Consider the following 144,179-nt stretch of genomic DNA (forward strand, 5'->3'; position numbering starts at 1 on the left):
TATGCGGCGGCCGCTGCCTCCGCATCAACTTCGATTGCGGCCACTGAAGTAGCCACCTATCTACGCTCTAGGCTCAATCAGATCCAGACAGATGTGGACCAGAGCGTATCCAGGGATGATATCTTAGCAGCTTTCAAGTCAGCCAACCTGGCTATGGATTTCTTAGTCGACTCCACCCAGATGCAGTTGAAGCTGGCCGCCAAAACTATGGCCTTAGTTTCGGCTGCCCGCAGACCACGCTGGCTGAAACCTTGGGTCGCGGACAACGCGTCCAAGTTTAATCTTTGTGGGCTCCCCTTCGAACCAGACAGGCTGTTTGGGTCCGAATTGGATAAAATAATGGAGGGGCTCTCCGACAAAAAGGGGAAGAGCCTCCCCCAGCAGCCCTTTCGGGGATGCCCCAGGCAGGAAAAGAAGCGCGAAGGACGCCCGGGGCAGCAATCTAGGCGCAGAGATTGGGGGGGACCGTCTCGTAAATATTCGAGGCGCTCCCGTAAACCCGCTAAGGAGGCAAAACCCTCCTGACTATGGGCCTCGTCGAGGCTCTTGGATAAGCCCTGCTGTCCCTGCAGTGTCTCCTCTAGACTTTCCCGTACCACTCCCCCAAACGCCCGTGGGGGGCCGTCTCTCCCATTTCAAAGACTCTTGGAGTCAGTTGATCGCAGACCCTTGGGTTCTGAACTTAGTCTCCGTCGGGTACCGGGTAGACTTTCTCTCTCTCCCCCCAGAGAGATTCGTCGCTACACGAAACTTCGGGAAGGGAGCCCTAGAGGAGGTGCCGGCAGGGGAGAGAGGCCTAGGCATTTACTCACCAGTGTTCCTGGTTCCCAAAAAGACGGGAGACCTCCGGATTATCATCGATTTGAGATTTCTCAATCGATTTATAAGGAAAACAAGGTTTCGCATGGAAACCATAAGGTCAGTCGCCCATATCCTCAACCTCGGGGATGTCATGGCTACTCTGGACCTCAAAGATGCTTATCTTCACATTCCGATCCATTCCGCCTTCCGGAAATTTCTCAGGATCGCGGTCCAGATTTCAGGGGTTCGCAGGCACTTTCAGTTCACCGCGCTCCCCTTCGGAATCTCTTCTGCCCCCCTTATCTTCACCAAGGTGGTGGTATCGGTGGTGGCAGCATTGAGACTTCAAGGGCTGACTATTATTCCTTATCTGGACGATTGGCTTTTCATAGCCTCTTCAGTTCCGATCCTTACCCACCATCTTCAGGTCGCAATCTCCTTTCTTCTCCGCCTAGGCTGGATCATCAACTGGCAGAAGTCGAATGTGAGCCCATCATCCTTAATCCATTATTTAGGATTCGTGGTCGACTCTGTGGAGATGTCCCTCCGGTTGACTCAAGAAAGGAAAGCGTGGATTCAGGACCTGGCAAAGGTCCTTCATGTCCCTCGTCGAGTCTCTATTCGGACTCTCATGAAGATGGTGGGGCTCATGTCAGCGGCTGCGGACGCAGTCCCTTGGGCGCTATGGCACCTCCGTCCTCTTCAGTCGGAGGTCTTACACTTATGGAACGGCAGCCCTGCGGGGCTAGATTCCCTGTGCTCCCTGTCCGGTCAAACCCGGAATTCCCTCAGATGGTGGTTTCGACTGCCAGCAGGGAAGTCTATGACCCAACCAGTTTGGGTCATATTGACTACAGACGCGTCCCTTGTAGGCTGGGGCGCTCACCTGGACGGATCCCAAGTGCAGGGATCTTGGTCCCCCCTGGAGCGGCATCTTTCCTCCAATCTTCGCGAGATGCGAGCTATCCAGCTAGCCCTCCTTCACTTCGCCCCTCAGATTCGGGGCAAAGCGGTGAAAGTCCAGTCAGACAATATGACTGCGGTTCTTTATATATACAAGCAGGGAGGCACAAGGTCATTACCCCTTCTATCAGAGATCAGGGTGATCCTTCGGTGGGCAGAGCTGAACCTTTCCCATCTATCTGCCGTTCATATCCGAGGTTCCCTCAATATGATAGCAGACCGCTTAAGTCGAGGATTACCGACCATGGAGTGGTCTCTGCATCCGGAGGTCTTCAGGCAGCTAGTTCACAGTTGGGGTATGCCAGAGGTGGACCTCATGGCAACCAGGTTCAACGCCAAGGTGCTGAGGTTCTGTTCCCTGTACCGGGAAGACAACCCCCTGGCGATAGATGCTCTGTCGATACCGTGGAGGTTCAGGCTGGCTTACATCTTCCCTCCTTTTTCCATGATACCAAGGGTATTGATGAAAATCCGTCAGGATCAGGCCTCGGTAATAGCCATCATACCGTTTTGGCCCAAAAGATCCTGGTTTACCCAGCTCATTCAGATGAGTCGGGGACAATACTGGAGACTCCCCCCGGAGCAGACCCTGGTGTCGTGGGACACTCACCTCTGCCCAGATCTGCACAGGTTCAACCTGACAGCCTGGAGGTTGATCAGTCCCTTCCCAACATAGAAGGGCTTTCCGAGTCGGTCCTGAGAACTTTGTCGCATTCCCAAGCAGAGTCTACAAACAAGGCCTACTCCAGGATCATGAGAATCTTCGTGGCATGGTGTGATTCCAAACAGGTGGCGTCTGCAGATCCGCCCCTTCCTGCGATACTACATTTCCTTCAGGACGGATTAGATAGAGGCCTATCTCCAGCTACCTTGAAGGTACAAATTTGTGCCATCTCGGCCTGTCTCAACAGGCCATACTCTCGGGACCCACTCATCAAACGCTTCTTGAAGGGAGCGGAAAGACTAAAGCCTACTATACTGAAACCCATTCCCCAGTGGGATCTTTCAGTAGTGCTCAGGGGTCTAGCATCTCCCCCCTTCGAGCCTTTGGAGGAGGTTGATTTCAAATATTTAACTCTAAAGATGGTCTTTCTTCTGGCTATAGCCTCAGCCAAAAGAGTCTCTGAATTGCAGGCTTTCTCTGCAATTCATCCATATATTATTTTCTTACAGGACAGAGTACTCCTGAAGTTTTTACCATACTTCAGACCTAAGGTGCCTACTTTTCAAAACATCAACCAGGTAATCTCTTTACCAGTTTTGTTTACAGCCTCCTCCTCTGATACTCCAGCTAGAGATCCGCTGGATATTTCTAGATGCCTCCAGATCTATGTGGATAGATCCAGGGAGTTCAGGATAGATGAGAATCTCCTTATCCTGTTTGCCGGTAAGTCTAAAGGCCGTAAAGCGTCTAAAGCCACCATTAGTCGCTGGATCAAGGAGGCCATTAAGGAAGCTTTTGTCTCCCAAACCTTAGATCCTCCCGAGTTTGTGAGAGCCCATTCTACTAGGGCGGTCTCCACCTCGGTTGCGGAAATGAGTATTACACTCACCGGTAATCCGGTTTCCTGGAAGTCTCCATGACACTACATACATCCCACCCTTTGTTCTGCTATTAGCTATTATCCTTTCATCCTGGGGTTCTTCGTTAAAATACACTGGTGATGTGAGGAGGGGGTGGGGGTTTTAACCTCTCTGTGTTTTTCCTGTCCAATCAGGAGGGAGTCAATCTCAGCATGTGGTGTCATGGAGACTTCCAGGAAACCGGATTACCGGTGAGTGTAATACTCATTTCCCCCGTCGTCTCCATGACACCACATGCTGAGATAATATCAAAGATATCATTAGGGGGACGACTGCCGACAGGACCTTACGTCCGAATCTTAGGTCATCATTAGCGGCTAAGTCTAGCCTGTAGTGCTTAGTGAAAGTATGAGCTCTCTTCCAGGTTGCTGCCCTGCAAATCTGTTGTAAGGAGGCTGAAGCTTTTTCCGCCCAGGAGGCGGCCATGCCTCTGGTAGAATGTGCCTTTAGTGAAGCGGGGACATCTTTTCCCTGAGCTTTGTATGCTTCCGAGATGGCCATCTTAATCCATCTAGCGATGGAACTTTTCGCCGCTTTCCTCCCCTTGTTGGGACCTGAAAATTGGACAAACAGATTTTTGTCTATTCTCCAAAGACTGGTAGCTTCCAGGTACTTTAATACCGCTCTCCGGACGTCTAATGTGTGGTAAGTAGATTCCTGATAGTTTTTCGGATCGTTACAGAACGAAGGGAGAACAATGTCCTGAGACCTATGAAAGGTCGAGACTACCTTGGGGAGGAAAGTTGGATCTAATTTGAAAATTAATCTGTCCTCAAATATTGTAAGGAATGGTTCTTGTATGGACAAGGCCTGCAGCTCACATACCCTTCTGGCTGAGGTTATTGCCACCAAAAATATAGTTTTAATTGTAAGCCATCTGATGTGAATAGAGTCCAGAGGTTCAAATGGATTGGAGGTTAGACCCCCTAGTACCGTATTAAGGTTCCATGGTGGCGCCATGTTTTTAATCGTAGGTCTGATCCTATCTGCTGCTTTAAGGAATCTGGATATCCAGGGATGTTCTGTTAGCTTGGTATTATATAGTGCCCCTAAGGCCGATACCTGGACCCTAAGGGTATTAGGGGATAGTCCTAAATCTAGCCCGTCCTGAAGAAAATCCAGGATTAGTGAGATGTTGGCTCTGAACTGGTTGAAGGAGGTTCCAGACCAATCCGCGAATTTCTTCCATATTTTTTGGTACTTATCGTTGGTAGTCTGCTTCCTGCTAAGGAGTAAGGTGTTCACTACTTTTTTTGATAAACCGAAGTTTAATAAGTTGGATTCTTCAGAATCCAGGCTGACAATTTTAGTATTTCCAGGTCTGGGTGAGTGATGGGCCCCTGACTTAGAAGGTCCGGCCTCCGAGGTAGAAGGAAAGGAGCTTCCACGCTGAGGGCTTTCAAGAGGGAGAACCAACTTCTTTTGGGCCAGAAGGGGGTTATCAGTATTAGTGTACAACTCTCTTTAGGAACTTTTGCAATACTTTGGGAATAAGCGGAAATGGGGGGGAATGCGTAGACTAGGTTTGTTGTCCAGCTCTGATTGAAGGCGTCTACTGCCCCCGGATGATCCCTGGGGTTGAGGGAGAAGAACTGGTTTAGCTGATGATTTCTCCTGGATGCAAACAGGTCTATCGTCGGCCTGCCCCATTTCTTTGTGATTAAATGAAAGACTTCTGGGGCTAACATCCATTCCCCAGGGTCTAGTCTGTGCCGGCTTAGGTAATCGGCCTGAATGTTTAATACTCCCTTCAGATGAACTGCTGAAAGAGATTGGATGTTGTTTTCTGCCCAGGAAAAGATTTTGTTCGCCAGGTTCTGTAACAGGTGATGCCTTGTGCCTCCCTGGTGTTGGATGAAGGCCACGGCTGTAGCGTTGTCCGAGTAGACTAGGACGTGACGTCCTTCTGCCAGCTGACTCGTATGTTTCAGTGCTTCCCACACTGCCTTCAGCTCCTTGAAATTTGAGGATTGCTGACTTACGTAACTCCCCCATGTTCCCTGGTAGGAGTTCCCCTGGACGATCGCTCCCCAACCGTGGAGACTGGCATCTGTTGTGATGACTAGAGGGAGATCTTGTGCCCAGAAAATCCCGTTTTCTAGGTTGGATCTGCTGAGCCACCAAGTTAGCGATTCTTTGGTCTTTGTATCTAAGAATACTCTCCTCTCTAGGGTTAATTGCGATCTGTTCCATTTGTCTAAGATGAACTTCTGGAGTGGTTTTAGATGGAACTGTGCCCAGGCTACTGCTGGAATGCAAGCAGACAGACTCCCTAATACCTTCATGGCCTGTCTTATCGAACAGAATTTCTCCTTCTTGAACTTCCTCACAGCTGACTGAAGCTTTACTATCTTTTGAGGTGGTAGAAAAGATCTTTGGGAGACTGTGTCTAAGGTTATGCCCAGAAAATCTTTCCGTTTGGATGGGATTAAATCCGATTTTTCCCCATTGATGATCCAACCCAGGTTCTGTAGATGCCCCAGGACTAACCCGAGATGGTTTCTCATGGTCTCTATGTTGTCTGCCACTACCAGTAGGTCGTCCAGATAGGGGATCACACAAACTGCCTTTTCTCTCAAGGTTGTCAAGGCTTCCGCCATTATTTTGGTAAAAACCCTCGGGGCAGAAGAGATCCCGAAGGGGAGACACCTGAACTGGAAATGTTGAATGTTTCCCTCCAACTTTACTGCGAACCTTAGAAACTCCCTTGATGACCTGTGAATTGGAACATGATAATAAGCGTCGCTTAAATCTATTGTGGCCATCACCGCGTCCTTCTTCAGGAGCTTCACTGCTGACTTCAGGGTCTCCATTTTGAATTTTTGATATCTTACATAATTGTTTAGATGTTTCAGATTTATAATTACCCTGGATTTCCCGTTTGGTTTTTTTATAATGAAGAGGCGGGAATAAAATCCCAGCCCTGTCTGATTTTTTGGAACTGGTTCTATGGCGTCCAAGGTTAATAGGTTTTTTATATCTTTTTTTAAGGTCACAGTTTGAGATGGAGGAAGGGTAGTGACTACATATTTCTGTGGGGGGGGGGGGGGAAAGAAGATCTATCTGATAACCCTCCTGTATAATACTTAAGATCCACCTGCTGTTTGTTACGTGCTCCCAAGATTTTAGAAAGGAGCTGAGTCTTCCCCCCACAGGTATAGCGTCATTGTTTGCTATTGGATGAGGAGGCCTCTGCCCGGTTTGGGTTGAAGAGGAAACTTCTCCCTCTGCCTCCCTTCGCATAACTACACCTCCCAGTCTTCCCTTTATCTTTTTTATTTTCGGGTTGAAAAAATCGGTCACGAAAGGGCTGTCTCTTTTGTTTATATCTTTCCTCGGGAAACCCCCTTTTTTTATTTGTTGCGTTGTCTAGGATTTTGTCCAAATCTTCACCAAAGACGTACTGACCGTGGAAGGGGAGTGCGATTAATTTATTTTTGGATGTGATGTCTCCTGACCACGCTTTGAGCCATAATGCCCTCCTCGCAGTATTTGAGAGAACAGCTGTACGGGCAGATAGTTTCACTGATTCGGCTGCTGCGTCTGCTAGGAACGAGGTTGCCATCTTTAGTAGGGGCAAGCTCTCTAGAATTTGATCTCGTGGCGTTTTGTTAACCAGATGTATCTCTAGCTGGTCTAGCCAGAGGTTCAGTGTTCTGGCCACACATGTAGAGGCGACGCCTGGTTTGAGAAGGGCCGCCGTAGTCTCCCAGGTCTTTCGCAAGAGACTCTCTGTTTTCCTGTCTAGAGGATCTTTCAACTGTGCTGAGTCCTCAAACGGCAGGGCCGTATGTTTTGCTACCTTGGCCACGGGCGCGTCCACTTTTGGAATAGTTTCCCAATCTGTACAATCCTCTTGGCTAAAGGGGTAGCGTCTCTTAATTCCCCTTGGGATAAAGGATCCTTTATCCGGTTTTTCCCATTCTGATCGAATTAGTTTTTGTACACTATCAGGGACCGGAAAAACCGCCTTCTTTCTTTCCCCTAGACCCCCAAATATTTCTTGTTGGGTAGACTTAGGGGCTTTAGGCATCTCCATCTGAATGGTGGCCCTGATGGCTCTGATAAGTTCCTCAATATCTTCAGGATTGAACAGGAAGCGCTTATATTCGCTCTCTTCGTCTGAAGATCCTGGGTGCCTTTGCACCGATTCGGAGTCTGAGACCGCCAGTCCCTCAGAGTCGGAATCCAGGATGAGTGATTTAACACTACGGGAATCCTGAGTGGGGGCAACTTTGGGGGGAGTGGGTTCTCTGGCAGCTAAGGCTAGCTGGACCTCCTCTTTTACCACTTTTCTAATGTCTTCAATTAAACCAGAAGACTCAGCCTTGATGACACTGGCTGTACATTCTTTACACAGGGCTTTGGATGCTGTGTTAGATAATCTCTTGCCACAAATACCACATTTTTTGGTTTTTTTGGCTGCAGAAGTGGAATCCTTTTCTCCCTGAAAATGTTAAGGGAGGAAAGGATGAGCAAACTGAACCCACCATATCAATCATATGCCTGAGAGCATGTTACTCACTGTCCCAGGGTTTGATGCAGGCTCGGTTCCAGAGCCCGGCGCGAGGGGGGTGCTCATCTTGACTCCCGACCGCCACAGATGCTCCTCGTATGAGCCACGCTTAGCAGGGCGCCATTACCCAGGTCCTGTGCGTTTTTATGGTGTTCCCTCGCTTCAGGACCTGTGGCGCATGTGGATGACGTCAGCGCGTTCTTGCTCCGCCCCCTAGCGTCTGACGTCACTTGCCTGCCAGCCGGAAGGGACGCATCTCAGCGCCGATCCGCCGCGTCCTCCTTCCCTCTGCATCAAGCCCTCCTGGACCGCCGCAGAGGGAATCTTCGCAGGGGCACTACGTGTGTGCCCGAGCCCAGGCCTAACCGAACAGAGGAGGGAGAGCTGCACTGCAGATCCGACCTCGGCCTGTGGATGAGACGATTCAGGTGAGCCCAACGAGCTCCGTGCACCTCTCCTGCTTCCTTATCCTGATGGGACAGGAAAAACACTGGTGATGTGAGGAGGGGGTGGGGGTTTTAACCTCTCTGTGTTTTTCCTGTCCAATCAGGAGGGAGTCAATCTCAGCATGTGGTGTCATGGAGACGACGGGGGAAAGAAGCCTTCTCCCCTTAGAGTTGATCTGTAAGGCGGCCTCCTGGAGCTCTGAGTCAACCTTCATCTCCCATTATAGGATAGATGCTAGGATGGCAGAGTTTTCGGCTTTTGGGCAGACAGTTCTTACTTCTGCCAGGCATGAGGACCCTCCCTAGGGGTTTTATCTTGCTATCTCCCCATCTGTGCTGCTGGTAGGATGTAAGGGAATTGTTAATTTCTAACGATAATTTGTTTTCCCTTAGTCCTAACAGCAGCACACAAATATCCCTCCCTAAGTTACATCATACTTCTTAAAGACACGGTGGGCTGGGGGGTGATCTCCTCCCTTTCAGGGAGCTGAAGATCGTTTATTGGTTCTTGGGCTCATTAAAATTCCGCCGGTCCTACCAGTCCACAGGGGCAGTTAACCCCATCTGTGCTGCTGTTAGGACTAAGGGAAAACAAATTATCGTTAGAAATTAACGATTCAATGTACAACCATAAAGTACCAACAAAGTGCTTAAAATTTACAGATGCCAAGGCGAACACAGGGCTCAAAATACCCCTCCATTACCAGTCAACCACAACCCCCTGACACCCCAGCGTCCCCACTCCCCTCCTTGGCAGTAAACCCCCCGCCTTGGCAGTCACTAACAATACCGTCATTTTTAGGACAGCTAAATTGACTTAACCCAACTGTCGAGCCTAGGACTTCTGTAATCATGCATATTTGACCTTTGGATGCCAGTACTTTATTCTGATGCCACACTCAATAGCAATCGAGGCAGCAGAGAAGCCAGACAAAGTAAGGTCACTCCTTCTGTCCTCCGACCAGCATCCCCACAGTGAAATCACGGGGTGCCAACTGGTGGCTATGGCAGCATGGGGCCTTGTGACGGTCCCAAGGGCTGCCAATGATGTTTGCCCATGAAGCTCTGCCAGAGTCAGGGCTTAATAGATAACCATGGCAACAAGCGCTATACTAGAATGCAGATATATTGCAGCATTAGGTCCCCTAAGTGACAGTAAAAAAAAAAATATATATATAAAATTGTTTAAATATATTCAATTCAATATTCAGCTTATTAATAAAAAAACTTGTCCTATTTTCCCCATAGACAGTTATAAAAAAATTAATCAATACACCTTTCTTGTATCACCGCATCCATAAAGGTATGATCTATTAAAATATAATAACCCCGAACAAGGCACGTTGACTCTAAAAAGTAAAAATTAAAAATACCAAAAACACAATTTGTTGGTCATCTCATTTTCCACAAAAAATGGAATAGCTAATTATCAAAAAGTGTCATGCACAACAAAATTGTTTCACTAGAAACTACATCTCACCACGCAAGTAACAAGCCCTTACCCAACCCCATAAACGGAAAAATTAAAATGTTATGGGCCGCAGAATATGGCGCTACTGGGAAATAAACTTTAATTTATTATATTTTGGTTACTTAGAGGGGTATTCCCATCTTAGACAATGGGGGCATATCGTTAAGATATGCCCCCATTGTCTGATAGGTGCAGGTCCCACAGCTCGGACCCGCACCTATATCGAGAACAGAGCGGGGAGCGCTGTGGCTGGAGGACCCCAGAATTCCCGGGGTCCATCCACCAACAAGCGCTAATCCCCGCCTCTCCCTTAGGTCGAATGCCTAAAAGATCATACCAGTGTAGTACTGTATTGCGGCGGCAGCAGGGAGTGCACAGCGTCATAGCAACCAATGACGCCGTGCGCTCCTGCTCTCAGCAGGAATCCAGCCGGTGGTTCCACGGACTGCTCACGGCCGTGTGCATTCGGCCTTAGAAGTGAATGGGAGCGTGCCGCAAATGCGCAGTCCATGCTCCCATTTATTTCTATGGGGCAGACTGCAATAGCCAAGCCAGCGCTCGGCTATTTTCGGCGGCCCAATAGAAATGAATGGAGGGTGGCTGCGCATGCGCAGTGCGCTCTCCCTCGCTTTCGGGTCTCCGTTCTTGATATCAGTGTGGCTCCCAGTGGTGGGACCTGCACCTATAAGACAATGGGGGCATATCCTAGCGATATGCCCCCATTGTGTGAGATGAGAAAATCCCTTTAAGGTAACTAAACCTATATAAGTTTGGTATTGCCAAATCATACCGACTCATAGAATAAAGATAATCGCAGTAAAAGCAAACATCAAAAATGCATTCCCAAATGGGAATTTTTAGTTTCACGCCGCAATGATTTTTTAACACATTTACAATACATATAATAGTGCCATTAGAAAGTACATCTCCTCCCACAAAAATTAAACCCTCATTAGGCTGTGTCAATGGAAAGATAAAAAAAAAAGTTATGCCTATTGAAAGGTGGGGTATAAAATAAAAAAATAAAATAAAAAAAGCTGCTGCAGGAAGGGGATAAAGATCCAGTAGCTGTTATTGTTGATTTACTATCATCTGGCACCCAAAAACTAATGAGATTCTATACCACATCTCTTTAAAACACCCTCACACAACATCTATCTCCCTTAAAAACCCTCCAGACGTACCTTCCATGCGCAGACAGGCTCTTCATCCTTCTCTCGTGTCATGGTGACATCCGCTTCAGAGCATGCCTGTTAAAAATAAACAAGTGGTTTTGAGTAAAAGATCCGAGTCCATCAAGTAACCCCTTTGTCACCAGAGTCCCATTACCAGAAATTCCATTCCGCCATGTCTCAGATTGAAGACCATCATTGTGGATCATGGACAAGTAGATAACAAATGGTCAGAATAGTGCATTTACAACATCAGATCATGTGACCAATTTCTGTCGAATTGGGCTACTTTCACACGCGCTAGGTGCAGATCCGTCTGGTATCTGCACAGACGGATCTGCACCTATAAATGCAAACTATGGTATCCGTTCAGTGTGGATCCGTCTGCATAACATCTTTTTCAGATCTGAGTTTTCACAATCGTTAAAACTCAGATCCGACAGTATATTCTAACACAGAGGCGTTCCCATGGTGATGGGGACGCTTCAAGTAAGAATATACTAAGAACTGTGTACATAACTGTCCCCTGCTGCCTGGCAGCACCCAATCTCTTACAGGGGGCTGTGATCCGCACAATTAACCCCTCAGGTGCCACGCCGGCCAAACCCCCCTGTGCCGCACAGACCTGTCACTTACCAGTAGGAGGAGCGCCGGCCGCCGAGCAGACAGTGGTGAGGTAGAGGGGTCTGGCCCCTGCTGGCTGGAAGCACCCGATCAGGGGGCTGAGATCCGGACAATTAACCCCTCAGGTGCGGCACCTGAGGGGTTAATTATCTGGATCACAGCCCCCTTTAAGAGATCGGGTGGTGCCAGGCAGCAGGGGGCAGTTATGTACACAGTTCTTAGTATATTCTAACTTGAAGCGTCCCCATCACCATAGGAACGCCTCTGTGTTAGAATATACTGTCGGATCTGAGTTTTCACGATCTAACTCAAATCCGATGGTATATTCTAACATAGAGGCGTTTGCATGGTAATGGGGACGCTTCAAGTTAAAATATACCATCGGATTGGAGAAAACTCCAATCCGATGGTATATTAATAGGGACTCCTGACTTTACATTGAAAGTCAATGGGGGACGGATCAGTTTGCAATTGCACCATATTGTGTCAACGTCAAACAGATCCGTCATGCATTGTAAGTCAGGACGGATCCGTTTGGCTCCCCACGGCCAGGCGGACACCAAAACGCTGCAAGCAGAGTTTTGGTGTCCGCCACCGAGGCGGAATGGAGCCAAACTGATGCATTCTGAACGGATCCTTATCCATTCAGAATGCATTGGGGATGAATGGATCAGTTCGGGGCCGCTTGTGAGAGCCCTCAAACGGATCTCACAAATGGAACCCCAAATGCAAGTGTGAAAGTAGCTTAAGACCAATAATTCCTGTGTGTAACAAAAGATGTGTAATAACGGCCATTTGAACAATAATTGGTTATAAAATCCGTCAGATAATCTGTTAGTGTCAATGTACCATTAGGGCCCAATTAAAAGGAGGAATTATTGGACAACAAGTGTTCATATGAATGCTGGTCACCGCTAATCGAGCTGTGTAAGAGGCCCGTCTATCAATTGACGAACAGTTGCTGACTTTGTGCATCTACTGTATACACTGACCGTACGCTGTAACATCCGGACCCTGCAGACTTCTCTATGGTGTCGGCAGTGGGTTGTACCGTGTAACCAGGGCGGCACGCTGCCAACAGTATAGAGAAGTATGCAGGATCGCTCAGTATACAGTGATCGTTTGCATCCACCTATATAAAAGGCCAATGCAAATGAGCACTGATCAAGGGGCAGAATCGTTGGTCAGTATTTAAAGGGGTTCTGCACTTTGTTTAAACTGATGATCTATCCTCTGGATAGATCATCAGCTTCTGATCGGCGGGGGTCCGACACACGGGACCCCCGCCGATCAGCTGTTTGAGAAGGCAGCGGCGCTCCAGTAGTTGCCTGGGCGAGGCTAAGCTCCATTCACTTGACGTGATCCCAACGTGATCTTAACACTTCTCCACATGCTCGTCAAAAAACCATGGCCCGCTTTTGCCATGAGGCAATATGAGAATCTGGCCTCAGGCAGCATCTTGTGCTGGCTTTGAAGGGGCGACATCAGAGCAGCCTATGGCCGTGGCTCCCCTTGCCAGTGGCGCATTAGTTTTCCCTTTATAAGATGCACTGCAGCGTTGGCTCAAAGTGCCCTCTGTACATCCTGCTTGTTCTTTTCAGGTAACACACTATGTCCTGGCTGCCTACAGCGCCAGTATGGACAGAACGCACTCTGAGCTGACACTGCAGGAAGTCAGGTGACCATGCAGTGTGGGCCCCGAGAAGACAAGAGAATGGGGAGACCACTGGACTGGGAAAGGAGCAGGAGAGGCAAGTTAATTTTCTGCAGGCCCGATATGGGTAGGTGGTGATATCCGGAGGTCCGATATGAGGGGGGGGGGTCTATAAGTATGGTGGTCTGATATGGGGCTCTTGAAGTCTGGTCTGGGGGGGGGACTAATCGGAGTGTGGTCTGTGGTCTGCAGGTCTAATGGGGTCTAGTCTGAAATCTGATATGGGAGTCTGTAGGTCTAATGGGGGCCAAGAGGTGTAATGAGGTTTTGATATGGAGGTCTGATATTGATATAAGGGGGTCTTGAGGTTGGGTCTGAGAGGCCTGGTCTGAGGTCTAATACATGGAGGGTTTTCTGACATGCAGGCCTGAAGGGGGTCTCATCTGAGGTCTGATATGGGGGGGGGGGGGGGGTCTGATCTTAAAGTTAAGGGGGTATTTTTTGTACTTGCTTCACTCTGTGTGGTACCAGTATTTTCAGCGGAACTGTTTCTGCAGTATAGTATTGGGGAGCATACCAGAAAATATTAGAGGTGGCAGGACGGGGTGTTGAGAAGGTGGGAGGTTGATGGAAAAGTAGGAAACTAAGATGTCTGTTTGTCAGACTCTGCAGAGAGAAGTCACTATGGTGGTCTAGGGTTGGGCAATATCAAAAATTCATACGATAACGACATTAAAGGAGTTTTCCCATCTCAGACAATGGGGGCATATCGCTAGGATATGCCCCTATTGTCTGTTAAGTGCGGACCTAATTTGCATATATAACACATTTTTATTTTTACTTAAAGGGGTTGTCCGGGTTCAGAGCTGAACCTGGACATACCTCCATTTTCACCCAGGCAGCCCCCCTGACATGAGCATCGGAGCAGTTCATGCTCCGATGCTCTCCTTTGCCCTGCGCTAAATTGCGCAGGGCAAAGGCATTTTTCAGAGTTCCGGTGACGTACCGGGGCTCTCTATGGGGCTGACAGGAAGCCCGGTGACGTCACCGGCACTGATGGGCGGGATTTGGCTCTGCCCTAGCCAGTAAAACGGCTAGGGCAGAGCTAAAGTCCGCCCCTCAGAGCCGGTGGCGTCACCGAACACACCGCTGGGCGGAAGTTACCGCCCGGCAGTGTGTTATTGAAAACACAAGAGCCCGTGCCCTGCGCGATCCAGCGCAGGGCACGGGAGCGCATCGGAGCATGAGATGCTCCGATGCTAGGCTCAGGGGGGCTGCCAGGGTGAAAATAAGGGTATGACCGGGTTCAGCTCTGAACTCGGACAACCCCTTTAATAAAACTATTCAAAGTTATGAGAAATATATATCGTGGACGTGCTAGTGGTGATCTAGCAGCGTATGTACACAGCTCTATAGGCCAAAATACATCACTTCCCTGCCTTCAGCCCCTCCAACATACAGTCCCATGTAAAATATATCACTCCCCCTGCCTACAGTCCCATGTAAAATGCATATCTCCCCCTGCCTTCAGCCCCTTCAACATACACCACCTTTAGTCCCTTCCAACATACAGTCCCATGTAGAAAACAACACCCTCATCGCTTTCAGCACCCTACTCTATACAGTTCCATGTAAATAACATCTCTCCCCTCAGCCCCTCCAACATACAGTCCCATGTAAATAACATCACTCCCCCCCTCTTCAGCCCCTCCAACATACAGTCCCATGCAAATATCAGCATCCCCCTTTCAGCCCCTCCAATATACAGTCCCATGCAAATAACATCACTCACCACTCTTCAGCCCCTCCAACATACAGTCCCATGTAAATAACATCACGGATCTCCCTTCAGCCCCTCCAACATACAGTCCCATGCAAATAACATCACGGATCTCCCTTCAGCCCCTCCAACATACAGTCCCATGCAAATAACATCACGGATCTCCCTTCAGTCCCTCCAACATACAGTCCCATGCAAATAACATCACGGATCTCCCTTCAGTCCCTCCAACATACAGTCCCATGCAAATAATATCACTCTCATCTCTTCAGGCACCAGCAAAAAAAATAAAAGGGCCCAAAGTAAAAAAATAAATAAATAAAAAATCAATAAAATGCACAGAACTTCATCTTCCCATGCACAGACTTAATCACAACATCCCGCTTCTCTCTGAACTTTATCCTGCCCTTCTGAGGCCCCGCCCTTTAGCTAACGAGACCCCGCCCCTTCCGGTGACATCACACCTACCAGGATCAACGCCATCACTATCGTTTGACGACGGAGAGGCGGGAGGTAGACTTGGACGTAGTGTACAGGCCTGCAACGCCATGGGCAGAGAGTCCAGGTGAGTGCTATGTAGCTGAGCGGACTGTGTGCGCCGCGGACGTGCTGAGCTGTGCTGGTCGCGCTGCTGCGCAGTACGGAGGTATCTGTGTCCGGTGAGGCCCGTACTCCAGGTTGTCCCTGGTCGCAGAGTGCGTCTGTATAGAATAACCGTGCAGTGCTGTATAATAACCCCCAACATCTCACACGTGACCGTTCACCCCACATGGGGACCACCAGTAAACCGGTGCTGGCTGACATCGTTACAGACACCAAGCAGGTTGTCCCCAGCCCAGCAAGCATTGGACTAAGGGGACTTGGAGGATTCATTGCTGGAACTGCCTGCCGGATCCGAAAATCCGTATGCAAACGGATTGCATTTGTTTCTGGGTCTGGCTCATAAGGCCTCTTTCACACTTGCGTTGTCCGGATCCGGCATGTACTCCACTTGCCGGAATTACACGCCGGATCCGGAAAAACGCAAGTGAACTGAAAGCATTTGAAGACGGATCCGTCTTCAAAATGCGTTCAGTGTTACTATGGCAGCCAGGATGCTATTAAAGTCCTGGTTGCCATAGTAGTAGTGGGGAGCGGTATACTTACAGTCTGTGCGGCTCCCGGGGCGCTCCAGAATGACGTCAGAGCGCCCCATGCGATCACGTCATCCATGCGAGTGGGGCGCCCTGACGTAACTCTGAAGTGCCCCGGGAGCCGCACGGATGGTAAGTATACTGCTCCCCACTACATTTTACCATGGCTGCCAGGACTTTAGCGTCCCGGCAGCCATGGTAACCATTCAGAAAAAGCTAAATGTCGGATCCGGCAATGCGCCGAAACGACGTTTAGCTTAAAGCGAACCTTTCACCAGGATTTCACATAATGAACTATTACCAGTACCTTATAGATATCCTCATTGTGTTTCAATGCATTCTTGTGCCACTTTCCTGGGATGGATATTCATGAGAAAAACGAGCTATAAAGTCCTCGTCTCCAGCTCCTGAAGTCAAGGGGGTAGCCCTTCCCTCACTCCGGGCTGTACCTCCCCTGCCCTAACCCCGCCTCTAATTAGTGTAACTGACACCCTGCTCAGTCGCCGGGACCGTGCTTGTACAGGCGGCGCATGCGCCGTTGGACTCGAATGCGATCCTGTAACTGAATCGCGCGTGAGGAAGAGAAGACAGGCATCGGGGACGGCGCATGCGCGATTCAGTTACAGGATCGCGCTAGAGTCCGACGGCTTATGCGCCGCCTCTAGAAGCGCGGTCCCAGCGACTGAGCCGGTTGTCAGTTACACTACTTAGAGGCGGGGTTAGGGAAGGGGAGGTACAGCCTGGAGTGAGGGAAGGGTTACCCCCTTGACTTCTAGCGTGACTTCAGTAGCTGGAGACGAGGACTTTATAAGTCGTTTTTTTCATGAATATCCAGGTTCGTTTTAAGTCCGGATCAATGCCTTTCAACGGGCATTTCTGGGAGCAGCCAGCAGAATGCAGCTCTGGAGTATAAAAACATCCTGTAACCCGGGATCAGTGCAGGATGAGAACGTACAAACATGGGGGAGAGTGATCAAAACTGCTCTGAAGGAAGACTGTCTTAGGCTGCTTCCACACTGGCGTTTGAGTCTACTTGTGAGATCCGTTATGGACTCTCACAAGCGGTCCAAAACACATCGGTTTTGCGCCAATGCATTCTGAATGCATAAGGATCCGCTCAGAAGGCATCAGTTTGCCTCCGTTCCATCTCCATTCCGCCCTGGAGGCCAACAATAAAACGCTACTTGCAGCATTTTGATGTCCGTCCGACGAAACAGAGCCAAACGGATCCGTCCTGACTTAGGCTACTTTCACACCTGCGTTCAGGTGTCCGCTCGTGAGCTCCGTTTGAAGGGGCTCACGAGCGGCCCTGAACGCAGCCGTCTGGCCCTAATGCATTCTCAGTGGAGGCGGATCCACTGAGAATGCATCCGCCTGGCCGTGCGGAGGCGAGCGGATCCGTTCCGACTTACAATGTAAGTCAATGGGGACGGATCCGCTTGAACATGACACCATATGTCTCAATCTTCAAGCGGATCCGTCCCCCATTGACTTTACATTGAAAGTCTGAACGGATCCGCTCAGGCTACTTTCACACTTAGAAATTTTTCTAAGTTTAATGCAGACGGATCCGTTCTGAACGGAGCCTCCGTCTGCATTAATATGATCGGATCCGTTCAGAACGCATCCGATCGAACGCAGGTGTGAAAGTAGCCTTACAATGTAAGTCAAGTGGGACAGATCTGTTTCCACTGACACAATATGCTGCAATTGCAAACTGATCCACCTCCCATTGACTTTCAATGTAAGACCAGACAGATCCATTTTGACTTAGACTTTTTTTTTTTAATGAAAAATGCAAACTGATCCGTTAACAAATACAAGCGCTTTCATCGTCGGTGCAGATCCGCATCGACCGCCAGTGTGAAAGTAGCCTATGTTGCCCAGAGGAACCAACCAGATTCTACCTTTCTCCTTCCAAAGAAAACTGCATTTTAACTTCAAAATTGTGTTAAAAACAGAAAATATCTAGCTACTTGTTAGAAAGGACAGTAACATAGTTTACATAGGTGTATATCAAACTTAGTCCAGTTTCCACTTCAGTGTTTGGTCAGTGGTTTCCATCAGTGATTGTGAGTGGAGGGAAAGTTTTGTACCTGTTTGTGCTGTAAATTGCTGGTGCGAACTGGGCCGGTCTTCCAGTGTGTACTTACAGGTTTCATCTGGTATGGTTTTCTTTGCTTAGACATTACAGAAAGCGGTCGTCATCACGCGGTCGCTCTGGAAGCAGGTCCAAAAGTCACTCCCCGCCTGACAAGAGGACTAAAAGAGAAGACCGTCGATCAAGGAGCCGAGACCGCGATAGAAGGAGAGAGAGGTCACGTAGCAGGGATCGCAGAAGATCACGCTCCAGAGACAGGAAGCGTCCATTGTAGGTGGTTTGGATGGTTGTTAGTTATCTATTAGGGACGAGCGGACCTGTGGAAGTTCAGGTCCACCATGTTCGGCCGAACTTCAGGTCAAAGTTCTGGTTCGGGACCCGAACTTGACCCCCGATCCCAAACCCCATTGCAGTCAATGGGGACTTGAACTTCACTTATTATTTTTCGTTATAGCGCAAAATAATAGCATTCTTAAGACAGAATGTAAAAGAATATGGCAATTTAGGGGATAAAAACAAACCCCTCATCCATTTGATCGCGTGCAGGAGTGTCTTCTATCTTTCAGCAGGACCTGCAAAAGGATCTGTGATGTCATGGCAGGTCCTTCTATCTTCGTTTATCAGGAGCTGCGATGATGTCATCGCAGGTCCTGCTGAAGGAAGATAGAAGACACTGTGGCAGTGCGATGAGGTGAGTTGTTTTACCCCTAAATTGCCATATTCTTTTGCATTCTGTCTTCAGAATGCTATTATTTTCCACTATAACCGTGTTAGAACGGAAAATAATAAAATTACCTGAACACCGAACCAGACTCCAGTGAAAGCATTCGGGGTTCGGGTCCGCTCATCTCTATCTTCTACCCTTAAGACAGAATGAACTATTAATATAAATTCTCTTCTCGTGATAGACGTCGGCCAAGCAGAGAAAGAGAGCGGAGCCGGGAGAGGAGAAGATCACGCAGCAGGGAGCGAAGGCGATCCACCAGCAAAAACCGCAGTAGACGATCACGTTCCGCCAGCCCTAGCAAAACTAAAAAGGGAGAGAAAAGGTAACAACCCATTATTACCTTGTAACTCCCTTTCTTGCCTGTGTATATTTGCTTTGTGTGGCTCTGGTTAAGGCCTCTTTCACATTTTCCGTTTGCAAGCTGTTTTTTTGCGTACCGTATACGGAACTATTCATTTCAATGGTTCCGCAAAAAAAAACGGAATGTACTCTGTATGCATTCCGTTTCCATATTTCCGATCTGTTGAAAGATAGAACGTCCTATTATTGCCTGCAAATCGCGTTCCATGGCGCCATTCAAGTCAATGGGTCAGCAAAAAAAAAAGAGCACATACGGAATGTACTCCGTATGTCTTCTGTATCTGTTCCGTTTTTGCGGCACCATCTATTGAAAATGTTATGCCCAACCCAATTTTTTCTATGTAATTACTGTATATTCCATACGGAAAAACGGAAACACAAAACTGGAAAACGGATCTATGAAAAACGGTCGCGTGAAAGAGGCCTAAAAGGTTTGTCCCCTGTCTATAGGTAGGGGATAGGTGTCTGGCGGTGGCTGACTGCTGGGATCCCTGTGATCCACAGCTCAAACTGAACAACAGTCTTTAGCTTTCTCCTTTTTTCCCCTTTCTGGTCCACTTCAGCGGGAGCACACTCTACAGGAGCAACAGAGTACTGTTAGTAATGGACCCTCTGGGGTTGCACTGTAAGATTGCACTATTGGGGAGTACTGTTAAGGCCTCATGCACACGACCGTGGTGTGTTTGGCTGTCCACAAATCGCGGATCCGCAAACATATAAATGTCTATTGTCCGCAAAGCGCGGACAAGAATAGGACGACATGTTATATTTTTTTCGCAGGGCCATGGAACGGAGCAACGGATGCGGGCAACACACAGAGTGTGGACCAAAACAACGGCCATGTGCATGAGGCCTAAGGTTGTAGTTGGCACAGTAAGGGCCAGTTCACACGACTGATTAAAAAAAGAAGACGCTTGAAAAAGTAGCTTTTTTTTTTTATTTTTATTTTTAACTTCATTACAAGCTGAATTGCTTGAGGTTTTTGAAGCAGATCTGCACCAAAAATTGCCAAAAACGCATGGATTTATTTGGTGCTGTTTTTTCCTAGCTTTCTATTCATTTCAATAGGACATGGAGTGCTTCTTCTGCCACATGATAGGGCACACTTTTTTCCACGTGTTAAAAAATAAAATACAAAATCTTTTCTCATTGACGTTAATAGGAAGCTGTTTTGAGGAGTCTGCTCAATGCCTTCCATGGCTGGTTTGCAGGTGCGCAGAGTTAGGTGTTCTTCACTTGTATTGCTATACTTAATAGGACTTGCAAGACGTGATGGTTAACCTTTACATTGCCAACTCGATCAATCAGTGCTGCCATATACAGTCTAAGCATGGGAGTGCGGAGCCCCAGCATGGTGAAGTAGTAAGTAGTCACCAGCGCTGGGATAGAGAACATCCAGAGATGCTGTCTATTTCCATAGTGCTTTTATTTAGGGAGTCTTGTCCCTCTGGGGGTACTTGTTTATGCTGCATATTGTGACCCATTCTACACCCTACTCCTGAGATGGCTAACCTCCAGCACTCCAGCTGTGGTAAAACTACAACTCTCAAGATGTACACTTGCTTGGCTGTTCCCAGAAGTCCATAGAAATTAATGGAGCATGCTGGGAGTCGTAGTTTCACCACAGCTGGAGTGCCGGAGGTTAGCCATCGCTGCACTAGCCCTGCTGTAACAGAAGCGTCTCCTGTTTGTAGAGACCGGAGTATTTTTGTGCTTCGTCCTGTCCCGTACATGTCGCTTATTGATGTTGGCCGTCTGTGGTGTGACCCATTCACTGCATGTCATGTTACTGAATCGCAGCATTGCCCCTGCAATACCAGCTCTTCACCTTACTTAGAAAGGGGTGTCAAGTTGGAACCATCCACTTTTAAGATTCTTTTAAATCATGGACAACTTGAGGTTAATTGTCCCATTTGTATAGAGCGAGATTAGCCACATAAAGGATGGGGTAGTTTTTCCAATATTTGTTATTGGTGTCGGACGGGTTACCTAGCAGGGCCAACAGATCCCATCCTGCTCCACGGTCTTTAACATGGGGATTTTGGCAGTGAAAAGCTTCTAGGAAGAGTTCTCCAGACCAAACGCCGTGTTATAGGGTGCAGAAGAGAACCTTTCAGTCCAGCAACGCCCTCAGTGTGCCCTGCTTTACTGGGTGAAGTATCTTTTCTATTACATACACCTACACTTCATCATCAGGAGTAGTATTGTATGATGGGAGCTCTGCATAGAGACATGTGATGAAGACGCCCTAAATTAGGGCATTTAAGATACACTCTGGTGTTCCAAATCAATGTACCCACCCCCCAGGGGTTAATATCCACGCGTGGCTGAGAGGCGACGCTGACACATAGATGGTCAATGCAATCTCTAACTTTTATTACATGGGGTAAGCGTATATACATCTTCAGAAGAGGGCAGTCCTCACTGAGGCTTAAACATTGTTTCATTGGTCAAAAAGGAAGAAGAGAGGAGATAATACACCTGCATCTTCGCACTTGGCCCTACTTTGGAATATGAACTAATGTAAACATCTGGTTACCATCGCCATTTTGTAATGGCTTCTATTCTAACAATAATACTGCATACGTCATATGTGACACTTCAATAATACTGCATACGTCTATAGGCAGTGAATAATATATACATATCATCGAGCCATATAATTGGCTTATGCACTCCTTCACAGTCTATATGACTCTCTATATAGCTCCCTTGTTGGAACACCTGTAGAAGGATGAGAAATCGGACACTTCCCACAGCACAGCTCTTTGCGTGGCCCCCCCCCCTCTTCTCCAGTCTTGAAACAAAGAGGGGGTGGGTGGGCACTTGGAAGTAGAAAAAGTTAACATTATAATCCTAGATACACAAAAATATAGAATAAAATTCACACATCTTTAACACATGGCTTCTGTTATCATCAGGAGACTTTTTTTTTTTTTTTAGCTTCCATTTTTATGTTACTATTTTTCAATTACATTTTTACAGGTCAAAATCGCAAGAAAAAACAGACCTTTCAGAGGTAACCAAGGAAAAGAAAAAGGATGAGAAGGAAGAGGATAAGGAAAAGGATGTCAGTGTGAGTATATGTGCTTTTGTAGCTACAATAGGCATTGCTTTCAGGTAAATGGAAACATAAAATAGACCACTGAACTAGGCTTGAGCACAGCTAATGCTACGTCGGTATGGACATTACATTCCCTCTTTAAAGGGGTTATCCAATGAATAATGGAAAGCGTGAAAACAGATATCATATAGTACATGACTATCTCTTTCTAACAATCCAGACTAATCAAACTAGAACCAGCCTCCCCATTCATTGCTCAGGTGGTGTCCTTAGGGTGTGCACTTTCTGCTGCAGCTGGTGGCAGTTGAGGGATGGAACGGAGCATGTGCTTCTTTCCCAGTGAGCAGGACAGAGAAATTACAAGCAGCAAACAGCAGGTGGCGCTGTACAGATGCACACAGTAGTGATAATGTTTGTTTAATTACATGAAGTTGCAAAAGTATTCAAATCCAGGTGCTGGTGTGAAAACTGCAGAATACCCCTTTAATAAGAGAAAAATACTGTATAGTTTTATTTATTTTGTACTGTAGATATATTAAAAGGTGTCATCAACTGCCCTCTTGAGGCAAAGGTATATTGATGAGTACTGGCAGGACTGTGACAGTACCTAAGAGTGGAACTATTTAAAGTGAAGTGACCTTTGGGCCAAACTGAATGCGTAATTTAATTGGGCTAGCTTGTAATAGTTAGAAATCTTGATAACTAATTACCTGATGCTCTGCACTATAGATCCTTAGAAATAGGTCCCTGCATCCATGTAGATGGGGCAATGGCCTCTTTTCCGTATCAGTCTTGCTGTGTTAGAGCATCTGAAAAGCACACGACCCGTGTGGTATACTTCCTGGTAAGTAGGTGGTAATTGGGTATTTTTATGTGGACTCTCCTGACTAATGTGCACCTGCTAATGTGGACTCGTCAATGTCAAAGAATGAAGCATCGATTTATATTTTTGAATTATTATTTTTTATATGTTTAGAATTTTGATCAGAATAAGCTGGAAGAGGAAATGAGGAAACGTAAAGAGAGAGTAGAAAAATGGCGAGAAGAGCAACGTAAGAGGCTTGTGGAAAGTATTGGAGAACTGAGAAGAGAAGCTGAAGAAATGCGACAAGGGAAGAAATGGAGTTTAGAAGATGATGATGGTAATAGTCTTTCATATTTTGACCAATGATTATATTTTAGACAATTTTTTTTTTTTTTATATTTATTTTTCTTATTTTGTATCTATCTCAGATGATGAAGATGAACCAACTGAGGGAGAGAAGGAAGCCCTGGAAGAGGAGGATGAGGAGTTGGACCCTCTGGATGCCTACATGGAAGAGGTCAAAGAAGAAGTAAAGAAGTTTAACATGGGCAGTGTAAAAGGTGGAAGTGAAAAGGTGGGCACCATTGTCTTCTGAGTGTGTAGAACAAGACCACACGTGACGCATTAACCCTTGATGTGCCGTTGTCAGTGCTGACTGCGGCACATGAGATGTGTGGCGAGGGTCCCGCTGCTGTGATGGGGACCCGATGGCAGGGAAGGCAGCACAATGCCTTCCTTAAGAATCATGGCTGCCTTCCATTAGCCTGTGAGATCCAGCCCCCTGCATCTCACAGGCAGGAAGGCTGTAAGTGTATTACACTGGTAGTACACTTACAGCCAATGCATCACAATACAGAAGTATTGTGAAGCATTGTAAAGGGAATTAGACCCCCAAAAGTTGAAGTCCCAGAGTGAGCCCAAAAATTTGGTTTTACAAAAAAAAGTGTTATCAAGTTTTCAAGTGTTAAAGAAAAAAAAAAAGCGTCCCTTTTCCCCCAAATAAAGTAATAATAAATAAATAGGGAGACTAAGAAAAGTTGATATTTTGGGTATCACCGCGTCCGTATCGACCGGCTCTATAAAAATATCACATGACCTAACCCCTCAGGTGAACACGTAGAGGAAAAAAAAATAATAAAACAAGGCAAAAAAAACATTTTGGTCACCTTAAATCACTAAAAGTGCAACACCATGCGATCAAAAAGGCGAATGCCCCCCACAATAGTACCAATCTAACAGTCACCTCATCCTGCAAAAAATGAGCCCCTACTTAAAGGGGTTCTGCCGTTTTAATTAAACTGATCTATTCTCTGGCGTGAACAGAGCTTAGCAGCGCCCAGGCCAGTTGATACTAGTCGTGACGTCACTGGGCCTGCGGTAAACAGTGAGAAGGCCTGTAGCGCCGCTGCCTTCTCAAACAGCTGATCAGTGGGGGTCCCGAGCACAACAAACGTCAGAACCCCTTAAGACAATCGCCCAAATAATAAAAAAAAAACTATGGCTCTCAGACTATTGAAACGTTAAAACAAAAATATATTTTTTTATGCTTTTATTGTGAAAAAAATAAAATCCAAAAAAGTAGACATTTTGGTTATCGCTGCATTCGTAACAACCTGTTCTATAAAAATACCACATGACCTAATCCCTCAGATGAACACCGTAAAAAAGATTTTAAAAAAATTGTCACCTTGCATCACAAAAAGTGAAATAGCAAGTGATCAAAAAAGTAATACGCACTCCAAAATCATACCAATCTGTTTTCTCATACTGCAAAAAATGAGACCCTATCTAAGACAATCGCCCAAAAAAATTAAAAATAAACTAAGGCTCTCAGAATATGGAGACATTTGTTTCAAAAATGCTGTTATTGAATAAAACTTAAATACTGTGGGTGACTTTGATATGGAGGGACTCTGACCCCATTACTTAAAGCCCCAGTTATACCAGCCCAGCCATCACATATTAAGTGTATGCAGCAGCCCCTAGCAGTGCTGCTTTGCTAAATTAGCAGTAATCGCTTATCTGCAGTACTCACTATGCATATAATGTCATATTAAAATAGGATACCATGATGAACTAGAGATTGACTGACTGGGTATAGGAAATCTATAATAAGAAATATATGGGCCCTTAGTTCGTGTTTGTGCAATTGTAAACCTCCGATCCAACACTACACTTTAGCCCTGGGAGGTTCCCATGGAGATGGGGAAGCCTGCCAGAGAAGAGTGTGGTCTGGGTGTATGTAGGTAGCTCGGGGAGGCTGGAGCAAGCCCTGGGAGGATCGTAACTGCAGATGTCCCGGGGCTAGGAGCAGACACACGGCACAGCAGCCGGGACAGAGACAAAAGCAAGCTGCCGTCTAGGATCTGCGGACAAGCAGGAGAGGTGGGCGCATAGCTGGAGAGCGCGGCACACCCCTGTTCACGTCATGCCGCCATGCTCGCCTATTATGTCTATTCTGTTCACCCACTTTTGGGGGGGGGGGAGTGCGTCTTATAAAGCGAAAAATACAGTAAATAAAAAAAGTATACATATTAGATATCGCCGCGTCCATAAGAACTTGCTGTAATAAAAATATCAACCCCTCAGGTGAACACCGTGACAATTTTTTTTTTTTTGTCACCTTACATCACAAAAAGAACAATACCAAGTGGTCAAAGTCATATGCACCCTAAAATAGTACCAATCAATCATCTCATACCGGAAAAAATTAGCCCCTACATAAGACCGTCGCCCACAAAAAAAAAAAAAAAACTATGGCTTTCAGAATATGGAGACACTAAAAAAAAAATCTTTTTTTTTGTTGCCTTTCCTCACAAAAAGTGTAATACAGAGCAACCAAAAATCAATGTACCCTAAAATAGTACCAACAAAACTGCCACCTTATCCTGTAGTTTCCAAAATGGGGTCATTTTTGGGGAGTTTCTACTCTAGGGGTGCATCAGGGGGCCATCAAATGTGACATGGCATCTTAAAATTATCCCAGTGAAATCTGCCTTCCATAAACCATATGGCGTTCCTTTCCTTCTGCGCCCTGCCTTGTGCCTGTACAGGAGTTTACAACCACATATGGGGTGTTTCTGTAAACTACAGAATCGGGGCCATAAATATTGATTATTATTTGGCTGTTAACCCTTGCTTTGTTAGCGGAAAAATAATGGATTCAAATGGAAAATCTTCCAAAAAAAGTGAAATTCTGAAATTTAATTTCTATTTTCCATTAATTCTTCTGGAACACCTAAAGGGTTAACAGTTTGTAAAATCGGTTTTGAATACCTTGAGGGGGGTAGTTTGTATTATGTAAGCTTCACAAAGTGACTTCAGACCTGCACTGGTCCTTAAAAAGTGGGTTTTGTAAATTTTCTGAAACATTTCAAGACTTGCTTCTAAACTACTAAGTCTTCTAACATCCCCAAAAAATAAAATGGCATTCACAAAATGATCCAAACATGAAGTACATTTTACCACTGTCATGAAGTACAATATGTGACAAAGAAACCATTTCAGAATAGCCTGAATAAGTAAAAGCATTTTAAAGTTATTACCACATAAAGTGACACATGTCAGATTAGCAAAAAATGGCCTGAGCAGAAAGGTGTAAACAGGCCTGGGGTAGAAAGGGTTACATAAATTTTATTTTTTATTGTGTACCTTTTTGTTTTATCACAGAAAACTGGACCAACAGTAACAAAGGTAGTTACCGTGGTGAATACTAAAAAGGATGACATGGAGTCCAATAAAAAGAAAGGAGAACTTATGGAGAATGATCAAGATGCTATGGAGGTAATATTTTTGTTGCACCCTCTTCGACTAAAGTATAAAACCTGTATTTGAGACGACCTGCAATTTCTGAAATGAAGGGACAAATGCTCGGCTGAGCACTGGGATTAAGCCTTCTCTTCAGGAATGTCATTTTATGAAAGGACTACTGCACTTTAAGAATTCCATGCACGTTGATTAAAGTAAAAGCTTGGCAATATGTTAGACGTGTTATCCCGATTATCGTTTGTGCTAGAAACCATGCTGCATGTGGCAGTGTAATTTCCTGTTCTGACCTCTGTTGTCTGACATGGATCACACAGCATTATAATAAATTACAATGCTGCATGTGCCGGCTAGACCTGGAATCTATTGAATTAGGGTGTATTCACATGACCGTAGGATGCTGCAGTGCAAACGATCTTTATTTTTAATGGGGTTTTTTATTTTTATTAACAAAAACACCACTCCTATCCACAGGTTGTGTGTGGTATTGCACTTCACCCCCATTCACTTCAGTGGATCTGAGCAGTAATAACAGACACAACCCATGGACAGGTGTGATGCCTTGGCAGCACCTTTAAGTTCCCTTAGGGGACTCTAACATGTGATTATCTCTTGTCCTATAGACTCTAATGAATTAACATTGCAGCCTATGGGACATTCAATACGTTTCTTTAGACTTGTCACACGCAGGGCTCCATAGGAACTATTGTTGTGGTAGCCTCAGAGCCTTTAGAAGGCTCAAGGCTACCACCAACAATGAATGGCTTCTCAGATGCTGTGGTCACAAATACTTGTGACCACAGCATTTGAGTCTGCAACTGCTTTTCTCCTCCTGTGGGGTGGGTCAGCTTGCATATCTACATGATATAGCCTTGTATAAGCTGTAATGGAATTGTGAACAGGATCTGTTCACTTAGACTAGTATTTTTCCTAGATTATGTTGCCAGGTAGATGGCTCTCTAGGGAAACTCTATATAGAACATGCATGTCTTGCAAACTGTATGTGATTGGCTAAGACAGCTTAAGTGACAAGGCTACAGGGAAGAGTGCAAATGAGGAAGGCACCATACATGGAACACAAGATGTTGAAGCATGACCATATGCCAGGAAAGGTGCCATAGGAATGATTTTTGTGGTCATGACGCATACGATCTGTAGTCCACTGTTATAACATGGCCTGTCGGTGAAAAACAAATTAAGCAACTGACAGAAATATGGAAATGAGATGTAGGACTTGTGAACCATGCATGAAGAAGCACTTATTTATTTTCCCAACTTGGTTCCCGATCTGTTACATCAATAGGGGTAGTACGTTGAAAGACCTTACTGGCCTCTTTATTCTGCATAAAATAGCACTCTTCCTGGGGCTTTAGGATTATGTACCCTACAATCTGACGACCAGGCTGATACAGCATCTGCTGTGTCAGCTGGTAATAAGAATTTCTATGCAAGTCTGAGACTCTCAAGGATCTGCTGTGTCAGCCAGAATAATCAGTCCAGTGGTCAGACTGTAGGTTACATGATCTTGCAGTACCGAAAAGTTGTTTTATGCAGAGTAAAGAGGACAGTGAGGTCTTTAATTGTACTATCCACCTCCTTATTAGTGTTAAATGAATAGGTCCTCATCAGATCCGCAAATATAGCGAACCAAAAATACGGTCATGTGGGCAGGCCATCATTATCTGATCTGCAGGCGTCCAACAGGATGCACCGCTGCTGATGAGCTGTTGTAAAGAAGCTCGGGTGCCGGAAATACACAGCTCCACCCATTGTGTAGTTGTACTGAAGACTTTTCCGATTGTGGGTAGGCCATGAATAGTAGAATTTTAGAGAATCACTCAGAGCAGGGGAGAGCTGTGAAGCAATTCAATGCAGAGAGCAATTTATATTGAATTTCTGCCTCCTGTGCACTTATGTAGAAAAATCTGTCAGAATAAATGTTCATATTAACACTATTCCTGATAATAAAAGATCAGCAAAAGCTATGTTTGTCCTGCTCTCCTAACCCCTACTCGGTGCTGTCAGCAGTTTAGCATGGTTAAAGCTGCTGGTGGATTCCCTTTTAAAGTACTTGTTATCATTTTAGTATTCTTCAGAAGAGGAGGAGGTTGATCTTCAGACTGCCTTGACCGGATTTCAGACAAAGCAGCGCAAACTCCTGGAGCCGGTGGATCATGGAAAGATAGAATATGAGCCCTACAGGAAAAACTTTTATGTGGAAGTTCCAGAGTTAGCCAAGATGACACCAGAAGGTAAAAGCATTTCATAGAAGACTTTTTGTTTGCTTACATACTTGCCCCTTTCTGCCACACAATTCTGTGGCGCTGGTTCTCCTGCTGCTGTTCACAAACTGCAATGTTGACGTCATGGATATGGCACGTGACCAATGCAGCCAATCACTGTCCTCAGCAGTCAGTATAAACACTGGTAAGAGCTTGCTACAAAATGTGGGACTGGACCCTAGTTTCAGGCAAAACCAAGCTTTACATACTGAAGTAGGGACCGGTATGGTGCTCTCACTTGTGGTCACACAGTACTGGAGAGAAGCGTCTTGCTATGGGGGGTACAGTAGCAGTTCTGGTTTACGTCATGCCAACATAGATCAGAAGTCCTCAGAGGACATAAGCTTGACGCCCCTGCCCACCCAGCGTTTTGGCAGTTCTTTCCCTATCCGAAGCAATGGGAAGAAAGCTGTCAGCGTAGGCAGGGTGGGGAGCCCACAACTCATAAATACTGACAATAACTGGATGGGAGCACACATATAAGACAGCGCTGAAGTCTTTGGCACCACTTTTTGCTACAATACTTCAGACTCCTTTTTATTGATCAGTCTGGCTGGTTATAGCATGGTGGTGGCTGATCTGATATTGATGACCTATGCTGAGGATAGGTCATCAATATAAATTGCTACACAACCCCAGTTTCACATGAAAAAAAAAAAAAACTTACGCTGGGTTCACACCTGAGCGTTCTGAAAGGAGCGCTCTGTATGCGCGATTGTACCGGCGTTTGCAATCGCGCATACAGAGACAAGCGAACGCCCATTGTCGCTCGTTCCCGAAAGTCTATTTACGGGAACGCGCGACAAGACTCCTCAAAGAAGCTCATGTACTTCTTGGGGCGTAGGGCGTTTTACAGCGCGATCGTACGTGCTGTAAAACGCCCAGGTGAGAACCATTCCCATAGGGAAGCATTGGTTTCTCCTTGTTGAGCGTTTTACAGCGCGTAGGAACGCGCTGTAAAACTCTCAGGTGTGAACCCAGCCTTAGTAAGACCAAGTTCACACCAGTTTATCTATCCGTTCTTCTGATCAATCAGAAAAAAAGCGGATCCGTTATTTTGCGCATCAGTTATGAGCAATTTGCATCAGTGTGTCCCATCCATCAGAGAGCAGTTATTTTTGACAATTTACTTGCATGCATTTCTATGAACCTAATGTTTTGTGTAGTCACATTTTTTGTAAACTGCGCTGCATGCATTGTTTTTCTTCCTGTTTATCTTACACATTATATGTTTTCAATGACTATAAAAAATATTTACCATGAATTGGTAATAAAGTTATTACTTCATGTCTTTCTTTTCTTACCAGAGGTCAATGCCTTCAGACTTGAACTTGAAGGAATTATTGTTAAGGGTAAAAATTGTCCTAAACCAATTAAAAGCTGGGTGCAGTGTGGCATATCTATGAAGATCATGAATTCGCTGAAAAAGTAAGGAATTTTCTGTCTCTGTACAGTACATTCAAATAACATTCTGGACCCTTGATACTCCCCGTGTGGAAAAATGCTGTAATTGTTCTCCTATTTCACTCCTGATGGCCCCCTTTCCTCTGTTTTGATTCAAACACGATGTCCATTGTTGGTGGCACGTCATAAGACCTTTTACTTTCTGCCACAGAAGAAATTCCTTGTGTAGGCTGTGTGTTTCTGAATAGTATATGCTGCTGCAGAAAGGCTTTGTTAGCAGGGAAATGACCATATCATATTTCTCGCCCATTTTCCTTGGGGGACACAGACCTTGGGTATAGCTCAGCTCCCTAGGAGGCGTGACACTAAGTAAAACTGTTAAGCCCCTCCTCCATCAGCTATACCCTCAGCCTGGAGATAGAGGCTACCAGTTTTAGCTTAGTGTCCAAGGAGGCAAGACACTCCCTGCTACTGCAGGGCTGTTTTCTCCTTGTTATTTTTACTTTTTCTTCTAATTTTGTTATTTTATTTTTTCCTAGGGATACCAGAGACGCATTAGACCTCTCTGCTCTCCCGGGGTTGAGCTGCGCCAGTGCCAACTTATCTGCACTGCTGCCTCCCCCACAGAAGCAATAGGAGGATCTGGGCAGCAATGGCTCCCCTACATCCCGCCAGCTAGGGGGTCGCCCGCACGCCAAGCCCCTCTTCCAGCTTCCTGCCACTGCGGTGCCAGTGGCTGAAGGGGCGACCCTGCTGGAAAGGACTGAGGGTGAAGACGTCGCACGGTGAGATGGCTATTCCAGCCCATACCCCGTCCCTATCTGCAGCATCTACCCCTCTGGGTAAGGGGGGCACCCGTGGTCGCTCATTCTGAGCGCTCATCTGCAGGACAATGCAGCACAGCAGCATCCTCAGCACCCCCACGCCGTTCCCCCCCCACGCTGCTATCTTTCCCCCCCCCCCCCTCCCCCTCATTCGGGGCTGACTCCATTTTTCTCTTCTCTCTCTCCCCCTTCCCGCCGAGAACGGGGGGCGGGGCTTAGCGGTCCCGGCAGGGGGCGGGGCTTACGCGCGTGTCATTTTGGGGGCGGAGCTACGTTCTCCTTCACAGGAGACATTTCAAGCGCTGGAGGGGGCGGAGCTTGTTCCCCGCGCTTTCTGCTGAGGTTTCCCGCGCTTCCTCACTCCTGACAGGAAGCTGGGACACGGTGGGGGACTCTAACCTCCTGTGTACATCGCTCGGCTTCTGTGGGCGCTCTCTGCTGCTCTCTGCTGCTCTCTGCTGCTCACTGCTGTTCACTGCTTCTCTGCTGCTGCTGATCTGGGCCATCTCCTGACGTTCTTCTGAGGCACTGGTAGGACAGTTAACCCTCTCCTAACCCTCCTGGTCATAGCTGCTATAACCCTTTGTGGTCTCTATATTAGAGTACAACCACACTTCAGCATGTCAGATCCCACAGGTGCCCCCAAACCCTGGTACCATGCCTGTACCGCCTGTAAGGAACTTTTTCCGCGGGGGCAATCTGAGCCGCATTGCCTTGCATGTCAGGCCCCGGTGCAGGGCCCGCTTCCCGCTGCGCCCCCCGGTGCCTCTGAACCCCCTGACTGGGCTAGGTCTCTGTCTCAGGCGGTGGAAAGCCTTACACACGTAGTGGGCCGTCTCGTGGATAGACCGCCTCTCCCGCAGGCTGCCACAATCCCTGTCGCACCCGCTGGGACTACCGTTTCTGCCGCCCCCACTGGTTCCCTGCCTCCCAGCGAATCTTCCAGGGCCCGGCATACTCAGAAACGTTCAAGGGTTGAGCGCACATCTTCTCCAGATGCTTCGCTCTCTCCGCCATGCGTGCGAGCTCAGTCAAGTCTATCCTCTCAAAGGGATACGCTTTCTGAGGGAGGACTGGCGGATTCGGACGTGGACATGGACTCAGAGCTTCCGTCCAAATTGGCGTCCGCGGTGGGGCATCTTGTCACTAGCATCCGTGATACCTTTCAGCTACACGATGACCCCCCCAGCTCTGAACAGGCCGGCGTGTCCTTTCTCCGCCCCAAACAGGCCTCCAAGGTTTTTCCCATACACGCTGATTTTTCTTCTGTGGTATCCAAGGCTTGGACTCGGCCTAACGTCCGCTTTATTACACCCAAAAAGCTGGACATTTGTTATCCCTTTCCAGCGGATTCTGTGACCACGTGGACATCCCCGCCTAAGGTTGATCCTCCCGTGGCTCGCCTGTCCAAAAGCACTACTATTCCTGTACAGGACGGATCTTCCCTCCAGTCTGTTGAGGACCGTCGTACGGAATCCCTCTCCAAGGCCATATTTACTGCCTCTGGTTCGGCCCTTAGACCGGTCTTTGCCTCCGCCTGGGTTGGCAAAGCGGTCTCTGAATGGGGTTTGCAACTGGAACGGGAGTTAGGGTCGGACGTCCCTGTTCAGGACCTCCGTTCCTTAGCCCAACTAATTGTTCAGGCCGGAAAATTCGTCTGTGAGGCCTCCCTTTATGCGGGTGCCCTCATTGCCCGTTCCTCTGCCCTGGCAGTTTCTGTCAGGAGGGAACTCTGGCTGAAGGTTTGGGTGGCGGACGCCGCTTCCAAACGCTCTTTGGCCGGCCTACCATTCACAGGTTCCCGCCTGTTCGGAACCCGTCTGGACGAACTTATATCAGAGGCCACGGGTGGGAAGAGTACTCACCTCCCCCAGTCCAGGCCAATGGGCGCCCCCCGTGGTCGCGCTGGTTCGTCCCATTTTCGGTCCTTTCGCAAGCCCACCGGGTCTAGACCCGCGGCCAGTTCTTCTTCCTCTGGCCCAGCCCAGGATAGACGCAAGAAGCCGTTTTTTCGGACGCAACCTACCTGGCGCAAGTCCCAGCCTGCACGGGCTCCCACAGGCCAGCAGCCCTCTGCCTGAAGGTGCGCCCCCACCTTCTCCTATTCAGGAACGTATGGCGGGCCCACATCTCAGACGCATGGGCGCTCGAGATTGTATCTTGCGGATACAAAATCGAATTTGCGTCCATTCCGCCAGACCGTTTCTTCCGATCCCGTCCTCCGCGAGATCCCGTACGAGTGGCCGCCTTCTTCGCGGCCATTCACTCTCTAATGGACAAGGGTGTCGTCGCCCCCGTGCCTCCGACTGAAAGGTTCAGGGGGTTCTACTCGAACCTCTTTGTGGTTCCCAAGAAGGAAGGCTCAGTGCGTCCGATCTTGGACCTAAAACGCCTGAACCGTTTTCTCCGACTGCAGAGATTCCGGATGGAGTCTCTCAGGTCCGCAGTGGCCTCCCTGGAAAGAGGGGATTTCATGGCCTCAATTGACATTCAGGATGCATACCTCCACGTTCCGGTTGCTCCATGTCATCACCGCTTCCTGCGCTTCGCGGTGGGGGACGATCACTTCCAATTCGTCGCCCTTCCCTTTGGTCTGGCGACGGCTCCTCGAGTGTTCACCAAGGTCCTGGCCCCTGTCTTGGCCCTTCTACGTTCAAGAAGTGTTTTTCTTCTCCCATACTTGGACGACATCCTGGTCAAGGCACCCTCCTTCTCTCAGACATCCCGCAGTGTGGAACTCACTCTGGAGACCCTGACGCGGTTCGGTTGGATTATCAACCACCCCAAATCTTCCCTTACCCCCTCCAGACGGCTGATCTTCCTGGGGATGCTCCTGGATACAGAGTTGGCGGAGGTCCGCCTTCCGTCGGACAAGCGTCTGGCCCTTCGCGGGTCGGTTCGCAGTCTCCTCCGTCATCACCGCCCTTCCCTCAGATCCAGCATGCGGTTGTTGGGAAAGATGGTTGCCTGTTTCGAAGCGGTGCCGTTCGCACAATTCCGATCCTGCACCTTTCAGAGGGCAATTCTGTCGGCCTGGGACAAATCACCGAGGAGTCTGGACAGGACCTTTCTTCTGCCTCCCCTGGCTCGGGCTTCCCTCGGCTGGTGGTTGCATATCCCTCTAAGGGGGAAGTCCTTCCGTCCACTGAACTGGCTGGTGATTACCACAGATGCCAGCTTACGGGGGTGGGGGGGGGGGTTTTCCCTCCCCGGTCCGTCCAGGGCGTTTGGTCTCTATCGGAGTCCAGACTTCCAATCAATATTCTGGAACTGAGGGCGATTCTTCTGTCCCTCAGACACTGGACCCATCTGCTGAGGGGCCACCCTGTTCGGATCCAATCGGACAATGCCACGGCTGTGGCATACATAAACCATCAGGGAGGCACTCGCAGCGATGCAAGAGGTGACCCTCATTCTCCTCTGGGCGGAGACGCACGTGCCGGCCTTATCTGCGATTTACATCCCGGGGGTGGACAACTGGGCGGCGGATTTCCTCAGCCGGTCCACCATCGACCCGGGAGAATGGTCCCTGCACCCAGAGGTGTTCGAAGCCCTTTGTCTTCGCTGGGGTCGCCCCGACGTGGACCTCATGGCCTCCAAATTCAACCACAAGGTCCCCCTATACCTGGCCAGGGCACGGGACCCGAAGGCATACGGCGCCGACGCGCTCGTCCTTCCGTGGCGCGAATTCTCCCTTCTGTACGTCTTTCCTCCTTTTCCCCTCCTGCCACGGGTTCTTCGGAGGATCGCGGCAGAGGGCGTCCCCGCGATTCTAATCGCCCCGGATTGGCCCCGCCGGTCTTGGTACGCCGACCTAATGATGCTGTTAGGCAGACGCACCGTGGCCACTGCCCTCCAGGGAAGACCTTCTCTCTCAGGGACCGATCTTCCACGAGCATTTAGGCTCGCTACGTTTGACGGCGTGGCTATTGAGACCGCCGTCTTAACGCGACGGGGTTTCTCCGCGGACGTAGTCCGCACCATGATCCGGGCTCGTAAGCCCGTATCCTCTAGGATCTACTATCGGGTTTGGAGGTCCTATCTGGGGTTCTGTGAGTCCCGGAGCATCCTACCTCTCCGGTTTTCTCTTCCCACAATCCTGTCCTTCCTCCAGTCGGGTCTGGACCTGGGGCTGTGCCTCAGTTCTCTGAAGGGTCAGATTTCGGCGCTGTCTATTCTTCTCCAGCGTCCCCTGGCCCCTCTAGGGCCAATTAAGACCTTTTTACAAGGGGTGGCTCACTCTGTTCCGCCGTACCGCCCTCCAGTTCCTTCCTGGGACCTGAATGTGGTGCTCTCGGCGCTCCAATCAGCCCCCTTCGAGCCTTTACGGGAGGTCTCCCTTCGCCTTCTGTCCTGCAAGGTCATCTTTCTTGTGGCCGTCACGTCTCTCCGACGGGTGTCGGAGTTAGCGGCTCTTTCTTGCTCCGAACCTTTCCTGATCTTCCACCAGGATAAGGTTGTGCTTCGGCCTGTCCCGACTTTCCTGCCAAAGGTGGTCTCCGCCTTTCACATCAATGAGGACATCGTCCTTCCGTCGCTCTGTCCCTCTCCTTCCCACCCCAGAGAACGGGAACTGCACCGTCTGGATGTGGTCAGGGCGTTGAGGATTTACTTGGAGGTCACCGGGTCCTTTCGGCGCACGGACTCCCTGTTTGTGGTTCCGGAGGGTTCGCGCAAAGGGTTGGCGGTCTCCAAGGTGGCTATTGCCCGTTTCATTAAACTGGCGGTGTCTGAGGCTTATCGAGCCAAGGGCAGACCTCCGCCTTTCGGCGTCACTGCTCATTCCACCAGAGCAGTCGGAGCTTCCTGGGCGCAGAGGCATCGGGCCTCGGCTGAACAGTTGTGCAAAGCAGCCACTTGGTCCTCTCTGCACACTTTCACAAAGTTCTATAGGGTGCATACGCATGCATCAGCGGATGCTGCTTTGGGCCGCCTGGTTTTGCAGGCAGCGGTTTCCTGATGCTCTGGTGGTGTTCCGCCTTGGGTTTGTGGTCCCTCCCTTCTTGGACTGCTCTTGAACGTCCCAAGGTCTGTGTCCCCCAAGGAAAATGGGCGAGAAAAGGAGATTTTTGTATAACTTACCAGTTAAATCTCTTTCTCGCTCTTCCTTGGGGGACACAGCACCCACCCTTCTGTGTTTGGTTACAGGGTTATGGTCTGGCGCCCCGTTGGGTTGCTGGCTGGTTGTTTCCGTTATTGGTTGTTATCCTTTCACTACTTGGACACGCAACTGGTAGCCTCTATCTCCAGGCTGAGGGTATAGCTGATGGAGGAGGGGCTTAACAGTTTTACTTAGTGTCACGCCTCCTAGGGAGCTGAGCTATACCCAAGGTCTGTGTCCCCCAAGGAAGAGCGAGAAAGAGATTTAACTGGTAAGTTATACAAAAATCTCCTTTTTTAGACTATAAGACCCCTTTTACGCAAGTGCAATGCGTGAGGTGAACGTATTGCACCTGCACTGAATCCGGATCTGGATGGGGCTGTTCAGATGAGCGTTGATTTTCACGCATCACTTGTGCGTTGCATGAAAATCGCAGCATCTTTTATATTCTGCGTTTTTAACGCAAAGTAGGCCCCATATAAATGAAAGAAGATGTGTGAAAATCACAAGCAAGTGCGGATGCGATTTTCACTCATAGTTGCCAAGGAGACGAGCGATGAGTTACCCGGGACCCCATTTACTTTATTTTCCATTATAACATGGTTATAATGGAAAATAATAGCATTCTTTAATTCAGAATTCTAAGTAAAAGGTCCATTATGAGGTTAAAAACATAAAAATGTAACTCACCTCATCCACTTGATCGCGCAGCCGGGCTCTTCTTTCTTCCTTCTTCTTGCAGGACCTGACTGGAAAATGACCTTTGGTGATGTCATCGCTCTCACCACGTGGTGAGCGCGATGATGTCAGAGCAGATCCTGCTGAATGAAGATGAAGTCGATGACTTCACCAAAGGTCCTTTTCCAGCCAGGTCCAGGAAGAAGAAAGAAGACGAGCCTGTCTGCACGATCAAGTGGATGAGGTGAGTTACTTTAAATTTTTAACCCCACAATGGACCTTTTACTTAGCATTCAGAATTAAAGAATGCTATTATTTTCCATTATAACCATGTTATAATGGAAAATAATAAAATATACAGAACACCGATCCCGAACTTCAGTGAAGAAGTTTGGCTCTGGGTACCACAGTAATTTTTTTTTTCTTTTTTTATAATGCACGTGCAAAACGCATTGCACCCACACGATAAACTGAACATCAGAACGCAATCGCAGTCAAAACTGAGTGCAATTGCGTACCTACTCACACGATTTTACCTGATCGCAGATGCAACGCATCCGGACACGCTAGTCTGCAAGGGCCTAAGACACACTTATAAGCATGAAGAAAAATCTTGTGGTTCAGCTTTGCCTGACCCCCTAACTGCCTTCCCCCCCCTTCTTCTTTTTTTTTTTTTTTTTTTTTTTATAAATCTGTCAGCCCCTCCAAACTGGAGTAAGTGGTGCGGAGTCCGGTTCTGTAAGTTTTATCTTCATATTCTCTTCCATTCTGACACTGTGCTCCCACAAACCAGCAGCAAAATGCATTGAGGGGCCTGCTGTTCGATACATCTTACTGCAGGTTTGTCGGAGCACAGCGGCAGAATTAAAGTATGAAGATTAAACCTAGATAACCAGACTGTCACTTACAAACGCTATACACCACTTACTCTAGTTTGGGGGATGTTTTGGGGCTGACAGATTCCTTTTAAAGAAACGTGTTGTCCCAAAATGCTGTGCAATGTTCAGATAGAATGTTATAGAGCAGGAGGAGCTGAGCAGATTGCTATACAGATTTATGGGAAAAGATTCCGTATAACTTGTAATTTTACAGTTAAACCTGTGCTCTCTTGGGGGATGTCCTAATTATTAATCGCCTTCCCTGTATGTTTAATTATGCAGAGTTAGCGGTCAATCACTAAATGGCACTGCCCACATGACTCCTAGGCAAAATGGCTCCTTTAATAGTCCAAACTGTGTATATCAGGATACATCTACCACACCAAATAGAACATATACACAGTACCACAATTCATTTTAACCCTTAGGATACCAGAGGTTTTTAGTTTTTGCGCTTTCATTTTTCTTCCCTAGCTTCCTTGAGCCATAACTTTTTATATTTCCATTCACATAGCTGTATGATGGCAAGAGCAGGACAAGTTGTACTTTCTAATGCCACCATTAATTATGGCATACAATATAGTGGGAAGCGGTAAAAATATTCCAAATGCGGTGTAATTGGAAAAATCTGCGTTTCCTCCACCATTTTACAGGGTTTTCCCCACGGCGTTCTGTTTGCCGCAAAACTGACCTATGCCCTTCATTCTCTGTCAGCACGATTACAGCAATACCCCATATGTATAGGTTTGTTTTATGTCTAAATACTGTAAAAATATATATTTTTTTACATCACTATATATATATATATATATATATATATATATATATATATATATATATATATATATATATATATATATATATAAAAATTTTTTTTTCTCACACATACTCTGATCTGTGTGGGGGCTAATTTTTTTTACAGAACAATCTGTAGTTTTTATTGATACCATTTTGGAGTGTGTGACTTTTTGATAGCATTTTATTACATTTGTTTTGGGTAAGAGAAGCAAAGGCCATTTTGCCCCCTTTTTCTGTTATGCCGTTTGCTGTATTGGAAAAATATTTTAATAGTACGGGTGTTTTTGGTCGCGGTGATACCAGTGAGGTTTTTATATTTTTTGTTAGGTTTTTTTTATCACATGGAAAGGGGGGTGATTTAAACTTTTTATATTTTTATATATATATATTTTTTACTTATGATATTTTAGCTCATATTTGAGCGTACAAAATCCATATTTTTAATTTAGAACAATCATGAATTTTTTTAAATGCATTTATTACTGACTATTGCTCACGCTGAGAGCATTTACACCAATTACCGGCATCCTCATTGGCCACCGAGGATGCCAGTAACAAGCTTGGAAGCATACTCTTTTGGGTTATTGTCCCTTTAGATGCCGTGATCTCACTTGATATCCTTATATTAATCTGTACAAATAACATTTAAATATCAGTAGCGGCAGCAAACATGCAATTCTAGAACCAGACTGGGTGTGTAACATTTAGAATCACAATGCATAGATTCTTTTTAGCAGTAGCACGGCCCAGACCAAAATCTCACACCGCAAGCAATATAGCTATATTGACCTACAGGATAAAGTGCCTAGTGCAAAAACTATGAAGGCCAAACACATAAGGGAATGCACACTGTATATATCTTAATACTGACCAGTGTAGTTTGGGCCCTGATGGATGTTTCGCATCTCGCTTCCTTGGAGGAGGTGAGATGTTAAATGTGTGTCGGGGCCTGTAATACACTGGTTGGTATTAAGATATTCGCACTCTTGCCATCTTCACGCATAAAGCTGTGACGTTACTGTTCCTTAGAGAGGTGGACAGAGGCACCACGCAGCTTTTTAAAGGCTTTCTAAGGTGACATTCAGATATCAGAACGATTTGCACATCCAAGCCATTTTATGCATTTGCTAGAAATGGTACTTGCCGCTGGTAAAAAGAAAAACTGATAACGGCATTTTCACAAATCGGACGCGTGTTGCATTGTTTGAATAGCTTCTGTTGCCCTATCAAACACCTGATGGTAGGGTGCCCCATTGATCAGATATTGGTGATCTATCCTGAGGGTAGGTCGTTAATATTTACTTTGTAGAAAACCCTTTCATCACATTCAGAGTGAAATTAGTTACCTGAAACCATTTTAATGAAGTGTTCATTCTTTCATCAGACATGCATATGAGAAACCAACACCAATCCAGGCGCAAGCAATTCCTGCAATCATGTCTGGTCGTGATTTAATTGGCATTGCTAAAACTGGAAGTGGAAAAACAATTGCCTTTCTCCTGCCTATGTTTCGCCATATTATGGACCAGAGACCCCTTGAAGAAGCGGAAGGACCAATTAGTAAGTGTTTTTTAATATTATTATTATTATTTTTTTTTTAAATAGATAGAGTTATATAGAGAGAGATAATCACTTCCTGCCCAGGCCATTTTTTTTAGAAATCGGACATGTCACTTTGTGGTAATAACACTTTTTTATTTATCCAAGCCATTCTGAGATTTTCTTGTGACCCATTGTACTTCATGGTAGTCATAAATTTGAGTCAATATATTTCACCTTTTATTTAAGAAAAAAATCCCAAATGTTCTATTTCTCTGCTGTTAAAACAGTGATCCCTTATAAAATATTTATTACTTAACATTCCCCATATGTCTACTTTATGTTGGCATCATTTTGGAAATGTCATTACATTTTTTTTAGGATGTTAGAAGTTTAGAAGCAAATCTTTAAAATTTTTAGGAATTTCCAAAACCCACTTTTTAAGGACCAGTACAGGTCTGAAGTCACTTTGTGGGGCTTAAATGATCCCATTGTAGAAACTACACCCCCTTACGCCTCTTTCAGACGGGCGAGATTTCCGCGCGGGTGTGATGCGTGAGTTGAACGCGTTGTACCCGCAGTAAATCCTGACCCATTCATTTCTATGGGGCTGCGCAGATGAGCGGTGATTTTCACACATCACTTGTGCGTTGTGTGAAAATCTCAGCATGCTACTCTTTGTGCGTTTTCCACGCAATGCAGGCCCCATTGAAGTGAATGGGGCTGCGTGAAAATCGCAAGCATCCGCAATCAACAGCAGATGCGATTTTGTAATTTTTTTTTTTATTTTTTTTTCACGCACGGTGGCTAGGAGACGATCGGAATGGGGACCCGATCATTATTTTTTTTCCCTTTTATGGTTCTAAGGGAAAATGGCATTCTTAATACAGAATGCATAGTACAATAGGGCTGGAGGGGTTAAAAAAAATATATAATTTAACTCTCCTTAATCCACTTTTTCACGCAGCCCGGTTTCTCTTCTGTCTTCATCTTTTCTGTGCGGTAGGAATAGGACCCTTGATGACATCACTGCGCTCATCACATGCTCCATCACCGATGGATCATGTAATGAGCGCAGTGACATCATCAAAGGTCCTATTCCTACTGCACAGCAAAGATGAAGACAGAAGAGAAGCCGGGCTGCTCAAACAAGTGGATTAAGGTGAGTTAAATTTTTTTTAATTTCACTTTAACACCATAGCATATTTGAAAAAAAAAAAAAATGTTTGGGTCTCCATGTTCTGAGATCTATAGTTTATTTTTTGAGCATTTTTCTTATGTAGGGGCTAATTTTATGCAGGATGAGGTGACTGTTTTAAGCCTCATACACACGGACCAATGCACATGCAACATCCGTGTAGCGGGCCGGCCCCATTCAATTTGGATGGGTCCGTGGTATGTCCGCACCACAAAATTATTTTTTTTCGGTGCGCAACCACGGAAGCACTCAGCAGTGTTTTTGGTGTTCCGCATCTCTGGAATTGCGGACCGATTCAAGTAAATGGGTCCGCATCCGTGATGCGGGGTGCATGCGACCGTGGATTGCCAACCCCCAATTTGCGACCGTGTGCATGAGGCCTTATTGGTATCATTTTGTGGGACATACGCCTTTTTGGTCGATTGGTGTTGCACTTTTTGTGATGTAAGGTGACAGAAATATATATACACAAAATGTTGTGGTCCTGGTATGCGAGTCTGAACCTAACTAGGTGGCTAGTGGTGTGCCCTTAGCCACGTGACGAGGGTAGGCCAAATAAAGGGGGCAAAAAATGCGAGTAGGAAATGTTTGATACAACCCTTTTATTGTAGATGGTAGCATTACACTACTAAGTCGGAGAAAAGCTCTAGCGATTTCGGCTTTTGGATGGTGGATGTATTTTGAGAAACAAGATGACTTCCATCGACTCATTTTGCGTATGATATGAGCGGGGACCCCGTGTTTGGATGCGGCGGCTCCGATCCAAAATAAATGGCGCGGAGGACGAACCCTAAACCTAATGCGAGGCTGCGCATGTGTTTGAACTGCGAGGACGAAAGTGGCGGTGAAGGGGAAAGGAGGAGAGGGCTCGCTGGAGGACGGTCACAGGGCACCAAGGGTTGGTAGTAGGGAAATATTCAATGCATACGGGGGGCCCTATTTGCGAGGTTTTGGAAATGGGTAAGGTGAATATGAAACGCTCATGTCTGCGGGTGAGTTGGCTTAGTACGGGGCCTGTATTCTGAGGAGAGGTGCTGGTGAATACCCCAGGCCGGAGAAAGCCGTAAAAACTTAGATAGATGGCAGCTTTGAGAATGCTGCTTCTGAATGGGCCAAAAGGACTGCCGTCTCCGGAGGATGAGATTTTCCTGAACAAGTCCCCTGAGATGGGTTGCCTGGAGGGTTCGGACTTGTTTGAGCTCTTCTGAATACCCCGCAATGTGGCTTTTAAGGCATGGGAGGAAAAAATGGAGTTGCTGTCCGGATGATTGATCATGAGGTGATGCTGGACCCCCGACAGATACAACCTGATGGCACTGTACGAAAGGCGTAGGTCTTTGTGGCAGTATGCCAGGAAAGCCATGATGAATATGACTTCGCTCGCGTTGCCCCTAGGATGAAGGTAAGAAAAATAAATAAAATTGAAAGCCTTCCAACCTGACTGGTAGTTCCTGGTGGAGTTCTCGGACAGGGACTTGGGGATGAGAGACTGAGCCACTGATATGTGCCTGTCTAGTCCAAGATTAGGGAAATGAAATCCGGGGGGGGGGGGTCAAGCTGGACCTGCCTTTGGTGAGGATGTCGACTACTGTGCTGTTGTCAGTGATGAAGCATACTGGCATGTTGCTCCATTCTTTGCCCCAGACTTGCGCGGCTGCCACGATGTAATATAACTATAGGAGAGAAGAGGACTGAATGGCCTGAGGGTCCGAGTGGATTCGGGAGGGCCAGGAGTCCGCGAACCACTGTTGGCTAAATAAGGCACCGAACCCGACGGATGCGGCTGCATCGGAATACACGGTCGGACTGGTGGGACTCCAGTGAGGGATGAACAGGGAGATGCCATTCCATTCTGATAGGAAGACCCTCCACATGGCTAGGTCGGCCAGGGCTTCTCGGTCCAGCTGAATCAGTGAGTCTTGTGTTGCGGCTGTAGGCAACAATTGGAGTCTTTACGTGAAGTATCGACCCTGTGGCATGATACAGGTGGCGAAATTGAGAGAGCCCAGCAACGACTGTAGGCCTAAACCTACCCGGGGAAGAAGGCCGGGAAGTGGAATTACCCGGGGAGCGACTGGTGGGAGCGGAAGGTGACTCGTCCCTGCTTTCGACTGCCTGGAGTCTGGTATTTGTCGCAGATGGAACTGGACAGGTTGTTGATGGTGGCGTGCAGTTGCGTTAGGGACAACTGGATGGTCAACATGGAGACTTGTTCCGTGGACCCCGTGAATGGCTCCGGAAACAAAAAAGCGTTATAGTTCGGCCTTACGGGCTGTGGCCGAATGGTGGATCCCTTGCTTGTTCAGCTCGGCGATCATCTTGGGGATTGTCCAAGTCCGGTAGGATGAACTGCTTGCTCGCTCCGACATCGTGTACAGCGGTTGACAGAGCGTCCTCGAGGTCGGAAACGTGAGACATGTTTTTTAAGCTGAAAAACTAAGAGGGACATGAGGGAAGCTGGCGGGAGATGATTGGGGAATGAGTGCGAGTGGCGCTGCCGGGGAATGCTCGCAGCGAGGTGGGGGGGGGGGTCTTACATCTGGCCGGTGACCAGGGGACGCGTAGTCCCCTTGCTAGGCGTGATTGTCAACTTGCCTTAATTCACCAGAGCTGTTTGTGCCGAGATTTAAAGGGGTTTCACCTGAAAAAAAAACTGTATATGTTGCCACGATTGGCTATGTCGGGAGGCCGGAATAACTAATCATGCCTTCTACTTACCTGGAACAAGATGAATAAATTCTAGCACCTGAAAGAACAAGACCGTACATGTTGACTTCATGAACTGTGACTGGGACGTGACCAGATGTTCATGGGGTATGATGGTACTGGTGCCAGAAACGAACGTGTGACTGCTGCGGAGGCGGGCGCGGCGTTGGGAATGCGTGGAATGGAAAGACTAGCAACACGGGGTCTACTGAGGGAAACGTGTACCAGGGCAATCCTGGGGGCCGGAGCTGGAAATATGTGAACAAGGGCAAGAAATGGTCCAGGGCGTACCTGGTAAAGATGACTGTTAGGAAACGTGGGGCCTGGGTGTACCAGGCCAGGAGGTTGGTGTGAGAATGCGTGATGCGGCGCACCAGCGTGAAATGACATGGGTTGCGTGACCCACAGAGAAGGCAGAGAGGGATAGGACACAGGAAATAGAAACGACAAATGGAAAGGAGGTAATGCAGGGCGTACCTGTGGTGAGAGAAAGACCCCTGACAAATGGGGCAGGGGGGGGGGGGGGATTGAAGTGCAAGAAAGTGAGAGGAAAGAAATGTGAAGGGAGGACGTTCCTGCAGACAGGAGAGTATGGAAGAAGGATGTGTTGAAAACCTGTTAGACTTTCCTCTGTCACAGAACCATGGCGGCCACCACTCGACCGGAATGAGTGACGGCAGCCATGCGGACGCTAGCCGTGACAGTGGATGCCCGGGCAAGGGTCCGGAGCTGGTGGGAGGATGTGACAACTCCTGAACTGGCAGCAGGGTAAATGGGAAGGAATGCAACCGTTTATTAAGGCAGTTAGACACGCTGTGTAGCACCCATGACCCTTTTCGCAACTACCAACTGCGGAACCAATGTCGCACCAAAAGGGTTTCTCACGGGTCGCGAGAAACGGGAACCCCTCCCGTCCACGGGTTGTCCTGCGGCCGCTCCGCCAGCACCGCATGCAAGTGCGAGTTATGGACAAGCGTGGGCCCCCGAGGAGCCGCCGGCACCCACGACCCCAGACAACCCGGAAGATGGGGCACCATTAATGGATGCAGGCTGGTGCAGCTAACAGTTTAAGCTGCTGGGCATAGCAGAGCCGTGTGTGGAACACCTAGCTCTGCTACATGGGGGAGCGGGGGCGCCCCCAGCATCATCACCCCAGTGCCGAGCCCACTGCTGCTTCTGTGTGAGAATCTACCACACAGAAGCCGGAGGAGCATTGTGGAGACATGGTTTCAGATGTTTATTAGGGAGCTGGATGCGAGCGGCCCAGCGTGGGGCGGCTCGGGCGCCGCCGGGAATCGCAACATTGACGGTATGTCATGAACATCACAGCATCCTGCATGTCACATCAGAGGGGGATCTATGGGGGACGATGCTGGGGACCCGGTGAATGAACTGCAATGGCTTTGAGGTACAGGGAGCACGGCTGGACCGTGCCGGCGGCCCCTTCCGGCTCACCGCGCGGCGGTCACGTGATGCGCTCCACGTTGGAACGCATGACGGCAGGCGGGAGAGGCAGAGGATCGGCCGGGTGCGCAGGTAACGGCTGCTGTGTGGACAGGACGGAACCTGGAGGGGGGTGAAACCGCAGGCGGCGCATGACAGAGGGAGCTGGGGCAGGCGGCACTCTGTCATGCTATACTTACGGTACTACAGTAAGTACCGTACAGAGCATATACAATTAGATATAGATCAAATTGAATGTTGCGGGGCCCGGTGTATTAGTCACTGCACCGGGCCCCGCCATGAGTGTTGCCGCCGCCTCCCTCCACACTGATACTGTAGTGATGTCCGGATCATGAACGAATCGTTCTTTTGAACCCATTCAGTTCACTGATCCGGAAGAGTCGGTTCCTCTGAGCTGATCCGAATGAAACGGCTCAGTCAGATCAGCATAGAGCAGGCAGTGTAATAGGAGCCGATAGTGGACACTAGCCCCGCCCCTTCCCGCCCTCCAACCAATCAGAGGCAGCCAGCACAAACTCACAGCACAGGGGGAGTCGCAGGGACTCAGAGAATCGTCTGAGTTAAAAGAACCATGAGTCACCGTCCGAGTCCCTGCCAGGCTCCCTGTAAGTCCGTCCAGGGGGAAGGGGGGGGGGCATTAATCTAGCATGTAGCAGAGCTGTGTGTGTACAAGGTGCATGCAGCAGTGTAGCATCATGCTACACTGCTACATGCACCCTGTACACACACACAGCTCTGCTACATGCTGTAGCAGAGCAGGAAGTCTGGTAGGGACTCAGTGACACGATTCTTTTAACTAAAACTCTCAGACAATTATCTGAGTCCCTGCAATAACTATAGCCACTACATCACAGTCTGCTTCACTGCAGCAGAGCCGTGTTTGCCAGGAGCCAGTCCCTCCTGACCTTCGGTTCACTTTAGAGCCGACTCGGCAAGTGAACCGAAGATTCGATGAGCTGAGCATGCGCATTGATCTTCAGTTCACTTGCTTCTGCCGGCTCAGGAAGTGAACCGAAGATCCGATTCATGAATCGGTTCATTTGAATGAGCTGATTCAAATGAACCGATTCATCTGAAAGATCCGAACTTCCCATCACTATGATACTGCGCTGTGCAGCATAGCGGCCAGCAGAGTATTCGCTTTATAAGGCGCACAGCCATTCCACCCCCCCCCCATAGATCATGTGATATATTTATAGAGCCGGTTGTTACGGACGCGGCAATGGTGAATATTTTGTTTCTTATTTTTTTTTTTTATCAGGGGAAAATGATTTTTTTTGTCTTTTACTTGAAACTGATATATTTTTTTTTTTTTACTTTGGGACTTCAACTTTTGGGGGTCTGATCCCCTCTGCAATGCGTTGCCTGTTTGTGTACTATAGTGGGTAGTACACAAACAGGTTGCCTAGGAGATCTAGCCTGGAGCTGGATCTCCTGGGCGCCCGTAGAAGGCAGGTCCCGATGCCGTGCAGGGCATTGGGCCGCCTCTGCACAGCATCGGACTGCCTTCTCACCCATCGGGTCCCCGCCACAGCAGCGCGTGGACCCGATGGTCTCCCTCACCTGCAGCAAAACATCTATGCCACGATCAGCGCTGACCGTGACATAGAAGGGGTTAATGCGCCGGCATCTGTTTTCACCGATTCGGGCACATACAGCAGGGGTCCGGCTAACAGGAACAGCTGGTCCCCTGCAGCTGATGGGGTGGGTGGCACAGCTCCTGCATCGGCCCAATCAGCGGGCCGTAATAGTACGGCGCTGGGCGGCAAATCACGTCCCTCTGCTCTGTACTGTTACAGCGTTGGTCGGGAAGGGGTTAAACTTGTCCCTTATGAATGGAGCAGCAGTTGAGCTTGCACACTACCACTCCATAGATCTGTATGCAATTGTTGAGAAATGGAGTAGAGTGATCTATCTCTGGCAGTCCCATACAGATGAATGGAGTAGCAGCAGTCAAGCATGCGCATTGTTCCATTTATGCAGAGAGGACACAGGATAGTAATTGCTGTAAAACTCCATTAGTTTTTCTATGTTGGTGGCACTCCAGGTTTGAACTCCTTTATCCAAGAATAAAGGTAGCACTCCATTGAAACATGCAAAGTGTTCTTTTAATCTAAAACAACATTTTGGCTTTTAGATTAAAAGAACACTTTAGTTGCATATTTCAACTTATAATTTGACTTTATTCTGGGATGTTGCATGAACTTTTAAATACTGATGCAATATATGGAACTAAATACGCAACTAAGGGCCTAGCTTTGTAATTGCAGTTTTTTAAATACTAACGTATTACAGAAATTTTGACATGTCCTAAATTTTGATCAGTAGGGCTCCTGACGGATTGGTAAATTAATATAATTTTTTTTAAATCTAGTTTTCTCAGCTGTCCTCTGAGAGCTGAGCGTGTGGTATATGGACCCCATGTACACTCATTGACAAAATAACGCACCCAGAGCTAGAATTGGTTGCGCGGTAATACCCACTTTCACATCTGCATTTATGCTGGATCAGTCATGGGTTCAGCAAAAACGCATCTGGTATATAATACAACCATCACATACGTTCAGAACGGTTCCAGTTGTATTATATCCCAAATGAACAGGGTAGATCATCACTGAATCCATTGTGAGTCAATGGGCGCCGGATCAGTTACACTTAGATTCGACTTACATTGTGTTTGCATGCACTACTTTTTCAAGTGCGGATGGACCACTGACCCCTTAAAGTTTTAATGGGTCTGGATCCGTCTGCAGAATCTGCACGGTTGTTGTCCGTGCATTGGGGACTGCAAATTGCAGTCCCCAGTGCACGGAACAGCCGATCAGCGGCTGTGTGCATGAGCCCTTATTCAGTTTTCCCTCAATGCTGACCAGACTCCTGTCCCAGCCACTGAAAAACTACCCCCACAGCATGATGCCACCACCATGCTTCACTGTAGCGATGATGGTATAGAGCAGGTGATAAACATTGCCTGGTTTCCTCTAGAAATGATGCTTGGTTGTGGCCATAAAGTTCAATCTTTTCATCAGACCAGAGATAGTCTGACGGTCCTTTTTAGTTGTTTTGCTTTTTAAAAAAAAAAAAAAAAAAAGTAGAGGCTTCTTTTTGACCACTCTGTCAAAAAGCCCAGATTGCTGGAGTGATGGCTGAGTTTCTGGAAGTGTGTCCACAGCTGTTCTGTTAAAAATATAGCCACATTATGGACAAGGATAGGACAGTTCTGTTATGGGCTGGATATTCTGATATTCCGCAAAATGCAGAAGGCACATGGCTGGTATCCATATTTTGTGGACTGCATAAACGGCTATCACAATGTGCATGAGCCCTGACAATTATGAAGGGGTTCTGCAGTTTGTTTAAACTGATGATCTAGCCTCTGGATAGATCAGCATCTGATCGGCAGGGGTCCGACACCCGGGACCCACGCCGATCAGCTGTTTGAGAAGGCATCGGCGCTGGCAGTAGCCCTGCGGCCTTTTCGCTGTTTACCGAAGTCGCCAGTGACGTTGCGACTAGTATCAATGGCCTAAGCTCTGGGGCAAAGCTCTGTTCACTTGAATGTAGCTTAGCCGCGCCAAGGCCAGTTATACTAGTCGTGACGTCACTGGGCCTGCGGCAAACAGCGAGAAGGCCGCGGCACTACCAGCGCTGCTGCCTTCTCAAACAGCTGATCGGCGCGGGTCCCGGGTGTCAACCCCTGCCGATCAGATGCTGATCTATCCAGAGGCTAAACAAACTGCAGAACGGCTTTAATGAAAGTTCCCACGATCACACTGGCCTTCATAATTGTTGGGGCTCATGCACATTTATAAGGATAGAGGATAGATCATCAGTTTAAAAGAACTGCAGAATTTTTTTTTATACTTCTGTTTTCTCTGTGCTTCCACACAATGTCTGATCTCTACAGTAAGGGGGTAATTTATCAAACAGAACTATGCCTAAATTGGGTGTATTTCTGCTGCAGATTGTGGTGCAAAAGTCCTCTGTGCCTCAGTCTATGACTTCTCCCCACTCACGCCAGTTCTAACAAAAAAAAGTGGCTGTGGTGGGGAAGGGCCTATCTCCTTTACCATTTTCTTTGCCTATTTTAGGCATAGAAAATGGTCAAAATGTACGATTGCTTGGAAGCGGTCTTACATTTAGAACTGGCGGCGGACCCGCCGATGTCATGTAGAGGCCGTCTCTTCTTCATAACTCCAGAGGATCCACCGCCAGGTATAGGGATTAAGACTGGCGGGCTTAATAAATGTGCCCCTTGGTTCTTTCTTCTTCATGGCTTTCTTTTTTGCTCTGCATTGTCACTTTGCAAGGCGTTATATAGACAGGTGTGTGTCTGTCCGAATCATGTCTGATCAACTGAATTCACCACAGGTGGACATCAAGGTATTGAGACATCTCAGGGGTGATCCAGAGAAATAGGAGGCTCGCTACATTTCAAGTTTCATAGCATATGATCCGAATGCTTATGTCCGTGCAAAGTGTTATTTTTTTTTTAGAAATGTAATAAATTGTTTTTCACCTTTTCATTCTGGGGTAATTGGTGCAGACCCAGATGGGGGGGGGGAAACTTGAATTTTTATTTTATCACATCATCACTCACATTACATTCTCGCACAGTTTCATTTGATTCAATCAACTCCTCCTTTGTGCTTTTTTTTGTTTTTTGTCAATGAGTGTACTTTCTAAGGACCTGCACACTACTCCCACAGGACCACCAAGTGGCGCTGATGAAAAACGAAGGGGCACAGCTCTGAGTTCTTTTGCCCTATCGATTTTTTAGCAATCACCTGGACTCCCAACATAAAAATTTCTGACATGTCGTTAATTTTTCAGTGTTTAGTTAACTTTTAAAATACATGATGTAAGCTGTGGCCTAATTCATTTGACGACGGTTAAGGCTACTTTCACACTTACGTTCGGGGCTCCGCTTGTGAGTTCCGTTTGAAGGCTCTCACAAGTGGCCCTGAACGCATCCGTCCAGCCCTAATGCATTCTGAGTGGATGCGGATCCGCTCAGAATGCCTCAGTCTGGCAGCGTTGGCCTCCGCTCCGCTCAGTGAGCGGACACCTGAACGCTGCTTGCAGCGTTCGGGTGTCCGCCTGGCCGTGTGGAGGCAAACGGATCCGTCCAGACTTACAATGTAAGTCAATGGGGACGGATCTGTTTGAATATGACACACTATGGCTCAATTTTCAAACTGATCCGTCCCCCATTGACTTTCAATGTAAAGTCTGGACGGATCTGTCTGAAGCTACTTTCACACTTAGAATTTTTTCTACAGTATAATGCAGACGGATCCGCTCTGAACACGAGTGTGAAAGTAGCATAAGGCACCAAACAGTCTGTGCCTACAGGCTTCTGGGATGTAAATTTTGAGCTGGCGTGGGCGCTGATGAGAAGGGTTGTCAGAAGATAACGGAGCTCCACAGCCTCTTCCTAGGCCAGTGACCGCATTATACATTGATCATGTGGCTACTTCGATTCAAGCCAATGAGGCAGAGCAGCAATAACTAGCACGGCCGCTATAAAATTTACGGCTCTGTGCTTGGAAAGCTGTCAGAAGGCCACAGCGCTCGCCTTCAGCTTCCTGAAACCGCCATCAGTGAGGGGGCCAAAACTTGGACCCACAACTATGTGATAATGATGACCTATCCAAAGGATAACCCCTTGAATAAAATAATAGGCGTAATACTAACCTTACCAGTCCCTGTGCTGATGCTTCCTTGGTCCCCTGACTGTATTGATTTACTGGGCTCCAGCGTTAACATGGCGTGACATCACTACTCGGGGCCTAGGAGCAGAAGGAGATTGGTAAGGAAAGTATTACTGTTTTTTGTTTATTATAGTATAACATTACCTTGGCCATTTGTTTTGGGGAGAGGGGGGGAATCTTGGGCTTGAAAACTTCTTTATTCTTTTTTAAGAGTAAATTTCTTAATACTGTGTTCATAAAATTCTGAATTGTTTGATATCTTTCTTTTTAGCTGTCATAATGACGCCTACTAGAGAGCTGGCTTTACAAATAACAAAAGAGTGCAAGAAGTTCTCCAAGACTCTTGGACTGAGGGTAGTCTGTGTATACGGAGGAACCGGCATCAGTGAACAGGTATCTGAAAAAAATATGTTCCTGCAGAATGTGCACTGTGTTTTTTTTTTTTTTTTGACAGATTATGCGTGCTTAGAATTAATAGCCTTTTATTCAGCATGGCCTTTCATCGTATAGATCAGGGATCAGCAACCTCTGGCACTCCAGCTGTTGTGAAACTACAACTCCCAGCATGCTCCACTCATTTTTATGGGAGTTCTGAGAACAGCCAAGCAAGTGTGCATTCTGGGAGTTGCAGTTTCACCACATCTGGAGTGCCGAAGGTTGCTGACCTCTGGTATAGATTAAACAAGATGCAGACTTAGGCTACTTTCACACTAGCGTTTGAGCGGATCCGTTCTGAACGGATCCGCTCATATTAATGCAGACGGTGGCTCCGTTCAGAACGGATCCGTCTGCATTATAACTTAGAAAAATTTCTAAGTGTGAAAGTAGCCTGAGCGGATCCGTTCCGACTTTACATTGAAAGTCAATGGGGGACGGATCCGCTTGAAGATTGAGCCATATGGTGTCATCTTCAAGCGTATCCGTCCCCATTGACTTCCATTATAAGTCGGAAAGGATCCGCTCGCCTCCGCACGGCCAGGCGGACACCCGAACGCTGCTTGCAGCGTTCAGGTGTCCGCTCACTGAGCGGAGGCTGAGCGCTGGCAGACGGATGCATTCTCAGTGGATCCGCCTCCACTGAGAATGCATTAGGGCCAGACGGCTGCGTTCAGGGCCGCTTGTGAGCCCCTTCAAACGGAGCTCACGAGCGGACACCTGAACGCAGGTGTGAAAGTAGCCTTAGGAGTAGTGACACACTGAGGCCACCGGCACACATTGTGGAATCTGTACAGTACCAGCAAAGTGTATGAGACTGCGGTACATAAATCTCATGTACAATTTGCAGATTTTTTTTCTGCAGAAATTGATCTATCATGCAGGTTTTCAAATCTGCAGCATGTCAATTATGTTTGTGGTTTTAGCTGTGGATTTCACCCTTTTCCAATAAAGGGTGAGATCTGCAGCAAACCTAATCACATCCGCTTCTGAAACCACTGTTTTGAAATTGCGGATTTTAGTGCGGATACAAGTCTTCTACACATTGATCTGCACCCATGTGCAGGTACCCTAAGGCTAATTTTAGTCCACTGTGGGGAAGATGCTCCATGTGGGAGCATTATTTCTCATTATGATTTGTACTTGCATAATGCTGTCAGTACATATCGTGCAGCGGAGGTCTATAAAGCCTAATGCCGGCCCTGTCACAGGAGAGGACATCATGGTAAATGATGCCCCCACACACAACATGTTTTGCGCATTGGGCATTCTTGTCATTGAAATTGAAATTACCCTAACATATCGTTGTAATAGAGGCAAGCCGGACAGATTTTGGTCATTTTATATATTTTGCCACCCGATAATATCCACCAAATTCCTTATTTACCTAAACCCCCATTGGTTGTGGAGCAGGAGATTGTGCATACCACTTAAATGAAGGGAAGCCGTTTTGCTGTTATATAGCTTTTAGGCTACCAGTAATAAGAAGCAGTACTGAAGCTTACTTAAAACGATTTTTCCACTTGGATCCATGATTTACAGCTTCATATTACTGATTTCTTACTCTTCCTTCTTTCCAGATTGCTGAACTCAAGCGAGGTGCGGAGATTATAGTCTGTACCCCAGGTCGCATGATTGACATGTTAGCTGCAAACAATGGTAATTTCTTTTATTTATTGTGATTGATATTTTCTTTTATCTTTATTTTACAAATGTATTTGTTTTGCTTTATCTAGAACTTTTATTTGAAACTTAAGGGTTCTTCTGAGCTACATTGATGGCCTGTCTTAGACTTCTCCCGATTTAGCCAGCACAATAAAGGAGCTGCTCGGCCAACATTGATCACATGGGCTCAGCAGCTTCTCTGACCATGTGCCATCAATTTTGTAGTCCTGTTGAGCAAAAAAGTTACACAGCAATTATATGCTGTAATGAAAATAGTAAGGTGTCCTGGTTTCTCTCTCGGGTCACATACATAGAGAGATATAGATAGATAGAGATATATTATATTCATTCTCATATAGTCAATCTATTGGACTCGTAGTAATTTATTTTCTATTGGGGAGGGTTTACACACAGCACATTCAAAATTTGAATCATAGTTATACTGTTCGGCGCTGTAACATTTGGTGGATCTGCTGACCATAAGGCCGATTTTAAAAATGCCCTGTAGAAACTTGCTGCTGTCAGGGGATTTTACATTACCAGCTTCCACATGATACTAGCTTTCCAGTTCTTAAATAGGGTTGTGTATTTTACATAACATAGACAATCTGTGCGATAAACCATACAGTCCAGGTTATATACTGCATCGTAGGATGTTCTCTAAAGCACTTGTTCCTGTAGCATGGGGTTCCTTTGTCCTTTAGTTTTCTTTGCTCTATAACTTAAAGTAAATTTAACTTAAAAGGACTTTTGAAGGGATTTAGAAAATGTGGCCGCCAGCACTGAGACTGCTGAAACAGTCTAATAACCAATATGCATTAGGCTTATGTTTTAGGGACTGCTCTGTATTGATATATTGTATATTAAAGTTTCAATACAAAGAGCTGTAATATTTAATTGCAAGTAAATCCCTGTTATAGTAAGTGATCTTGTCCTTTTTTGGTTTAAGAAAAAACCTGGTTACTAGACAGTAGATTGAGGTTGCCATTTATTGTTCTTTGTTTCAAACAGTAGCTATGCCCAAATAAATAAAGGGGTCTATCCAGAGGAGAAGCCATCACTTAATACAGGGTGGCCCATGAAAAAGTAGCCCGCCTCCAATGATAGTGTGACCAGATGAACGAGCAAGTGGATTGTCTTTATTGTACTTGCCCACAAGTCACAAAAGATGCTGAAAGTGGCCCCCGTTTACATGTATGCATCTTTGGGCATGTCTGATTATGTTGTGGATAGTGTTTGTGATGTTTTCCCTGAGTTCATACATGGTACATGGATTGTTAGTGGACACTTTCTGTTTTAGATTTCCCCACAGATAGAAATCTCATGTGGGCATGTCTGGGGAACATGGTGGCTATAACCCCTTGCTCACAGTTCACTCCTCATGAAGCCGTGCCAGTGAGTTCTGTGAGGTGTGGCATGTTGCCCCATCTTGTTGGAAGAAGCAGGCCATTTTTTCTTCTGCAGTTAATTTGTTGTAAACCTGTTGATTTGAACACAATTGGACCACTATTAATGTTCCTGACACTGTGCACCAAATGCCAATTTTCTGGTCTTGAAGTGGCGATTTGTGGCTACACCAACTTGCTGAGAGTCTTTGAGTTGATTTTTGAGGGCTGCTTGCAATCCGCTGCTGAATTTCATGCACAAATTCAGCCGCCCTGATCGATGGAGGCCTCGGTTTCTTCATATTTGCAATAGAGCCAGTTGAATGCCTTTTTTCGAACCAAGCTCTGAATACGTTTAGCTGGTGGTTTTGTTCCTGGGTACTTGTCAGCAAAGGTCTCTTGTGTTTTCTTAATCGATCTGCTTTGCCCAATGCCTTCCTCAATAACTATTCGCTTTTCCAGATAGAACACCATGTTTTCTGACACAATAGGCCACTTTTAGCAAACTAAAAAAAAAATCTGCTCTTAGTTGCCCATAGCAACCAATCGTTACTCGGCTTTTAGTTCCTGCAGGGCTCTGAAAAAAAAAATCTGAGCTCTGATTGGCCACTGTGGACAACTAAGACACTATTAGACAGTTTGATTTGGAGATGGACTACTTTTTTGTGGGCCTTCCTGTAGAAAGTGAGCAATACATTAAAGGGGTTCTCAGATATTCATGGCCTATCCTCAGGGCAGTTCATCAGTACCAGGCAATCGCAGGCACATTGGATGGAGCCAGAAATGCAAGGTTCTGTTCACTGTGTAGTGACCATGCCGGGTACTGCAATTGAAATGGACAACAGCTGAGCTGCAGTACCTTGGGGCCAGAGACATTGGGCAGAGCCTTTCATTGACTGTATAGTTCCTGACGGCTGCAAGAAACAGCAATACTGGTTGTCAGATCCTTACGAATCTGATGAAATATCCTGAAACTAGGCCTTTATATTTATGTACCAGAAAAACCCTTTAAAGAGGACCAGTGTCTTCTCCTGACATGTCTAAGTAACTGCTTACATTCCTCATGTAACAATTCTGGAGCATCTCTTAGAACTCTGTTGTGCCATGTATTTATTTATTTATTCCTGCTAGAAGTTGTGAATTAATTGCTAGTAGTTTGTGGTGAAGGCCCAGAGGGATGTTACCAGTTGAAGGTGTGTCCCTGAACAGTCTGACATGCAACCGGTGCTGCCCTTGTCCAACACTGCAAGGGAACACTCCCAACTGTTAACATCCAAGTGGACCTCCATTGCAAACAGCTAGTAATGTATTTATAAAACGTCTAGCACAAATAAATGGTATAACATAGAATAGATGCTGTAGAATTATTACATGGGGAATGTAAGTAGGTACTTTAACCGACAAGTCTTTAAGTATTTGCATACAGTAGTCATATACTGTACATGAACTGATAGCCTCTTATAAAAAGAATTGCTAAACGAGCCTTGGGCCAGCATTAGTGAAAGGGGTTCTCTTAGTGGGAAGTGATAGGTAGCGCCTGTAGTAGTAGGTGGGAAAAGTGACGTTAACTGGGCCATATCTGAATACAATAAAGCTACTCAGTCACCTTACACTCTAAGGCCTTGGTTACCAGCCATTAGTCATAGTATGTGTCCCCAGTTTTTCTTTTGTGTGTGTTTGCTATAAATATAAAAACGCCAAAAAAAACAGTGACAATGAGTCTAAAGCAAGATGGCCACTTGTGCTACCCAACTTAACCAAGTTTAATTTCTTCTTGAAGTAATTGTTTTGGATCCCTCATATATTCCTATGTAGATGTTCTACCGCTCTAACCCAATCATGTCAGCGTAATGGATTTCATATAGTCATTTGCATGTTGAACTTGTCTGTTTTTATCACTTTATGCTCTGCAAAAAAACCTTTACTAAACTGTTACATTGTTTAACTTCTGTGGAAAAAAAATATCCGTGCAAGATAAGTAGAACTGGAATTCCAAGACTGCTCTCTGGTAAGGTAGGTTTTTCAGCATTTTGTCAGAGTGCAACGATTAGAGCAACACAACGACTGGAAGGATGGTAAGGTGTTTGAAGATTGTCATTATCTGCTGCTCCAAGAGGGAATTGTGATTTGAGCCTGTTGACTAGAACTGTCTTCACATTTCAATGTGTTGTTTTTTTCAGACTCTATAATGCCCTTTGGTAGGTGGATATCTGTGTGTACCTGTTTTAGACACCTCTTTGTATTATGAGACAGTGGTTGAGCCACATGTTCTTCAAAGCATTTAAGAGACAAGATGTCAAAAACAGTAAAATAACTTTTTAAGCTAAACACAATATGAAGTGTGGAAGGGGCATTTACCTCTGTATGTTCTCCCTTAACATTTCTGGGTACACTGGTATCCACTGCTTAACAATTTATAGTCTAAAACACTAGCACTACGTTGACATCTGTGTGATTTGTTCTCCAGGGTAACCAGCGGACAATTTATCTGAAGCATTTAGTATGGGTTCTCTGCTTCCCACACATGCGCTGTAATCTCTAATATGTTCTTTCCTAGGTGACTGCTGTCATAAAATGCCTGACCTGGCTCCAGGCTCCACCTCAGTCTTAGTTTTAAGATGTGTGCTTGGAGAGGGCTGAATTTACAGGTCCTCCTAGCCATGCGATGGTACGCAAGAGTAGGCTTGACCCAACCAGATACCAGAGGGCCTTTTCTATAGCCTTATGGGGTGTTCTTAGTAAAATGAAGTTTTTTAGGAGTTCTTTTTCATTTGAAAGATTTAATTTTAGAAATAAAAAGTTGAGTTGTAAAATTGACATCTTTATACCTAATGCCTTTCTACCCCTTTTTTTTTTCTCTCTGACTTTCTACTGTACAGGTCGAGTAACGAACCTGCGGCGGGCTACATATGTTGTGCTGGATGAGGCAGACAGAATGTTTGACATGGGCTTTGAACCACAGGTAAACTAACTTTATGAAGTGTTGCCATTGTTAAAAGAAAGGCTTGCTACTATTGTGCATATAATGGTCCTTTCACGTTTGGACAGGTCATGAGAATCATAGACAATGTCAGACCAGACAGACAGACGGTCATGTTCTCTGCTACATTCCCAAGAGCCATGGAAGCTTTAGCAAGAAGAATATTAAGCAAGCCTATTGAAGTCCAAGTTGGAGGAAGAAGTGTTGTATGTTCTGATGTTGAACAACATGTGGTAAGGAATTAGTTTGATTACAGTAAAATAGACGTCTAGATTCCATTCAGAACCTGAAAATCCTGGTATTGCAGTTCAGAAACCTTTCCTGGTTTCTGGTGCCAATTACACAGTTGGAAGTTGATATTTCAGTCACAGTATGTGTCCATCCCACAGAGCTACTTCAGCTGTCCATGTGTGTGACTTGTCACAGACACTGCTCCACAAAACGGCATCTGTTCAATATAAAAAAAAAATTAAAAATTAAAATGTATTTACAATTTTTTTTTCTAAGAAGAAAAATGACTGGTGCCCATTGTTGGCGTGTTCAGTAATTAGAATCCTTCTGATGGCCAAATATATATATATTTTTATAGATACCACTGTGATGCCAGTGGTATGATGTGTATTAGGTTACTGTAAAACCTGGCGAAGCACTTTTAATTCCGTGCCACCAACCTTTCAAAGTCACATTAATCTTTTATCAGGATAGGATTATTGATGGAAATGTATTTGTGCTGACTATCCTGTTGCATGTTAATTTTTTACTGTAAATTATATATTTTTTTTTCTAGATTGTGATTGAGGAGGACAAGAAATTTCTTAAATTGCTTGAGCTTTTGGGGCATTATCAAGAAACGGGATCAGTAATTATATTTGTTGACAAGCAAGAGCATGCAGATGGTTTGCTGAAGGACTTGATGAGGGCGTCATATCCATGCCTCTCACTTCATGGAGGTAATTCACACTTTGATTTTGCACAGGGTCGTACAGTATATGTACTGCAAGTAAATATATATATTTTTTTAAAGGGAACCAGTCTCCAACTTTATGCTGACCTCAGTGAGGGCTGTATATAGTAATGACATACACACTGATTTCAGTGGTGTCGCTCATGAGCTAAAAGTGGTTGCCAAGAACCAGCATAATAATCACAGCATAGGAGTTGAAAAGAATCATGACTGCCTGAGAAGAGTCATGGCAAGAGTCCATTCTGACATCCTTAGTGCATTGCGAATTCGCAATACACCCGGCCGGCACCCCCATAGAACTGCCTATTCTTGTCCGCAATTGCAGACAAGAATAGGACATGTTCAAATTTTTTTTTCCGGAGCCGCGGACCGGCAGATCGTGGACGTGCTCCAGAAATGAAGAGAGAGCACATAGTGTGCGCTCCGCATCCATTCCGTCCCCATAGAGAATGAATGGGTCTGCACCCGTTCTGCAATTTGCAGAATGGATGCAGAGCCATTATACGGACATGTGAATGGAGCCTTAATCATGATCTCCTGTTGTCCACACACACCTGATGATTAGCAGGTCCCTCCTAGAGGGAAAACCAAGGAGAAGACTGTCAGTCATTAGCAGGTGGCCAGGAAGAGCCAGTAGATCATAAATGACTGACTCTTCTGAAGCCTTGGCTGTAACTATTATGATGCTTGTTCTCGGCACCATTTACTTTTAGCTCATGTCTGTCACTTTAGGAGCAGCACTGTTGCCCTTGTGATGTGGGTGCAGAGCTTCAGATGGTTGAACTCCAGAGAATTTGTGCTGCTTTCTTCAGAACATAGTGATAACCCTAAATGGGATCACTGTCCCAGCAAAATCAAAGACCATTACAAAGCCTGTATCATTGGCCTCAGTCTTATAAGCGTGATGCTTGAATCGCAGACTAGGATTTCAAATCTCGCACACGTTTGATTTGCAGGAACAGACTACATAAAGCCATTGGAAATGGTCTGTTCAGCCTCTGTATCTAACACCCATGTTTAGCAGCTTGCATTTTGTACCAATGCTGACACATAACTGCCTATGGCAGCATTCTGAAGGGAAGCCCCAGAACAAGTCCTTTCCTCCCTCAAATAGTCTGGACTGCTGCTGGTCAACCAAATAGAAGTGAGCTGCAGCAGGGGAGAAGGTAAGAATTACATACAGGTAGATATTTGTCAGAAAGTAAGCAATGGAAATTCCTCCAACCATCTCCCAACTGGAGGAGAGCGTTTAATTTAAAGCCCACCATAGAAAACCATACCAAGTAGTTCCAGAAATGCTGGACTGGTTACATTTCTTATAGGGCTCATAGCTCAGTTTTTTTCTGATCCAAAATCCCTCCTTTCCATCACATAGTCATATGGGGTAATTTATCAAACTAGCTTAGTTGCCCATAGCAACCAATCAGATTCCACCTTTCATTTTCAAAGGAGCAGTCAAAAATGAAAGGTGGAATCTGGTTGCTATGGCCAACTAAGCCAGTTCTACTTGACATCAGTTTGATAAATGACCCCAATAGTTTTAGAAAAACATCCTGCTGCTGTCAGCTACCGTCTGTGGAGTTTAATGAATAGATTAATACATCTCGACGTGTGAAGGAAGACAGATTTATGTCGCTGTATTAAGAAAAGGAAGCGTCAACCCTTATAAAAATCTCAAGCACATATTTTGGATCTGAAGTGAGACAAATACACATTCACTTTAAAGTACTGAGATACTTTGCACAAATTGGTAAATATTTTATGTCCTGATTTGACTGATTTTAACTCCTCAGCTTTTGTTTAAGATTTTTCTCCTTTATTTCCTTAGGTATTGATCAGTATGACCGAGATAGCATCATCAGTGACTTTAAAAATGGTGTGTGCAAATTGCTAGTGGCCACCTCTGTGGCAGCTCGAGGACTGGATGTCAAGCATCTGATCTTGGTGATCAATTATAATTGTCCAAATCACTATGAAGATTATGTGCACAGAGCTGGCCGTACAGGCAGAGCCGGGAATAAGGTCCGTATCTAAATAACAATCTAACACTTCTCATGGCATGTTGGCAGTTACAGTAATCATAATCCGTGTTTCTATGGTGTGTATGTTGGTCTTCAGATCTCTAGTATTGTCTGTATGAGACAGAGCAGAAGTGGTTCCCGTGTGTAAAGCTGTGATCTTCGTACAGCACAGGTGATTGGAAGCTGGCCTCGCAGCGCTTAGAGGCCACCACAAAAGATTTGGCTTAGGGATCCGACAGGGAACAGCCTGCCGGATCTCTCTGCATTCCAGCATTGCCGGAAGCAAATGAATCACTGTCCGCCCCATTTGCTATAATGGGTACTAGCGGCAATTTGGCCGCAATCCAGCAAATATGCAGAGAATTGGCAGGGCAAATACAGTTTTTGTCCAACCGCTTCTCAGCATGTTTGCAGGGTTGTGGCTGGATCTCCACTGGTCCCCATTATAGTGAATGGGGCCAGATGATGAAAGTTAGCATCTGACAGATCCAGACATCTCCCTGCTGGAGATGTAGAACACAAATGTGAAACTAGCTTTACACACAATTCTGTCTACCGATCCCAAATTTTTGGAGGATGGAATCTGTAGGGATTCAAGTGCTGGGTTCCCCAGTTTACAGTAGAATGAAGGAGCCAAGGCACTTCTCACACAGCCTTGCTCCCATTGTCTTCTTTCCCAGCATGACTTGGCAAAGGTAATGTTGACCTATAATAGTTCATCATTGTTAACTATGAATACAGGTTTTTATGTATGGCAAAGTACAATCTTCAGATTTGTTCAAGGATGGAGTCCAAATGTGCATGAAGAGATGAATTGTAATTTATCAGCAGCAGCAACTTAAAGGTACCTTGTCACTGGGATTTTGGGTATAGAGCTGAGGACATGGGTTGCTAGATGGCCGCTAGCACATCCGCAATATCCAGTCCCCATAGCTCTGTGTGCTTTTATTGTGTAAAAAAACGATTTGATACATATGCAAATTAACCAGAGATTAGTCAGAGCTTGAAAATGACTCTTCTCTGGTCACACAAGTAAGATATGACAGTTTTTTTTTGTTTGTTTTTTAATGTTCATTTTCATAAAAGGCGGGAAGTACAAAAATGCATAATACTTATTGAATTCGTCTGCAAATTAAATTAAAAGTGTAATATGTTTAGGGTAACACAATGAACATTTAGAAACGCTCAGTGAGGGTAGCATAGTAGAGGTGAGAGTTTAAAGGGAACCTGTCTTTTCAGATGCAGCTATTGACTATTTTTATAATCAAGTATTTTAACGATTTAATCCAACACACTAATAAAGTAATTAAAAGAACATTTTTCTTTATGAAAATTTAAATAACCATGACTTTTCTCAGACAGTCTTTGACTTTTTTAATTCTGTGGAAAATGCTGCAAGGTTCATTTACGAAGTTCTCTGCAACTACAGTGTTGGGGTACTTTCACACTAGCGTTAAAAGTTTTCTGGTATTGAGTTCCCTCACGGGCTCAATACCGGGAAAAAAACGCATCTGTTTTATAATAATGCATTCTGAATGGAGAGCATTCTGTTCAGTATGCGTCAGGATATCTTCAGTTCAGTCCCTCTTATGTGTTTTGGCCAGAGAAAATAGTGCACCATGCTGCAGTATTTTCTCCGGCCAAAATTCCGGAACACTTGCAGGAATGCCGGATCTGGCACGATGTGTTCCAGAAAACCGGATCCGTTTTTCCAGATGACACCGGAGAGACTGATCCGGTATTTCAATGCATTTGTCAGACGGATCCGGAAACAAATGCTATCTGTTTGCATACGGCTCTCCGGATCCAGCAGGCAGTTTCGGCAACAGAACTGCCTACCGGAATCCTCGGACGCAAGTGTGAAAGTACCCTTAGTACACAATTGACAGATCGCTGCAGTTGGAGTGTCTGTCACTACTGTATGCTGTCCTCAATCAAGTACCTATTTGGGGAATACTATAATCTCCTTATGGAGAGTGCTGAAGCGGCGTGAGGAGTCTTTTAGGGCAGAGAACAGTCCTGGATTTCTGATAAGGTATGCAAATGAGCTCTTAACAAGTTCTGTCTCTGATGTTACCAGATATAAGTCGCTATCCTAGGTAGCTATCCTATAAGTCAGTGTTTGACCCTTTAAGCAGGCCTTGAGACATGACTCTGATAATAATTAAGACAGTATCTCATCTGCAGACAGCTGTTTTGGGTTGATTACTATTCATCAGTGCAGTGCAGAGCAGAGAGTTCTGGCTTAACTGGGTGAGAGGCCTTGGTCAGGAATCGTGGAATACTATATTTCCTCACAGAGATTGCCTAATCTGCATGAGGAGTCTAAAGCCTCATGCAGACGTCCGTGCAACACGGTCGGCATCCGCCTGAGTGCAGGAGCGCCCTGCGTCATTTGTTGCTATGACGCAGCGCGCTTTGTGCCGCCGCTGCTGTACAGCAATACACTCATATGATCTATAAGAGTGTATTACTGTACGCCGTGCGCTCCTGCACTCAGGAGGATGAATGTCTGGTATCTCATGGACTGTGTTCCACAGACGTCTGCATGAGGCTTTACAGGCCAACACTCCTGGAATTCTGGGAAGAGGATATGCAAATAAGCTGTTAACAAGCTCTGCCTCTGTGTATTTAGGGCAGGACTCTGATTTGAAGTGGAAAGGTAATAAAAACGAACAGCTCTGTCTGGTGGGCTGGATGATTTACTTCTAATCTACCATTGATACACTTCAATTTAGAAATAATCTACATATAAGGCCTCATGCACACGGCTGTTGTTTTGTTCCGCATACAAGCTGTGTGCTGTCCACATCCGTTGCTCCGTGGTCCGCAAAAAAATATAGCCTGTCTTATTCTTGTCTGCGCTTTGCGGACAAGAATAGGCAGTTATATTAAAGGCTGTCAGTGCCGTTCTGCGAAATTGCGGAACGCACACGGACTCCATCCATGTTTTACGGATCCGCGGATGGCAAAACAAGCCGTGTGCATGAGGCCTAAATGTGACTGAAATTACTTGTGTAAATTCCAGAACAAAGTATATTACGGCGCAAGTGATCTGGAGTTTATCAAATACTGTTCAAAAACATTGTGCTGAAAAAAATAGACTTTTTGCCATGGATTTTTGCTGTTGCAATGCATTTGGAGAAATGTGGCTGAAACTGCAAGATACCATAATGCATTTTATACACTCTAGGAGGTTTATCAAGATCAGCGTGCGCTCTGCTGAAGGCACAGGCCACGTCATAAATTAGCATCCTCGGCACTCCATGCACCTGCTCAGAGCTGCCATAAATTTATCTAAATTACCACCTCAAAACAGGAGTAAAAGATTATAAATGTACCAGTCCCACTGGCCCCCCTTTTAAAGGGGTCGTCCCATAATTCAGTGTTACTCAACTCCAGTCCTCAGGGCCCACCTACCAGTCATGATTTGAGAACATCCCACAGAATGAGTACTTGTGGTAAGTCCTGACGCATGGACACTAATGATATCACCTGCTCAATACTAAGGAAATCGTGGCCGGCAGGTGGGCCCTGAGGCCCTGAGTTGAGGAACCCTGCCATATTTGACCTCTGGGACATGGTGCTATCTTGAGGATAGGGACTAGAGATGAGCGAACTTCTGTTTTAAGTTCGGCGTCTAAAGTTCGGGGGCGGGTTAGCGGAGAATCCCGATCTGGAACCGGATATGGATTCCGACTTCCGTTGTGGTCCGTGGTAGCGGAATCAATAATGGCCGATTATTGATTCCGCTACCACGGACCACAACGGAAATCGGAATCCATATCCGGTTCCAGATCGGGATTCTCCGCTAACCCGCCCCCGAACTTCAGACGCCGAACTTAAAACAGAAGTTCGCTCATCTCTAATAGGGACCCATCTTGTTCTGCTGGAAATGAAGGGGTGAACTTAAGAAAACTGTCGAGCACGCTTACTTGGCTATTTTGTAAAGTCTCGTAGAATTTAGTGGAAAGAGCTGCACATGTGTGGCCAACTCTCTATTCCCTAAGGCTGGGTTCACACCTGAGCGTTGCGCAAACGCGCGTTTTTATGCGCGATTTTGTCGCGCGTTTTTATGCGCGTTTTTTGTAATAGTAAACGCGCGTTTGACGCGCGTTTGGGTGATTGACAGCAGTGTTGTCCAAAGAGTCTATGGCCCAAACGCGCCAAAAAAAGCTCATGTACTTGTTTGAGCGGCGGGCGTTTTACAGCGCGATCGTACGCGCTGTAAAACGCCCAGGTGTGAACCATTCCCATAGGGAATCATTGGTTCTTGCCTGTTGTGCGTTTTACAGCGCGTAGGAACGCGCTGTAAAACGCTCAGGTGTGAACCCAGCGTAAGTGTGGTTTCCAGAGATGGGACCCACACTTATCACATTTATGGTATATCCTGTGGATGTCCACATTGGGCATAATCTAATGGATGTACCAAGAAAGGTTTACTGTAGCTTGTTCTGATTTATGGCTCATTGTCTATACCCTTATCAACCGACAGAACTTTTCAGGTACTAATGATTATTGCATTGCTTTTAGATGATGAGATGCTCTTTATTTTGCAGGGATTCGCCTTTACATTCATCACAGAGGATCAGGCTCGCCATGCAGGGGATATAATAAAGGCTTTAGAGCTCTCGGGGACTGCAGTTCCTGCGGAGTTGGAGCAGTTGTGGTCTGAGTTCAAGGAGCAACAGAAAGCTGTAAGTAGTAGTCTTTCTCATTAACATACCTATGTGCATATTAAAGAAGAATGCTCTGAAATGCTTCTTACTTCAATTTAAAGAAATCTACTATTTCAATACAATAATGCAAATTAACATGGCATTAAACCAAGTCCCCTCTAACCCTCCTGTAACTCTGCCATCTCTTAACTTTTATATTCAAATACTTGTTAGAGTTTTTTTTTTTTTTTTTCTTTCTGAGAATAAGGGTACTTTCACACTTGCGGCAGAGGATTCCGGCAGGCAGTTGTGGACGCAAACTAATGCATTTGTGAGACTGATCCGGATGCTAATCCGTCTCACAAATGCATTGAAATGCCAGATCTGTCTCTCCAGTGTCATGGAAAAACGGATCCTGTATTTATTTAATTTTTTGCCTTTTTAATGGTCTGCACATGCGCAGACCGGAAACTGGATCAGTTTTGCCGGAACACTTAGTGCCGGATCTGGCATTAATACATTTCAATGGAAATTAATGCCAGATCCGGTGTTCCGGCAAGTGTTCAGGATTTTTGGCCAGAGCGAGAACTGCAGCATTCTGCGGTATTTTCTCTGGCCCAAAAAATGTAAGAGGGACTGAACTGATGCATCCTGAACGGATTGCTCTCCATTCAGAATGAATTAGGATAAAACTGATCAGCAATTCCTTCACCATTTTACGGGTTTTGTTCGCACGGCACTCTGTTTGCAGCAAAAATGACCCATGCCCTTCATTCTTTGGGTCAGTACGATTTACGATATCGCATACAGTACAGACCAAAAGTTTGGACACGCCTTCTCATTCAAAGAGTTTTCTTTATTTTCATGACTGAAAATTGTAGATTCACCCTGAAGGCATCAAAACTATGAATTAACACATGTGGAATTGTATATACATAACAAAAAAGTGTGAAACAACTGAAAATTTCATATTCTAGGTTTTTCAAAGTAGCCACCTTTTGCTTTGATTACTGCTTTGCACACTCTTGACATTCTCTTGATGAGCTTCAAGAGGTAGTCATCTGAAATGGTCTTCCAACAGTCTTGAAGGAGTTCCCAGAGATGCTTAGCACTTGTTGGCCCTTTTGCCTTCACTCTGCGGTCCAGCTCACCCCAAACCATCTCGATTGGGTTCAGCTCCGGTGACTGTGGAGGCCAGGTCATCTGGCGCAGCACCCAATCATTCTCCTTCATGGTCAAATAGCCCTTACACAGCCTGTAGGTTGGGGTCATTGTCCTGTTTGAAAAAAAAATGACTCGGGGTCTTATGTTACCCCTTCCTCGATTGGCAATATTGTCAATCGCGATCATTAAAGCCTTTGTTTTCTTGATCTAATACCTGCTTCTCAGCATAATTAACATCGCTTCTCAGCTCCATAAATAGTATACAAGCCCCTATGTTGCATGCTATACATAAGGCATTAGTATACAATTTGATCAAAAATTCCTACTGGCTCTCAGTTGGAGCTTCTGAGAGCATGTGATAAGGTGACCTTTTGACAACTGTTCACATGGTGGTTGCTGCTTGGCGGCTATTGCTGTGTTGGTGGGGCCTGGGTGACATTGCAAAACAGTAGGGGTGCTGTGGTGTTGGTGGTCGCCGCTCAGTGCTGCGCCAAATTTCAAGAAGGTACCCACTCGAGAAGGCAACCTTGTCATGGTGAGTGGGCTTATGCTTTTTTGATCAAATTGTATAACATGCAACATAGGGGCCTGTATACTATTTATGAGGCTGAGAAGCAGTTATTAAATCATGGCATGAGGAGGTGTGATCCAGGTTCACTCTTCTTTTTGGATACTCTACTGAAGTAACACACTGGCCACTGAACCTAATAAACATTCTGACACTTCCTGTTCTGTAGAGATTACGTAATCTCATTATCATCACAGGCAAGTTTACAATGAAGGGTAACAGCTATATATAGATAAAACAGACTCGCACCCAAAGAGTAGCTGATGGTCACAGCTTATCTACCCCACCTCTCTATACAATAACCTCTGTACAGATCACAAACGCTCCCTTCAGAAGTCAGTCCTCTTCTGTCCATTGTGCTATGGTCCATGTGGCTGCTGTAAAGCATCTCTAAATGCCCTTTACAACAGCCCCTGCAAGATGACTGCCTCCATAATCATTTATAAAAAAACAGAATAAATCTACAATCTGAGAATTAAAAAAAATAGGAAAAAAAAATTAGTAATTTGAGTAAATAGTTTAAGGGAAGATACAGGTTCCCTTTAAATAGGTTTTCCAGGATTCCTATTATCATATAGTCACTTAAAGGGACACTGACAGGCCCAATAAGCATATTTGGGTATATATATATCTCTAATCTCTAATCTCTCTCCTGAAGTTTTATAACCTGCTTGAATAGTCTTCAATCTGCCCAAGGAACAGTGTTTCATCTCCACTTGCAGCCAGCCTCGCCCCAACTGCCATTTTGAAGAGCCGCCCAGCTCATCACTATTCACTTTGCTTGGCGGCTTCTGCTGTCCCCGCTCTGAAGCGCTGTGCTGAACAGTGCCCGGCGCGTGCGCATAATGCAGAGGCTGAAGCGGCCTCTAAGATGCAGACTGTACACAGGCACGATGTGATCCCGGCCAGTGAGGGTGCTGGGCGCATGCGCTGAAGATGAGATGGAGGCCGATGCCCATAGCATTGTATTGGGCATGCGCCGGATCTTGTGCAGTCGGGGACAGTAGTAGCCGCCCAGCGAAGTGAATATTGATGAGCTGAGCGGCGCTTCAGAACAGCAGTTGGGGCGAGGCTGGCTGGGTGCAAGTGGAGATGAAACGCCGCCCCTTGGGCAGATTGAAGACGATTCAAGCAGGTTATAAAACTTCAGTTTACTGTATTTATAATGTGGACAGGGGGGATACTTATATGATTTTAATACACTTCATAAGACCTGTACTGTCATATATATATACTTAAATATGATTATTGGGCCCGTCAGTGTCCCTTTAATGTAAATCTTCCTCATGCTTTTTTTTTGTTTGGTCTCTCCTGACCCGTTTTCACCGTGTAAACAAATCATTCTAGTTTCATTTCATCCTATGTGTAGCACTTTCTGTGGCTGTATCCAGCCCAACCCATGATGCACATAGCCCCAGCACTGCCCACCCCACTCTCTGATCGCTGCCCCTGTTGCTGCTTTGACACGCCCATGGCCATAACACAGGAAATGAGAAAAAGCAGTCATGTGACCATAGCCCAGAACAGAAAATAAATGCACTAATAAATTATTTTAAAGGATGTTGATGCAAACCAGAAAACCCTTTAAGACTGTCTGTCCAACTTGATGTCTGCTAAGTCCCTTAGCTCTGTTATGAAAATTATACTCATACGTTTTGTCTTGTATTTGGTGGACAGGCAAAAAAGTTTCTATCGAGAATACCCCTTTAAAGGGGGTTACTAACATTGCTATGCATTTAGATTGAGTAGTGCAGTAGGAGCTACTAGCGCCTTTCTTCATGCTCTTGGAATCTAGTACATTTATGTTCTTCAATTATTTATTTTCTCAGGAAGGTAAAGTGATAAAGAAAACAAGTGGCTTTTCTGGGAAAGGGTTTAAGTTTGATGAAACGGAGCACGCTTTGGCAAATGAAAGGAAGAAGCTGCAGAAGGCAGCACTTGGCCTCCAAGATTCAGACGATGAGGACACTGCTCTTGATGTAAGTGTATTCATATACTATTACTATATACGCCATATCTAATACACATTGCAAGTAGGTTTATGTACATTTAGATGTATAGAATAAGAATGGCTTCCAACGTGTAGACCAAAATGAGACCTCTTGTCTATTTGGACATGGACGGGGAGCATCCCCACTGTATATCATCCAAACACAGTATAAAAACAAGATGGGAACTTTTATGTTCGATATCTCTAGATGTCAAGGTTTCCAAGGCACCAGATACAGTCTTAAATATAGCTTTTATTTTTGCCAAGCTGTGGTCACGAGTATGTAGCACACTGCTAATGCTGCCGGATGTTAGTGGTCCTGCCTTGGTATTGCTGCTCCAGATCTGTATATTAACCTATACCTCCAGGTTTATAGTGTAATACTTACTATATGTTTACAGGCTGTTTTCTGGGAAAAGCAGTGTTGATGGCCTATCTTTGGTAGTGGCTGTGCCTGGTAAAATTTATATATATTTTTTTTAAACTATTTTTTTTTAAAATTATGATGAACACTTTTTTACTTTTTATTCTGGGGTCTGATCCACTCTGCAATGCATTACAATACAACGTGTATTGTAATGCATTGGCTGTCAGCTTTTATGCTCACAGGCTACCGTAGAAGCATCGGGCTTGCCTTCTCTGCCATCGGTTCCCCGCCACTGCATCGCGGGTACCCGATGGGGAAGCACAGGGCACCCATACCCTCCCCGAACCCTCTGCATGCCGCAGCATACAAGGGGTTAACATTCTGGCATCAGTGCGTTCACCGATGCCAGCATATGCAGCAGGGGCCCAGCTGTCAGTTACTGCCGGCTCCGTGCCGCTGATTGGGCGGTCGCAACTCCTGCACCCGCCCAAGCAGCCCACCGTACATGTGGCGCTGGTCCTTAGGCCACATGCACACGACCGTGGTGTGTTTTGCGGTCCGCAAAACATGGATGGCGTCCGTGCCCGTTCTGCAACACGGACAGCCTTTACTTAGAACTGCCTATTCTTGTCCGCAAAGTGCGGACAAGAATAGGACATGTGGCGGGGCCACGGAACTAAGCAACAGATGCAGACAGCACAGAGTGCTGTCTGCATCATTTGCGGACCCATTGAAGTGAATGGGTCCGCATCCGAGCAGACAAAACGGCGGCTGTGTGTCTGAGGCCTTAGTGTTAATATATGAAAAAGGGCCTCTAGGAGCAATGAGGGCGTTGCCATTACACCTGTTGTCTCTGCTTTTTCTGCAACTGCTGTGTTCTGTGCACTTTGCCAGGGCCTGGCAGATGTGATCACATTTTTACTGCCTGGTCCTGTCGGTGCAGAGCCTCTTGGTATAATGGCAACGCCCCCATTCCTTCTAGAGGCTCATTTGCATATATTAAAGCGTAATTTTTCTCAGCAATGCGGGCACATATGAACATGGGACCAACACAGATGCATCTTTGCTTGTTCCCCAGGGAACATTCTTGTAGGCGTTATTGATTTATAAAGATGCCCTAGCTACTGTTTGAGGCTTGCTTGTTTTTACATATATTGATGACCTATCTCCTCAGGATATGTTATCAATATCAGATCAACAGGGTCAGACTACCTTCAGTCTGATGTTCAGCTCTTTGAAAGGGCAGCGGCAGGCAAGCAAGTGCTGCATTCTGTTAAACGTTTACCTGCTTGCCGTCTCGCTTGTAATGGCTGTGCCGGTAATTACAGCTGTTTGTCTCATTCTCTTGAATGGGAGAGGAATCTGTAACTACACTGCTGCCGCTACGGTATGCAGGTTAACGTTGGAGAACTCAGCACTTGAGTTCTGCTGCCCTTTCTAACTGCTGATTAGTGGGTATGCTGGGAGTCATACCCCACTGATCAGATATTGATTACCTATCCTGAGGTGATGGGTCATCAATATTTGTGGCCCAGTAACCAATTAAACTGGTTGTCTCCCCTCGCCGTTACGAAGGAGGACACACTTGTGTGGTCTTAACTGCAGCCTGTGCCATAAAGACACAGTATAATGTATTCCCTACCATACAGGAGAATGCTATGTGTGTGTATAAATGTAATTCCTTTATTGGGATTATAAAAAAAAAATGTATGTATTAAATGGAGAAAAGCTGCAAATGTTGCGCATTCATTATGTAAAAACCAAAGAGTACACTTATTAGGTATCCAGGTGAATGAAATAACCTGAACTGATTTATCAGGTTATACATTGTGAAATACATACAGTATAAAGTAAAACAATATCACAAATCGCCTTTTCTATATTTGTCATGCAAAAGCAAATATATATATCCACATATATACACACAAAAAATAAAATGCTGGTTATTGAGAAGTTGCGTTTTTTTAAAGTCTACAGCTTGCGCGCTTGCTGTCAATATTGGAAAACACTGATTTTAATTTTTGCTTTTTCAGATTGATGAGCAAATTGAGAGCATGTTCAACTCTAAGAAGAGAGTGAAAGACATGACTGGACCCGGGGTACCTGGTGGAGGTGGTGGCAATGTTGGAGCTGCAGGGGGTACAGGAGGATCCAGTTCTGTGTCTAGTACATCAGTACCCACAGCCGGAAATGCTGAGAAATTGGAAATTGCCAAACGATTGGCCAAAAAGCTCAGTGTAAACAAGAACCTTGGTGCAGAAGCCCAGGTAAGTGTAATATTCTGGCAAATAAATGAAACTAGATTAAAGGGAACCGGTCACCTGGATTTTGGGTGTAGAGCTGAGGCCGCTAGCACATCCACAATACCCAGTCCCCATAGCTCTGTGTGCTTTTGTGTCAAACTGATTTGATACATATGCAAATTAACATAAGATGAGTCAGGGACAGGACTCGTCTCAGGTTAATTTACATATGTAGCAAATTGTTTTTTACACAATAAAAGCACACAGAGCTATGGGGACTGGGTATTGCGTATGTGCTAGCGGCCATCTAGCAGCCCATGTCCTCAGCTCTATACCCAAAATCCCAGTGACAGGTTCCCTTTAATTTCTAAAAATTTTCATTGATTTTTATATAAATACATGCAAATCGTATCAGTATATTTTTTGCCACCTTTTAATAAAGTACAATATGTGACAAGAAAACAATGACAGAATTACTTGGGTGTGCAAATCCTTTACAACGTTGTTCTCTGCTAAAGTGACACATGCTAGACTTCCAAAATCTGGCTTGATCATTAAGGTGTTAGAGGAAGTGTCACTGCTCTTGACACGGTTTAGTATCTACTGGCATTCCCGGAAACTTCCCACGATGCAGATCATGGGTCAAGCTTTGTGCAGACATCGATCAGCCAGTAGATTTCAGCTCTGCCACATATTTCTGAATGCAGCTTTGGATTATAATGTAGGCCAGAAAATAGGAGCTAATAATGTGGTGTTGGTTAACTTATGTACATGAAATCTGTTTAAAGGGACACTGACAGGCCCGATAAACATATTTAGATATTCCTATGCAGTCATAGGTCTATTAAAGTGTATTCCAATGATTTAAGAGTACCCCCTATCTGCATTTTAAACCATGTAAAACAACTTTATATTCCTCTGTCAATCACCTTCCTTTATGCCCAAGGGGCGGTTTTTCTCCTACCTTTGTGCCCAGCCGCACCCTGACTGTCGTTTCCTAGCGGTGTACACGTTAAGTCCTATGACTGCATAGGAATATCTAAATATGTTTATCGGGCCTGTCGGTGTCCCTTTAAGGAGTGAAATGGTGGTCATATGTGGACATGTGCTGTGAGAGTTTCCTCAAAATGATCCATTGTTAACAGAATCGTCCTTCTCTCTTTAGGATGTAATGCAGCAGGCCACTAATGCTATCCTCAGGGGAGGCACAATATTGGCACCAACCGTATCTGCAAAAACTATTGCTGAACAATTGGCAGAAAAGATCAATGCCAAGCTCAATTATGTCCCTGTTGAGAAACTGGAAGAGGACAAACAGGAAGCTGGTCCTAATGAGTCCTTCAAGAGATATGAGGAGGAGCTGGAGATTAATGACTTCCCTCAGGTACACTCAAATACAATGCATGCGAAATGCACACACGTGCTAGGGCAATCCACAAAGTGTGTAGACAAATTATCCAGCATCAGTACAGATAAAACTAGTCGGGCTTTATTGAATCCAGTTGTAATCCATGACAGAAAAACTGCACCTCTAACATGTTTTGGACCATATATGGTCCTGAGCGAATTGATACTGATACTAAAAAATACTTATATAGTACCTGTCCACACATCTAACTTGAAAACTGTAACTTAAAGGTATTGTCCAGGATTTTCAATATTGATGGAATATGATCAAGACAGGATATCTTTAGTTTCAGAGTAGCTCAGGCGCCAGAACTACATAGCTGTGTTGTGCAGTGGACCTCCCATTCACTTCAGTGGTACCAGCTCTTTCCACTACACAATGGAAGTCAGCACTGAAGCTACTTTTAAAGAGCTGGTTCACCAAAGCCGTGCGTAAAAGACCCTACAGGGGAAAGTTTCTAACAATCTACATGATTACCTTGCAGTTTTTGCATCTGGTTTAGGCTACTTTCACACTCGCGTTTGGTGCGCACCAATAATGCAAACACTTGTATCCGTTAACAGATCGGTTTGCATTATTCATGGAAAAAAAAAAGTCTAAGTCAAAACGGACCCGTCTTAACTTACGTTGAAAGTTAATGGGGGAGGGATCCGTTTTCAATTGCACCATATTATGTTAGTGAAAAACATCCATAAACACACACTCTAAGTAGAAATGTATTTACTTACAGGCTATACATGTGCCGCCTTCCCCCAACAGTCTCCCAAAATCAGCTCTTTGCGGGGGAAAGTTGGTGCAAATCATTGGAGCTAGACGTTAACCCTTTTATCTTCCTGGCTTCTATGGTTTCCATTGTGTGCTTTACTGCTGTGTAGAGTGCATCCGACAAACTGAATGAATAAGTTACATTTTTATTTTTTGTTGACTATTTTTTTTTTTCCAGACTGCAAGGTGGAAAGTAACTTCCAAAGAAGCACTGCAGAGGATCAGTGAATATTCCGAAGCGGCCATCACCATTAGGGGCACTTATTTCCCACCTGGCAAAGAACCCAAAGAAGGGGAAAGAAAGATTTATTTGGCAATTGAAAGTAAGTTCATGCCCACTAAATCTGAATTTTTGGGATGTATGAAAGGTGATATCTACAAAAAATAAATAAATTCCACTATAGGTAACGTTTTGGCATGTTAAGTGACTCCTATGATCTCCAATGTGAATAAGTGGGCTTACAGCTTGGATTGGCATTTGGAGGGTCACCAGGAAAGCTGCTATTGGTAGATGTCTGTCCAGAAGGCACGTTCACTGATTTGGGAAAATTACTCAGTAATCACTCATTGAGCTCCCCCAGTCAGACAACTTGCTCATGCCCAGTCTTAGAGAGAACTGCTGTATGTAGGTAGTCAGACACGGCTCTTTTTATCCCTACACAGTACTCAGCAATAGGTGTAGATTTAATCTATCATTTATGCCATTTTCCCTTACATTAAGCCCTGACCACTTTTCTCTGCGCTTTTTCAAAAGCTGTCACAATTTATGGTGCAAATATGGCGTACACCATAATCTGCAGCTTGTGGCATAAAGCCTTTAAATGTCTAAATTGTATGTATCATAACTCTAGGTGCTAGTGAATTGGCAGTACAGAAGGCAAAGGCAGAAATCACCCGACTTATCAAGGAAGAACTTATCAGACTGGTAAGTACACGGCACATCAATCTAGAATAAGCCATGCTGTCATGCTCCAGGAATTGTTAGACTAATAGTCGACGTATGAATTATTGGATATAATAATTGCAAAATATAAGTGATGCCAACCAGTTTGTGTTTGGTTTTGAATGCATCTGAGTACGGTCAATAAAATAAGGCCGGTTTCATACCGGCATTAATCATTAAGGCAGGCTGTTCGCCTGAGGGGATCAGTAACTACCGTGTACAGCCATGCGCTGCCCTAAGTCCGCCTGGCCCCATTCACTATAATGGGGACCGGTGGAGATCCAGCTGCAGCATGGTTAATACGCAAAGAGGCAGCCAGACAATAACCTCTGCGTGCTAATTTGCATACGGATAAAAGTTCACCAACAGAATAAAGAAATGCATCCCTTTTAATCAGCATGATCAACCTTACAAGGCAGTTTAATAGGGTTGATCATGTTGGTGGACAGGAGAATTGTGGAATTAAGGAGCTGCAGCATGTAAAGGGGGTTTAATAAAGTTTTTTTTTGTAAAAATCTTTCTCTCTCTTTGTGATAAGTTGTTCCTCCTGAACAACTTGATTTTGTGCCTTATATTAATTTCTGACTTTGTTCTTTCAGCAAAACTCCTACCAGCCGACCAACAAAGGAAGATACAAAGTGCTTTGAAGCCAGACAACTTGTCCTTTCTCATGGATGTGGTCTCTCTTTTTTTTGTGTTGTAAATTGAGCAACTTTTAGTTTCTTTTTTATTTACCTCCATTTTAATTCAATCATGGGGTAAAAATAGGGATGAAATTGGAAGCACTTTTTTTTTTTTTTTTAACAAACTGTCACAAAGTATAGTTGTATAGATTGGAACATCTTAAATTTGTTTTTAAGTTCACTCTGAAAGAGAAGTAATAAAATGTTTTTCAGATGCCTTCTGTTTTTATATAGAGCATGGGTGAAGAACATTTTTGCTGCCGAGGGCCATTTGTAACATCATTCGCGGGGGCATACAAAATTCCAGTGAGCTATATTCTCAGGGATAACAGAAATATATCAACAGACTTACACTTCAAGGAATAAATTTGTGCAGCTACTTGCAGGACAATTAGCACTTTTAGATGTTTATAATTTACCAAACTGGTTTGGCACTAGCGCACAGAAATTGTGCTTCAATGAAAAAAAAAAAATCAGACTGTTTTGGGCAATCGGTGGGATATCTGGGGTGAGGAGCAGTGCTACTACAAACAGTGACAAGTGATGTGATGACTTCTGTCATCACATCTTGCAGTGCTACCAGCGTATAGCTGGCAGGTGGCCTGGTAGGAGCAGTGTACAGAAGCAATCACATCTCACAGCGTTTGTACAAGCGCTGCTCCTACCTGGCAGTCTGCCAGCTGGGAGCTGCGCTTCTACAAATGCTGCAAGATGTGATGACTTCTGTAAAAGCGCTGCTCCTAGTTGGCAGACTGCCAGGTAGGAGCAGCGCTTTTAAAAACGTCTCCATATGTTCCCCACCCCTGATTATATAGAGTGAGTATGGGAAATAGCCAGACTGTTTGGATTCATGTAGTGTAATGGGAGGTGATTTGAAGATCCTTCATACAGCAGCCAGAGACTCAACTATTCGTAAGCAAAAGTAATATTATCTCGGGATCTGGCCTCAGCAATCCAGAATCACAATGAAGATGGTGAATCTGACACAATGGCGAATTCAGTACAGAGACGGTCACCAACATGATGGCACATTTTGTTCCTGAACCCTGACAACCCCTTAAAGAAGGCATGGGAGTCTTAATCTACTAGTTTCCGGTCCAGTATAGCTGCTGCTTGAGTGTTGAGGTCTTTTAGACTTTGGGAAAATTACAATCTAATATTAAGGATGGCCCCCTAGAGATGAGCTTCTGACATCCCTTAACACCTTTTCTTAAAGCAGCAGATTTTCTGCCTGATGCTTCTTCAGATGACGTCAGATTTTCTCAGAGATCTGCAGCTTTGTCTAATGCAATTAGATGGGCTATTTGGCTGAAATCTTGAAAGGGGGCTCAGGGCCAAGAGCTAGACTTTGTGCATTGCCATGTGAAGGAAACTGGCTTTCTCGCTAGTATCATTGGGGGACACAGACCGTGGGTATAGCTGCTTGCTGCCACTAGGAGGCGACACTAGGCTAAGAAGTGATAACTCCTCCCCTGCAGGCTATACCCCCTCCAGCCTGGAGAGAGCATATCAGTTTTTAGCTTAGTGTCGTAGGAGGCAGACCTCCCTGCTTTTGCAGGGCGGCTTACTTTTATTATTTTATCTTTTTCCTTTTTTAGGTTTGGGGAAACAGAGTCGCCTAGCCACTCTGTCTACCCCGGGAGCAAGGCCGGTGTCGGAATCCCTCACCGCTCGCCCTCCCCAAGAAACGAAAGTGGACCAGGGCAGCCCAGCTCCCCTGCTTCCCGCCAGCCAAGGGGTCACCTGAATCCGGCGAGACCCTCCGCCATCCCAGTCTCCTGCCACTTCGTGTGCCAGCGGCTGAAGAGGTGGCCCTGCTGGTACTCTGAGAAAGGGTGAAGAGAAGGGGATGAAGATGGGGTGAGTAGTCCGCATTGGGTAAGTACCTCGGCCCTTCCCCTTCCCCCCGGTCACCTCAGCATAAGATGGAGGACCTTTTTTCCTCAGGTGAGCCATTCCTGGTGAGGGCCCCACATTACCTCAGGCCCCAATGTAAGTTTGGGCTTCTGTCCAGACGGGGGGCCTGGGTTCTCCTCAGATTCCGTCCAGCAGCCGGCACTGGTCCAGTTGTACGGCCTGCGGGGTGAGCTCCCGCGGCCGGTGTTCGGCCAGGGCGCTTGCAGTGCGCCGCTCCGGTCACTCCACTTCCCGGCCGGCTATTCGTTCGGCCGGCGCTAAAAATTTAGGCCCCGGCTCCTCTTCGGGCCTACCGGGACTCAGCCCGTGCAGCTTTTAGCGGCACGGGATGGGTTCCCGCAGCGAGAGGGGACTCACCCCCTCCAGATCAGTGGGCAGACATCGGCGCTGCTCTTCAGGCCCGCTGTGGTAACCGGCCGGCAGTACCGCCCGGTCGGCTGTGCGCCAAGCTTTATGTCCCGGCCTTGCGGCCTACTAGGCCGCAACTTTCATTCCAGTTATGGAGGGGGCGGGTTCGTCCTTTAGGCGCGGATTCTCCCCGACTAGCTGTCGCTCCTCCCCCAGGTGCCCGCTGAGCTCCGCTCCCGGTCCTCTGAGCTGGGTTAACCCTTTGTGGCAAGTCGTTTGTTTGCAGCTGGCTCTGCATTATTCGGTGTCCCCTTCTGCAGGCCAATTACCTTAGATTAGGAAGTTAACCCTAACCCCTGCCTGCCGGCATGTCCACCCTGGTGGTAGGGTATGGGGCTGGGCCCATGTCCTATGGACAGGGGAGGATTGCTCACAGTTTCCTAATCCGCCCTCCGGGGCTGTTTGGTTGAGAATGCACACAGGAAGAATTCTCAGACCACCCTTCTGGGTCGTCTGGTGTATAGGCCACCACATGTGAAACCCAGGGGAACACATCTTCCCAATCCGCCATAAGGGCCGTTTGGTTTATAATGCTCCACCTGCACAAATACAGGGGAGCACATCTGAAGGATTCCCAATCCGCCCGCTGGGCCGTTGGTTGATGATACTCCACCTGCACAACTACAGGGGAGCACACCTGAAGGATTCCCAATCTGCCCGCTGAGGCCGTTTTGGTTTATAATGCTCCACCTGCACAAATACAGGGGAGCACATCTGAAGGATTCCCAATCCGCCCGCTGGGCCGTTTGATTGATAAGACTCCACCTGCACAAATACAGGGGAGCACATCTGCAGGATTCCCAATCCGCCCGCTGGGCCGTTTGGTTGATAATACTCCACCTGTACAAATCCAGGGGAGCACATCTGAGGATTCCCAATCCGCCCGCTGAGGCAGTTTGGTTGATAATACTCCACCTGCACGGATCCGGGGGAGCACATCTGAAGGATTCCCAATCCGCCCTACGGGGCTGTTTGGTTGATAATGCTCCACCTGCACGGATCCGGGGGAGCACATTTGCAGGATTCCCAATCCACCCTATGGGGCCGTTTGGTTGATGATGCTCCACCTGCACAAAGCCAGGGGAGCACAGCTGCTGGATTCCCAATCCACCCCACTTGGGTCATTTGGTTGTTAACCCACATGCGCAATCCAATGGAGGACCTCGGGCAGTTCCCAATCCACCCTCCTGGATTGTGGGTGGGTTGGTTGATTGCCGCCCACACAATCCTGTGAGCGGTCAGATAGGGATGCTGATTCCACCTCCTGGGTGTTTTGATGGTTATATCACTGCCGTCACAGCCTACAACTGCCGTGGCTGGATGATCAGGGGTAGAGCTGCGCACGAGCAGGACATTTCCTCCTCGGTCTCCTCCGCACCTCCACCCTTCCTCTTTAGGGGGATATTCAGAACCCTCCCTTCTGACAGGGGTTGGTTCTGAGCGAACAGGGAACAGTTCTGCGGACTCTGATATGAATCTTCTAGACTGCATCCATGCTACCGGCAGTACTGATTGTCTGCATTGCCCCTTCCTTAGGCGGCATTTGCATTGCTACTGGATACAGTCCTTACCCTTCGTATTCCCTTCTTCCACAGGTGGACTGACGGCACTTGCACGGGTCAGTGCCAGCCATTCGCGTCTCCCCTTTCGGTTGTTGTCGGATTGCTGTTCCACTGGTACAGTACTGGCGTTACGCATTAGCCTCTCTCATAGGAGGCGTTATGGCTTTATCGCGGGTGGCAATGTTTGCTGTAAGTATTACCACCTTGCTTAGGTGGAGGAATTCTCTACCCACCGGGTACGGGACTATTCATATGCATTATCCTCTTCCATAGGGGTGTAATTCTCTGCCATTGGGGTCATTTCCTACTGGGTGCGTTACCCCCTGCCATAGATTAGGTACTTGCGCTAACTCAGGATACAGTACTCCCTATATATTTTTCTCCCCTTCATAGGTGGAGTGGTGGCACTTCCATTGAGTGTAGTGCTTACAGTACGTGTTACCCCCTCCATGGAGGGGGTTATTACACTACCGTTGGATGCGGTTCTGATCATCTCCCTACCTCCCTTCCTTGACGGAGGATCGCGCTACCACTGAATACTATTCAACAGTCGTGGCATTACCCCCTTCTACATCTAACAGGAAATCACTGAGCATCTGTGCATGCGTTAATTCAACTAAGCCTGCGCACTAGATGCCTTGGATTCCTTCACGGGTGGGCCGCGGCAACAGTCGTTGCCATTGGTGCCTGGTACTCTTCGTCTAGAGGTATATGGATACTGGGACTGCTCCCATACTGTATCCTTCCGTCTCTTCTGGTGCTGGTTGTTGGCGCAGATGGGTCGTTCTTTGTTCTCTTAGGGGAGTCGCTCAGCAACTCTTCAGGTGCCCTAGATTCCCATCCCTATGGGCCTCCACCGTTCAGGTCGGTCAGAAATTGGTCCTCTACAGCGTGCGGGTGCACGCCATTGTACAAATGTTGGGATTACGACCCAGCGAGGCCAAGGTTGCACTGACTCTGTATTCTGGGCCACCACTATTCCTCATTAGGTGAGGGTGTTTTGCTGGCGTTCTGCATGGACTACTACAGCGTGTTCTCTAAGTCAGGATGGCCGAGTGGTCTAATGTGCCGGACTCCAGAGTTAATATCTTCCGTGTGTGGGGTGTTCGGGTCTCCAAATGGAGGCGTGGGTTCAGATCCCACTTCGGACAAAACAGCAAGGGTAGTTTTCACAAGGGCCGGAGATCGAACACATGGCAGTGGGTCAGCCCCCTCAGATAGGGGTTCTACCCTGACACTGCTTCGGCGGTTGCTCTGGTTTTGCCCCCTTTTTAGATGGAGTGCCTCATGATGGCTCTGGTTGACTGAGATACCTTGGTTCCATGCTACTTCTGGGTGTCCTTAGGCCTCTTCCTCAGTTTTACGCTGGGAGGGGCAGGCTGTAGCTATTAACTGTACAAGGGGTATTTACATCTCCACTACATGCTAGGGTTCCTACTGAAATTCCTATTGCACGGTTCCTTCGTCAGACGGCGGTTTCTTCTGACTTTGGGATTGGTATCCTGTACGGGGTAGCCTCCTCCTCAGCTGGAGTGTGGCCTTTGCGTTACTCTGGCAGGCTTCCTTTGTATGGGCTCCTCCTCAGGGGTGTATTTCATTACCAAGAGATCTGTACAGTGCCAGTCCCTGATGGCAATGGGCTTCGCCCTGACCTCTTCATGGTCTTCGTTACTGTTAACTGTCTGTTGCTCTGACAACTATTGTTCTTGTGTCGTCAACTTGGGTTTGGCACTGGCGTCAATGCCATGGCTGTCAGCACCTTACTTGGGCGCGCTCGACTGGATAGCTTAGTCCCTGTGGCACTCGTCTACCACTACGGGGATACCTTCCTTCAGATATGTTTAATTAGTCCCTGTGGCACTCGTCTACCACTACAGTGATTCCTGCCTTCAGTTAGGATTACTTCTGTGTCACATCAAGCGATGGTGGTCATTCCTTTCTCTGCTCCTTCCGGGGGCGGACTACGGTCCCCCCAAGCCAGGCTGAGCGGGTGACCGTCACACCTTGTCACCTCTGGTAGGGATTTCGTTTTTTGAACGGAACACCCCTATTTTTCTTTCCTGTCCTTCCTCTAGCTGGATTGCCGACCACCTTTCCCTTCGGTCTCCTCGACCGGTGGCAATGGGTTGTATAGCTAATGGAATCCGGGACCTATTTTTTTATTTATTTTTTTCCATGGAGAGTATTCTCTTATCTTGGTCCCTGCCCGGATGTCCATATATGTCAATTATGGGGTTTTTCCATTACCGGTTCCCTTTAACCAGAGGAGGATCCTGCGAACCTGGATTTTGGTTCCGCTTCCACAGTTGTGGTCAACAACCGGCTTCGCCCCGACGATCGGTAGATCGCTGGAGGCGTTTCAGGAACAAACAAGCCCCCCCTCTGGGACTTCTTCTTATTGTACGTCCATTTGTCCTTTGGCATTTGCATCAGGCAGTGCTCTGCCAGAATTTTCTTCTGGCGGAAGGTCGCCGCTTTCCGGGTCATCTCGGACATGGTTTTCTCTTCTTTCTCCCTCGTATCTTGAGGGCGGACTCTCCATCTGCCATCCATTTTGGCCTCGGAGATTTGCTGGTCCATATCTGGCGCGTTCCGCTGTATGGGTTTTCTGCCTGTTTTTCTTGGAGGTCCTTGTCATAGCTGGCGTCTTCCAACGGGATGCTTTTTTTCCTGGGATGTCTGGCGGTCGGTTGCTTCGTAGCGGAGTGATGGCCTGGCCGACCAGCGGTCGTCATTTCTAGGGTTCATCTACTCCAGACATCGCTTCTAGAGGGCAGCGTCTTGGTCTTCCGGCAAGTTCGCCGAGTTTTCGGGGGGCTTTTCTAGACCTCAACTGTTGCTGCTCCAGGCAGCAAGATCTTGCAGACTGCAGCGGATGACGCATCCTTGAGGGCGTTTTTCCCCAGGGGCGTGTGATTTGTTTCCCTCCCCGTGGACTGCTTTAGGACGTCCCACGGTCTGTGTCCCCCAATGATACTAGCGAGAAAACGAGATTTTTGTGAACTCACCTGTAAAATCTCTTTCTCGCGTAGTTCATTGGGGGACACAGCTCCCACCCAGTGTTCTGTTTGCCGCACATATTGGCGGTTGGTGGGCCAGTATGGTCCTCAGTTCTGGTTCATCCGACTGATGTTGTCACTTACTGGTTGTTTACTGTATTTTCCTTATTGATTTTTTTCTCCTACTCCTATTGCTTGGGCACAAACTGATATGCTCTCTCCAGGCTGGAGGGGGTATAGCCTGCAGGGGAGGAGTTATCACTTCTTAGCCTAGTGTCGCCTCCTAGTGGCAGCAAGCAGCTATACCCACGGTCTGTGTCCCCCAATGAACTACGCGAGAAAGAGATTTTACAGGTGAGTTCACAAAAATCTCGTTTTTTGGATCATCCCTAGATGATATCTTAGAGAAGGCTTCAGACAGGAAAAAGGGCTTTCCAGTTCTACAAAAAAGCTGCTTATATTTTTATCCCCCTGTAAATCTCAGGTTCTTCACAAAAGACCAGAAATACAGCCAGCCAGAAAGAAAAGAGATATTTTCTAGAATGGGGGGGTTCCTCTTTAACTCCTCCCAAGAGTCTAGGTCCAAAGAAAAACAGCAATGACATCATAGGGTAACACAGCAATGACATCAGAGAGTAGGAGGAAAGTTATCCAGTTTTGTGTCGCTTGGGAAAAGATCACCCAAAACAAGTGGACTTTAGAGGTCCTAAAAGCTGGGTTTTCAAACTAAATTTTCTTCCTGGCTGGCAGATTCTTTTGTTACAGATTGCCCCAAAGAGCAATTAAAAAGTATGGCCTTGGAACAGGAAGTTTTTTTTCCATCTTGCAAAAGGAGGTGGACTGCCAAATCCCCAGAGATTTGTTAAAAAAAACAAAAACACATTGGTTTATTCAGGGTAATCCTAAGCCTAAAAAAAAGTAATTCCCAAACTATCATTTCCCATTCAGAGCAGATCTTCAACAGGAAGTAGACCTTCTGTGTGCCACTTTGAAGAGTCTAGGGTGGAAAATAAACTGGACAAAGTCAAATCTAACCCCCTCTCAGATGTGTGTTTTGGGGGATCCAACTAGATTCTCAGAGGTTTCCTTCTGCGGATAAAGATACTTACTAATTAGTTGGGTCTGGTGACTTTTTCTGGCTTATCTTTGTTATTTCAGAGAGGCGATGTCAGTATTAGGTCTGACATCCATAATTCCGTACTATATGCCCAAATACATTTGCGACCTGTACAGTTAGGTATTCTCAATCTGTTAACCATCATAAAAGTTCTGGGGTTCGGGGCCCATTCGGGGAGTCTGTCATCTAACTACAAAGAATTAAAAACAATAAAATCTGCCATCCAGATGCTCTCTCCAAATTTAACAGAAAGAAGGGTAGTAATTTAAAACTTGACAGTGGTCTCCTACATAAATAATCAGGGAGGTACCAGAATAGTGTGTCTGATGCAGTTGGCGAAAGATTTTTAAGGTAGCAGAGAACAGGCTGATTTTGTCAGCAGTGCTTTTCAGAGGGAAAGACAATACATTAGCCAACTTCCTGAACAGGGACCCAATCAAACAGGGAGAATGGTGGTTTAAACATTGTAGTCTTTCAGCAGATTGTCTAGAAGTAGGGGCATCCCTCAATAGACCTCTTTGCAATAAGAGCAAACGGGAAAGTGGACAGTTTCTTCTCCCTGGACAGGAGAGACAAGTATTAGAAAAAGAAGCTTCAATCATGCTTATTGCCCCAAAGTGGCCTGATTCAGAAGGTTGCAGAGCTTAGCCATAGCAGCCCCTTGGATTTTGCCATTGAGAGAGGTTCTTCTGTACCAGGGGCCTCTGCTACGCCTCAAGTCAGATCATTTTCATCTTGCAGCTAAGGGCACTTTTCCCCACGCCTCCACAACGGCACTTCCTGGAGGGTACCCGTCCTTCCGGGTCAGGAAAACAACGAAGATCGACTTATAAAAGCCCCCTCCCCTTTACCTTCACCAGTTGTTTTCCTGTCCCTCAAGTGGTAGGTGGAGATTGATGGTGCGCAGGGCCTTTGGTAAGTTATCCCAGTTTTTTTATTTTTTCCAGAGGACTCCTGCAGGGGGAAGGATCCCGGAACATCAGTGTACTGCTCCTCCTCCCCTATGGCATTAGTCTGGCATGTGCTGGCAGCCCTGGGCTCCCCGCTAGAGGAGAAGGCCATGTTCGGGCATTCGGTGGCTGGGGGCATTCCCAGCCTGGGAGCACTCCGATCCTGCTTCAGGCTGCAACGCGCTGCGTTCCACTGTTGGAACGCAGCGCAAGAGATGACGTCATCATGCCTATCCAGAAGTCTTCAGGCGGCAGATTCAAAAGCAGATTGGCGTTCTACAGGTGAGCAGCTTGCTACAGGAAGGGAATAGTGGCGTTTCCATTAGCACCACTGTGTCTGCCCCTGGAGAGATTGATGCAGCAAAAAAGACCACTGATGCCCTTAAGCCCGGTAAGCCTCCTCCCTGAGGACATTTATATGGTCAGTCACCCTATATGTGCACAGGGTGTTACGTCTTATCTTCTGGGTGACTGCTCTCCTATTTGAAGTTTTTCCTTAAAACCCAAATTCTGACTCCACCCTCGTATTTTAATTTTAGGGGAGGTAAAGTCAAAGATCTGGAGAACCGTCACAGAAGAAAGTGTCAAATGTGCAAAAAGACATTATCCTCAACCACAAAAAAAATCGATTTGTCAAAAATGTATAAATAGAGTGGTATCCGAGGAATCTCCATCGATTTGTAGATGGCCTGAGATCCTTAATTAAAGAAGAGATTGGAGCAGCTATTGACGCAAGACTAACTGTAGTCTCTCTGAAACCATCCACCTCCTAGAACGGTTCCTTCTGTGACTGAGGAACAGATTTCCGAGCCGGATGAACAAGATGCTTCTTTTGCCCCCTACAGTAAAACAAAGCTACTTGTCAGTCTACCTGAGCTGTATTAAATGATGCCCTTATTAACTAATATTTAAAGACACTTGACAGGATATCTATCGATAGGTTACACGTAGGAAATAGGTCAGAAGAAAATTGAGAATAAACGTGCTTAATTAAGAAACTTGATACCTTTATTAATAAGTGGGTATGAGCAAGAGTAGTCGATATGCTCAGATGCTCTGATGTAAAAAAAACAAACGAACCTCCTATTATAGATAGGTGGTGCAATAATGAATCGCTATAGGAGCGGGGATAGTAGTGGGTGAGTCTGTGGGAAAAAATACTCTCCCTAGACGACCCTATGGAACTATGTCCTGAAGCACAGGGATGTCCCCTGATGGTGGAGACACCCTGCCCCCGTACCTAAGCCTAGAAGTGGCCCTAGTGATGCCCTACTTGGCAAAGCTGGATCGGGAAATATTAATCCAGTGAAAAAAAAACAAAAAGAATAAGTCTAATATAAATGATATGCAGACACAACCCCAATGCGTTTCGGCTGCATACAGCAGCTCATCAGGAGGTGATGACAGTGTAGTCAACGTAGGGAATAAAGAAAGCAAATTTTTTTAAAAGATAGTGCTTAGAAGAATGAGATGGTACTTAGCTCTTTAGCATACTTGATGGTGCTGTGTATACAGATATGTACCTCTTGTCCGTATGTATGATGAACTCTGAGGGTAAAAAATGCTATGTCAGACATTTATATAGGTCTGAAGAACAAAGTACTGTGTATCTGATATTCATATGCGAGTCTGAAGAACAAAGTACTATGTGTCAGGTATTCATATATTGCAATAGTATACTGATCTATGATCAAAATATACTATATGCCAGTCAGTCATTAACATGGAATGGACAGGTCAGTGGTATAAACGATACTGTGTACTCACCAGACAGAGGGGGGCCCTGTAGAAAGTACAGCTGGTATGCTGGGAGGCTGGAGGGCTCATAGCAGTGCATCAGCGCTTGCTATTTAAGCGCTGGTGCCGGCATGTGTTTCCGGACGCCGAGGAGAAGGCACTTCCGGTAAGTGGAACTCATCGCAATGACGCGATGCGTCACTTCTGGTCCTTGGAACGCATATGCGGCCGGCGATGCTGGAAGTTCCTGGTCTGTATGTACTTCTCAGTAACTATTAATTTGACCGCAATAATTGGACTGGAATGGTTCTATAGTCCCCTGCTCACATAGAATAAGTGATGGGAGGACTGTATCATATATTTTGAGCCCTAAAATACCAGGTCTCGGTTAGAGGGATTATCATAACACAATATAGAAATCATCACGTGTATATAGCAGAGATTACGAGGGCTATATGAACGTGAGAAGGGAGGATTGGAGTGACAATGATGTATGTCATCATTCCTAAGATATGGTGCTTCACGCACTGGCATGGACAAAAAGGGAACAAAAGACTAGGGATATTGATGTAGGATAAGGACAGAGGAATAGTCTCTGGTAAAGGAATTAAGGGGTTTGTGACAAGATACTTTAAGTCAAATAAAACATGTATATGTGAGTCGCTCATTGAGACCGCTTGGTGACTGTGATCGGAATCGATAAATCCATTCGGATTCTTTTTGGAGTATCTTCTGGTCCCAGTCCCCCCCCCCCCCCCCCCCCTTTGAGGTTTGGGAATAACCTCAAGTACTGAAAATGTAAGGGTGCTTGGGTCTCCCCCATGTTGATCGTTAATATGATTGGCAACAGGGGTGTCTTTTTTTCTTTGTCATTGATGTGTTTGCAGACTCTACGTCTGAATTCCCTGAAGGTCTTGACGATGTAATCTTTCGGACAGGTACACTGACATATATAGACAACCCCCTGTGTTTTGCAGTTCCATAGTCCAGCGCCACCTCCAATATAATATATTCAAGAGCCGGCGCGCTAACTTAATCCCTGAGCCTGTTTGAAATCCTGCGCGTGCGCACTACACACTAGTCTGCGCCTGTGCAAACTACAGGTAATATCATCGTCGAGTGAAGTGGTAGAAGAAAAATCCCAATTAATATTAATAGCCCCATACTGGCCCAAAAGTACTTGGTTTCCGATACTCAAGTCTCTAGCAGGGGAGAATTACTGGAGCCTTCCCCTTCTTCCAAATCTCCTACTCCCAGGTTCCGGCTCCTCATCCCAACAGCCCGCAACTCCATCTGACAGCCTGGAGATTAAATGGAACATCTTGAGAAGGAAGGTACTATCCGAAAAGGTAATAGATACTTTACTGCATAGCAGAAAATCTGTTACTTTAAAAATATATTTAAGATTCTGGAAAGCTTTCCTGTCTTTCTAGGACTAGTTCTAGATTTTCTCCTATCGGGACTAGACCGGGGTCTTAGAATAAGCACATTTAAAGGTACAGGTATCAGCATTAAGTTCTTTTATGGGTGAAAAACTGGCTGAATCAGATCTGATTGGAAGTTTTTTTAGGGGCACAAGTAGACTACACCCAAGATTCAGATCCTCCGTCCCATCTTGGGATTTAAATCTAGTTCTTTCCGTCCTCTTGGATTCTCCCTTTGAGCCCATTTGAGATGTATCTGAGACTGTTGACCTTTTAAAACGTTTTTTTACTCGCAATTACGACAGCTAGAGTCGGGGAGGTTCAGGCTTTTTCGATTCAGCCCCCATATCTCACAATAATGGAAGATAGAATTGTTTTAAGACATTCTCCCGAATTTCTTCCCAAAGTGGTATCTAAATTTCATTGAATTCAAGAAATTTCTCTTCCTTCATTCTGTCCTCGCGCTTCTTCTGAAGAAAAGAGATTCAGTAATCTTGATGTAATAAGATGTGTGATTCAATATCTGGATATTACAAAGGACTTCAGAATGACAAATCAATTATTTGTCCAGTACCTGGGCACTAACCTGGGTAGAGCAGCTAGCAAGGCTTCCATAACACAGATTAAGTCCTGTATATCTCTGTTACATTGAAAGAGATGACTTCACCCGTCAGGACTAAAAGACCATTCTACGTGAGCTATGGCTGCCTCTTGGGCAGAAGGGACCTCTGCCTTGCTTGAAGATATCTGCAACTCAAAGTCAGCCTGGATAACGCACAGGCGCCTCCAATAACATTAGCAGGAATGTAATTGGAAGTGCTGTTACCACAAGACAAAAACCATCCCGTAGGGAGCATTATATTATAAAGACTGGGAGTCACAATGGTCTTATTACAACTCATGGAATTATTCAGGGAGCTAGCAACCCTACTATTCTTTTTATAGGTGTCGTCAATATAATCATGTACCCTATTCTTAGGTAATCTACTTTTTATGTCTCTACCATGACAATATAAAGTCATATCCTGGGAAAAGGTAAAACAAGTCTCTGCTGCAGTCACATTAATAGTAATTATTCTAATATTATCCCTGCTATTTCCTAATTTCTGACACTCCCCACAGAAGTCGTACAAGGGAATAAAAGATTGTGTATTGTTAGCCTTTGACCAGACTTCAAGGAGCGATTCATCGGGTGTCGGCACAGCAATAAGACATTGTTTGTCTTATTGGGCTCTGTAAGTCTTTAAGGCACAATGAACTAATATTTAGAGCATTTGCCATCCTGACTATACAATTCTGTTCAGAATAAAAGGGGACGGGAGCAAAGGGATCTTGCTCCTGAGCTCTTTTATATACTGACTGATTATTTGGTGCACCGCAGAAGAAACTCATCTCCTCTGGGTGATAAATACATGTAGTAATAAGCCAGACTGGCAAGAAAACACAAAGATTAATAATTATCAGCAGAGAAACAAATCTCCCAGAATATTGTGGGGTCATCATCTTCAGCCTGTGGCAAGGCACTTTTCAGGGAAACTTCTTCTGAGCTCCCCTCTTCGTTCAGGGAATTCACACCTGCTTCACCCTCTGTCTTTGTCTGTCACCGGAGAAGAAGCCTCAGGGACCCTTTTCACTCTGCTAGAGTGAATCCAGATTGGAGCCTCTTCTGTGAGAATCGCTGTTCTGGTGACTGCTACCACTCGGGTGGGTGGTCCAAACGGGAACTTAGTCTGTTTTCGTCCTTTTGCCAGGCACTGGACTATAACCACGTCTCCTGGTTGGAAAGGATGCGTAGGTTCCTGTGGAGAGAAAGGAGAGGCACGAGACATCTCGTTCAATTTGATCTAAAGTTTCTACAAGTTTCCTCACATATTATGCCTGTACTACTTCTAGATCCCATTTTTCTATCACTGGGGCCTTTGGACCCTAAGGGGTGGGGAAGGGTCTTCCCATTAGGACTTCAAATGGTGAGTAACCAGTATTCTTATTAGGCTGCGTCCTAATTTCTGCTAGGACTATAGGCAAGAACTTTTTCCAATTAGTGAATGTGCCTCCAGTAATTTTCCTTATTTTCTCTTTAATTGTTCTATTCATTCTTTCTACTACCCTGGAACTCTGTGGGTGATAAGGGAGGTGAAACTTCCAGTCAATCCTAAGAGCTTTGGAAAGTACCTTACCCTGGACGCAAAAGCTGAGCCAATTTGAACAGGACACCCCCATCTGGGGATGATCTCTTGTAACAAAATTTTTACCACAATTTGTGTGGTTTCATTGGTGGTAGGAAAGACCTCTGGCCATCTAGAGAACATATCCACAATTACAAGGGCATACCCCTGCTTTCTTCCTGTCTTTGGGATATGGGTGAAGTCAATTTGTAAGTGAGTGAATGGCAAAGTCGGGTAATTCAGATGCTGGTGTTGGGCCTTCTTTGAATTATTTAGGTTGTTTCTGAGACATATAATACACCATGAAACATAAGATTGTACTTTTTGATCTAAGACCTGGTATAAAAAAAAAAATCTTTCTGAATGAGGTCAGTGGTTGCCTGTGCCCCCCTATGGCCAAGACCATGATATTGTGCAATTAAAATCGGGTGGCTTGCAACTGGGATATATGGTTTCCCATCTTTGCAGATAAGACCCGTATCTAAGACAACAAGCTCTAGTGAGGGCAATCAGTTCAGCTCCTTGGGCTGACTGAAAATGTATAAGATTCGATTCCAGTATAACATCAGGGAGTTGAACCACAGTGTATCCTGCATGATAAGTGTTGTCATTAGGGCGGGAACAGGATCCATCCACAAAAATATCAGGTGCTCCTTCAATGGGTGTGGACTGTAAGTCAGGCCTAGGTGAGGTATGTTCATGTATAAGTTCAGTACATGCATGGGGAGGAGGCAAATCATCCTGCTCTCCCATGTAGCCAAGTAGGGCATTCAGTATAGCCAGTGGACCGAATGTAGGTGCGAGTATTTGATATGAAGTTGAGGATTAGATAGCAACAAAACTTCATATCCATTCAGTCTTTGTGCTGACATATGTTGTGTATGTATGCTCTTCAATAGGGCCTGAACATTGTGTGAGGTATGCAGAGTGGTGGGATGACCTAGGGTGATAGGCGTGGCCATCTCAGCGACCATAGCACAGGCTCCCAAACTCCGGAGACACGCAGGCATGCCCTGAACCTGTATGGGAACCACTTTTGAGAAAAAAGCAACAGGGCGGAATTTGCCTTCATGATCTTGCACCAGGGCTCCCGCCATGGTTTTACAATTGTCCCTGGCAAATAAGTGAAACATCACGCCATAGTCGCCCAAACCTGGACTTGAAACCATTGCACATTTCTAATGACTAAAAGCTTGTAACATTTCATCAGACCATTTAATGAAGTCAGGCATCTCAGTATTAGTGGCTTGTCTCAAGATATTATCACTCCATCGGCGGCACTAACCAATCATGCCAAGAAAGGTCAACATGTCTTTCTTGGTTTGTGGGCGGGGCAGACCCAGTACGGCGGTAATTCTGGCATGGCTGATTTTCCTCTCGCCTGTACTGAGAACAAAGCCCAAATACTCAACACTTTCCATACACCACTGTAATTTCTTCCTAGAAACTTTGTGACTACATTCACATAACCACAGTAATAAACTAACACAGTCTGCCTGGCAGGCCTCCTGAGTTGGACTACATATGAGGAGATCGTCCACATATTGTAGAAGGACAGAACCATGAGGGGCAGTCCAAGGGCGCAGTGTAACTTGGAGGACAATGGAGTAGACTACTGGGGAGTCTACATAACCCTGAGGCATTCTACACCAAGTATACTGGCAAAATTTAAATGTGAAAGCAAAAAGTGGCCGTGTCTCCTTGTCAACTGGGACAGAAAAAAATGCATTCTTTAAATCAATAGCAGAGAAAAACTCTGCATGGGCAGGAATAGCTGATAGCAGAGATGGTACATCTGGAACCATAGGGTCTATGGGTATGATTTGTGCATTTACTGCTCTAAGATCCTGGACAAGCCTAAAGGTATTATCTGTCTTTCTCACTAGGTTGATAGGTGTATTATAGGAGGAGATAATTTCCTCAATAACCCCTGCCTCTAGGAATTCCATCAACATAGACTCATCATGGTTGGGTGCCTTGAGCTTGGGTATCATTTAGGGCAGGTTGCCTAAGTGGGTAAGGGCATCACCTGATCCAGTGGTCAATCTTACTGCAATTAAAGCAACCTGCAGAATGATTTCTATTATTCCCTCCTCTTTCAGAGCATGGCCCTCTACCCCTTTTTCTGCCACTTCCCCTAATGGGCTGATTTGAGGGACAATTCCTATCCTGAGTTTGGTAATGGGCCTCTTTAGGTCCTACCGTTTCAAAACAACCCGCCGGATCTTTCTCAATAAACTTATTTTGGAATTGATCTTTATTAAGACCAGGGCATTCGGAGATAATTTGTTTAACAGTAAGTTGGAGATGTGGCTGTAGATTGGTAAGGAAAGTCTGAATGAGCATAGAATGCATATTATCCCGAATACTCATTCCTGCTTCTAGAGTCCAAACTTCATTAAACCTCTTCCAAAAGTCTATAACAGACTCTCCTGGCTTTTGTTTACAGGCTACAGCAGTCGGCAATGAGGACCTAGTCTGAAAACACCTCTCCATTTCACACTTAATTTCTTCCCACATTGTGTCTATGCCTGCCTCAGTATTTAATTTATAATTTTCCTATCACCCATGACAGCACCACCAGAGAGAGCAGGATCCGCCCCCCGAGACAGGAAACCTGCAGAATAAAAAGGCGGACACTCTCCTCCCCTTCAGTGTGGTTTCCTGTCTCTGGTGGGCAGCCTGCAGCATGGATGCATCAGATCCCTCTCCCTGGTGGCGCTCCGCTACTGACCTGCGGTCCCTGAAAAATTGGCGGCATCGACGTGCGCTGGGGGTCCGTGCAGAGGCACAGCTGAGCTCCGGAGGGAGTATTCAGTGTGCTGGAGCTGGGAGAAGCCGGCTCCTCTGTGGAGGTGCCGCAAAGACAGACGCCGGCTGCCTGGGGGAGGAAGAGGAGGGGCTTCGGCAGTGAGTGACGGATAGCGCTTCTGCTGTCATGTGACCGGCGCAGGCGTCGGTGGTGACGTCATCAGTATGCGCCCTATGAGAGGAGCGCGATTTTCCAATTGCCGGCGTCCGTTTGCGACCTGGCTGAGCCTGCATCATGGAGGAAGACAAGCCATCTGAGGAGCTTGCTGTCCCTCCTGCTTCGGTACCTCTGAAGGGGTGAGTGGGGTCTCTTATGACCTAGATTCCTTTTTTACTAATAGGCATTACTGTCTATTTACAGGTTAAGCCTAAAAAAGTGGTAGCCAAAAAGAAAAATAGAGAGTGTGCTCTGTGCAAAGTGGGGTTGCCCTCAGAGTGGGATAAAAAATTGTGCCAGACCTGTATAGACAGAACAGTTGCGGAAGAATCTCCTTCCTTTTATAAGTGTCTACAGGCATTAGTTCGTTCAGAGGTTAACTCCTCTTTAACTGCTAAGAAGGATCAGAGGCCAGTTCGTAAAGAGACCCGGCGTAATCCCATTGTTTCAGAAGGAGAGGAAGATTTGCCTTCTTCAGTGATTGAATTTTCGGACGTCTCAGAGCAGTCCTCGCCTGATGAGGAAGAAGGTCAGGGGCGGAGACCATGTTTCCCTGTGGAAGATACGGAGAAGCTTTTAAAAGCCGTTCGTTCTACTATGGGCATAGTAGAGACCCGGGAGCCCCGTTCCTTTCAGGACATTATGTTTGAAGGGTTAGAAGCCAGACAACATGGTACTTTTCCAGTACACAAAAATGTAGCTGCGTTGATTAGAGGGGAGTGGAAGAAACCAAATAAGAGTATTTATCTCCAAGAACCTCAAACGCAAATACCCCTTTAAAGAAGAGGACTCTGCCTCCTGGGATAGGGCTCCCCGCATTGACGTAGCCATCTCCAAGGTCTCTAGGAAGGCTGCCTTGCCATTTGAGGATATGGGTATATTAAAAGACCCTCTAGATAAAAAAGCAGATGCCTTTCTTAAAAGTGCTTGGGAGGCATCTACCTCATCCTTTAGGCCCAGTATAGCCTCCACCTGTACGGCCCATTCTTTAATTGTTTGGCTATCCGAATTAGAAGCTCAGCTTAAAAACAGAAGTCCCCGTGAGGAGATACTGGCCTCCCTCCCTACAATTAAAAAAGCAGCTGATTTTTTAGCGAATGCATCTGCCGACTCAGTCAGACTGGCCGCTAAGTCAGCAGCCTTATCCAACTCTGCTCGGAGAGCTCTGTGGATAAAGAATTGGAGTGGCGATACTGCCTCCAAGACTTATCTTTGCGGAGTGCCATGTGAGGGGGAGTACCTCTTTGGTCCTAGTTTGGACGACCTCCTGGATAAGGCGGCTGACAGGAAGAGAAAGTTTCCCGGTTTTCAGAGCTCCTTCCCCAGTAAGAACAGGTTTAGTCGCTCCTTTCGTCCCTTTAAAAGTAACCAGGAACAGGATAGAAGACCTAGGGAAGACCGGTTTAGGGGTCGAAAAAAAGAGCAGAAACTTTTTCCTTAACCAGCTCTCCTCAGACAAAAAGAAGCCTGACCAGCAATGACGCCAGCATTCCGGTAGGGGGCAGACTGTAGGCTTTCGCTTTGGAGTGGAGGAGTATTTCCTTGAGCCCTTGGGTACTCGATACCATTTCCAGAGGCCTAAATCTGGAATTCCTTCAGTCTCCTCCTGCCAGATTTCTACCCACCGTAGTTCCGGGTTCCGTGCAGGGAAGATCCATCATGGAAGAAGAGGTGGTGAAACTAGTAGGAAAGTCCGTTTTAATCCCGGTGTTAAAAGAGGAATGAAGGAAAAGGTTCTATTCCCCGCTTTTTCTGGTCAAGAAACCAGACGGTTCCTGGAGAACCATCATAAATCTAAAGAAACTAAATCTCTTTCTTCAGCCGAAGAAATTCAGGATGGAGACTATAAAATCAGCAATCAATCTCTTATACCCTCAGTGCTTTATGGCGGTTCTCGACCTAAAGGACGCGTATTACCACGTTTCCATTGCTGTAGAACATCAAAAGTTCCTAAAGGTAGCAGTATTTTTGGATGGTCATCTGCAACATTTTCAGTACTAGGCGCTCCCCTTCGGGCTTTCCATGGCTCCGAGAGTCTTCACAAAGTTGGTAGCAGAGATGGCGGCCCACATAAGGGAAAGAGACATCCTTTTTATCCCTTACTTAGACGATTTCTTAATCGTAGCTCAGTCAGAAGAGGCTTGCAGTCTTGCTGTTCTAGAGGTCCGTTCCATCTTAGACAAACTGGGTTGGATGATAAACGAGGAGAAGTCAAGATCTCGTCCGCTAAAGAAACAGGTGTTCCTGGGCCTAATTTTGGACTCCTCTCTCCAGAAATGCTTTTTACCTGTAGAGAAGATACAGACCGTTCAGAGCAAGGTTGCGAGTCTAACCCAGAGACCAGTGACTTCCATAAGGAAAGCCATGTCAGTCCTGGGCTCCCTCACGTTCTGTATCCCTGCAGTGAGGTGGGCACAGCTTCATTCCAGGACCTTACAGTGGGAGATTCTGGCCAGTTGGGGGAAGAGCAGGTCACTGGATGCCAGTCTAGAAGTCTCTTCCCAGACTATCCAGGAACTAGCCTGGTGGCTAGTAAAAAGAAATCTAACACAGGGGACCCCTTGGAAGATCGAGAATTTAGTTTGTCTGACTATGGACGCAAGCCCTTGGGGGTGGGGGGCTCACATTCAAGGTTCTTCCTATCAGGGCCATTGGAATTCCCTTCAGAAAATTCAATCCTCAAATCTAAAGGAACTGATGGCAGTGGGCTTAGCTATGAGGAGTTCACTTCCAGAAATAAAAGGAAGGAATTTAAGAGTTCTTTCAGACAACAGGACAGTAGTGTCCTATTTAAACAGACAGGGAGGAACGAGATGCAGAACCCTCATGAAAGAAGCCTTCTCTATTCTGGAGTTAGCAGAGAGAACGTGTTCCTCGATTTCAGCCGTTCACATAAAGGGTGTGGAGAACAAACAAGCCGATTTCCTGAGCCGTCATACCCTGTCTCAGGGGGAGTGGTCTTTGGACCCGGTAGTCTTCCAGAAGATTGTAGATCTTTGGGGCCTTCCGGAAATCGACTTGTTTGCTACCCATTCAAACAAAAAAGTTCCCAAGTTCTTTTCTCTAGACCTGTCGGGGTCCCCTTGTGGGATGGATACTCTGTCCCAGGAGTGGAAGTTTCATCTAGCTTACGCCTTCCCCCCCCCCCCTTTCCCCTGATTCCCCGGGTTCTGAGGAAGATTCGGGAAGAAAAGGCCAGGGTTATCCTGATAGCACCCTTTTGGCCCAGGAGAGCCTGGTTCACGGGACTCAGAACCATGTCAGTGTCCGATCCTTGGGTTCTCCCTTCGGTCAAGGGGCTTCTAAGCCAGGGGCCGGTGTTACATCCAGCTGTGGAGAACCTACACTTAACGGCCTGGAATTTGAGAGGTGGTTGCTGAACAAGGAAGGGTTTTCTGACGCCCTAGTTTCTACCCTGTTAAAGAGTAAAAAAGAGGTCACGGTTGGAATTTATAGCAGAATCTGGCATAAATTTCTTGACTTCGCCCAGATCCAGTTAGGGAGCCTCCCGGCGGTAGCCCCTTTACATACTATCCTGGAGTTTCTCCAGAAGGGGCTAGAACTGGGTCTAGCGGTCAGCACTCTAAGAGTTCAGGTCTCAGCTCTTTCTGCCTTGTTCAATCTAAACTTAGCAGGGAATCCATGGGTTTCCAGATTTTTTAGGGCTGTGGATAGAACCTCTCTAGTGTCAGTTCCTAAGCCTCCTCCGTGGAGTTTAGAAGTAGTGCTGAAAGCCTTATCAGTATCTCCCTTTGAGCCTATTGAGTCCTCCTCTATCAAGCATCTGACCTTAAAACTAGCCTTGTTAATAGCCTTAACCTCCGCCCGCAGGTTTAGTGAAATTCAGGCCATCTCCATAAATCCTCCGTATACTTTGATACTAGATGACAAAGTTATCATTCGCCCTGACCCGGCTTTCCTCCCAAAAGTCGTCTCTAAATTTCACCGTTCTCAGGAGATTGTTCTTCCTACCCTTTTTCAGAATCCTTCTACTAAGGAGGAAGAGCCATTGTCTTGATGTCAGAAGAGCTCTTTTAGCTTATCTATCGGCCACATCTACCTGGCGGAAGTCTTCTTCACTGTTTCTGCAGTATCAGGGAGTGAATAAGGGTTCGGCTGCCTCTAAAAATTCCATCGCCCGATGGATTGTTGCAGCTATTTCCTTATCCTATCTATCCTCTGGTCTGTCCCCTCCTGTTGGGTTAAGGGCTCACTCGACCAGAGCAGTGGCGGCATCTTGGGCAGAGAGGTCTGCGGTTCCAATTGAGAGAATTTGCAAGGCTGCCACTTGGTCTTCACCCTCTACCTTCTTTAAACACTATAGGTTGGACTTGAACCTTTCGGGGGATTCTTCCTTTGGTGAAGGGGTCCTTCTTTCTACATCCCACCCTTAAGAGCTCCTCTAGTAAGTCTCTGGTGGTGCTGTCATGGGCGATAGAAAAAAATGGTATTACTTACCGGTAATTTTTTTTACGGAGCCCATGACAGCACCACGGCTTTCCCTCCCTATGTGTCCTTTATTGCACGGGTGATATATAAAAAAATAAAATAAAAAGAGGTGATATGTATATGTATGTGTATATGTATATATATATATATATATATATATATATATATATAAAAAAAAAAGTTCATTTACACGTCTAATATATATTGGCGGCCTTCCTCCGGTACTTGGAAAACTCACTGAAGGGGAGGAGAGTGTCCGCCCTTTTTATTCTGCAGGTTTCCTGTCTCGGGGGGCGGATCCTCCTCTCTCTGGTGGTGCTGTCATGGGCTCCGTAAAATAAAATTATCGGTAAGTAATACCATTTTTCCAGCCGGCGTATTCGGGGGTTCTTTAGTGCTTATAGAGGGGACCTTACTCCAATCCCAGGTGGAATTGTGCCCAACTATCCCATCTATTATAAGGCACATATCCTCCTGAGTCAGACATCTCCCTTTACAAGCTCTCTTCAAATAATGAAATGTCCCAGATGAAGATGAGGAGGGTTTAGGGCAGTGTTTAACAATCTTATTAATATCATCTACTTCAATAGGTTCCTTTAACAAGGTGTCATAAAAGGGAACTGTTCCTCAAGGTCACTACCTTCATCATGATGAGGTATATGTTCAGGTTTGGGTAAAGACTTTTGTGATCTAAGGCGCCTGGGAGATATGACATCCCCATCACCAACAGCACTAGCCGCTGGATCCTGACCACTCTGATCAGGCATAGGTTGTGGTAACTGCGGAGGTGGCTGCGGGAGCTGGGGAGCTGTAGGTATTTTGATATGGGTAGCAGTATTTGCAGCCAGTAAATCTAACTCATCATTTGAAAGGGATGGATATATCTGTGGGATATTTCCTAAATAGGGAGGAGGGGGCTTCTTAGGTGAACCCCTTGTCAATTCCTTTTCTAACTCATGTTTCTTTTTATATCCCTCCTGGTTCTCTGCCTTCTGTTTCTTAACCTTTTAATTCGGTCTGTCATAACACTATGTTGCATAAGTAAGCCAATTTTCCCCTCCCAACTTCACATACTGCAGGACCCACTGGGGGTCTGGGCCATTATATGGGTATGCTTCAGTGTCACCCAAACATAACCCTTTTACCATATCCATATGGAAGGTGTCATTAGCCCCTTCTTGAGGGAACAAATTTATACTCTTCATCCCCTCTGTCCATCTTGCCATATTATGCACCCAGGGAGTAACTAAATAATAATCAGTACCACAGACCCGGGCTACATAATCCTTACATGTTTCTCCTACATACGGAGGAGGTGGAGAGACCTTTTCTTACTTTGCACCCATTTCTTATAACTGAATTGAGACAGAAGCAGAGCTGAACTCTCCCCAGGACTGGCTGTACTGAACCGTGAATGCTCCGACAATTCCGGTCAACTGGGTTAGAGGACTTATGTCTATGCTCAACTTCCTCCTCAACGGACTGTTAGTATTAGCCCTTCAAACCGTCACTTGCGTTCACTAATTTCTGGGTTAGCGGGTTTAACCTCGCCAGAAAAGTGGGGCGTCTTACGCTTATCCAGGACACACACAATAAAGTTAGTACAGTTTTCACAGTATCATTTGCTGCCTACCTTCAGCATAAAAATTACTTAATGCTTCATAAAATACAAGAGAGCATAAAGAAAGCGACAATAATAAGCAATAGAAATTGGCTGACGAGAAAAAAAACAAAAAAAACAGGGTGCAGACAATATTTGAATTCTTCCCTAAAGAATTTAATCGTTAGACTTGGCCAGTAGTCTATTTATAGTCTATCTTGCCTAAAGATGGGTACTATTCCTTTCAGTGTGTCTGATGTGGATTCAAAATAGAAGTAACAGTATGTTTTTGTTCGGAAAGCATCGGAATGTCCCCAGTCGTTAAAGACAGGAATGTTCCGTACTTACCGAGAAGCTGTATTGTTCTATCCCGGACAGAGCACCCAGCTGAAAGAAATCTGCTTCTTAATGCACCCTGGTTCTTCCTTTGTTTGTCACAGACAGGCACCCAGAGAACTGGTCTCATTGATACACACAGACGTGTTTCTGAAACCGTTCTGCTTTAATTCTAGGAATTCAGCATCTTTATAGACCTTTCTTCCACACATATTGGAAACAGATATGATTCACATATTCACTTGTTGCTGGGCAGACTCCATTCCCTATATGGACATAAGGCTAATGTAAACATATTCTCCCTCTATTATGACGTCATCCTGTCCCGCATACAGATCATATAGCTTATTCTATTTAACCCTTCAGACCCTTGCTGTTTTCCTTTCTGGCAGCAGCCATGATCCTTCATTCTTTAGTCAGGTGTCAATCCATGCACATCAACAGGTATGGGTGCCAATCAACAGTTAAGGGTGCGTTTTTATGTGTGTCAAACAAAGGTGTCAGTTTATGGAAAGATTTGTTTGAGGAAATAATGGCGCTTCTGTGCAAAATGGAATACTGTCCAGCGTCTATTAGCAGGCCCAGAACACAAAAGCCTTCTTATCTGTTTCTGACGGTATGGCCATATAAACTCCAAGAGTACCCCTCTTTACCCTGTGTCGCAACTTGGGGGAAGGAAGCGGCCACCGACGGAGCTATGCCATTTCTGTTTTTGGCCACTGCAATGCAGGTGCAGATCAGTTTATCGTCTGCAACTCACTACCTATCATGAGATACCGTACCTTTTATAGATTTTTGTAGCTGGCAGAATTAGAATGCGCCTGTTGTCCAATCAAAGTTCTGTGCTATTATTGAATGTTCTTAGCACCTCTGCAATTGCTCTACCTGCTCCAGGAATCCAAAAGCAGGTTCTAACCCAGAATTTAATTGTAGCTATAAACAATAGCGCTCAGAGACTAGAATTTGTCCATGCTGACTTCTGTGGCTGCTATCCTAACCCTTCCCAGCATTTCTTATCCATTGAAATTACAGCTCTGTATAAATTCAAAACAAAATGGCTGCCTCCAGAAAATTAATATGGCAGCCTCCATGAAAATGTCAATAGATGGAACACTGGGCGTGTCACAATGGAACTCTTCAGCATCCATGGATGATGACATCACAATGGACCCTTGCTGTTTTCCTTCCTGGCAGCAGCCATGATCCTTCATTCTTCAGTCAGGTGTGGATCCATGCACATCAACAGGTATGGGTTCCAATCAACAGGTAAGGGTGCGTTTTTGTGTGTGTCAACCAAAGGTGTCAGTTTATGGAAAGATTTGTTTGAGGAAAAAATGGCGCTTCTGTGCAAAATGGAATACTGTCCAGCATCTATTAGCAGTTAGGGTTGAGTGAACCCGAACTTTAGGATTTTTGGACCCCGAACCCGAACATTTCAGTAAAAGTTCGGGTTCGGTGTTCGGCGCTTTCTTGGCACTTTTTAAAATGCTGCAGAGCAGCCAATCAACAAGCTGTTAACTGTCTGACCTAAGAAGCCTACTAATGGCATGTCTGTGGTTGGCCAGAGCAGCATGTGACCGGCTCTTTATAAGCTTGAGTCACATAGTGCTGCACATCACTCTGCTTTTACAAGTGTAGGGAGAGGATGCTGCTGGACTTGTGATTTCAGGGAGAGAATAGGAGAGAATCTAACTCGGCGATCTACAGAGAAATAGTTGTGTGGATGCAGGACACAATCGTTTTACCCTGCCCTGAGCTCATTGACCAAAAAAAACAAACTTTTATAATTCTGTTAGTTAGGTGGGCGGTGGCGGCGGCCATTTTAAGCAAGCTCAGTGCACCAGCACTGCATCTGAGCTTTTGGGACATTGCAAATCACCACTTTTTTGGCAAACTATAACATCTGGATAAGTCGGTGTGCAATTGAAGCTAGAAATACACCCATAATTAGGCACCGATACCCAACCACTTATCTTTCAAGATGAGTACATGGGAGGACCATCGCAGCACGTCTCGGATGATAAAGAAACACAGGTGCTAACTGCTGGGGTTTTCGAAAGACCGACAAGGAAGGCAGGGGTAAAGACTGGGTGGAAGATGATGCGGAGGACGCTGAGATCCTCGACCCCACATGAAATCAAGGTCATGCAAGTAACCTATGTAGTTCGGAGGAAGAGGCGGTGGTTGCACAGAGCCACCAGCACAGCAGAAAAGGGATCAGTGTGCAAAAGCGGAGTGGCTGTCCTCTAAACCAGTGTTTCCCAACCAGTGTGCCTCCAGCTGTTACAAAACTACAACTCCCAGCATGCCCGGACAGCATTTGGCTGAGCGGGCATGCTGGGAGTTGTAGTTTTGTAACAGCTGGAGGCACACTGATTGGGAAACACTGCTCTAAACTGTACGCCTGCTACTGCCCACTGCAATCAGAGCCTGAAGCGAGGCATAAAAGTTCTCAACCTGAGCACAACCTGCATGACCAGGCATTTAAGTGCTAAGCATGAGCTGCAGTGGAGTAGACACCTCAAAAACCAAGAAAGGTCTCTGGCTCCTCATGCTTCGTCTTCTGCTGCAGTCTCGGCCTCTTCATCCACCTCTGGAGTGACAGTGCCACCTGCCACCCCGCAAACAGAGGATCTGCCAGCAACACCAACACCTGGGTCACCAAGCATCTCCACAATGTCCCAAGGAAGCGTTCAGCTCTCCATCTCCCAAACGCTGGAGAGGAAGAGGAAGTACCCCCCTACCCACCCGTGATCTCTAGCCCTGAATGCCAGCATTTCTAAATTACTGGCCTTTGAAATGCTATCATTCCATCTGGTGGAGACTGATAGTTTTAAAAGCCTTATGGTGGTGGCTGTCCCACAGTATGTTGTGCCCAGTCGCCACTACTTTTCCAGGCGAGCCATCCCTTCCCTGTACAACCAAGTAGGGGACAGAATCAGGTGTGCACTGCGCAACACCATCTGTGGCAAGGTGCACCTGACTACAGATACGTGGAACAGTAAGCACGGTCGGGCCGTTAGATCTCCATAACAGCACACTGGGTAAATGCAGTGGCGGCTGGGCCTGAGGCGTATAGCAGTTAGGCGCATGTCCTTCCACCACCGAGGATTGCAGGGCGCTTTACTTTGCCTCCTGTTGCTTCCTCCTCCTACTCTGCTTCCTCATCCTCCACCAGCTCTTCATCTGGTCAGCGTAACACCTTCACCACCAACTTCAGCACAGCCAGGGGTGAGCGACAGCAGGCAGTTTTAAAACTTATCTAGTTGGGGGACAAACCCCACAACGCGCAGGAGCTGTGGACGGGCCTTGAACAACAGACCGATAAGTGGTTTGTGCCAGTCAGCCTCAAGCCCGGCCTTGTGGTGTGTGATGATGAACGAAATCTCGTAGCAGCTCTGGGACTAGCTGGTTTAACAGTCATCCCTTGCCTGGCGCATGTGCTGAATTTGGTGGTGTAGAGATTCTTTAAAAATTACCCCAATATGTCAGAGCTGCTGCATAAAGTGCGGCCCGACGGTGCGTGCTTTCGGCCTTCCCACCCTGCTGCTGCTCGTCTGTCAGCGCTGCAGCGTAACTTCGGCCTTCCTGCTCACCGCCTCATATGCGACGTGCCCACAAGGTGGAACTCCACCTTTCACATGCTGGCCAGACTGCGAGCAGCAGCAGGCGATAGTGGAGTTTCACCTGCAGTACGCACGGGTGAGTCGCTCGGCGGAACAGCACCACTTCGCCACCAATGACTGGGCCTCCATGCGAGACCTGTGTTCCTTGTTGCGCTGTTTTGAATACTCCACCAACATGGCCAGTGCCGATAACGCTGTTCTCAGCATTACTATCCCACTATGCCTCCTTGAAAAAACACTCCTGGCGATGATGGAAGAGGACGTGGCACAGGAGGAGGAAGAGGGATCATTTCGTAGGGTTTCCGGCCAGTCATTCCCAAGTAGCTCCGAGGGTGGGTTCCTGTACCCCACAAACCCAAGGTACACAGATGTCCAGCCAGAGCACAGTTGTGGAGGAGGAGGAACCATGTTCACAGCAGGGTGGCACCCAGAGCAGCTCATGACCATCACTGGTGCGTGGATGGGGGGGATACAGAGGACACAGACGATACACCTCCCATAGAGGACAGCTTCTGGGCAGCCTGGCACACATGAGCGATTACATGCTGCAGTGCCTCCACAACGACCGCCGAGTTGCCCACATTCTAACTTGTGCTGATTACTGGGTGGCCACGCTGCTGGATCCCCATTACAAGGACAACGTACCGTCCCTAATTCCCTCACTGGAGCGTGATCGTAAGATGTGCCAGTACTTGCGCACGCTGGTAGACGCTCTGCTGGTGGCATTTCCACCTGACAGCGGGGGCACAGTGGAAGCACAAGGCGAAGGACGAGGAAGAGGTCGCCAACGCAGCTGGGACACTGCCAGCACCTCAGAAGGCAGGGTTAGCATGGCCGAAATGTGAAAAAGCTTTGTCAGCACGCCACAACAACCAGCACCACCAGCTGATATGGAATGTCTTAGCAGGAGGCAGCATTTCACCAACATAGTGGAGCAGTATGTGTGCACACGCCTACACGTACTGAATGACGGGTCTGCCCCTTTCAACTTCTGGGTCTCAAATTTGGCACATGGCCTGAGCTTGCCCTTTACGCCTTGGAGGTGCTGGCCTGCCCTGCAGCCAGTGTATTATCTGAACGTGTGTTTAGCACGGCAGGGGGCGTCATCACAGACAAGCGCAGCCGCCTGTCCACAGCCAATGTGGGCGAGCTCACGTTCATTAAAATGAACCAGGCATGGATCCCTCAGGACTTGTCCGTACCTTGTGCAGAATAGACATGTATACCGGCACTAAACAGCCATTGTTATACTGCAGTGCAATTGCTCATTCTTGTATTTTGGATATTTAACACTCTTTTAGAGTGTACCCTAATTTAAAAAAAAAAATATTAAAACCAAAAACCTGTGTTGGCTACCTCGTCCTCCTCCACCGCCGCTTCCACCTACACCGCTACGTCCACTGCCTCCTCAAACTCCTACTCCATATGGAACTCCACCTCATAAATCAATTTTTTTTTTATTTGTACGTATTGTATATCATTTCACTACTTTGTCAATAACATTTTTGGGTGAAATTCACCAATTTTGGGTTGTATAGTACCACTGCTATACCTAGTAGGCCGTTTAAAAAAAAAAATAATTGTCAATAACATTTTTGGGTGAAATTAACCAATTGTTGGGCGTGAAGTACCACTGCTATAACTAGTAGGCCGGTAAAAAAAAAAAAAAAATTGTCAATAAAATTTTCGGGTTTGTAGTACAACTGCTATTACCTAGTAGGTCGGTTAAAAAAATAAAATAAATTTGTCAGTTACATTTTCAGTTGAAATTCAACCATTTTTGGGTGTGAAGTACCACTGCTATACCTAGTAGACAGGTTAAACAATAAAACTATTTATCTGTTACATTTTATGGTGAAATTCACCAATTTTTGGGTGTGATGTACCACTGCTATACTGTCACCACCAGATCTTTGAGAAGTTCTGATAGACGTTCTTCAGTACTTCCTGCATGATCTTCTTTTGTTTTGCTTTCGTTTTGACATCTCTCCTCCCTCTCCCAGCTGTCATCTATTAGCAGTGATTGCCTCCCTATATATCTCCTCCCCATACTGCCTCTCCTTGCGGTTTATACAACTTCCTGGACTGTGCTGATGCTAGAAGCTGCTACTGCTGCATCCACAAGATAAGTCTGTTTTTTTATTTCTGTTTTCCTGTGGTCTTGATCCTTAGGTGACCCTGACTCCCTCCGTATTTAGTGTAGGGAGCCGGTGGTCGTGCCCCCTCACTATTATAGGTTGTTCAGGTGTCATACAGTCGAGGACCGAGGGTATGCAATTATCTACCATAGAGATTTTTGCATAGGCTGAGCAGTAAGGGAAAGTGCTAGGGCTGTTACAGGGCTTACCCTCTTGTTCCTTAGTTTTGGATCAAGTCAGTCGGATCTTCATTTGTGTCTTCTAGTTTTCTGCAACACCATCCGTGACATTATAAACCGCCTAAACCGTCTCAAGCATGGATCCGGTTTCACTTTTGACTGAACACATGCAGGGTCTTTCATTGGAGGAAGCAGATCTCCGTAAAATTGTATCTCAGTTTCAGGTGACCGGTTCAGCTTGCGTTCATGGAGTTTGTTCTGAGCCTAAGATCTCGCTCCCGGATATACGTTCTCCGGGGGTAGTGAGAATTTTGTTTGTTTTAGAGAGGCTTGCAAACTCCATTTTCGCCTACTTCCCCATTCCTCTGGTGATGAGGAGCCGAGGGTGGGGATCATCATCTCGCTGCTCAGGGATAACGATCAGTCTTGGGCCTTTTTGCAGCCGGTGGGGGCACGGCCCCTCCGTTCAGTGGATGAATTTTTTTTTAGCCCTGGGTCAGATATATGATGATCCAGATCATATTGCTCTGGCCGAATCTAGACTACGTCTTTTTTGCCAGGGTAAACAGTCCGCAGAGATATATACTGTTCAGAATTTCGGAGATGGGCAGTTGATACTGGTTGGAATGATGCTGCACTCCGAAGTCAATTTTGCCATGGTCTTTCAGAGGGATTGAAAGATGCATTTGCCTTTCATGAGACCTACCTCCTTGGAGTGTGCCATGTCTCAGGCCGTTCGTATTGACAGGCGTCTTAGAGAGAGAGGAGAGATCACTCCTTCCTGTCATACTCAGTCCAAGGACAGTGCGGCGGTCTCATTCAGTGCGCAGGGGTCTCAGTCTCTCTCACTCCCCTCTGAGCAGGAGCCCATGCAGCTGGGTTTGCTTGCCTCTAACAACAGGGGATTCAGCTCTCAGAGGAGGGTTTGTTTCTGTTGTGGAGGTATAAATCATTTGGCAAATGTTTGTCCCTGTAGGAGATTCAGGCAGTTTTTTTTGAGTAATAAAGTAACAAAAAGAAAAAAGTCCTCTAAAAACTTCCATCTGTTACTATTGGCAAGGCTGATGCAGAAATTAAAGGTTTTCCGTTTGCTTGTAGTTCCTGTTTTGTCCTACCTGCCAGGGTGGTGCTAGAGAGCAAGAACATTCTTTGTGAGATTTTTGTAGATAGTGGAGCAGCTGTCAATCTCATTGATAATCAATTTGCTAAAAACACATGGTTTCCAGGTATGCACTTTGGGAAAGGACATACCTGTTTTTGCTATTGATTCCGCTCCACTTTCTCAAAAATCTTTAAAAGGCATAGTTCACAATATCAGTTTGATTGTGAGTGATACTCATGTTGAGGATGTGTCATGTTTTTGCCTAAGCGGGTTACCTACTCCTCTAGTATTGGGGCTACCCTGGCTCACTAAACATAACCCTACCATTGATTGGCAAGAGGCAAATAAATGGTTGGAGTGAGTTTTGCTGAGAGAATTGCCTCTCGACATCTATTTCAGAGGTTTCTACTAAGACTGTACCATCTTTTCTCTCTGAATTTTCGGATGTGTTTTCTGAGAGTGGTGTTCAGGAGCTGCCCCCTCACAGGGAGTACGATTGCCCTATTAATTTCATCCCAGGTGCCAAGCCGCCTAAATCTCGTTTATACAATCTCTCCCAACCTGAAAGGGTTGCTATCAGGGCCGGCCTTTGGGGTGTGCGGGCTGTGCGGCCGCACAGGTCGCCGTAGCAACAGGGGCGCCGGGCGGCTGACAGCTCGCAGTGTAATATGCGGCAGGTGAGCGAGCTGGCGGCGGCGGCTGGGCACAGGGAGATGAGCGCTTCCGTCTTGGAAGCGCTCATCTCCAGTCATCTGTATCGCCGTCCTCAGGACAGCGATACAGATGCCTGCCTGTGCTGCGGTAGGGGAGGGAGAGGTGTGTCCCTTTCCCTTCCTCTGATAGGCTGCCGGCCTAGTGCCTGCAGCCTATCAGAGGCCGGCGCAGGCGGTGCGATGACGTCATCGCGCCGCCTGAGCCATACAGCGTGGGACACAGGCCAGAAGAGGCCTGCATCGCATCACTGACATGGAGGTAAGTATGTGTTTTTTTTTATTATTTTTATTATGTACAATACTTTTACTGGCGGGGGCTGTTTGTTATTACTGGCAAAGGGGGGGCTGTTTGTTATTACTGGCAAAGGGGGGGCTGTTTGTTATTACTGGCAAAGGGGGGGCTGTTTGTTATTACTGGCAAAGGGGGGGCTGTTTGTTATTACTGGCAAAGGGGGGGCTGTTTGTTATTACTGGCAAAGGGGGGGCTGTTTGTTATTACTGGCAAAGGGGGGGCTGTTATTACTGGCAAAGGGGGGGGCTGTTATTACTGACACAGAGGGGCTCTTATTACTGGGGGCTGTTATTACTGGCACAGAGGGGCTGTTATTACTGGGGGCTGTTATTACTGACACAGAGGGGCTCTTATTACTGGGGGCTGTTATTACTGGCACAGAGGGGCTCTTATTACTGGGGGCTGTTATTACTGACACAGGGGGGCTCTTATTACTGGGGGCTGTTATTACTGGCACAGGGGGGCTGTTATTACTAGGGGCTGCAATTACTGGCACAGGGGGGCTGCTATTACTGGCATAGGGGGCTATTATTACTGGCACGGGGGGGCTGTTAATACTGGCACATGATTGGGGGCACTATAGGGGCATCTACTGAGGCCACAAAGAAGGGGTATTTTATATGGGTTCTCTGTACAGTACAATCTTATACTGGGACACGTGGTGGGTTTATACTTGCAAATTATGGGGGACACTGAGGGCATCTATTGGAGCATTTTATACTGGTACATTATGGGGGGCACTAGAAGGAAGGAGGGTGTGGAGCACTATGGGGTCATTTACTAGGGGCACTATATAGGGGTATTTTATACTGGCACATTATGGGGGCACTATGAGGACATTAGCTCAAATGGGGGCATTACAAGGGGGTATTTTTTGCACTGTCACATTATAAGGAGAATTATTACTACTGGGGGGGGTGGGGGGGGCATTATGGTGGGGCTTATTACTCCCCGATGGTATGACCCCCTAGTAGCAGCACCAGTTTTCATGTGAAATATGTTTGTTATACACACATAGCCTACACTGTGCCACACAATATTTATTTATTTTGGGGGGGGGGGGGCGCCACAAGGTTAGCTCGCACAGGGTGCCTGAACACCTAAGGCCGGCCCTGGTTGCTATGCGTGCTTATATCTCTGAGAGCCTGAGAAAGGGACACATACGACCCTCGAAGTCACCAGTTGCCGCAGTTTTTTTCTTTGTTAAGAAAAAAGATGGTTCTTTAAGACCGCCTGGATTACAGGGAGCTGAACAGTATCGCAATTTGTGACCCTTATCCGCTTCCTCTGATCCCGAACCTGTTTAACCAGATTGTTGGGGCTAAAGTTTTTTCCAAGTTGGATTTAAGAGGGGCATACAACCTGGTCAGGGTCAGAGAAGGAGATGAATGGAAGACGGCCTTCAATACCTCTGAGGGCCATTTTGAGAATTTGGTTATGCCTTTTGGTTTGATGAATGCTCCAGCCGTCTTCCAGCATTTTGTGAATAGCATTTTTTTCATTTAATGGGGAAATTTGTACTAGTGTATCTAGATGACATTTAGATTTTTTCTCCTGATTTCAAAACTCATCAGGACCACCTACGTCAGGTCTTGCTCATTCTGCAGGAGAATAAATTGTACGCTAAACTGGAAAAATGTGTGTTTGCGGTTCCAGAAATTCAATTTCTGGGGTTTCTTCTCTCTGCTTCTGGTTTTCGCATGGACCCCGAGAAGGTCCGTGCTGTGCTTGAGTGGGAGCTTCCTGAGAATCAGAAGGCGCTGATGCACTTTTTGGGTTTTGCCAATTATTACAGGAAGTTCATTTTGAATTATTCCTCTGTTGTTAAACCACTCACTGATATCACTAGAAAGGGGGTAGATTTTTCCTCCTGGTTGGTAGAGGCGCGTAAGGCCTTTTCTAGTATCAAGGAGAGTTTTGCTTCCGCTCCCATCTTGGGACAACCTGATGTCTCTCTACCCTTCATAGTTGAGGTTGACGCTTCTGAGGTGGGTGTTGGTGCGGTCATGGGCGTAGCTATAGGGGTTGCAGAGGTAGCAGTCGCTACCGGGCCCAGGAGCCTGAGGGGGCCAAAAGACCCTTGTACCACATAAGAAGACACACAACGCACTGAGGGAAGGGGGGCCCAAGCTGAACTCTTGCACTAGGGCCCATGAGCCGTTAGCTACGCCCCTGGGCGCGGTCTTGTCTCAGGTCCCTCTCCTGCCAAATGGCGACCGTGTGCCTTTTTCTCTAAGAAACTCTCCTCCGCAGAGAGAAATGATGATGTGGGAGATAGGGAGTTGTTGGCCATCAAGTTAGCTTTTGAGGAATGGTGCCATTGGCTAGAGGGAGCCAGACACCCTATTATCGTGTTTACCGACCATAAGAATCTGGCCTACTTGGAGTCAGCTAAGCGTCTGAACCCGAGACAGGCCAGAGGGTCTTTGTTCTTTTCAAGGTTTAATTTTGTTGTCACATTCCGCCCTGGGGTTAAGAATGTGAAAGCGGATGCCTTGTCACGTTGTTTTCCGGGAGGGGGGAACTTTGAAGACCCGGTCCAATTTTGGCTGAAGGGGTGGTTGTGTCTGCTCTTTTTCCTGAATTGGAGGCAGAGGTTCTGGCAGCCCAGGCAGAGGCTCCTGATCTTTGTCCTCCTGGGAGGTTGTTTGTGCCTCTCGCTTTGCGACACAAGGTTTTTAAGGAGCACCACGATACTGTGCTTGCTGGGCACCCAGGGGGTAGAGCCACAGTGGATCTCATTACTCAGAGATTCTGGTGGTCGGCTCTTCGTAAGTCGGATGAGGGTTTTGTGGCAGCCTGCGAGACCTGCGCTCGTGCCAAAGTCCCTCATTCACGGCCATCGGGTCCTCTCCTTCCATTACCCATTCCTTCCCGTCCTTGGACACATCTGTCCATGGATTTCATCACGGACCTGCCTCGTTCCTCGGGGAAGACTGTGATTCTGGTGGTGGTGGACCGTTTTAGCAAAATGGGGCATTTTGTTCCTTTTCCTGGCTTGCCCAATGCTAAAATGCTGGCGCAGGCATTTATTGATCACTTTGTCAAACTGCATGGTATCCCTTCAGACATAGTCTCTGATAGGGGCACGCAGTTTGTTTCCAGATTCTGGAAGGCCTTCTGTTCTCGCTTGGGGGTTCGGTTGTCATTCTCTTCTGCTTTCCACCCGCAGTCAAATGGCCAATCAGAATCTGGAGGCATATCTGCGTTGTTTTGTGGCGGAGAATCAGGAGGATTGGTGTTCTTTTCTCTCCCTTGCTGAGTTTGCTTTAAATAACAGTCGTTAGGAGTCCTCTGATAAGTCACCATTTTTTGGTGCATATGGGTTTCATCCGCAGTTTGGGACATTCTCTGGAGAGGGGGCTTCTGGTTTACCTGATAAGGAGAGATTCTTCTCATCTTTGTCATCTATTTGGCAAAAGATTCAGGATTATCTAAAGAGCATGAGTGAGAGATATAAGCGTGTGGCGGATAAGAGACGTGTGTCTGGTCCGGACCTGAATATTGGTGATCTGGTATGGTTGTCTACTAAGAATATCAAATTGAAGGTTCCCTCCTGGAAGTTGGGTCCTAAGTTTATTGGGCCTTACAAAATCTTGTCTGTCATCAATCCCGTTGCCTACCGTCTTGATCTTTCTCAGACTTGGAAGATCCATAATGTTTTTCACAAGTCCGTATTAAAACCTTATGTCCAACCCACTGTACCCTCCTCTTTGCCTCCTCCTCCGATTGTGGTTGATGGTAATCTTGTGGACTCTCGTATTGTCTGCGGTTCTCTTCAGTACCTCGTTCATTGGGAGGGTTATGGTCCTGAGGAGAGGATGTGGGTTCCAGTGGCGGACATTAAGGCCACTCGACTTCTCAGGGCATTCCATAGGTCCCATCCTGAGAAGGTGGGCTCTGAGTGTCCGGAGTCCACTCGTAGAGGGAGGGGTACTGTCACCACCAGATCTTTGAGAAGTTCTGATAGACGTTCTTCAGTACTTCCTGCATGATCTTCTTTTGTTTTGCTTTCGTTTTGACATCTCTCCTCCCTCTCCCAGCTGCCTCCCTATATATCTCCTCCCCATACTGCCTCACCTTGCGGTTTGTACAACTTCCTGGACTGTGCTGATGCTAGAAGCTGCTACTGCTGCATCCACAAGATAAGTCTGTTCCTTTATTTCTGTTTTCCTGTGGTCTTGATCCCAGGTGACCCTGACTCCCTCCGTATTTAGTGTAGGGAGCTGGTGGTCGTGTCCCTTCACTATTATAGGGTGTTCAGGTGTCATACAGGGTATGCAATTATCTACCATAGAGATTTTTGCATAGGCTGAGCAGTAAGGGAGAGTGCTAGGGCTGTTACAGGGCTTACCCTCTTGTTCCTTAATTTTGGATCAAGTCAGTCAGATCTTCATTTGTGTCTTCTAGTTTTCTGCAACACTATCAGTGACATATATCTAAGAAACCTATAAGTGAACACTGAGAATTGATAAGCTATAAAAATATTATTTTATTGAAATACATGATTAAAATATACAAAGGAGATAACAGACAAGTGCATGATTGAAAAAAGTACGGTACAATCCTGGGAGAATTTTTACAAGTACAAAAGGTACAATGGAACAAGTGACCTGAACATAAGAGCCTGCAGACAAAATACTACTGTATAAAATATACTTATGCATATAGATGTCCAAAATCAATAAGAGTGCAAAATGCCATTACATATAAAGTACATGTGCGAACTGCAATATAAGCAGTATAAAATGGCAACTGGAGAATGTATGCAAATTTCTAGATCACAGTTTAAAGCCTCTGGTAGAAAACTTACTGTCATATACGCGGGACACCTCAGAATTGCTTCAAAAGATCGACGGCATCCATCTCGATCCCGATATGTTGCTGGTGACATGATGTCGAATCACTGTACACCAGCATCAATCAAAAGGATGGGATACGAGCTGTTTCTTACGTCTTGTCCATGACGAATGGTGACAAAAACTTTTCTGCCTGCCTTATTGATTTATTAGAGTTTGCCCTCCTGCACAATTTCTTTACTTTTAATGGCTCTTTCTACCTGCAGCTCCGGGGGACGGCAATAGGGGCGGCTTGTGCGCCCTCATATGCCAACCTCTTCCTGGGGCTGTGGGAGAGGGAGCTCTTTATACCTGATGGGCATACGTCGATGGACCTGGTCATTTTCTGGGCCCGGTACATCAACGATATTTTTCTAATTTGGCAGGGTACCTCTGATGCTCTTGGATCCTTTATGGATAGTCTTAATGGCAATAAGTATAATATCCATCTGACTTATAAACATGACATGGAACAAATAGAATTTCTGGATGTTCTAATCAAACGTGATTTGTTGGGTCGCTTGCAGACTGACATATACAGAAAAGAGACTGCCGTAAATGCACTCTTACATGCATCATCCTCTCACTCTCCCCAGACAATCGAAGCAATACCGACTGGCCAATTTATTAGGATTAGAAGAGTGTGTTCCACCAATGAGGATTTTGAGGCCCAATCAAACATCTTACGACAACAGTTCCTAGAAAGAGGATATAGCAAGAGATCAGTGAAGAGAGCATACAATCGGGCCAAGCATTCAGCACGACAAGATCTTATTCATCCTAAATCAAAGAAGGAAACATCTGACACGGTAAGATACATCACTCCCTACCATTCGCAGTGGCAACACATGCAAGGAATATTGGAGAGATTCTGGCGGATCCAATTTTGGACAAAATATTACCCCCACATCCATCTATCGTACCGAGGAGGACGAAGAATCTGGGAGACCATTTGGTCAGATCCTACAATGCCCCTTAAGTGCAGGGCACAATCTTTGGCTCTAAGGGGCCTAAATGGGGTTGTTCCCCTTGTGGTAAATGTGTGGCCTGTGATAACATCTTGAGGACCACGGAGTTCATGAACTCCATGCAGACTAAAACATACAAAATTACACACTGCATTTCATGTACCACCAAAGGGTTAATTTACCATGCTACTTGTCCACGCCCAAAAATTTATGTCGGCCTGACAAGCAGGGAATTAAAAATACGAGTTCGTGAACATGTTCGGGATATTGTGAAATCAAAAGATTCTACTAATGTGGATGACTTGAAACCGATTGCGAGATATTTTAGGAACTTTCATGACAGTGACCCCTCACTTTTGAAGGTCTGTGGGATAGACCACATAGACCTAGGAATGCGTGGTGGTAACCTGATGAAACTCCTGGCCCAGTTAGAGACAAAGTGAATCTGGACCTTGGACACCATGCAACCTAAAGGCCTCAATGATGCCCTGTCCTATGCCCCCTTCCTGCAGTGAACATGTAAATATATTTTTAACTTATAGCAAAAAATCTTTTTATACTTTTTTCTGTTGTTTTAACAGGTTTCATGTTCATGGATTTTTCTTGTGGGGTTTCTACTAGAGATTTTCCACTAACGCTGTCTTTCTGCATATAGGTTAATATATCTGCTTTCATTTCCCTATAAGGACCTCTGGTATATTTTATCGGACCATCCGCGTCATCAAGATCAAAAACTGAAGATGGAAATGTCATATTATGTCCCTTTTTCCCTTACCAATTATGCTACAGTTCACATATCACTATTTTATTCAGCACTTCTACACTCATTAATTATTTTCACCCTTTCACCCTTTTTTTCATGTCATTAAGTATATATTTTCAGGATTGATTAACTTTCACCTTATTTAAGTGACCATCGGTTCACTTATGTATTTATTTATTTACATTTAATATTATGCATGTATGCACTTTACTCACCTACGGGAAACATACCCACTATCTGAATTATTGTATTCATTTGGTCGCGATTCGCGATCATGTGATTCTTTTTCCCTCACGTTCCATCTCCCGGCCATAGTGCTGGTGCGGATCATGTGATCGCGACTTGCGATCATGTGATTCATCCCCTTGACTTAGCCGGACGCGTGACAGGCCATCATGTGACTGCCGAACATCTCGTGGGATTATGACGTCCCTGAAGGTCCTTGACCGGTGAGTGCAGCTGGATTCGTGCGATTGGCCACCGCACGCTTCACCTGTGTCTCCACCTTTTAGAAAGATGGCGATAGGATGGTTAGTTTCATTAACACCATATGTTTGTATTTTATATTGATTGGTGAGCTCTGATTGGAGGAGCACCCATTTAAATATAGCCCCTCTAGTAGGAAGACTGTACCCCCAGAGGAAGGTTTCAATCGAAACGCGCGTCGGGGTGTGCGGTCTTCCTCTGGATTTATTATTCTAAAAATACGGTATGAGACCTCCCTTTGCTTACTTGACATACACTATTGTTGATGAGCCTTTTGGCAAGTTCTTTTCCATATTTGGTTTGCACATGCACTTTATTATGGTATTTATTGCATTTGATGAAATAAGATGCCCATCTAATCAATGATTTATATTGGAGAGTTGCCATTTTATACTGCTTATATTGCAGTTCGCACATGCACTTTATATTTAATGGCATTTTGCACTCTCATTGATTTTGGACATCTATATGCATAAGTAAATTTTATACAGCAGTATTTTGTCTGCAGGCTCTTATGTTCAGGTCACTTCCATTGTACCTTTTGTACTCTAAAAAATATTTGTCAGTTACATTTTATTTTCAAATTCACCAATTTTTGGGTGTAATATACCGCTCCTCTACCTAGTTGACAGCTTAATAAATTTCAATAATTTTTATTTTACATTTTCGGGTGACAATAAACATTTATTTTCTACCAAGTAGACAGGTTAATTAAGTTCTGTAATTTTTCTGTTACATTCTTGGGTTGACATTATACAATTTTAGACGTGAATAAACCCCTGCTCTGCATAGGTGACAGGGAATAAAATTTCTGAAATGCTTCTTTAATTGATGCGCGCCCCCGCCTTTGATTCAATGCTTAAACTTAAACAAGTTATACCACATTTAAGCTTCAATACTTTGTCCCACATTTCCGCTATACTCTTTTGGCCAACATTTGCGCCTCAATAGCTTTTCCCACATTTCTTCTCTATCCCAATTTTTTTAAATAAAATTTTCTCCCTTAAATTTGGTCTCTTTTTCTCACGCTCCCTCTCCGGCCTGGAACCCTGATTTCACGCTACCCATAATCACCATGGTAGGCGTATAAAAGAACATAGAAAGTTGATAGAGCAGATATCAAATTAGATTGTGAACATCACGGGGACGTGCGACATGGTGGGGCAGTAAATATGCACACGCCTGAATGGTTAAATAGAATAAGCTATATGATCTGTATGAAGGACAGAATGCTGGGTGACATCATACTAAAGGGAGAATGTGTTTACATTAGCCTTATGTCTATATAGGGAATGGATTCTGCCCAGCAACAGTGAATATGTGAATAATATCTGTTGGATTCTTAGAATTAAATCAGAACTGTTTCAGAAACTTTTTCTGTGTGTATCATTGAGAAAAGTTCACCAGGTGCCTGTCTGTGGAGACAAAGGAGGAACCAGGGTGCATTCAGAAGCAGATTTCTTTCAGCTGGGGGCTCTGTCCGGGATAGAACATACAGAAAACTCGGTAAGTACGGAACATTCCTGTCTTTAACGACTGGGGACATTCCGATGCTTTCCGAAAAACATACTGTTGTTTCTATTTTGAATCCACTTTAGACACACTGAAAGGAATAGTATCTATCTTTAGGCAAGATAGACTATAAATAGACTACTGGCCAAGTCTAACAGATAAATTGTTTAGGGAAGGATTTAAAAGAGGAATTCTTTTGGGAAGAATTAAAATAGTGTCTGCACCCTGATTTCTCTTTGTCAGCCAATTTCTATTGCTTCTTATCTGTCGCTTTCTTTATGCTCTCTTGTAAGTTATGATGTTATGAAGCATTAAGTAATTTTATGCTGAAGGTAAGCGGCAAATGATACTGTGAAAACTGTACTAACTTTATTGTGTGTGTCCTGGATAACCGTAAGACGCCCCACTATTCTGGCGAGGGGAAACCCACTAACCCAGAACTGGTAAACGCCTTTACGGTTCAGTACAACCAGTCCTGGGGAGAGTTCAGCTCTGCTTCTGTCTTAATTAAGTTAAAAGAAATGGGTGTAAAACAAGGAAAGGTCTCTCCACCCCCTCCGTATGTAGGAGAAACATGTAAGGATTATGTAGCCCGGGTCTGGAGGATGCCACTGACGTAGCTGCCAGGCTTCGGACCAGCCTGCACCGCAGATGGCGATTGGACCCTGCAATGACCACCAGGAGGCATCAGGTAGGAGCAGCCGTGCTTCCTGAGGCCCAGGCCCGGTCCGTGCCTGCCCCTGCACCGCTCCCTGTGGGTCACGATCCCTCCAACAGGCCTAGGCCTGCTCCGCCAAGGACACTTACTGGTGCAGCGGAGGCGGACGGAGTTTCCACTCCGCCGCCCAGTACCTCTACTACTAAAGAAACGGGATGCTTAAACCCCGAATTGCCGTGGGAGATCACCGCGTTTGCCCAGACCCCATAGGAATACAAGACAAATATAGAGGAGTGGGTCAAACAGGTCTTAGACGATCCCCAGCCAGGAGACCCCAAACTCACCAGGCGGACAGGGACAGTCCTCTGATTTTCCGTCCAGCACGGAGTGGGATTCCTGCAGGGCAATTATTCAGGAACAGAAATGTTCGTGGGCCGCCGCTCTGTGAAGCGCGGCGCCCCTATTTGCCGCAGGCCCGTCACAGTTTGTATGTGGGCGAACAGGTGGAGTACACCCCTCTGCGCTCCGTCCAAGGCCCCTTTGCTGCCGGTGTGACTCTGCTGGACAAACCATTGATCCCTACATTTACCCCAGAGACCTGGCAGGAAGACCCAGGCTCTGCAGGGAAGGTCCGTTCTTTACAAGAGACCCCAGGTGGCAGGTTGCGTTTCAGGGAGCAGCCCCAGCCAGCACCTGAACCTCTTATCCCTGACCTGGCTGCACCACCAACACTACAGGTGGGCCAGATTAACAATTCCATGTTGACCTTAAACCCTAGGGTGCTACCCTACGTACTTCCTTGAAAGCAGCCTCAGGCACCCTCTGTTTGCCTACCAGAACCCCTTCAGCCAGAGGTTTTGAACACCTCTGCACCGGCTAGGGATCCCGGCTTGCAGCATGTCACAGCTGCATTTTCCAGGCTGTGCACCAAAAGCCACCACTAGATGTCAGTGGCATACTACCACAGCTGCAACCATGAGCTACCAGAGGCAAGAGCGCCCCCTGATGCGCTTCAGTAGCTCAAGTAGTGAGGAGGACATGGATGTCCTTTTCTAAAGTCATCCTCCTTTGAAACAAGAACTATTTGGGAGCCACGTCGTGGACTATTCCTGACGTGTGAAGACCTTTTGGCATTGTGTGTTTTAACATTTTTATTTAAGTTTGCCCTAGTTTGTCCTAACCCTGATGGTCATGCATTGCAAGGACTCCCCCCATCATCATTTAACCCCTCATGTCCAAGTTTATTGTGTTATCCCCTTTCTCAGGTTACTTGATAACCTCATGGAACTTTGGTTCTTAAATATGTGCTTTTATATAACATTTTATACCTCCTTGGATTACAATTAACTTTTATCCCTGTGGATTACAATTTACTTTTAAAGTTTCCAGAGGATTCAATGTCAAGCACTTCAAGTCAAAGGACTCAAGTTATTTTTGAGCCTACCCTTGCATTAGTAAAATTTTGCACTACTGTTATTAAAAATCTTTATTGCAACGTTAAAAGCTTGCACCCAAAGAAAAAACTCAAACGATTACCTAAGCTCTTTGTGATTTCATGCTGTGATATTTTTGCACTAATTGTACCAGTTTACATGTTATGTAACGTTTAAGATAACATGCCCATTGTGTGTATTCTTTTCCAGGTGCTGCAATGTGACCTTTCTGCACTATTTGTGACAATTGCACTTAACAAAAAATGTAGCAACTTACTCCTGTATGCCTTATTTGACAGCTCATGTTCTCTCCTTCCTTTATATGGACTGCGTTTATGCAGACGCTTAAATCTAATGGCCTACTCTTAGTGCACAAGTAGGACCAAGTGGTAAGTCCTGGCAGGTCCAGTAACTACATGGGTAACCCTGCTGCTTTGGGAATCGTTAGAAGTCATAGACCGCTCCTTCCCATTTGATTTATGTTCAGGATTGTTCCCATCCTGAGGTGTCTTACTTCCAGGAGTTTCATGGAATTATCATACCCTCCTCCTGTGACATTGCCAGGAGTGCATGGAGACGCTAAATACCTCCTCTTCCGAGCCTTTTCCTAAAGTATGGTACCTCAAGTCTTAGAGCCACACAATTTAGCTACCCCTTAGTCACCATAGTGATCATGCTTTAAGCCAATTTTCTCAGGCTTTGGTGCAGGAAAGGGAATACAGGATAAAGCCCACCCTTTCATTTGCGGGCATTTCATTACACAATGGCGGGACTACAGAGTAAAGACACCCCCATGCTTTCTTTGGTGTTTTAGGGCCAGAACACTTCAAAGTCAGTCAGTAATGTTTGCTTAGTGCAGTATTGCAAGAGAAGGAAACTGTGTGTTAGACACCTTACTCATGCGGGCAGGAACCTGGGGATAGCCGTTTCATGTTTGTCTATGTATGTCATTATGTGTAAAACATGCAGCACTTTGTACTATATTGGGTACCCCAGAGCTGATTTCTCTCCCTCCTAAGCATAAGCCGAGGGCGGTTTAACTCAAAGTAAGGGGGAATGTAACATCCCAGAGTTATGTTACCAAACTCTTTTTCTCTGCTACTATTTGTTGGTAACATGTGCCTTGTCATCTAATGTGATTTTATTTAATATTTCTCACAAATGTGCATATTCTAAGCCTGTTACATATATTTGCTGTAATTTCCGGGAGGGCTAAATGCAGAATTTGAGTTGTTTGGTTTTCTCTAAAGTAGGGGTGGGTGCCCCCTGCTGAAGGCCAACCCAACCTTTTTTGTCTATTAGGTGGGATGGTCCTTGGCAGTGGGCTCCCACTCCCTTCCTCACATATCCCCCCACTCCTACAACTTTACAGAATATTGAAAATATTGGAAATACCTAATGGCAAGACCCAAATAGTTATATTGAAACTGCTGATTAGTAGTATTTATTGATGAATTTTGTATTTTTTAGAAGTATGTTCTCAAGCAACAGTTTTTATCACTTTGAAGTTATAGACTTAATTGTTATGTATTGTCCACTACCCAACAGACAGTAGGGAACATGAGCAGATGTTTTATTATATTTTATTTTTATTTAGTGTGTGTAAAAAATGCATGAAAACCGCACCAAAACCGCATGGGTGCAGATGCGTTTTTTGGTGCAATACAACCAGCAGAGAGAGACATGTCACTGGTATGAATATTTTTTAAAACTAATATTGCTTTGATGTGTTTTTCATAGTTTTTGTATAAACATGCTGTAGGTTATTGAATACTATTGTTTATAAACTCAATATGCTGGAAGCATAAAAGAAACAAAGCTCCATGTGTTCTAGGAGCAAACATCAGCTCCAGTAAACTGTGGGTCCCGATTCCGGTTAGGATCCATGCCTGGTTTTGAAGAAGTAGTCTAGGACTATAAAAGGAAGCATTTTTAGGGGGACTGGTAGCTACTGAGGAAGGGGCAATCTTAAGCCCCGAAACGCGTCTAGCTCTAACAGGACCCCAAATTTTTAAGGCGTGAGAACCAACAGATAGTGCCAGAACCTCTTACCATACTGCTCAACACCACGATAAGGTTAAAGTATAAGGAATCCGTGACAGCCTACAGCAGAGACCGGGCTGCACATGCCAAACTTTTACCTACGTGGGATTTCAATAACCTGACCGCTCAAAAAAGTCTGGAGGTAATTAAAAACACGACCCAGCAGAGAGACGGTGGGCAACGAAGTGGTGAGGAGAACCTTTCTGGTAAGACTATCTTTTTCATCAAACATTTGCTGACAGGAGATTTAACAAGACTTAAATGCTATTAGCCCAGTGGGACGCTACTGGTTGAATATAGAGCAGGACGCCGCTATACCTGTTTGTTGTGGGACTATCACGCCACGGTGCCTTTAACTATTACCTTGGAGCTTCAGAACTTTGTCAGTGAGTTGGGGAATAACTCGCATTTGTAGTTTTCCCAGTGAACATTCAGCATCTGTGATATGTATGAGTTTTTATTGTGCGATTTTTTTATTGTGTGAATAATTTGTGATGTACCTTTTTATTGTCGTTTTATTGCAGGAATATGCCATGTGTAGTTTATAATACCCATCTAGATTCAGAGTGCTAGCTACAGTGAGCAGTGCTGTTTTATACATAGATTTCCAACAGGAGGGCCACAATCTCTCTTTTATTGTCGTTTTTATTGTCTTATACATCAATAAATATCTGTATGATCCCTATATCCTGAGAGTGCCCAGTTCATTTACCACAAATTACAGAAGCCCAAATGTGGGCCAAAAGAGTCAAGCGGAATTGTGGGAAAAGCTATTGAGGCGCATATGTTGGCCAAAATAGCAGAAATGTGGGACAAAGTATTGAAGCTTAAATGTGGTACAACTTGTTTAAGTTTAGGCATTGAATCATAAGAGGTGGCGCGCATCAATTAAAGAAGCATTTCAGAAATGTTATTCCCTGTCACCTATGCAGAGCACATCTAAAATTGTATAATGTCAACCCAAGAATGTAACAGAAAAATTACAGAAATTAATTAACCTATCTACTTGGTAGAGCAGGGATCTATGACAGAAAACAATTGTTTATTGTCACCTGAAAATGTAAAATAAGCTGTCAACTAGGTAGAGGAGGGGTATATTACACCCAAAAATTTGTGAATTTGGCCATATAATGTACAAACCGGATTCCAAAAAAGTTGGGACAATATACAAATCGTGAATAAAAACTGAATGCAATGATGTGGAGGTGCCAACTTCTAATATTTTATTCAGAATAGAACATAAATCACGGAAAAAAAGTTTAAACTGTGAAAATGTACCATTTTAAGGGAAAAATATGTTGAATCAGAATTTTATGGTGTCAACAAATCCCAAAAAAGTTGGGACAAGGCCATTTTCACCACTGTGTGGCATCTCCCCTTCTTCTTACAACACTCAACAGACGTCTGGGGACCGAGGAGACCAGTTTCTCAAGTTTAGAAATAGGAATGCTCTCCCATTCTTGTCTAATACAGGCCTCTAACTGTTCAATCGTCTTGGGCCTTCTTTGTTGCACCTTCCTCTTTATGATGTGCCAAATGTTCTCTATAGGTGAAAGATCTGGACTGCAGACTGGCCATTTCAATACCCGGATCCTTCTCCTACGCAGCCATGATGTTGTGATCGATGCAGAATGTGGTCTGGCATTATCTTGTTGAAAAATGCAGGGTCTTCCCTGAAAGAGATGACGTCTGGATGGGAGCATATGTTGTTCTAGAACCTGAATATATTTTTCTGCATTGATGGTGCCTTTCCAGACATGCAAGCTGCCCATGTCACACGCACTCATGCAACCCCATACCATCAGAGATGCAGGCTTCTGAACTGAGCGTTAATAACAACTTGGGTTGTCCTTGTCCTCTTTGGTCCGGATGACATGGCGTCCCAGATTTCCAAAAAGAACTTCGAATCGTGACTCGTCTGACCACAGAACAGTCTTCCATTTTGCCACACTCCATTTTAAATGATCCCTGGCCCAGTGAAAACACCTGAGCTTGTGGATCTTGCTTAGAAATGGCTTCTTCTTTGCACTGTAGAGTTTCAGCTGGCAACGGCGGATGGCACGGTGGATTGTATTCACTGACAATGGTTTCTGGAAGTATTCCTGAGCCCATTCTGTGATTTCCTTTACAGTAGCATTCCTGTTTGTGGTGCAGTGTCGTTTAAGGGCCCGGAGATCACGGGCATCCAGTGTGGTTTTACGGCCTTGACCCTTACGCACAGAGATTGTTCCAGATTCTCTGAATCTTCGGATGATGTTATGCACAGTTGATGATGATATATGCAAAGTCTTTGCAATTTTTCGCTGGGTAACACCTTTCTGATATTGCTCCACTATCTTTCTGTGCAACATTGTGGGAATTGGTGATCCTCTACCCATCTTGGCTTCTGAGAGACACTGCCACTCTGAGAAGCTCTTTTTATACCCAATCATGTTGCCAATTGATCTAATTAGTGTTAATTGGTCTTCCAGCTCTTCGTTATGCTCAAATTTACTTTTTCCAGCCTCTTATTGCTACTTGTCCCAAAATTTTAATCAACGTATTTTTCCTTTAAAGTGATACATTTACTCGGATTAAACGTTTGATCTGTCATCTACGTTCTATTACAAATAACATATTGACATTTGCCATCTCCACATCATTGCATTCAGTTTTTATTCACAATTTGTTTAGTGTCCCAACTTTTTGGGAATCCAGTTTGTAACTGACAAATGTTTATTTTTTACCGGTCTAATAGGTATAGCAGTGGTACATCACACCAAAAAATTGCTGAATTTCACCAGAAAATGTAACTGCCAAATTATATATATATATATTTTTTTTTTTTACATGTCTACTAGGTATAGCAGTGGTACATCTCACCCAAAAATGGGTGAATTTCCCCATAAAATGTAACAAACACATTGTTTTATTGTTTAACCTGTCTACTAAGTATAGCAGTGGTACTTCACACCCAAAAATGGTTGAATTGCAACTGAAAATGTAACTGACAATTTATTTTTATTTTTTTACCGGCCTACTAGGTATAGCAGTGGTACTATACACCCAAAAATTGTTGATTTTCACCAGAAAATTTTAATGACAATTTTATTTTATTTTTTACCGGCCTACTAGGTATAGAAGTGGTACTATACACCCAAAATTTGGTTAATTTCACCCGAAAATGTTAATGAAAAAGTAGTGGGGGTGTTATTATTGTGCATATTGTGTTTGGGATCCATTTAAAAAGTTTGACCAGTTGGGTTTGAGAGTGGTTGAGTGTCATCCACAGATCCCCCATAAAAGTGTGTCATCCACAGATCCCCCATAAAAGTGTGTCATCCACAGATCCTCCATAAAAGTGTGTCTTCCACAGATTCCCCCATAAAAGTGTGTCATCCACAGATCCCCACAAAAGTGTGTCATCCACAGATACCCCATAAAAGTGTGTCATCCACAGATCCCCCATTACAGTGTGTCATCCACAGATCCCCCATTACAGTGTGTCATCCACAGATCCCCCATTACAGTGTGTCATCCACAGATCCCCCATTACAGTGTGTCATCCACAGATCCCCATAAAAGTGTGTCATCCACAGATCCCCATAAAAGTGTGTCATCCACAGTTCCCCCATAAAAGTGTGTCATCCACAGTTCCCCCATAAAAGTGTGTCATCCACAGTTCCCCCATAACAGTGTGTCATCCACAGATCCCCCCATAACAGTGTGTCATCCACAGATCCCCCCCATAACAGTGTGTCATCCACAGATCTCCCCATAACAGTGTGTCATCCACAGATCCCCCTCATAATAGTGTGTCATCCACAGATCCCCCCATAATAGTGTGTCATCCACAGATCCCCTCCATAAGTGTGTCATCCACAGATCCCCCCATAACAGTGTGCCATCCACAGATCCCCCCCATAACAGTGTCACAGTGTGTCATTCACAGAACCCCCCCCCCCCATAACAGTGTGTTATCCACAGATCCCCCATAACAGTGTGTCATCCACAGATCCCCCCATAACAGTGTGTCATCCACAGATCCCCCCCATAACAGTGTGTCATCCACAGATCTCCCCATAAGTGTGTCATCCACAGATCCCCCTCATAATAGTGTGTCATCCACAGATCCCCCCATAATAGTGTGTCATCCACAGATCCCCTCCATAACAGTGTGTCATCCACAGATCCCCCCATAACAGTGTGTCATCCACAGATCCCCCCCATAACAGTGTGTCATCCACAGATCTCCCCATAACAGTGTGTCATCCACAGATCCCCCTCATAATAGTGTGTCATCCACAGATCCCCCCATAACAGTGTGCCATCCACAGATCCCCCCATAACAGTGTCACAGTGTGTCATTCACAGAACCCCCCATAACAGTGTGTTATCCACAGATCCCCCATAACAGTGTGTCATCCACAGATCCCCCCCATAACAGTGTGTAATCCACAGATCCCCCATAAGTGTGTCATCCACAGATCCCCCATAACAATGCGCCTGCGCACTGAGGAAGAGAAAGGAGGGGGAAGAATCCGCAAAAGCAAGCAGAGAACGGCACAGCAGACGACTGAATAGCTTCTTTTGTAAGTAAATTGCTTTATTATAAATGCAGTTTAATGTCTGTTTTTGTCTTTAATTATATTCTGGCTTTTGCTTAAAGGGACAGTAAAAAAGTTAGTTTTTTAGTTATGTATGATGCTTTTTGATAATAAATAAATGTAAATGTAGTGCCAGTGGTGCTATAATGTGTCGTCCCTGCATACTGCAATACTCTCGTATTTAGATATCTTATTTATATATGCCGTATTTTTCGCCCTATAAGACGCACCGGCACATAAGACGCACCTAGGTTTTTGGGGAGGAAAATAAGAAAAAAATCCCCCCCCCCGCCGCTCCAGTATACAAATATAATGTCTTATTCAATTAAAAGTTATTACACATGCCCCCCAACTCCTAATAGTACCGTACATCCTAACCGCCTCAGTACAACGCAGGCAGGCAGGCCGGGCGGCGCGTCACTCACTGACGTTACTTGCCTGCGCCGCCTGCTTCATTCATAAAGTAGGCGGCGCTGGCACGTGACACCAGGGAGTTACGCTGCCGCCCGTCCGGCCTGCCTGCATTCTACTGAAGCGGTTAGGATGTAAGGTACTATTAGGAGCGAGGGGGCCTGTTTAATAACTATTAATTGAATAAGACATTTCATATTAGTATACTGGAGCAGCGGGGCGGGGCTATAGTACAGTGACTGCACCGCCCCGCCGCTATTGCCGGCCCCCAGCTCCTCCTCCCAGTCCCTCCCCCCGCTCTCGCATACATCGCAGCCAGCGATGTAAAACTGCCAGCATTCGCCTCATAAGACGCAGGGGCATTTTCCCCCTATTTTGGGGTGGAGAAAAAGTGCGTCTTATGGGGCAAAAAATACGGTACTTATTTAGTTTTTTCAGTAGTATGATTAAGCGGTGAAAATTATTAGTGCCCCCCACCTTTTTGACTGTGGTATCTTATGTGCCCCCCCTATATATTGTTCCTAGAGTCGCTACTGACCTGACTGACTGCAATTTGTACTCAGTGTAGTCAATCGATCAGTCACACTCACACACACTGACATCATACACTTACATGCAGCACCCGGTTATACCTCTGGGTCCGGCGGTCGCTGCCACTTTAAAACAGCAGTGGCCGCCGGGAGGTACGTCCACTGCGCTATGATGTCACTCGTTACCTGACCTCAGTAGCGCTGTGGCGGAGCTCGGAAGAGGAGCAAGGCAAGAGGATCAGTCTGCTGGCTACAGAGGAGCAGAGCGGCGCCCGGAAAGAAGAGTATGCCCTTCTGGGGGACATCTATTAACAGAGGGGCCTACCCAAACTTTATGGGGGCCCCATATAGTTGTTGTAGCAGGCCCCTCTTTGCTGAGAGGGACCTACAATGACTATATGGGGGCAACTATTAACAAAGGGGCCTACCCAAACTATGGGGACTCTATAAAGTTTGGGTAGGCCCCTCTGTTAATAGTTGCCCCCATATAATTTCAGTAGGACCCTCTGTTAATAGTTGCCCCCATATAGTTTCAGTAGGACCCTCTGTTAATAGTTGCCCCTATAATGTTTGGGTAGCAGCCTCTGTCAATAGTTGCCCTCATATAGTTTCAGTAGGACCCTCTGTTAATAGTTGCCCCTATAGTTTGGGTAGGACCCGCTCTGTTAATAGTTGCACAAAGCGGGCACTATTACTGTGTGGGGCAATACACATGGGGAGTTTGTAAAGAGGTGGGCATTATTGTGCTGAAGAAAAGAGCCTAAAATGTTTATCTGAGAAATCTTCATGGCTATCTGAGCCGAATAGTGAAGAAAAGAAAAAGTGGACAACTCTCATTACAGAAGACACCCCCTGTGATTCGTTTAGAGAAGACATCTCCTGTGAGTCTTTAAACAAAACTATACTGTAATAATTTGTACGGTCTGCAGAGCACTTGTGTACAGTGGTATATACCACTTTATGGTCACTGTATTGGGGGAATATTGGTCGTTGTATTAACATAGAACATAATGAGCATAATGACTTCATTAAGAAACTGACAGCAGGTCACCCTCACTAACCGGATGGTACATAGTAATAGTGCGTGCAACCCTGATGCTAACAATATATAGGCTTCTGGGCTGGCTGGCACTCAAATAGATGGACTTACATTTACTGGTTTGTCTTGTAAAATATAGAGCATTTATTGGACATATACAGGTCCTTCTCAAAAAATTAGCATATTGTGATAAAGTTCATTATTTTCTGTAATGTACTGATAAACATTAGACTTTCATTGATTTTAGATCCATTACACACCAACTGAAGTAGTTCAAGCCTTTTATTGTTTTAATATTGATGATTTTGGCATACAGCTCATGAAAAACCAAAATTCCTATCTCAAAAAATTAGCATTTCATGAAAAGGTTCTCTAAACGAGCTATTAACCTAATCATCTGAATCAACTAATTAACTCTAAACACCTGCAAAAGATTCCTGAGGCTTTTAAAAACTCCCAGCCTGGTTCATTACTCCAAACGGCAATCATGGGTAAGACTGCCGACCTGACTGCTGTCCAGAAGGCCATCATTGTCACACTCAGGCAAGAGGGTAAGACACAGAAAGAAATTTCTGAACGAATAGGCTGTTCCCAGAGTGCTGTATCAAGGCACCTCAGTGGGAAGTCTGTGGGAAGGAAAAAGTGTGGCAAAAAACGCTGCACAACGAGAAGAGGTGACCCTGAGGAAGATTGTGGAGAAGGACCGATTCCAGACCTTGGGGGACCTGCGGAAGCAGTAGACTGAGTCTGGAGTAGAAACATCCAGAGCCACCGTGTACAGGCGTGTGCAGGAAATGGGCTACAGGTGCCGCATTCCCCAGGTCAAGCCACTTTTGAACCAGAAACAGCGGCAGAAGCGCCTGACCTGGGCTACAGAGAAGCAGCACTGGACTGTTGCTCAGTGGTCCAAAGTACTTTTTTCGGATGAAAGCAAATTTTGCATGTCATTCGGAAATCTAGGTGCCAGAGTCTGGCGGAAGACTGGGGAGAGGGAAATGCCAAAATGCCTATAGTCCAGTGTCAAGTACCCACAGTCAGTGATGGTCTGGGGTGCCATGTCAGCTGCTGGTGTTGGTCCACTGTGTTTTATCAAGGGCAGGGTCAATGCAGCTAGCTATCAGGAGATTTTGGAGCACTTCATGCTTCCATCTGCTGAAAAGCTTTATGGAGATGAAGATTTCATTTTTCAGCACGACCTGGCACCTGCTCACAGTGCCAAAACCACTGGTAAATGGTTTACTGACCATGGTATTACTGTGCTCAATTGGCCTGCCAACTCTCCTGACCTGAACCCCATAGAGAATCTGTGGGATATTGGGAAGAGAAAGTTGAGAGACGCAAGACCCAACACTCTGGATGAGCTTAAGGCCGCTATCGAAGCATCCTGGGCCTCCATAACACCTCAGCAGTGCCACAGGCTGATTGCCTCCATGCCACGCCGCATTGAAGCAGTCATTTCTGCAAAAGGATTCCCGACCAAGTATTAAGTGCAGAACTGAACATAATTATTTGAAGGTTGACTTTTTTTGTATTAAAAACACTTTTCTTTTATTGGTCGGATGAAATATGCTAATTTTTTTAGATAGGAAATTTGGGTTTTCATGAGCTGTATGCCAAAATCATCAATATTAAAACAATAAAAGGCTTGAACTACTTCAGTTGGTGTGTAATGAATCTAAAATATATGAAAGTCTAATGTTTATCAGTACATTACAGAAAATAATGAACTTTATCACAATATGCTAATTATTTGAGAAGGACCTGTATATGTAATAACATAAAATCTTGAACTATAATAGAACTGATAGTACTTGTGAGTAACCACTCCTAGGGGTCACTGTAATGCTTCCAGTGATGAGTCCCCACCCGTGTGTGGTTTCTTCAAGCACTCCTTTATAGTAAACTTGTGTAAGTTTAATATTATTGTTTTATTGAATACACATGCATGCGCGTTTATCCAAAAGTTTTGCAATGTCAGCACATCTATATACGGTATATCCTTCACACGACCAATTTTACTCAGGCTCAGGTGTGAAGGATATATATAGATGTGCTGACATTGCAAAACTTTTGGATAAAAGCGCATGCATGTGTATTCAATAGAACGTGAATAATAAAACTGTCCAATATATTTTACAAGGCTTTAAGGTTTTATGTCACATTTTACAATGAAGGTTTTATGTCACATTTTACAATGTATCAGCATAAGTCTAGTTCATTGAAGCGGAAGGAGAAGAGAGAAAGAGAACAGGAAGAAGAAAAACTTAGAAACAAAAATGTGTTGTTAAAGTTTTTCAAGAAGCAGAAATCACCAGAGGAAGCTGCCACTGCAGAGTCTGTTGAGCCATCTGAGAAAGAAGTTCTTGTTGAACCAGAAGAGGAGACTGCTTCCTGCAGCACATCTTTTGTAACTGACATTGAAGGTCATACTGACACATACCCACAAGAAGAAGATGAAACTCAGACTGAGCACATTTCTGGCCTTGTGGAAAATGAAGAAGAGCCTGATTGGAAGGATCCAGCAGTTTGGCCAGATGTGTTGACGGACAAACACAGAGAAAGTATTGTGATTTGTGGTTTAGATAAAGAACAACAACTACAGGAAATGATAAAAGGCATGGCCAAGGATTGTAAAGAACGGTCATTCAGTGAGTTTTTACTCTATGTAAAATGATTAAATGGACGTGAGAAAATTGTGCAGGACTGGCTAAGGTGGAGTACCACCAAGCACGTTTTGTACTGTGTGACTTGCCTTACATTCTCTTCTGACCGTGGCAAAGCTACTAGTTTTCTTTGTCGGAAAGAGGGATTCAATCCGTCAAAAAACAAGTGGCATTTTCTGTACAATCGATTGCCAGAACATGAGAATTCCATCAATCACAAGCAACACTATTGGAGTTGGAGAAAGCTTCAAAAATCTATTGCAGGCCATGGTTTGGACTCCCAATTGCAGAAAAGTTTGGACAATGAAACAAAAAAATGTTCTGCTTTATTAGAACGACTTCTGTATGTTACCTTATTTCTGGCATCAAGAAATTTGGCATTTCGTGGAAGCTCTCAAAGAATTGGAGACTTGCACAACGGGAATTTCCTTGTGGTACTGGACTTGATAGCACACTATGATCCAATGCTACATGAACATTTGGAAAAAGTAAAGAGAAGCCAAGAGAGTGGAAGAAAAGTTCATGCTCATTATCTATCTTGGGCAACCCAAAATGAGTTTATAAATATATGTGGCAAACATGTTCTGGACACCATTCTGTCTGAAAGGAGGAATGCAATTTATTTCTCTCCGATATGTGATGCCACACCTGATATTTCACATACAGAACAAAATGTCATTGTTTTAAGGTATGTGCATAGAAATTCAGAGACTGAAAATTGGGTTATTCAAGAAAGGTTTATTGAGTTTTTTGATTTTCACCAAAAGATTAGCAAAAAGATAGCAGAAAAGCTGTTATTGAGACTGGCTGAGCATGGAATAAATCTTGATGATTGCAGAGGTCAAGGATTTGACAATGGTGCAAATATGTCAGGGGAAAACAAAGGAGTTAGAGCACACATACAAAAGAAGTTTCCAAAGCTGTATTTTGTCCCTGTGATTCCCATTCTTTAAACCTTGTTGGTGTACATACCGCATCCTGCTGCCCTGATGTGATTACGTTTTTTGGATGGTCAATCGTTTATATGTACTGTTTAGTGGAAGTCCACAAAGGTGGAAAATATTGAAGGATGAAATTGGAAGTTCACTGCATGCCTTGAGTGACACCACATGGAGATGGTGCTAGAGTGGAAGCTGTTCGCCCAGTTGCTTTAAGACTTCCAGACATCATTCAAGCCCTCGAAAAAGTAATTTTATCCCAAAGACTTTCAAGTGAGGCTCATTCTGAAGCGATGGGACTGAAAGATTATTTTTTATCTTTTAAGGCTATGATAATTGCAACATTCTGGTTAAATGTTCTGCAGAGTTTTGAAGAGAGAAACAAGATTCTTCAAGCCAGATCTATTTCAATGGATATCGGAAGAGAAAATATTAAATCCCTTTTGCTGGAAATGCAGGTGGACAGATCTACTTTCTGAGGCAAAACTTGTGGCAGAAGAAATGGGGATACCGAAGATCCTGAATGCACCAAGGCGGCTGAATAGGTCCAGAAAGCAGCAGCTAGATATATGTATTGAACCAGAAGAAGCTGAAATGGAATTCAAGATCAATGTTTTATTTGTGGCACTTGATTCTATAATTAGTGATTATAACCGATATACTCCTCAATATCAATGAGAAAATCATATGTGAGCGCCAACTCAATAGATCCGATAAACAAGAACACACATGTACATAAATCACAAAATATTTTATTAATTAGTCACATAAAGGACAAAAAGTAGACAATAGTAAATGTAATAAGTGACAGCAGTAATGTGGCGGCACTGCGGATCAGCGCCCCACCAAGGTTACACAAAATCAATATATCCCCTAAGTGCATGTCTCCTGATGGCCTGAGTCAGCTGAATAGCTCAATTGAGGTAAATTGTCTCATCCACAGGCCAGAGGGAAGCGTGGACTTAAGTAATAATGCAGGTGTTAGCATGCCAGCTGAATCATAAGAGTTAATGGACACAGTGTGTGGATAGCATATCCACAACAACGGACATGATTAAATGCCACATGCATCCAGCACATAAAAAGTCACAAAAGGGCATATATGACACATATGTAAAATAAAGGGGAACCAACCTTGGTGAGCGCACCCCTTGCGTGCTGACAAAGATTTTCCACATTATGGCCATGCTAACCCTGCCTTCTGAGGTGCTGGCGGTGCCCCAGCTGCATTGGCGACCTCTTCCTCATGCTCTGCCTTCGCCTTCTGCTTCCACTGAGCCCCCGCTGTCAGGTGGGAATGCCACCAGCAGCGCATCTACCAGCGTGCGCTTGTACTCGCGCATCTTACGATCACACTCCATTGACGGAATTAAGGACGGTGGGTTGTCCTTATAACGGGGATCCAGCAGCGTGGCCACCCAGTAATCAGCACAAGTTAGAATGTGGGCAACTCAGTGGTCGTTACGGAGACTCTGCAGCATGTAATCGCTCATGTGTGCCAGGCTGGCCAGAGGCAACGAAAAGCTGTCCTCTGTGGGAGTTGTATCGTCTGTGTCTTCTGTATCCCCCCATCCATGCACCAGTGATGGCCATGAGCTTGTCTGGGTGCAGCCCTGCTATGAACATGGTTCCTCCTCCTCCATCTCCTCCTCCTCCAGAACTGTGCCCTGGCTGGACAATTGTGTACCTTGGGTTTGTGGGTGCAGGAACCCACCCTCGGAGCTACTTGGGAATGACTGGCCGGAAACCCTACGAAATGATCCCTCTTCCTCCTCCTCCTCCTCCTGTGCCACATCCTCTTCCATCATCGCCAGGAGCGTTTTTTCAAGGAGGCATAGAAGTAGGATAGTAACGCTGAGAAAAGCGTTATCGGCCCTGGCCATGTTGGTGGAGTACTCAAAACAGCTCAACAAGGAACACAGGTCTCGCATGGAGGCCCAGTCATTGGTGGTGAAGTGGTGCTGTTCCACTGAGCGACTCACCCGTGTGTGCTGCAGCTGAAACTCCACTATTGCCTGCTGCTGCTCGCACAGTCTGGCCAGCATGTGCAAGGTGGAGTTCCACCTTGTGGGCACATCGCATATGAGGCGGTGAGCGGGAAGGCCGAAGTTACGCTGTAGCGCTGACAGGCGAGCAGCAGCATGGTGAGAACGCCGAAAGCGCACACAGACGGCCCGCACTTTATGCAGCATATCGGGGTAATTTTTAAGGAATCTCTGCACCACCAAATTCAGCACATGCACCAGGCAAGGGATGTGCGTCAAACTGGATAGTCCCAGAGCTGCTACGAGATTTTGCCCATTATCGCACACCACAAGGCCGGGCTTGAGGCTGACTGGCACAAACCACACATTGGTCTGTTGTTCAAGGCCCGCCCAGAGCTCCTGCCTTCTGTCGTTTACCCCTGGCTGTGTGGAAGTTGGTGGTGAAGGTGTTACGCTGACCGGATGAGGAGCTGGTAGAGGATAAGGAAGCAGAGTAGGAGGAGTAAGCAACAGGAGGCAAACTGAAGTGCCCTGCAATCCTCGGTGGTGGAAGGACATGCGCCAAACTGCTATCCGCCTCAGGCCCAGCTGCCACTGCATTCACCTAGTGTGCTGTTATGGAGATATAACGGCCCTGACCGTGCTTACTGGTCCACGTATTCGTAGCCAGGTGCACCTTGCCACAGATGGCGTTGCACAGTGCACACCTGATTTTGTCCCCCTACTTGTTTGTGCAGGGAAGGGATGGCTCGCCTGGAAAAGTAGTGGCGGCTGGGCACGACGTACTGTGGGACAGCCACCGCCATAAGGCCTTTAAAACTATCTGTCTCCACCAGACGGAATGACAGCATTTCAAAGGCCAGTAATTTAGAAATGCTGGCATTCAGGGCTAGGGATGACGGGTTGGTAGGGGGGTACTTCCTCTTCCTCTCCAGCGTTTGGGAGATGGAGAGCGGAACGCTTCCTTGGGACATTGTGGAGATGCTTGGTGACCCAGGTATTGGTGTTGCTGGCAGATCCTCTGTTTGCGGGGTGGCAGGTGGCACTGTCACTCCAGAGGTGGATGAAGAGGCCGAGACTGCAGCAGAAGAGGAAGCATGAGGAGCCAGAGACCTTTCTTGGTTGGGCATCGGTGCACTCAATCTCTTCCACTTCTGGGGCAGGGCTAGGTGGATGGCCCTGGGAAACCCTGCTAACAGAGTCATAAAAAAGCAGAAGAGACTGCTGCATGACTTGAGGCTCAGACTGCTTGACTGATTTGCAAGGGGGGTGAGGTGAAAGACTGATGGACATCGGCTGCAGGTGCCAACTGTAGTCTTAAAGCAGGAGACTGGGTGGGAGACAATGTAAACGAACTGGATCCACTGTCAGCAACCCAATCTACTAAAGCCTGTACTTGTTCAGGCCTCACCATTCGTAGAGCAGTATTAGGCCCGACCAAATACCGCTGCAGGTTTTGTTGCCTACTCGCACCTGAGGAAGGGGTTTCACTTGTGCGTGTAGCTGGCACAGATCGACCACGTCCTCTCCCTGCAACAGGAGCCCCACCAGCAGCACCACGACCTGGGCCACATCCCTTATTTCACGCTCTCCTCATATTTTTCGCATTTAGGATCTTGCCCTAAATGGGTGTTTAATTAATAGTAGAATAGAACAACAGTATGTAAAGGGTGTATCTCACACGGCCTAAACCAGATTAGGCCTCAATTAAAGATTTCTTTGCCCAAAATGGCTGTATTTCAAATGGCTGTATTTCAAATGCCTGAATAAAACCCCTGTATGTAGAGGGTGTATCTCACACGGTCTGAACCAGTGTAGGCCTGAATTAAAGATTTCTTTGCCCAAAATGGCTGTATTTCAAATGGCTGTATTTTAAATCCCTGAATCAAACCCCAGTATGTAGAGGGTGTATCTCACACGGTCTGAACCAGTGTAGGCCTGAATTAAATATTTATTTTCCCAAAATGGCAGTATTTCATATGGCTGTATTTCAAATCCCTGAATCAAACCCCTTTATGTAGAGGGTGTATCTCACATGTCCTGAACCAGTGTAGACCTGGAGAAAATATTTCTTTGCCCAATATGGCTGTATTTCAAATGGCTGTATTTCAAATCTCTGAATCAAACCCCTGTATGTAGAGGGTGTATCTCACATGGTCTGAACCAGTGTAGGCCTGAAGTAAATATTTATTTGCCCAAAATGGCTGTATTTCAAATCCCTGAATCAAACCCCTGTATGTAGAGGGGGTATCTCACAGGGCCTGAACCAGTGTAGGCCTAAATTAAATATTTATTTGCACAAAATGGATGTATTTCAAATTGCTGTATTTCAAATCCCTGAATCAAACTCCTTTATGTAGAGGGGGAATCTCACAGGGCCTGAAACGGTGTAGGCCTGAATTAAATATTTCTTTGCCCAAAATGGCTGTATTTCAAATGCCTGAATCAAACCCCTGTATGTAGAGGGTGTATCTCACATGGTCTGAACCAGTGTAGGCCTGAAGTAAATATTTATTTGCCCAAAATGGCTGTATTTCAAATCCCTGAATCAAACCCCTGTATGTAGAGGGGGTATCTCACAGGGCCTGAACCAGTGTAGGCCTAAATTAAATATTTATTTGCACAAAATGGATGTATTTCAAATTGCTGTATTTCAAATCCCTGAATCAAACTCCTTTATGTAGAGGGGGAATCTCACAGGGCATGAACCAGTGTAGGCCTGAATTAAATATTTATTTGCCCAAAATGGCTGTATTTCAAATGGCTGTATTTTAAATGCCTGAATCAAACCCCTCTATGTAGAGGGTGTATCTCACAGGGCCTGAACCAGTGTAGGGCTGAATTCAATATTGGTGCACCAAATGACGGTATTTTAATTTTCTGAATCTAACCCAAATGAATTAAGGGTGTATCTCACAATGACATCTGCATTAAAGGCTGGCAACAATTTTTTTTGGGCCCAAACGAGTGTTTGTTTAACAACTGAATTTGACAGCAGTATATAAGCCTGTAATTTCACACGTGCTGATGCTGCAAGGCCTGAAAATTGTGATTTTTGTCAAAAAAGTGTGTTTTTAAAACCCCAGAAAATGATGGGTGTATTTCTAGCTTAAATTGCACACTGACCAATCCTAGATTTTCAAAAATGTGTTTTTTTTTGTAACATAATATAAAAGCTGTATATATAAAACTTGAATTTAACACTTACAGATCAGGAAAATACAGTTTTTTTAAAAGAAAGTGTGCTTTTAAAACCCCAGAAAATGGGGGCGTGGCTTGGCCGCTGAGAGGAATGGCCACTTGATCCTGCAGCTCCTGCACCACAGCGACTATAACCGAGCTTCCCAGAGCTACTGTTACCCTCATCATCGCTTCCTTACCGTTATTGAAGCTGGACACCCTCCTGGACACCATGGGGAAATCTAAGAGGCAGCTTCCTAAACTGCAAAGCGGGAATTTGTACGGCTTCTTTGAGAGGGACCCAGCTAAAGATGGCGCCGGCTCCTGCATCGGAGCTTACCCTCCGTCTCCCCACAACAGCTCATCGCCGAAGCGCAGCTCCCGCTCCCCGTCGCCTCCCCTGGAGCCCGATACCTTCACCTTGACTGAAGCGGAGTTCCCCTCGCTTCCACCGACTCCAAGTGATGCCCATGCTTCGGAGGTTATGGCTTCACAAAATGGCGCCGCCGCTGACCACTCTGGATCATCACCTTCTTCCAGTCTTCAGAAACAGAGGCCGCGGCTGGAGTCCTCTCATCCTCCCGAGGTCAGTACAGTGACATGGGCGCAAGCACTGGAGACCCCCATAGCGGTCCCCATAATCGCATATAAGATCTCAAATAAGCCGCTGTGTGAAGATTCGATTAAAAGCATGCTCTTAGCGCTACATCAGTCATTATGTGCAGACATGGCAGGGTTGATTAACCCTTTAGCGGCCAAGGTTCAAGAGACTGAGAGCAAGATTATACATGTGGAGAATAAGATGGCAGAATTTGCGGCCTCACAAAATAACATAATAGATGCCCATAATGACAAGGCGGATGAACTTGAGACCATTAAAAGTAAAATTGCTGATATGGAGGATCGTTCAAGGAGGAACAATGTGAAGTTCCGGGGTATCCCAGAAGATGTGGCACCCGAGAATTACAGTCATACCTCAAAAGTCTCATCAAAACGCTGCTGCCGAGAATCCCTATCCCTGACATGATTATAGATAGGGCTCATAGGATCCCGAAACCATCTCATCTCAGTGCTGATGTCCCTAGAGACACTCTGGCTCGTATTCACTTTTTCCACACGAAGGAGGCCTTAATGCTAGCGGCCAGAAATTGTGATCAATTACCTGCTCCCTTTCAATCAGTCAGGTTTTTCGCTGACCTCTCTATGGCGACACTACGACAAAGAAGAGAGCTACAATCAGTCACCCTCGCTCTCAGGGACAATGATATCCAATATAAGTGGGGCTACCCACAAAAATTACTGATCCGGAGGAATGGCAAGACCCACGTGGTGAAGACCGTTGCTGATGGTCATGATCTGCTACAATCCTGGGACATTCAGTTTTCAACGAAAAAATGTGGTAATCGCAGGCGGAATGATCCTCCATCCGCACCTGGAACTCGGGACACTTAATTCTCTCAACAGGATCCGTACTGGTCCAGACTACAGGTGTCCTTCACGATATCTTACTGCTCACCAAGCATAGTGTACAGGAATGTGGAAAGGTCACTGCATTGATTATAGGGGGCCAATTGTTTAACTCTTTTCCATGTTTGGGTACAGATTGTATACTTGAATCTCCTGTATGGTTGAGACTCCTCTCAGCCTCACTAGTGGACTTACACCACCGAGTCTGCACAGACGGATTTTGACTGCCTGGAGTTGTGTTACTACCCTTCTCTTTCCCCTGCTGTTTCCCCCCCACTCCACTTTTACCCCTTCTCTTGCTAAATTGCTAACTATTTTACTGCTGCCAATTGAGAAATCTGCCTATTGATAGATAGTAGTTTATTGGTTATACGGTTAATTAGATAACTGTCTATTGATTGCTTATCCGTCTAGGAGATTGGAACCTCAACTCAGCCATATGGCTCTCAAAATTCTATCGTTAAATGCTAAAGGGGTCAATTGCCCCCAAAAGAGATCCTATGTTTGGCGGGAGGCAGCCAAAGCTGGGGCAGACTTTATTTGTATCCAAGAGACCCATCTATTGCAGGAGGACGCTAAACGCATCCACCATCGCTCCTTTCCTCATATATTGCACTCTCATTTCAGAAAGAAGTCTAGGGAGGTGTTCATTGCTGTCAAGAACACAGTTGCCTTCACCACCATCTCGTCCAAAGTGGATCCTAATGGCCGATACATCATCCTGGTATGTTCCGTTAATAATATCATCTACACTTTAGTAAACATTTACGCACCTAATGATCACCAAGTCACCTTTCTACGTAATTTAATGAAACAGGTAAATTCTTTGAAACAAGGGAAAATTATTCTCTGTGGTGACTTCAACATGATAATGGATCGGTCACTGGATTCAACTTGCCTAACACGACGTTTGGGGGGCGGGGTAGCTTCTCTGTTACATTCAGAAGGCCTCATAGACATCTGGAGCAATATCCACTGACATTGGACTAATCCAATGGTCTGATCATGCTCCAATAACATTGACCCTAGAAAATCTTTACCAATTCCCAAGAGCCCCTATTTGGCGTAATGACACCTCCCTATACTCTAACCCAGAGTCAGTTAAAGAGCTTTCTAATGAACTACGAGAATTTTTCATTCTTAATGACGGCTCTGTCTCAGACAAATATGTTCTGTGGCAGACCCACAAAGCATTCATACGAGGTTCCTTGATTAGATTGAAACACAAAATAAAGAAAATCAGGGAAAAAGAAATCTCTCAGTTACTTAAGACCATTGCTGACCTGGAGAATCTTAACAAGACATTGCCTACATCTCAAATATCCACCTCGCTGAGAATAGAAAGGGACAAATTGAGGAGCCTGTTATCCCACAATTATTCCAAATCTCTGCTAAGACTTAAATCTAGATACTATGCCCAAGGTCATAGGGCAGGTAAGCTTTTGGCCAACCAAGTCAAATCTCAACAATCCAAATCAAAAATCCCATTTCTTATCCACCCATCCTCTAAAGCTAAGTTGTTTGACCCTAGGGACATAGCGGAACAATTTCATACCTACTACCAAACCCTTTATAACCTTAAAGACATTGTTACTTTACCAAACAATTACCCAAGCCTAGTGGACGATTTCCTAGCACATTCCGATTTACCAACCCTCTCCGTTTCACAGCTGCAAGCCTTAAATGCTCCGCTCACACCCACGGAACTTCAAAAGCTAATCTCAGCACTTACGCAGGGCAAGTCCCCAGGCCCGGATGGTTTGCCAAACGAATATTATAAGCACTTTCTCCCCATATTATCCCTCCATATTATAGATGTTTTTAACAGCGCCCTTGAAGGGACTCCGTTTCTCTCTGAGATGCTTACGGCACTAATTGTTACACTGCCTAAACCTGGAAAATCCCCAGATATACCTCAAAATTTCAGACCAATTTCATTACTCAATTCGGACATAAAAATATTTGCCAAATTAATAGCCAATAGATTATCACCCATACTACCTTCCTTGATTAAGGACGACCAAACGGGGTTCGCTAAAGGCCGCTTATCGTCAAATAACACCAGAAGATTAGTGAATCTGTTTGACTATGCTGAACAGACAGGTCTCCCCATGCTGGCTGTGACACTGGACGCTGAGAAGGCGTTCGACCGCTTACACTGGTCGTTCGCATTCTCGGTTCTTCAGAAGATGGGATTCAGGGGCAGCATAGTGAATGCCTTCTCCAGCTTATACCACTCTCCCACGGCTAGAATATGGGTAAACGAGGTGTTATCCGACCTCTCCGGATTACTAATGGCTCTCGTCAAGGGTGCCCACTATCGCCCCTCTTGTTTATTTTAGCCCTGGAACCTCTTGCTCAACATATTAGGAATTCTCCCCTCATTCAGGGTGTGAATATCGGCAGTCGGGACCACAGAATCTCATTATATGCGGATGACATCATCCTGACATTGTCAAATCCTCTGTTATCCCTACGCTATGCCTTTGACATCTTAACACGATTCGGTTCACTATCCTACTATAAAATTAATAATTCTAAGTCCCAAGCCCTGCCTCTCAATATCCCTCAAGAAGTTATAACCGTGTTGAAATCCCAATACCCCCTAGACTGGCAAGATTCGGAACTTCCATACTTGGGAATCAAACTTACATACCCCTGCTCTCTCCTATACAAGTGAAACTATGAGCCCCTTCTCTCGAGTATGTCCTCTGACTTTTCCCAATTTTCTATGAAAGAGATTTCGTGGGTGTGAAGAGTGGCGGCATTCCAGATGATGACTCTGCCTAAACTAATCTATGTCTTCAGAGCTCTCCCGATATCGCAATCAACCTTATCCAAATATATATGGAAATCATCCAAACCCAGAATAGCTCAGAAACAACTTTTCCTAAGGAAAAAAGCAGGAGGAATAGGACTTCCCTTTATTAGCGATTATCACAAAGCTATCAGACTGTCGTTAGCCAGGGACTGGTGGAGAAACGATTGTACCAAGGCTTGGCATCAAATTGAATCCCACTCAATTGGTGGAGGCTCCTTAAGAGACCTGTTAATTAGTATTATATGGAATAGGAAGGTCCCTGATCTTACCCTTATGACCACAAAGCATACACGGAGACTTTGGTTACAAATCCACAACTCATCCCCAGACTCTAAAGATACTTTACTTTTTCATTCTGATACCTACACCCTGGAATCAGTACTCCAGGATATTAATCTATCCAGATGGCGCGAGAATGGGATTGGTAAAGTCTCTCAGCTTGTTTCTGCTGATGGGATTCTCCCATTTAACACCAATCAGCAACTGTTCCAACTTCCATCTAACGAGATATTCAATTACCTTAGAGTTAAACACTTACTAACGTCTATTCTCAAAACTCCCCCATCTAATCACAAGGGGATCCTCCAAATGTACTACTCCCCGGGTTTATTGAGGAAAGGAGCAACTGGCCGTATCTACAAATTTTTAGGTGAAAAGACTAAGTTTATCAAAACGAAACCTTTCAAAAGGTGGGAACGGGAATTAGGATGCTCATTCTCTGAAGATTCCTGGTCGCTTGCTATTGGCTTCTTGTCCTCTAATTTAAAATGTTTCACCCATTACGAGGCGGGTGTAAAGACACTCTTGAGCTGGTACTTCACGCCTCAAAGACTACACATAATATACCCCTCTACCTCTCCTTTATGCTGGAGGGGATGTGAGAATGAGGGTTCACTACTCCATGTTCTGTGGTCGTGCCCAATTATAACTAACTTCTGGAGACAGTTATTTGCGCTATTAGGAGAACTGACCGAGACTGTAATTCCTTCGTCCCCAGAACTGGCTCTTTTATTTTTGGGAATTCAACACGCACATCCCTCCCATAGACCCATAATGGGACATGTTCTACTTAGTGCTAAGTTGATTATAACTCGTCACTGGAAAATTACCCCCCCCCCCCCCCCCCCCGACATTTCAGAAGTGATAACTAACTTAAACACAACTTGTCGGTATGAAAAGATGATTCCTCCCTCAATGCTTTCCCCGGTGAGATATGATGACTCATCCGCGATTTACCCATTAGATTAACCCTCACTTGTACGGATTCCTCTTAGTGGAATAGTCCTGAAAAGCCTCACTTGTACGGATTAAACCTCACTTGTATGGATTCCTCTTAGTGGAATAGTCCTGAAAAGCCTTTAGCGTCCTTACAACTAGGTCCCTTCATAGTTGGGTCTTCGTAGCGGACGGATCTCCGTTTTAGTTTTAGTTACTTGTGGTTCCTGTGTTAGGTTACTGGAAGTTTGACAACTGGCTAGTATCAGTAGAGAAGTAATTTAGGTATCTTAATGACGATGTTGGTATCATGCCGATAATCAATACTAGAGATGAAGGCATTTGTGTATCCTGTTTAATGCCACTAATACTATGGAAGCTACTGATACTTGTTTACATGTACTCTATTTATGTACACTGTTCTTCATTCCCCCTTTATTGTGGCACAATATCTTACACATTGTTTGACGACTGTATGACTTGTGTTATGTCTACCTATTGTGGCTGCGACCACTATACCCTATTGTGTTATGCTACACCTGGCTAAACTTAATTGCGAAAACCTTACAATAAAAATGATGGAAATAAAAAATAAAAAAAAACTGAAAATTATGGGTGTATTTCTAGCTTAAATTGCACACTGACTAATCCAGATGTTGTAGATTGCCCAAAAAGTTTTTTTTTTGTAACAATATGAAAGCTCTATATATTAAACTTGAATTTAACACTTGCAGATCAGGAAAATACAGTTTTTTGAAGAAAAAAAAGGGTGTTTTTCAAACCCCTGAAAATTATGGGTGTATGTCTAGCTTAAATTGCACACGGACTTATCCAGATGTTGTAGTTTGCCCAAAAATTGGTGATTTTCAATGTCCCAAAAGCTCAGATGCAGTGCTGGTGCACTAAGCTTGCTTAAAATGGCCGCCACCGCCGCCCACCTAACTAACAGAATTATAAAAGTTAGTATTAAAAGTTAGTCAATGAGCTCAGGACAGGGTAAAACAATTGTGCCCTGCACCCACACAACTATTTCTCTGTAGATTGCTGAGTTAGATTCTCTCCTATTCTCTCCCTGAAATCACAAGTCCAGCAGCATGCTCTGCCTACACTTGTAACAGCAGAGTGACGTGCAGCGCTATGTGATTTAAGATTATATAGAGCCTGGGTCACATGCTGCTATTGCCAATCACAGCCATGCCATTAGTAGGTATGGCTGTGATGGCTTCTAAGGTCAGACAGTTAACCGCTTGTTAATTGTATGCTCTGCAGCCTTTCAAAAAGCGGAAAGAAAGCACCAAACCCAAACCCAAACTTTTATTGAAATGTTCGGGTCCGGGGTCCAAAAATCCTAAAGTACGGTAGGAACCCGAACTTTACAGTTTGGGTTCACTCAACACTAATGTATAAAGTGGAACCGGCACTCAAACAGTCGGAGTACACGTGGGATTGTTTTGAATTTATAAAACTTTTATTAAATAATAACTATTTGTGCACTTCTTAAATAAATATAAAAGCATAAAAATGGTATAAAAATGGTACACACATTCAGTTCGAGACTTACAATAATCAAAAGCAATCGCTATTATGCTGTCCTGATAGTTCGCTGCACCATATATCACTGCATCCGTATCCCACTTGTTTAGTGTGACTGATGAATCGCAGTTATCTATGGCCAAGCGGCTTGTTTGTAGGGCTATTTGTTTAGCTCCTTGTAGATTGACAATTTGAAACCAATAGTTAGATAAAAAATCACTGCAACAGGTGCACAATGTGGCTTTCAAGCAATAGTTCGTACTAAACAGTGTATCGGTCCTCTGCCATGATTCCCTTAAGGCTCCAAGTGTGCCACCCAAGCAAGATCAATAGTCCGATATGATTTTTAAAGTCCCACCTGTGTTGGTATCGTCACAGGGGTATGGCGTAGCTCCACATGTATTTCTATCGATTGTAAGTTTTACTCACTGTGTCCCGTATGGTCTCACTATGTATATCCCGTAATCGGTTGCTGCCGTGGCGTCCCACGCTTCCACCTTTCTCCGGTATGTTTATCTTACTTCCGGCTCTGTCGGGATCTCGCCTTTGATCTCGCGAGAATCTTGTTTCGGATAGTTGTTTCGTGAGTCCCAATACGTGTGTGTGAGTTGACTCGCGTTCTTCCCGTCTCTGTTAGGATTATCGGGTCTCGGTCCTTTAGTACATGGCCATGCACCGTCTCACAGGTAACACCCAGACGCGTTTCGAGATGCTATCTCTTCATCAGTGGGTTGCCTGTGAGTGGTGATGTCTTGGTTCTTATGCTCTCATCTTGATTGCTTAATTGGTTACACTTGTTTTCGCTGTGAGGTCCCGTTCACAATTGGTTTTATTTTTTCTCTGTGTTTCTGTTATTTCCTCAGTTTTTCACCATCATTAGGGATTTACCCACTGTTCACTCAACACTAGTTAGGATTGCAGCCACAGAAGTCAGCATGGACAAATTCTAGTCTCTGAGCGCTATTGTTTATAGCTACAATGAAATTCTGGGTTAGAACCTGCTTTTGGATTCCTGGAGCAGGTAGAGCAATTGCAGAGGTGCTAAGTACATTCAATAATAGTACAGAACTTTGATTGGACAACAGGCGCATTCTCATTGTACCAGCTACAAAAATCCATAAAAGGTATGGTATCTCATGATAGGTGGTGAGTTGCAGTTACGATAAACTGATCTGCACCTGCATTGCAGTGGCCAAAAAGCAAAAAACAGAAAAGGCATAGCTCCGTCGGTGGCCGCTTCCTTCCCCTAAGTTGCGACAGAGGGTAAAGAGGGGTACTCTTGGAGTTTATATGGCCATACTGTCAGAAACAGATAAGAAGGCTTTTGTGTTCTGGGCCTGCTAATAGACGCTGGACAGTATTCCATTTTGCACAGAAGCACCATTTTTCCCCTCAAACAAATGTTTCCATAAAATGACACCTTTGTTTGACACACACACAAAAACGCACCCTTACCTGTTGATGTGCATGGATCCACACCTGACTGAAGAATGAAGGATCATGGCTGCTGCCAGGAATGAGAACAGCAAGGGTCCTTTGTGATTTCATCATCCATGGATGCTGAAGGGTTCCATTGTGACACGCTCAGTGTTCCATCTATTGAAATTTTCATTGAGTCTGCCATATTGATTTTCTGG

At 45.6% G+C, this 144,179-nt stretch overlaps 1 protein-coding gene across 1 annotated transcript; it reads left to right on the forward strand.

The window, feature by feature from the left end:
* Positions 1 to 15,452: 15,452 nt before the first annotated feature.
* On the forward strand, positions 15,453 to 76,008 carry DDX46 (DEAD-box helicase 46). The gene is made up of 23 exons (XM_044280943.1): positions 15,453 to 15,576; positions 18,330 to 18,515; positions 19,154 to 19,294; positions 22,318 to 22,408; positions 23,373 to 23,538; positions 23,630 to 23,775; positions 26,871 to 26,984; positions 29,053 to 29,218; positions 30,556 to 30,676; positions 40,316 to 40,491; positions 51,824 to 51,945; positions 53,568 to 53,646; positions 57,917 to 57,999; positions 58,086 to 58,250; positions 58,805 to 58,967; positions 60,810 to 61,003; positions 65,562 to 65,699; positions 69,222 to 69,371; positions 71,783 to 72,016; positions 73,158 to 73,376; positions 74,344 to 74,488; positions 75,017 to 75,090; positions 75,708 to 76,008. The coding sequence occupies exons 1-23, from the start codon at positions 15,560 to 15,562 to the stop codon at positions 75,753 to 75,755; spliced, it is 3,138 nt and encodes a 1,045-aa protein (XP_044136878.1). The 5' UTR covers positions 15,453 to 15,559; the 3' UTR covers positions 75,756 to 76,008.
* Positions 76,009 to 144,179: the final 68,171 nt, after the last annotated feature.

The sequence above is a fragment of the Bufo gargarizans genome, chromosome 2 (assembly GCF_014858855.1).
Source record: "Bufo gargarizans isolate SCDJY-AF-19 chromosome 2, ASM1485885v1, whole genome shotgun sequence".
Lineage (NCBI taxonomy): Eukaryota > Metazoa > Chordata > Amphibia > Anura > Bufonidae > Bufo > Bufo gargarizans.

Bases quoted from the DNA above. Each gene is read 5' to 3' on its own strand.
- DDX46 (XM_044280943.1), top strand. The intron at 29,219-30,555 runs GTAAAAGCATTT...TTTTCTTACCAG, and splicing joins AGCCAAGATGACACCAGAAG to AGGTCAATGCCTTCAGACTT. The intron at 58,000-58,085 runs GTAAACTAACTT...ACGTTTGGACAG, and splicing joins ACATGGGCTTTGAACCACAG to GTCATGAGAATCATAGACAA.